We start from the raw sequence: 139,330 nt of genomic DNA on the forward strand, positions 1-139,330 counted from the left end.
AACCAGAGTTTTCACGGAAACGTGTTAGTTTTGGTGAAACTTTCATCACAGAAAGTTTAATGGGAACCAGGACATGATCCACGGAGTGAGCATTTCGGAGCAGTCCCAATCCCCATGGCCAGGGTTTTCCTCTGGGATGTGGCAACACAGCTGTGGTCCTGCTTCTTCTCCCTGTCCCATTGGATGTTAATTACTGGGACACAGTGGAACGGCTCCAGAGAAGGAACCAGAGTGTGAGGACACAAGTGGGAGGGAATATTTCAAGCTCTGGATCTGCATCCCTACGCCCAGCCCCATCTGGGACAGACACCCCAAGTCCATCCCTCCAGCTTAGCCTGTTTTCCAGGCCTTGTCTGGCTTAGGATAAACATCTCCATCAGTGGGACTTCCTCGTGTTTCCCAAGGAGGTTGTTTTACAGCACTTATCTCGCTGCCTACAAGTTTTCCTTCATACTTGACCTACATTTTTCCATCCAAAAGTTCACTCCCTTCAATCATTCCAGACACCATCCCTCTCCCTCCTCTCTGTTTACACATTTCTAATATTTGCAGACGTATCACACTCCCCGTTAGTCATGACTCAGGCGAGCTCGGCTGATTTACTCACGGCATTTCCTGCCCGTCTCCCTCCCAGCTCCAACTCTCTCCCACGCTGCTTCCCAGATCCCAGTCACATCCACAGCTCCCACCTGGGGACACGTGCAGCCTGGTAAGGAGGGATGCTACACTGGATTCTCTAGCAGAGACTGTGGGTGTCACTGGGGCTGTCCCAGCTCCAGATTTGGGCTCAGTGACCCACAGGTGGAAAGGGCAGCTGGAATCAGAGATTCCCAGAGCTTGGCAGGATGGAGCTCAGGCTCATCCCGCTCTCCTGAGGAAACACAGCTTGCACAAGCAGACTCTGCATGGATCTGCACGTTTTCCATACAAAATTTTTGTGTTGATTCCCATCAGGGAAGTCTGGCAGAGGGTTGAGGTCACAGAAAAGGATATTCCCAGGAATTTAATGGAAATGCGGAGTGAGAGGCTGCAAGGAGCTGGTGATACCACCGGAGAGGGCAGAGGAGGTGTGCTCATCCAGAAACTACTTCCCTTTCCCCTTTCCTTTCCAGGGCACCCGCCTCCCCAGAGGGAAGCACCGGAGCCCCGGTCCCAGTCAGCCCTTGCCAGGCTGGGCTGCGGATCCTCTGGATGTTGCAGCAGGATTTCCCACAGCTCTGCAGGATGGAAACTGCTCACAAATAGAGACAGCAAAGACCTGCTGGTCCAGCAGCCTGCCCCACTCCACTGGGATCACGCTGATGTGGGCAGATCTCCAGGAGACCCCGGCCATCCTCCCATCATGCATCCGCAGAGATCCTGTCACCAGTCACAAGCAAATTCCCTGGGATGCTCAAGCTTCTGGTATCTCTGAGCTTACCCCACACATCCTGCTTTACCTTATTATAAATGTGAGAATTTAGGACAGGAGGAAATTTATTTCCTGCTTAGATCAACAAGGAAAGCTCCCTGTTTTCCATCCTTGCCCTCTATGGATTCTTCAGGGTTGGTGTTCCTTCCATTCTTTCTGGTTTTGCTTTTGGCAGATCTCCAGCCTGGCCAAGTAAATGTAAGTAACCTGAACTCCAAATAGCTCCATTTTGGTGCCCTCTTCCTGCATTTTTAGCTCAGAGGACTGGCTGGATGGCTCCGAGAAAGCACACGGAGTTTTGCTGCCCAGGAAAGGAGCCAACTTCAGACACCCAATTTATAAGGGAGGAAGAGGAGGAGGAGGAAGAGGACAGGCTATTTGTCTGCATCAGAATTTTGCAGGTGGGATGAAATACCCCATCATAAAAGACATTAAAAAGATACAACATGAACTGGATTTCCAATAGCTAATTAAGCTACTTGTCTGCTTGCACTTCCAGCAGGATCTGGAAAGCAGCAGTCAGAGGAATGGCCCTTTCACAGGGAATTCCGTGCCAAATGGAGCTCCTTCCTGCCTGCACTCTTCCCCCTGCCTCCTGGATAGCATTCCCCACCAAACAGCTTTTCCAGAGTCTTTCTGTGTCCTTATTATGTCTGCACAAAATAATATACTAATTTTTAAAGTAATTTGGCCACTTCAGGGCCAGTCTAGTTGCTGCCAATATGTTGCAAAAACTGGCATTGTCTGTTGAACCATCCCAGCTAAATTTTGGGACAACAAAGGAGCAGGGATGGAGCAGCATCCTCAGGATGCAACACCTTTGCAGAGGATGCAGTGCTTGGGATAGTTTGGATGCTCCCTGGGAACACCAGCTGTAATTAACACAGCAAACTGTTGTTGTCCCATATGAGCAGGAATCAATGCTTGGGAAGTTTCCCCAAGGAAAATCCTACTGATGGCCCAGTGGTAACAAACTCTTCTCCTTAATTACAGGCAGGGGCTAGGGCAGCATTCCCAGCCCAAATTCCACTTCTCTGGAAGGGTGATTTGCAGACTGGAGTGGGAGGAGGACAGAGAGGGAAGCAGGGAGCTCTCACCTACAAAATAACCCTGGAAGGAGACCTGGGAGAGTGCTTGGGCCAGAGGCTTTGGATCACTCTGGAAGCTGGGCTCTTCCATCATGACTCTCCTTCCTTTTCCTCTTTGAGGACATGCTCAGATCTCGTTCACTCATTCCCAGCTTCCAGGTGGGATGAGAGGAGAAATCCTTGCCTGTCCCCGCCAGACCACCAGCTGGGAGCAGCCCCCTCCCCTCCCAGAGCAGTTCCCGGGACTCACATTTCCATCCTGGCCTGAGATGAGCATCTGGAGTGGCTGTGCCTCATTAATCTTGGACCCAGGGAAATGAGTCCTGCTAATGAGCTGCTCGGGCAGCTCTCCAAGCTCTGGCACATCAGGATGCAGCGCGGGAAGCAGGACAGGCTGGGGGGGGAAAGAAGAGCTCCTTTGGATGGCAGAGGATTAAGGGAATGCTGAGGTTCAGGGCTGGCCAGGAGGAGTCACAAACACAAGCTTCAATGTCCAATTACCACTGTATTCAATTACTGCTGCCTGCAACTTGGGCACGAACAATGTGGAGCTTTAAAACAGCTTTTTTTTCTTCATTTTTTTAAAAATTCTCCTTGCTATGGGCTGTTCCACCATCATCTCTGGAACAGCTGGATTTTTGGTAACTTCTTTGATAGTTCTGGAGCTGTGTTATCCCTGCCTTGTCACAGTCACATGCTCTGGTTTGGGAGAGGGGGGAGAAAAACCTCAACCCCAACCCCAACCCCAAAAGCCAACAACTGTGCGCGATTACGGGGTTTGTATTGTTTGGACTTATTTTTTTTAATATAAAGTTGACTTTGGCCTGGTGCTGACAGCGCTGGAGCCGCAGATCCTCCGTTTCCCACCCAGGGGAGGTGCGGGCCGGGCGCCTCTGCCCATTGTACCCGGCACCGGGGGGCACGGAGGGGTGGTGGTGAGGGCACGGCCACGACACTGCCAGCAGGAATGGCTGGGACAGGGAGGGGGGCTGGCTGGGAATGGCGCTGGATGCACACGGGCCGTGGGGTGCTGGGAACGGCACTGCTGGGAACACCGGTCGCTTGGCAGCATGGGTATTCCTCAAACACTGCTGGAAACTACACATGGAGTTGTTGGACTGGCATCCTGCTTGCCCACCAGAGCCAGCTGGCATGTGCCCATGCTGGGCTCTCCGCTACCCTGCAGCCCACCCCTCTCCAGGGTTGGTTTTCCCCAAAATTCTCTCCCAACCATCCCGTGGCACCAGTGGGTTCCCACCTGTCACGCACCGTGCCGGGGCACAACGGGCACAGGGGGCATGTGCCGGGTCCAGCAGGGAGAGTCCTGGGCAGTGGGATCCCCTCTGAACTCCCAAGCCAGTGCTTCCCACCCACATTCCAGGACCAGACCCATGTCCTGTGACCTCACTGATGAAGTCACTCCCAAATTACCTGGAAGCAACTCGTCAGAGGTACCCACTCACCACCTCAGTGACTTCTCGAAGCACCCGATATTTTTTACCATTTTAGCTTTAAATGCCAGTTCTTGGATTAAGGACACTGTCCAAATGCTCCTTCTTTTAGAGGGAAAAGCCCAAAATTCCTCCCTCCAAGCTGCTCAAATCCAGTTTGAGACACACAACACCCCAAGTGCTCATTGTTCCAAACTAAGAGAGAACAGCTTTAAAGTGTGACACCCCCACACCTGACACACTCAATGCCCAGGTAACCCTTCTATCACACATGTCACAATGTCAGGGAGCTCGACACACACCTTGGGAAGAACTGGAGTGGGAAAGGATGGAAGAACCAGCATCTCAACCTGTCTCTGTGACCAGACGCACACCATCAGCACCCACAGGCGCTGGGCTGGGGCAGCCCCAGGCAGGGGTGGCAGTGCCAGCTCCCAGCCCTGGGAATGCTCCCAGGGGACAGACACCACAGTTACAGCCCCACTGCTTCGCTCATATGCTCACAGCACCGAGGACTGCAGAGGCCAGGGAGAAGCCTGGTCTCATCCCAGCAGATGCCATGCTTCCCTTGGAACAAACCCAGGAGGAATAACCTGTAACTGTGGTTGTACCAGAGCAGGAAGCATTCCCTGGAACAGTGGGATTCACCGGATGGCCCTCTGCAGCCGGGCCTGTGCTGAGGGCACAGGACACGTGGCATCCCAGCATGGCTGTGCCTGTGTCTATTGATTAATCCCACTAATTAATGCCCAGCTGGATGAATGGGAAGGCAGTGACCACTGCCAGACCCTCCTGCTTTCCACAGCCAGTACCTGTCTCCGTGCTGTTCCAGGTCACCCCATTTCCTTGCCCAGCAGTGTCTGCAGTCCCTTCCCTCCCAGCCCAGTGCAGCCTGGCCATGGTGGCTCTGCAGCCAATGGGATGTGGATGCAGATTATCCCTGTGGTGCAGCCCCCAGTCCTGCCTGACTGCTCCCGTAGATCCCAGCCTGCTGCAGGAGGCTTTTGGTACCATATCACTGCTAGAAAACATTACAATTCCCATTACATATTTCTGTTTCATCATTAAACTCCAATTTGGGACAGACACATCCTTTGTCCAAGGAGGAGGAGGACGGGGTGGCAGTGCTGTGCTCACAGCTGCACACAGACCCCAGCTCTCATCCCGGCATTCCTGATGGCAGTTCATTCCCCCCCTTCCCACACTCTAGGTCTGCGTGCCCCCTCTCCTCGCCCTGGGATTTCCCTGGCGGTGTCTGGGACACTGTGGCCCAGCCATGGTGGGCTGCCTCTGGGCACTGCTGGCAGCCCCCAGCAGCAGACAGTCCCTGTCCCGAGATCCACCTAATTCACAGCAGCCTGGGAGCACAGCGAGGCCGGAGGGATCAGCATTCCCACGCCAAGCGAGGGGCAGCAGTAACTCCAGGCTGCTGCTTTGTGCTCCCCTTTCAAGAAGGGTCTTGGCTGGGCTTTAGAGGAGAAGAGCAGCTCGCTGGGAAGGGGAGGCCAGATGGGAGTGTGAAGCTTTGTGTGGGAAGGGGATGGACACCAGGAGACTGGGACAAACAGCCAGTGGCCGGGGAGTGAGCAGTTCTCCTTGGCATCTGGAGAAGGTGTCCTGTCTCCCCTGTGACACTGCATGGCCATGGCCCAAAGGCGGAGGTGTCCCAGAGTTGTCAGGAGGTCAAGCCTCCAGTTCCAGGGCCTCACCACCCTCTTAGTAAAGAATTTCTTCCCAATATCCCATCTAACCCTGCCCTGTGGCAGTGGGAAGATATTCCCCCTTGTCTTGTCCCTCCAGACCCTTGTCCCAGGTCCCTCTCCAGCTCTCCTGGAGCCTCTTTAGGCACTGGAAGGGGCTCTCAGGTCTCTCTGGAGCCTTCCCTTCTCCAGGTGAACACTCCCAGCTCTCCCAGCCTGGTTCCAGAGCAGAGGGGCTCCAGCCCTCAAAGCATCTCTGTGGCCTCCTCTGGACTTGCTCCATCAGCTCCATCTTGTACCCATCCCTCACCTGCCAGGTCCTGGTGAGGCTGCAGGTAACCAGTGGGTTAGTTAGCAGCCCACCCTATCAGCCCAACTAACTAAAAAGTAATTAAAGACCCCTATGAAGTTGAAGAGGACTGAGCTGGGACAGAGGGAAAGTGAGGTCCCTGCAATCCATTAGCCTGGCTTGAGGAATTCACTCCCATTAGATACTGCTGCAGCCAGGAGCTTAGCAGGATTCAAAAGTGGATTAAACATTTATGCAGATAATGAGAACATCCTGTTACATTAGATAGGATATAAAAAAATAAAGGCGAGACACTTCAGTGCCACGAGCCATAAATTACCCACCAGCTGATGGGGGCGAGCAAGAAGTTTCTCTGCTCATCCACCTTCCAAGGAAGTGCTGAGGCTGGAACATCATTTTGAGAAGGGTGAGAGTGCCCAGCCCGGCCAGGGGTCTCATGGCAGGGCTGCCTCACACCCATGCACATGGAAGGGCCCGATCCTGCGCTCTGCCAGGAGCCACTTGTTCTCACTCGAGTGAGGCATCCCACATGGAACCACTTGGCACGAGTGGGAATGGGACAGGCAGCAGGAGGAACGTGGACCCTCATGCCATATTGTGCACCCCATGGAAGGGGTGAGCAGCAGGATCTGGCCCGTCCCAGCTCCCTCATGCAGCCAACAGCAGGGAAACAGAAGCATCCCAGCTCCTGGGCAATTCCCACAGTCAGAGAGCGTCACACAGTTTCTCACATCAGTGCTGGGGCTGCTAAGTCTAACAGGTCCTTGCAGTCACCTAAACTTGTGCCCAGAGGTCCCTTAAATGCAGGAAAAGATGATTTCTAGATGCTTATCACCACTCCTGGCAGCTCCTACTGATGGAGACACAGAACTGGACCTGGTTCCTGTCAGACCTGAGAGCTGAACCTCTGTTTTATATCCCTGGCTGAACATCACTTGCAGGAATCTCCCAGTCCCTTCCAGGGGAGGAAAACCCCAGGATAACCCTCAGTCTCAGTGGTGAGCAACAGGGAGATCCTGCTGGCTGGCATCACTGCTCAGGCAGCAAGCCCCAAGGGATGTGCTCCTGCAGGGAAACCCCATTCCTGCTGCTCTCCCCTAGAGCAAGCCCAGGACAGGCTGGGGCTCTCTGCTCCTCTTCCTCTCCTCTCCAGGCTCGGTCCCCTGTGCCAGCCCTGCCCATTCTGCCTCCCACTCCCAGGCCTGGAGCCAGGATATGGGCAAGCCTTGGGAGCTGACCCTGGGGATCTCCCAGCCACTGCTGCCTGCCAGACCCTTGGAGACAGCTGGCACACAGAGCCTTGGGAATGCCTGCCTGGCACTGTCACCCACATGGCAAACCGGTGCAGGAGAGAAGTAACGAGTCACAGGGCACAGAGGTGAGCAGAGGGGTCAGAATCTTTGGAAGCACTAACACAGAGAGACATGAATTCCAAAGCACAGTGGGAAGCTTCATTATCCTTCGCAGACTGGAAGTGCTTTCCCTGCATTCCCATGAGCAAGGAGTGTCTGGAGAGCTGCCCCATGCTCTGAGCCAGTCCGCCATCCTGGCAGCTGCCGGTGCTCCCTGACGTCTCATTTGAACAGGAGAGCAAGGAATGCTGGCAAACAAGTAACACACCACGGCAGGAAAACCCCCACACGCAGAGACTCCTGCGGATGCTGCCTCGCCAGCCAACGCTGCCCCCCCCCACATCCAGCTCCACGGAAAATGACACTGAACACCAGGAGCAGGTCAGGGAGAGACCCAGTCTGGAGGGGGTTGAACTTGGCACTCCTATTACGTTAAACACAAAACCAGAGCTCTTTCTCTCTCCACACTAGTCAACCTTCTCAAACTGAGTCTGTTCAGAAAATTACGAGACAACCTGCGCTTGTCTCCTCTCCCTCCATGACCACCAGCAGTGGGATCGGTACAACGCAGTGCTTGTGGGCACAGGGTGCACCAGGCTCCCCGTTCTGGGCAACGCAGGCTCTAGCACAGTCCTCACCAGGAGAGCCCCCATCCCAGCCACTTCCAGTCCCCCTTCTCCAGCTCTGCCTTCACCCTCCTGCCCCTCCACAGCCTCCACTCACCAGCAGCGCTGCAGAACTGCTGTGAAGGGATAAGATGTCAAACACGTGTATCTTTTACTCCCGAGGGGATGAGCAGGGCAGGTGGCATTTCCTTCTCCAGCCAGGACCAGAAGCACCAGGATGCTGATACAGGTGGCATTTCCTTCTCCAGCCAGGACCAGAAGCACCAGGATGCTGATACAGGCAAGGCTCTGGAAAGCCAAAACCTTGCCAGGTGAGACCGTTTCATGCTGCTTTTTCAACACAGTGGCCACATCAGCAGCATCTGGGGGAGCCCATGCTGCCAGCATTGCTCCTCCCTGGGACACTTCAGGAGCATGGATGGGAGAGTCCCCGAGGAGATGCCAGGAGCAAAAGCGGAGCGGGGAAGAGGAGTGAGGCCGAACCAGCCAAGCCTTCCCGGGCACAGGCAGCTGCCGGCTCTGCCCGCAGGAGCTGGGGCTGGAGGCAGCGTGGACAGATGGCTACTTCTTGCCCAGGCAGCCTCTGTGCCTCATTCACAGATTTGCTGTCCCTGAGTCATTGCCCTTCAAACGACAGCGGAGCCAAGCTCCTGCGTGAAGCAAGGCATGAGTCGCATCCTAATGGCATCCTGGTGACAGCAGGAATAGCCCCCGGCAGCCAGGTACCTCCTGCCTCTGCTGCCTCCCACCCTGGCAGGCAGCTCTGGAACCAGGCAGCAGAGGAAAAGCCCTGTGGGGCATCTGGGGAGGCTGTGGCATGTTTTGATGAGACTCCTCTGTGTGTGGTCCTTGGGACTGCCCAGCAGTACCAGGGTCAGGCCAGGCCATGTGTGATCAATCCTTGCTGGGCAGGAAAGGCTCCTTTCCCAATGAAAAAGAACCCTGTCCCCAGGGAGGGACCAGGTGAAGCCCTTTGCGAGGGCAGGCCCAGTGATGTCATGGGTTCAGCACATCCTCTTCCCCCTCTCAGTGCCCTCTGTGGGGGGTTTCTGCCTCCTCTCTCCTGGCAGTGCCGGGCTGTGGGGACGGCTGGCAGTCAGCACCAGCACATCCCTCTGTGTGTGGGGACAGCACATATCGTTACCTGGGACGAAAAGCAGTGTGGTAACGGATGTGCACAGCAAGGGGGACCAGGGAGCTGTGTTATTTTCCTGGGTCACACATTTTGTCGATGCCGTCATGGACACTGCTGAGCTCCGACTCCCAGAGCCTGCCCACACCCAGCAGGACCAGCTGGATACTTTCCAAAAGGCATTGCCAGCTGCTGAGCCTCCTCCAAGGAGCTCGTTCCACCTCGCTGGTGAAGCCCCCATGCCCACCGTGCTCCCAGGAGAACACAGGTTTCCATCTGGCACGGGCAGCAGCAGCACAGCCGGGAGCACACGGGAGCAGGAACAGGCACCACCATCACTTGTCGCTACTCAGTGACAGTTTGACGGAGATGGATCTCACCCTCCCTCACGCTCACCCCTGCACCATTTGCCAACCTGCCTGTTGCTGCACAGAGACCTGCTGCTGCCTTGGGAAAATTCTGGGTTTTCCCTGAAGCACCACAAACGTGAAGGAATGAGGACCGACAGACAACATGGACTGACAGACAACAACTGCAAAGCAGGGAGCCAAACACCACCCAAATCAGCAATAAATCTGCCCATTCACACTCTGACCTCCACACCAAACTGGTTCATCCCACAGAACTTGTGTGGGTCCGGTCCTTGAGATGTCTCAACCCCAAACAAAACCCAGAACTGTCCAAGCGCTGGCTCAGCATCTCCTTCCCACCCAGTTGGCAGCACTGCCACACATCCCAGGCACTGCTGGAGCGTTTCTGACACTCCAACACTTTCTTTACTACAGAGCAAACTCCTTCCATCCGTTCAGTTTTTGGTTCTTCTGTTTTCCAAGCTCTGATTTTTGTTTTCCAGCACTGAGGAGACACCTGACACAAGGCACCAGAACCGGGCCGTGCCAGAGGCTGCAGCCACAGCACTTGCACCCTGAACCCCACAGGCCCAAATTCTTTATACAGTTTAATCCCACCTTTGTTCAGCACTGATAACGACTCCCTTTGCTCCCATGGAATGGGTGGGTAATTAGAGCCACACACTCGGCTAAGCCCGTGCCTGTGCTGCACTTGCTCAAGCTGCCAAATGACTGCGCTGATCTGCTGGAATTACTTTGGAATTTACTCGGGAACCTTTTTTCACCTCATGAAATGCCAGTAAAGCTCCACCTCAACGGCCAGGCTTGTTCTGGGGGAGAACCTGCAGGTGCAGCTCTGGAGCTGAGAGGTGTGTGCGAACAGCCTCTCCCCTCCTGGGTGCTGCTGCTCCTGGAGCAGCAAATGCTGCAGAGGGGACCGGGTCCAAGGTGCAGCTTTGCAGTCACCCATCAGTGGATTCTCTGGAAGCCTCAATATAAATGTAACCCCCCAAAAAAGCACAAGATTTTGGTTAAACCACTTTTACTGTGGGTCTCAAGGGACCTTCCCTCCGTGCAAGGAGCCATCCAGGCTCAGAGCCAGAGTGCACCAGGTTGAGCAGCATTTTGGATAAGCCCAGCCCAACCTGAGCTGCTTTTGTGAAGGTAAAATGCTGCTTTGGTTCTCCCAAGAGGCGTTCCTGGCTCTAGGATAACCCCAAGACATGGCGTTCCTGGCTCTGGGATAACCCCAAGACATGGCACTCCCAAAGCTCCCGCCCCAGCAGGCTTGTGTTTCCAGAGGATGCTCCGGAGGGAGGGATGCTCCACAGAGACGCTGATTGCTGATGCTATTCCTGGCTAGACAAGAGCCAGAAAACGGGACCCTGGAGGGTGCTGAACCCGGGTATCGTGGATTTGCTCCTTGCTCGGTGTGGGCTGTGCCAGGCACGATGCCACAGCAGGAACCAGCCCCCATCTCTCACCACACCATCCGCCCGCCCACCACAGGGAAACACCGGCAAATCCTTGGGAGTGAAATCCTGCTCTGCCAGGCTCCCCAGGAGGTGCCAGGGAAACCAGAGGTGCAGAAGCAGGTCTGCCCGGGGCACAGCGGGATCCAACAGCCAGGGGCCCGCGCACGGAGAAACCTGGTAATCTAATAAAATCTGAGATGCTACAGGTCCTGTCCAGCCCGGCCTGCCCAGCTCTGCTGCCAGCCTCGGCCTGCAGCTCCTGCCTGTCAGCCCTTCTCTCTCCACAGCTTTGTTTCTTGCAGCCTAATGAGTCCTTAATTCAGCAGGCTTTGTCCCATAGATCTTGATTTGGCCCCGGACCGGAGGGAGGGGGCACTTTGGGAGCGCTGTCTGTGGCAGCTGCTGGGACAGGAGCCAGAATGCACAGCTCTGCCTCTGCAGGAGCAAAGCTCTCGTGTGGGAGCCGAGCTGGAGCAACGCCGCTCTTTCCCTCCTTGGAAATGTGGAAAAAAGGCATAAACCAGCCTTAACCATCCCACAGGGCATTGCTTTGCAGGGACAGGGATTTCTCCCTGCACGAAGTCCTGCAAAGCCTGAACCAACAGCTCGTGTGCTGCTGCTGCCCCACATTTCCCAAGGCACATCCGTCTCCAACATCCACATCCCCAGGCCATCACCTCCTCAAGCCCTTTTGGGGATGCTCCAACGTGTCCCCACTCAGTGCATGAAGCTCGTCATGTCCTGCAGGGACAAAGGGTACAAGTCAGGCAGGAAGAGGAGATGGAGGTGGCCGGCAGCTTCTCGACTCAGTGACTTATCCCTCTTATAATCAAAAAACACAACTATTTTCCACCTTTTATCCACATCACCCCTAACTAGCACCATGACCCAGCAGCTGGCACTCACATCTTCACTGCAAGAGGTGAAACGTATTTGAGAAGATGGATGGACCTCGGGGACCCGCCTCCCCCTCTCCATCCTGTCCGCAGGGTGCCAGAGCCCTGCCCAAAATGTCCCCAGGAGAGCCAGACCCCCCAAAATCCCACCAAATGGGAAATGCAAACAAACAATAAACCCCAGAAATGTTCCTTCACAGTTCACTGTCTCTCAGCCACTGGGATTTCTAGTGTTAGTTGTAGGAGTAACAAGTAAAACATTTCCAGAGTGTGATTTGGAAGTTGACGGTGCTGCACAGGAATAACAACGTTTGCAGAAAGTGGGATCTGCCCGGGAATGATCTCCAAGCAGAAAATAAAAAGGCCTGGGAGAGCATTACAGCAATGAGTAATCTCAGCAGTTGAATTACACACAGACCCCACCATTTCACAGGATTTCTATTTCCCAGGGAGATTCTGACCCAGCCTTCCCCAAGCTCTGGGCACAGATGGATCCAGGATTCAGATGTTCAGGATGCCGTTTCCCCTCCCAGCAGCACCTGTCTTTCCCACACCAAACCTGGGCACAGCCCTTGGGATGATTTATTAACAGGGAATGATGTATCTCCTGAAACCAACCCGCAAGACTCACCCAATTCCAAGTTTGTAACTTGGGGTCAGACCTGCTGCCACGGGATGGAACTGGCAGCTCCGGTGGGGCTTTTGTGGTTGCTGTTGTTTTAAATGAGATGGAATAAAGAGCCAAAATCCTCGGAATGGTTCGGCTGCCACAGAGCTCCCTGTGTGCTGTTTATTGAGCCACACTTCTTTGGAACAAAATTCCAGAGGGATATGTGGCTCTGCAGAGGGAAGCTGTGTGCAGGTGACCTGGAGCTGCTGTGCTTCCCTACTTTCAATTTTCCAGCTGCTGTTATGGGATGGGAAGGATGCAAATGGGAAGCAGCACTAACTCCCTGTACACAGCCCTGCTCCCACAGTCCTACACCCCAGAAATATCCTTTAAATCCTGTTTCCCCAGCTCCAGGGCTCCTGCAGCCAGAGTCCCGCTGGGAGGGCTCTGCAGGAGCCTCTCCCACTGGCCGAGCTGCCCCTGCCACTCTGTTTTCCTCCACCATCTCCTGTTTTGCTGTCATTTGCTCTCAGATGTCACCATCAAGCTGTACCTCTGCCATCCCTCAGGAGTGGGTATTATCCAGCATCTGGATGGGAATTACAAACTCAGGCTGCTTCAAAAATCCCGCCAGCCACATTTTTTCCAAGGCAACGAGTAACTGCAGCCCCTGCTGAAGTCCAGAGGACTGGAAATCAGGCCAAAACTCGCTCATCAGCATAAGGCTGGATGAGTTTGGCATTAGCCTCGTTTCACAGATGGAGAACAGCCACCGAGAGGGAAAGGTTGAGACTCGTGGGTGTGAAAGGCTGGAGTAAGGCACCTAAATACGCAGTGAACGGCCTTAAATTAAGAAGCCTGATTTGCACAAGAGACTGAAACACACGGGAGCTCCAAGGGCTCCAGTTGGAGCCTGCAAACTCGGGCACCCTCATGGAAATTTCCCCACAGGTGGCTCAGGTGAACATGCACAGGCTGGCCCTGCTGCTCATGCCTCCTGTTGCTTCCCAAGTGCCGCCTGTGGAATGCAAAGCTGGTGCTCTCAGACGCTCTCAGGATGTACCAACGCGACATGGAGCCAGTTTGGAGGTACAAGTCCTGCCACTGCCTCCAGTTCTGTATCTCCCAAGCTCGTTTCCCGCTTTCCCATCAAGGATGTTAAGACCAGGGACACTTAATGAAGACTCATCTGAGCACGGATTTGTTTCTACCTACTTTGGAGTCCATGGGAACATCTCCATGCCCAAGACCCAAAGGTAATGATTATCTTCTGATCTCTGTTCGCCTCTCTCTCTGGGTCTCTCGCAGTACTCAGCAGAGATGGAAGCTAAGCCTGAAGCTGGGGTGTCTCTGCTCTACCAGACACAGCACAGGGAGACACTGCTCCTACTGGGCCCCCGGGAGCAGGAGCAGCACGACGGACAGCGCTGAACTCCCTGTGGAAGCAGAGCAGCGGGACCAAACCACTCGGAGCAGGCTGAGTACTACATCCTTTGGAAACCGCAGGGAGAATTTGGGCAAGCAGATTGCAATTACCTGGCCTGGCACGGGCCCAGAGCGGCAGCTCTCGCTCCTGTCCAAACCCAGCTCCTCGCAAAAGCGACCCTGGAGAGGCGGCCGGGATCTCACCGCCGTGCCCTTGGTGAAAGACACACCTCGGTGTCGCCAGCGCTGTGTCCTGGTGCTGCTCCCACCCTTTCCCAAGGCATGAACGTCACACCAAGCGCTGCCCATGCTGCCACCTCACAACTCCTGTCCCAGAAGAGCAGTGGCCAAGCTCCGTCCAGTCACTGGGGGGAAGCTCTGCCACTGTCCCTGTGGGGACAATGCTCTCACACACCCTAAGACGTGGCTCCGAGAAAGGGAAGCAGGTTTAATTATCGAGACCATTCTGCTTCCCAAAGGGAATGCACACAGGTGAGTCAGGCAACTCAGAGCAGGTGGGGATTGGCGGAATCAGGGCTCCCAGAAAAGGATGGGAGCATCCAGCAGAATCACACTGGGGGCTCCTATGGAGACCCAACCACGACTCTCATTTGGGAGAGGTGGCACCGTGCGGAGCTCGGTCCCACTGGTGCTGGGGGAGGCAACCAACCTATCCACTTTTGGAATATGGAGAGTGCCCCAGGGCTGGGGATGGTCAGTGACACTGGGGGGAATCCCAAAGGGGGAACACCAAGGGGGGGAGGCACATCCCAGCATCCCCAGCCCGGCTCCCTGGGGAGAAGGGGTAGAAAAGCTGGAAAACAATTGCTGTATAAGGGGAAAGGGCCCCAGCACCACAGTTCATCTCAGGTCACCACTTATCTAAAGACAGCCAGGCAGAGCCCTGGGCTGTCCCAGGAGCAGCAGCAGGCCTGAGGCAGCAGTGAGAGGCACCATGCCTGCCTCAGCCCGGGCAATGTGTGCACACCTGTGCACACGTAAAGGGCTGTGGGTGAGGCTGGTAGGGAGCGGGGTGCCAGGATTAGAATGCTGGGAGTGGAGTGTCAGGAGTGCAGTGTCGAGAGTGAGGTGTTGGGAGTGAGGTGCCAGGAGCTGCCTGTGCGTGGACAGGTGTGATGTGTGAGTGCTCATTCAGGCCAAGCCCTGCTTTGCTTTCTTGCTCCCACCACCCCGTCCCAGCCTCCCTGAAGGCTCCAGACTGAGGGCACTGGACCACCGCTGCCGGGAGGGGCTCGGGGGGCAGAGGGAGACCCCAGCCTGCGGGCAGGAGGGCTGTGGTACCCCCACACAACCGAGCCCCCTGTGGCTCAGCTCAGCTCACCCAGGCTGCCCTGGGGACCCCGGGATGCCCCGTCCTACCTTGCAGTCTGTCAGGCAGGATCTGACCGAGTACTCTTCCGATTGCAAGTACTTCTCCAGCAAGAGGTCGAACTCCTCGTATTTTTCCTGAGCGTGTTGGTCCAGCCGCTGGTACGCCTGGACACAGCTGCTACAGGCCTCCCCGCCCAGCGCCCCGGCCGCCGCCACCACCAGGTCCACCATCAGGTTGTCCAGGCTGCAGTCCAGGCCGTCCGGGCCGGCCATCTCCCGCAGCAGGTCCCAGATCGTGTAAGTATCACAAAAGGAGAGGTTGAAGTTCCTGAAGTAAGCCTGCAGGAAGGTCCTCTTGGAGGAGGGCGAGGCGAAGAAGGGCGCGGCGGCGGCGGCGGCGGCGGCGGGGGGCGAGCGCAGGGGCGCGCCGGGGGCCCGCGGGCGCTGCGGGGCGAGCAGCCGGGCGCACGCCGAGTCCAGGTCCCCGCGGGCGGCGGGGCAGGGCCCGCCGGGGCCGCGGCTCAGGTTGCCCAGCAGGGCCTCGCAGCTGCCGCCCGCCGGCTCGGCCGCCAGCAGCGCCCGCGGCCCGCGGCCCCGCGGCCGCTCCCGCGCGCGCAGCTTGGCCCCGGCGCAGAGCCACAGATGGTCGGAGAGGAGCACGGTGAAGAAGAGGAGCGAGGCGAGCGAGAGGCGCCATTTCTGCGCCCGCTCGGGGTCGGCCACCGGCTTGTCGCTGCGGCGCGGCGCGCAGCACACGGCCCCGCCGGCGGCGCCCCCGCGGGGGGACATCCAGGCGCCGCGGATCATGCCCCGGGCGCGCGGGCGGCCGGCGGGCAGCGCCGCGCTGCCGCCGCTGTCACCTGCCCCGCGCCGCCGCCATGCCCGCGCCGCCCCCGCCGCGCCGCGCCGCCCGCCCCGGCCCCGGCCCCGGGCATGCCCCGGCCGCCCTCACTCGGCTTTCCGCTTGCCCCGGCGCGGGGCCGGGGCCGCGCCGCGCCCGCCGCCGCCGCCTCCTCCCGGCCCCATCGCCCTCAGTCTGTCGCCATCTTCGGCCGCGCCGCCAACACCTTGAGGAGCCGCGAGCGCTGCGCCTGCGCGCTGCCCCCGCTCCGCCGGCACCGGCTCGGCCCCGGGCACGGACACGGGCACGGCAATGGGAACGGGAGTGGGAGCGGGAATGGGAACGGGAACGGGAACGGGAATGGGAACGGGAATGGGAACGGGAATGGGAACGGGAACGGGAATGGGAACGGGAGTGGGAATGGGAACGGGAACGGGAATGGGAACGGGAATGGGAACGGGAATGGGAATGGACACGGGAATGGGAACGGACACGGGAATGGGAACGCACACATGGGAATGGAAACGGACACAGGAATGGGAACGGGAATGGGAATGGGAACGGGAATGGGAATGGGAACGAGAATGGGAATGGGAATGGACACGGGAATGGGAACGGACACAGGGAATGGGAACGCACACATGGGAATGGAAACGGACACAAGAATGGGAACGGGAATGGGAATGGGAATGGACACATGGGCACAGCAATGGGAACGGACATGGGAATGGGAACGGACACGGGAATGAGAACGGGAATGGGAATGGGAACAGAGACGGGAATGGGAATGAGCATGGGAATGGGAACGGACACAGACACGGGAATGGGAACGGATATGGGAACAGGAATGGACACGGGATCAGACATGCGAACAAGAATGGACACGGGAATGGGAATGGACGTGGACACGGGAATGGACCCAGGAATGGACACGGGAATGGGAACGGACACAAGAATGGACACAAAAATGGGCACGGACATGGGAATGGGAACGGACATGGAAACTGGCATGGACACGGGAATGGGCATGAGAATGGGAATGGACATGGGAACAGACATGGAAACAGACACAGAAACGGGAATGGACATGGGAACAGACATGGAAACAGACACAGAAACGGGAATGGACGGGGGACTAGACATGGATGCGGGAATGGGAACAGACATGGACACGGGAATGAACGTGGGAATGGACATGGACACGGGAATGGACATGGGCAGGAACACGGGCATGGACATGGATATGGGAACGGACATAGGTACGGCCACGGGAACGGCCATGGGCACAAACTCGGACAGGGGAACGGCCGCGGCCCCGCTCCCCGGGCACGGCCCCGCACGGGCCGGCAGGTGCCGTGGTGCTGAAGGACAGCTCCGCCCGCCGCGCCGCGGGCAGCGCTGCCCGGAGCGGGGAACGGGCAAGGGAGAGCGGGACACCCCGTCACCCTCACCATCATCGCCGTCATCCTCATCCTCACCATCCTCTTCTCACTCATCTGTATCCTCACCCCCATCCTCACCGTCATCCTCTCCCTAACCCTCACCCCCGATCCACCCTCATCCTCACCCCCAACCTCCCCCTCACTCCAACCCCAGAGCCCCGGGCTCCATGCCCAGCTGGGGCCAGTCCCGTCCCCATCCTGGTGTTGATGAGCCCCATATGGGCAGGTCCCGGCAGAGAAGGGCTCTGAGAGCTCCAGCAGCAGCCACGGGGGGGGCTAGGCTCTGTTCCCAGGGAACAAGGGACAGGAGGAGAGGGAACAGCTTCCAGCTGTGCCAGGGGAAGGCCAGGTTGGATATTGGGAAAATTTCTTCACAGAAAGGATTGTCCAGCCCTGGCACAGCTGCCCAAGGCAGGGGTGGAGTCACCACCCCTGGAGGTGTTCAAAACACACATGAATGTGGCACTTGGGGACATGGGTTAATGGTGGCCTTGACAGAGCTGGGGGAACAGTGGGACTCCATGATCCCAGAAGGCTTTTCCAACCTAACCGATTCCGTAATTGAACTCGAAGTCCTGTTGTACACAGAGCTGCAGGCAGAGCCTGCTCAGAATCTGCTTCTCCATCCATGTATCCATCCTCACCCTCAGGCACCAACCTGGCTGTGGCAACCGGTTCGAGTGTTCCTTATTCCTGGAGCTTTCCAGAAGTTCTGTCCCAAAGTGAACCAGCTCCTTCGGGCCACTCAGCTGTGCCGAGGTGCTGGAGCTGGTTGTCCAGGCTCCCTCAGGATGGCCCTGGGTGGGATCCTGCAGGCACAGGGAAAGTCACTGGAAGCTTTATCCTTCTCCTCACTGTCATCCTGACCTGTGAGGTCAGTGAGCCCCCCAGGAAGGGGGAGCCCACATAGGGGCTGTCACCCGACAAAGAGCACATTACTCCTGAAGGCCACTGTGCCTGAGCTCCACACGCTCCAACAGCTCTGCTCCAGCTGAGGCACTGAGGTGGGGAAATACCTGGTGTGGAGCCAGGAGAGGTTTTACAGGCGGAACGAACAAATGTTCAACATCACCAGGAGTGATATAAGAACTGCAGCCCAGGCTGGAGGCTGAGCTCCTCCGAACCATGGCACAGACACCTGTGGCTCCACAGGCCGCAGCTCAGGGGCCACTTCCCTCTGGCTTTTCCGCCCTGGTGTGTCCATGGCCGGGCTGGGAGGAGACACTGGAATAGCTGAGAGTGCTACTCCTGCAGGTCTGAGGTTCCCTAGTGGGTTTCCTTTCCCAGGACTGCCTGTGCCTGCCCTGTGCACACAGGATCAGACCAGGGTTCTTGGAATCACAGGACGGTTTGGATCAGAAGAGTCTCTTAAGCATCATCTGGTCCAACCCCCAGACACCTTCCACTAGACCACATTGCTCCAAGCTCCATCCAACCTGGCCTTGGACAGTTCCAGGGATGGGGCAGCCACAGCTTCTCTGGGCAACCTGCGCCAGGGCCTCACCACCTTCACAGGGAAGAATTTCTTCCCAATATCCAGTGTAAATTTCTACTCTTTTTAGCTTAAAGCTGTTCCCCCCTGTCCTGTCACTTCATGGCTCAGGGAGAGCACTGCAGCCAGGTCAGCGGTGTCCTGTCTTTTCTGGTCTAAAAAGAGCCTGTGCCCAGTTCAGCACCACCTAATGAGATGAGGCTGCACCAGCCCTGCCCTGTTTGCTGAGAGCTCTGTTTCCAGGGCACAGCACTATTTCCACCTGGGAGTTTCCCCTGCCTGGGAAAACATTATCTGCTCCTCCCACTCCCTGCTCCTGCATCACCAGCAGCTCACACATGGCCCTTGAGGAGAGAAAGGGTTTGCTCAGCCTTCCTCTGGCTTCTCTCCTTCTACTACTGCTGCTGGTATTTCAAGGGAAATATGGTTTATGGGTGTTTTCCTGCTGGTATTCCAAGGGCAATGTGGTTTATGGATTTATTTTTTTTTTATTGCAGACATGGATGGGCTGGCACTCAAGTCCTGGGTTCCTCAGGTGGCAGAGACAGCTCCTTCCTGAGGAGGTGGTGCTCAGACTTCCCTGGGGAATTTGGAGAGTTTCCATTATTACCTGTCACTAATCAGCTGGCTGCCTAATGAGGCAGACCCTTGCTGGGGATAACCAGCTACTAAGACACCCCAAATCCACCTCACCCTCCCTCTGGAAGCTGGAGGATGCTTTACCCATTGTGGGAGTGTTACTTGTGCTGAGCTGGAACGAGCAGCATCATGATCACACGCGTTTGTCATGTGAGCCCAGTCCCAGCAAGTCCTGCTGCCTCCCAGCTCCCAGCCAGAATGCAGCTGAGGTTGCTTCATGCAGAGAGAGCAGCCCCAAGAACTCCCCAGACAGAGCAGCCCTTGCTCCGGCAGCGAATAAATCAAGGACAAGCATCTAATAGCCAGAAGGTGGGGAAGGAGCGGATGTACTGGGCCTTCTTGGAATGAGGCTGGGAAAGAAGCCATGTGCTGTGGTGCCACTTCAGTGTCAGACAGCAGCAGTCCCCTGCCCGTGGGACGCCTTTGCTCCCTGCTGGCGCCAGGCTGTGAGGGAACAGCTGCCTCCAAGGGAAGGGCTCAGGGAGCCCCTCTCCAGGGGCACAGTCTCTCCCTCTGGCACTGCCTGTACCACTCTCATTCAGAAATCCCATCCCCGGGCTGGCTCCGTGCCCTCCCGACCTCAGTGACCTCGTGTGGCGCCGCTTGGCTGCGTTTGGAGGCATCTCTGGAATGATGGCAGTGGAGTCCAGCCCTGGTGCTAAATGGCCCTCCCGGGACAGCCCTTGGAGCAGGGCCTGCCAGGCTTCAGCTCCGATTGCTTCAGCTCCCAAACAATGGGTGCTGGTGGGGACTCTGAGCCAGTCCCCAGGGCATGGACTGGATTCCACAGGATCACTGAGGTTGGAAAAGACCTCCAAGGCCATGGAGTCCAACCTTTGACTAAACACCACGTTATCACCCAGCCCAGAGCACTGAGTGCCATGTCCAGTTGTCCCTTGAACACCTCCAGGGATGGGGACTACAAGCCCCTTCCAACATTATACTATCCTTTCCTTGAAGAAATTCCTCCTAATATCCAACCTGACCCTCCCCTGGTGCAGCTTGAGGCCGTTTCCTCTCCTCCTGTCCCTTGTTCCCTGGGAGCAGAGCCTGACCCCTCCTGGCTCCCTCCTCCTGTCAGAGAGATGCAGAGAGTGAGAAGGTCCCCCCTGAGCCTCCTTTTCTCCAGGCTGGGCTCCCCCAACTACTCCTGGTGCTCCAGCCCCTTCCCCAGCTCCACTCCCTTCCCTGGACACACTCCAGACCCTCAGTGTCTTTCTGTCTTGCTGGTCCAAGCCAGATGCCCTTGGCTGTTTTGGTGGCACTTCAGGAAGAGCCTGTGCCAATGGCGAGGGGGACTCAGCAGCCCCTGAGACCTTCCACACTCGTGTCATGCCAGAGCACTGTGGTGCCAGGCTGGAAAGGAGGGTCCAGCTGAGCTCCCCATCCTGCTGTTACTGCTGCATTCCCTACCCTCTCCCCGGGTCCTTTTCTTGCATTGCTGATGAGGGAGGATTTAATTTTTGGTTCCGTCCTATATTTGCAGGAAAAAGGCCATTCTGACCCTCCCTGGTGGGAGTCCAAACACTTGTTCTCCAGCCCAGGAATCATGGGGTGACACAGCCAGCCTGATCCCAGCCTGGCATCTCCAGGGGGAAGGAGCAGGGATGGACAGAGAGCATGGAACTCATTGCCCTCCTGGTGCTACTGCTCTTGGAGCACAGGGCTCCTGTGGGTCTTCTCTGTGTGAACCCCAGCCTGTGTCCATCCCACACCAGGTCCTGCTGCCCTGCACCCCCGTGTGGGCTGGAGATCCCCCCAGCTCAGAGGGGAGCAGGGCTGGGATGGGCTGCAGCACCCTCTGCTCTCCCTGCAGACCCCCACCCCAGGCCTTTCCTGTTCCTTCCCTGATATTCTTTACCATCTCCTGGAAGAGACCTGGATGCACATGCTTCACCACTGTTAAAATCATAGAATCTCCTGAGTTGGAAGGACTCACAAGGATCATCCAGTCCAACTCCTGACCCTCCACAGACACCCCAACAATCTCTCACCCTGTGCCTGAGAGTGTTGTCCAAACCCTCCTGGAGCTCTGGCAGCCTTGGGGCCGTGACCTCTGCCCTGGGGAGCCTGATCAGTGCCAACCACCCTCTGGGGGAAGAACCTTTCCCTGAGATCCAACCTGACCCTGTCCTCACACAGCTCCAGCCCTTCCCTGGGGTCTTGTCACTGGGCACCGGAGAGGAGAGCACACCCCTTGTCCTGCACCCTCAGCTGCCATCAGGCCCTGGAGCCAAGGGATTGGGAGAGCAGTGGTGGAGGTGGCACAGTTGTGGAGGTGGCACACTGGCGGAGGTGTCAGGGCACTCTGTGCCAGCTGTGAGCCAGGGGCAGGCTCTGTGGCTGCCCAGCAGAGCTCCCTGCCCGGGCTGGCTGCAGCCTCATGCTGCTCCCAGCTGTGAGCGCTCGGAGCGAGGGAGGGGAGCAGGGAGAGGGTTTTACAGCCCGCAAGAGCAGATGTTGCTAATTGAGCCTTTGAGCTCCATGCCAAGCCGTGGCATGGAAGCTCTGCCCGGGTTTCAGAACCACTGCCAGGTCTCTGGCTTTGAAGACAGTGGGGGTGGGAGAGGGGGAGGCCGTGCGTGAATATCAGATTGGGCGCAGAGCCTGAAGCCAGGCTGATAGACCCACGTCTGCACCAGCAGCTGCTGGGAAGCTCATCCCACTGGAGCAAAGGAGCCCTGGAGTGAGGGTCCCCAGATCTGCTCCTCAGCCAGGGCTGAGCCAGGACAGATTAATGTCTCAGTATAACGAGGAAGGGGGCACCTACAGACGCAGGTGGTTCCTCATTTCTCTGTTATTTCCTTTGGCGGTTAAAGATGAAGCTCTTGTGAGCAACGGCAGGTCCTGGACCTGCCTAGGAAGGAGAGAGGACCTGACGCCTGGCTCGATCAGAGCATCCTATGAGGGCGGTGGGGCACTGGAACAGCCTTCCCAGAGAAGCCGTGGCTGCCCCATCCCTGAAGTGCCCAAGGCCAGGTTGGAGCCACCTGGTCTAGTGAAAGGTCTCCCTGCCCATGGCAGCGGGTGTATTAGATGGTCTCTCCTGTCCCTTCCCACCCAAGCCGTCCCCTGACCCCTGTCCCGGGGGTCCCGGGGGGTCCCGGTGTCCCCGCGCGGGGGTCGCGCCCGGCGCTGGTCCCGCGGCCCGTCCCTGGCGCTCTGCTGCCCTCGCGCGGCCACCGGGGGGACTGCGGGGACCGCGCCGGGACAGCGCGACCGGGGGTCCCCAAGGAACTCCAGGGGTCCCCAAGGAACCCCATAGCGAGCTCCCACCCCATCTCCCCCCCGTGGCTCAGGGATGGGTGTTACTCTGTTCAGCGGCGGTGGAGCCTCCCCCGTGTCCACAGCCCCTGCGGGGACAGGGGTGGTGTTACCTTGGTGAGGAGGTGATGGAGACACCCTTGTGCCCACAGCCCCCGCAGGGACAAGGCAGGTGTCACCCGGACGGGCTGTGGGAGCCGAGACCACTGCCACAAAGTCCAGTCGGGAAGCACCAGTGTGGCTGCTCCCCAGGGACAGGCAAGCTGAGAGCAGGGTGACCCCAGCACTGGCAGTGCCCTCACCCAGCAGGTGCCACCCCCAGGGCTGGGAAAACAGCTCAGCCAGCCAAGGAAAGCACCAAGCCTGGCCAGGGCTCTGCAGGGATGGGGGCATGGCCGTACCACAGCTCTGAAGACCCCCAGGAGCCAGGGCTGGAGGCAAAGCATTATGGGCATCTGCTGCCACCCCAGAGACATCACCTGCAGACAGGTCTGTGCTGGGGACAGGACCCACAGAGCTGGAAATGCCCACACTGAGGTGAAGAAGGAGCTGAGGGCTCCAGGCTGAGCTTAAATGGAATCACAAACAGGTGTGTGGGGAGGCCCAGGTGAGGCTGCTCAGGCTGTGACGGCCCCACAGTGCCCCAGGACCTGCACTTCGTCTCTCTTCCCTCAACCTGCCCGCTCTCCCCTCGCTCTTTTCCTCCTTTCTCCATCCCACGTGCCTGTGCTGGCTCCTCTGTGCTGAAATGGGGTGGGAGGCTGAAGGGGGGTGGAAGGATGGGGGGCAAGTAGAGGCCAGAAAAAAGTGGGGACTGAAAAAGGTGGGGAGGCTAAAGAGGGTGGGAGGCTGATAAAATTGTAGTGGGAAATGGAGTCTGAGAGTCTGACAAAGAATGTAGACCACTGAAGAATGGGAGGCTGAAAAGGAGCAGGAGTCTAAGGAATAACTGGAGAGCAGTAAATTAAGTGGAGGCTTAATATAAAGCTGAGGCCAAAAGGAATAGGAAGACAAGGGGGAGTGGGATGTGGGAAAGAAGTGAGGGGCAAAGGGATGCTGAATAAACAGTAGAGCCTCCCAAAATGCGGAGGTTTAGAGGGAGTGGGAGGTGGGTCTTGGTGTAGTTCCCTCCCCGCCCTTCCCGGCCCCACGGCTCCGTGTCATGGAGCCGGGCGTGCGCTAGAGGACAGCCGAGCTCCACGAGAGCGGCCCGGGCAGGAGCCCCTGCAGCCCCTGCGCTGCCCGCCGGCACCCGCAGCCTCCGGCACCCTGTCCACGGACACCCCCCCGCCCCGAGCATCCCACATTTTTGAACACCCCACAGCCCGGAGCATCCCCACAGCCTGAAGCATCTCACCCCTCAGAGCATCCTCACAGCCCGGAGCATCCCCACAGCTCAGAGCAACCCCACAGCCTGAAGCATCTCACCCCTCAGAGCATCCTCACAGCCCGGAGCATCCTCACAGCCCAGAGCATCCCTGCCAGCCCCGAGGATCCCTGCCAGCCTCGAGCATTCTTCCAGCCCCGAGCAGACCTGCAGTCCAGAGAACCTCTGGCAGCTCTGGGCATCCTTGGCACCATTCCTGCAATCTCAAACACCCCTGGCAGCATCCCCCAGCCCTGAGAACCCCTGGAAGCATCCCTATGGCATTCCTGTAGCCTTGAGCATCACTGGAAACATCCCTGCAGCCCCGAGTGCTCCTGGCAGCATCCCTGGAAACATCCCTGCTGGCCCAGGCATTCCCCAGCCCTGAACCCTGCCCAGCACTCTCCAGGCTCTCAGGCCTCCTGAACATGGGACTGACAGGCTTGGGGCTGGCAAAGGTGAAACGGGGGGATTTGGCACTTCTTGTGTGTGGAGTTTAGAGATCCTTGTGCTTTATTTAAATCCCAAACCAGGAGTGTCACTTCTCAGGAGCAGTTCTGGAGGGTCCCAGAGCTGCTGTAGTTGCACAGTAAACATGGGAAATGTTCCCCTTCTCCCCAGTTTAGGGTCAGACTGGGTGGGGGCTCTGGGTGCTGCAGCAGGCCCTGCTGCCAGGAGCCGCTACTTGTGTTAAAATTAAGGAAGGATGAAAGGATGTGGGACATCCCAGCCATGGTGGTGTGGTGGGCACACAGCCCATGCTGGGGGTCCCCAGCCAGCCCCCTGCCAGGCCACAGCCTGTTCCCACAGAGGGGGCTCCCAGCTGGGAGCCAGCTCTGCCTCCCGGATCCCATCCAGAGCCAGAAAGTGTTTCCTGATGTTTAACCTCCACTTCACCCCGTCCTCCACGTGCACACAGGCAGCCGTGGCCTCAACACCAGCCTGTCCTGTCCCTGCACCCCCGCTGTGTCCCCCCTCCTCTGCTGCTCCCTGGGGGCAGGGATGGTCCCTCAGCCCTGTCACAAACCCTCCCGGGGGTCTCCTTCCAGGGGATCAGCTTATCCACCCCATCCCGCAAGGGCAGAGCAGAGCTGGGACCTGCTGGACTGGCACCACCTTTGGAGGGCTCCTTGAGGGGGGGGATACCTTCCCTCTCAGGGGGCCTCCAGCCATCCCACGGCGTGGGAAGGTGGGTGTCCCCAGCCGTGCTGCCACCCCCCCGGGTGTTCAGGACCCCCGTGGGCCCCTCCCGTGGGCAGCGTGTCCTGGGTGTGGGACCCGGGGGGGCCGGGGTGTGCTCGGGGGAGCAGAGCAGCTGTGTTTACTTTCCAGCTGCTGGAGGGAACAACAGGGGAATTTTTTTTTCTTTATTCATTTTATTTTTTCGAGGCTTTGTGTGTCCTTCACCAACCAGAAACCGTCGTGTAAACATCCTGCTGCTTTGCCAGGAGGGGAGAGTGAGGGGTGGAGGACGTGTCCGGCCTCCCACCCTGCAGGGCTGCCCCTCTTGTGCACCCCCCACTCCTCATAGGACCAGGGAGCACAGGAGGGTGCTGGTATCCCCCCAGCTTAGCATGGTGCCTGTGACCTGCTCAGTGACCCCAGGGGTCCCAGGAAAGCAGGAGACACCCTGGCTGCAGCCTGCTGTAGGTGCCAGCCCCAAGCACAGCATCCAGCAGCTGAATATCCTGCCAAAAATGGTCAGTGCTGTCCCTTCAGAGGGAGAGGAGTTGGTGCCAGAGTGGCTTTGGGCAGTACCTCCTGGAGGGAAGAGATAGGGGGATGTCCTGGGGGTGCAGGTTGGGATACGTCAGGAAAATCCCCCAACCTGCACCCCGCGGGCAACGGAGACTTGGCTGGAGAGTGTGTGGGAAGCAGATTGGAATCCCAGTGAGGGACTCCCTGACCCCCCATCATCCTCCCCCCCACGGCAGCGGCCCCACATCCCCCCTGCCCAGTCCCTGTGGCTGCCGGGGTGGGGGGTGGAAAGATGAGGGGGCACAGAGCCGGTGGCACAGCGCTGGTGGCAGAGGGCTCTGCAAGAATGCAGCCAATCACTCCACAAAGATTCCTGATCCCTCGTGCTGTGTGGGAGCAGGAGGCAGAGGCACAGCCTGGCACACGCTGCTGCCTCTGCCAGGGCTTCATCAGCGGGTTTGTTCCGAGTCATGGCCACTGATTAATCCAGGCTGCCTCTCTGGGATGCTGATTTCTGAGCCTGCCAGAGAGCACATTTCTGGTTATTATGCACAGAAAATTGTTCAGGTTCTGGCTGAATTATCGGTGTCCAGGGAAACGAAGCGAGGCCTCCGTGGGACCGATGCTAATGGCTCTGCAGCGGTGCCAGTGATGCTCTGGGGGCATCAGGCGGCCTCAGGGAGCCTGGGACACACCCCAAGGCTCAGAGGGATATTTGTCCTGCACTGGATGGGAGAGAGGAGACCCACCACTGGCCCAGTGCAGCATCATCTCCAGTGGGGAGGAGAGGGAGCATCTGACTTTGAAGGAAACCCTCCCGACCGCAGTGCTCAGACCAAGTGTTGACTCATGTAACATCATTCCCTTGGCCAGGGAAACTTGGAAGAGCACAGGCAAGCCATGCTGGAGCCCATCTGCTCCCACTCCTCACAGCCCAGAGAAGGGCACTGTGTACTGTCCCAGGACTGGGTGAGGACAGGGATTTGCTGGATGCTGTTCCTGCTGGGACCGGAGCGCTCCAGCAATGGCATTGCAGAGGAGCATCCTCCGGGAGGAGGCAAGTGGGGGCATCCTGGGTGAGAACTGGGGGGCAGCTCTGTGGCTGAGGGCTGGGATGAGGGCTGTGGGGACACCCAGCCTCGGTGGGGACATCCAACCCCCAGCAGGACCAGGTCCAGCGCCCAGGAGAGGCTCAGTGACAGCGGCTCAGCGTTGTTTGCCCTGTGGCTGGGGTTTGTGACGGGGTCAGGCAGATTGGGTTGTTTTCCTGCACTTTACAATTTCCTATGTGGTACTTTAATAGACGTGAGGGCGCCTGCAGCCTCCGAGGCACTTCGGTTTGGTTTAGAAATGGAAGTGAGTAAAGAAATAAATGCACCCAGGCCTCGCCTCCCCCTCCCTGCCCCCCCTCCCTCTCTCGCTATCTCTCCACAGTCCCTCACCGGCTTCCTCTGGCTTGGGGGAACCTTGTTTAATGCAAACACAATATATTTTTAACGAGGACTGTTAATTAGCCCCGGCCCCAGCCCGCTGTGCATGGCTTCCTCACAGATGGGCCAGGGCTCTTTCAGAGAATCATGGAATCATTAAGGTTGGAAAAGCTCTCTGGGATCATCGAGTCCAACCATTCCTCCAGCACTGCCAAGGTCACTACTGCCCCATGTCCCCAAGGGCCATATCCACGTGGCTTTTAAACCCCTCCAGGGGTGGAGACTCCACTGGACAACCCTTTCCATGAAGGAATTTTCCCTAATATCCAACTTAACCTCCCCCGGTGCATTTGGAGGCCATTTCCTCTTGTCCTGTCTCTTGTTCCTTGGGAGAAAAGACAGACACACTTCCTCTCCCCTTTGTGCAGCTGGAGGGCAGGTGCCCACTGGCACCCTGCTCCTGGCATCCTGCTCCTGGCACCCTGCTCCCAGAATGGGCAGCCGCTGCCCCAGGGACCTGCCACTGGCACTTGTTCTGTGTTGATAAGGTGCCAGCTGAGCCTTTCTCTGGGCCTTTCCCTGCTCTCCCAGGCCCTGAGGGCAAACATTCCTGGCATATTTGTCATGGTCGGCTCAATACAGCATCCTTCAGAAAAGAAAAAAAATCAAATAAAAGAAAATCCGGTTCTTCCACTGCTCCCTTGAACGTTCTTTTACACTTCAGCTTTTTAATTCCAGCCCTGAATAACCCTCTTGGTGGGGAGGCCTGAAGAGCTGCAGCTCTCACCCAGCTGGGGCAGGGCTGGAGGGTGGGCTCAGCTGGTGGGGAGGGGCACAGAGGGAGCCCTCACCCTGTCCCCTACTCCTGGTACCCACAGGGACCCTGCTGTCACCCACCCTGGGCGTGGGGAGAAAGGAGCTGGAGGTGCAAAGGGTGCCTGTGGGGCCTATGTGTGGCAGGGACATGGGAAGGGTGGCACTGAGTGGCCATAAAAGAGAGCTGGAGAGCAGGGAGTGATAAATGAAAGGGGTTATACTGTTTGTTTTTATTGAGGTAAGACAAAAGGATCCCAGGGATGCCCCTGGCACCCTGCTGTCAGGTGCTGAGCCCACAGTGGTGGCACTGGACCTGCCACTCTGTGGCTGAGCAGGTGGGTCCAGCACTGCCACCTCATCCCCTTTCCATCCCATTGCTCTCTCTCCTCACCTCCCACGCTCCTTTTGTGCCCGTTCTTCCACCAAAACCACCACCCTGCACGTTTATAAGTGCTTGTTTTTGAGGTGAGCAGCTGAGCCTCCATCCCAAAGCTCCCTGAGGAATCGCCCTGCCCTGCCACGGGCACTCCCCGGTGCCGCCCGTGCTGCGGCTTGCCGGGAGCCCTCCCTTTCAAAGGACACCTGGCTCCGGGGGCGAGGGCTTCAGAGAGCATTCCCAGCTTGGGAAAAAGCCTCCCAGGCTCTTCCCCAGCTGTTTGCCTCCCCGAGCCCCGTGGATGAGGACGCGCCGCTGGCACGTTGCCTCCCCGCCACACTCGGTGCCACGTCCGAGGTACCACCTCGGCACAGCCAGGGTGGGATGGGCTGCACACCACGGCTGCCCCCCAGGATTTGGGGTCTGGGACAGGACAAAGGGCTGGAGGAGTGAGGGGGCAGTAGGAAGGGGTGCAGCAAAGCCCCTCTCCCCGTGGGCAGCTGCCCTGCACTGCCGGGGCCCAGCGATGCTCACGGCTTTCCCACTCCCACCCCCTCATCAACCCTGAGGAAAGTGATGTTTTTGGAGATGAATGAAAGGAAAGCCCAGGAACGCTGGCTGTGCTAATTCTGTCAGGGAGCCAAGAAATATGAAGCACTCCTTTGTTTTTTGGAGCAATTATCCTCTGTGATTTGGCTTTTTGTGTCTCCGTGTGTGCAAAACGAGTCATTATATCCCCCCTTATCTGTGGGGGGATCTGCCCTGTGCTCCCACCCCTCTTCTCTCACCCACTCCCGGGCAGCACTGGCTGTGCCACACTGAGGCACCCAGCCCAGCTCCCCCTTGAGCAGCGAGTCAGAAAGATGCAGAACATCCCTAAAAACACAGAACCACGGAATCATTGAGGTGCTCTGGGAACTCTGGGATCCTCCAGAGCCAGAGTCCCACCTGCAAGCTGCATGATAGGGCAGTGGGAGCATGGCTTCATGCTCCATGTGCTGCCCTGATCCCACCACTCAGATTTCCAAGCTTCAGGGCCGGGGTTGGGGCTGGCAAAGGTTCTGCAGTGGCCCCAAAGCCTCCCCCTCCTCTGACCACCCCTGCACTTGGCTCTCCATCACAGCAGCTCCTTCTGCAGCCCCTTCCCGAGCCAAGGGCTCCCTGAGACCCCCCTTATCTCTCCACAGGGCTGGCAGGTTTTACGAGGGGCTTTTCTTTTAAGGCACAGAGCAAATCTGTTGTGTGTAAAAGCAGGACCAGGAATGCTGCAGGGCTGGCCCTACAGTTGCTGTAGGGCCAGCCCTGCCTGGTGACACGGGTCTGGGGTCCCATCCACAATGCTGCCACTGTCAAATGGGACATTGGAAACAGCTGCCAGATAAAACATTCCTGGGTTTGCTGGCTGAAGGATTTGAGCAGGGTTCCTGCCTTTCCTCTCATTGCCTAAAGGGAGCGTATAAAAAAGATGGAGAGTGACATTTTACATGGACAGAGAGTGACAGGACAAGGGGAAACTTTTAAATTAAAAGAGAAGACATTCAGGTTGGACGTTAGGAGGAAATCCTTCCCTGTGAGGGTGGGGAGGCCCTGGAACTGGTTGCCCAGAGAAGCTGTGGCTGCCCCATCCCTGGAAGTGTCCAAGGCCAGGTTGGACGGGGCTTGGAGCAACCTGGGCTAGTGGAAGGTGTCCCTGCCCATGGCAGGGAGTGGAATGAGATGGGCTTTAATGTCCCTTCCAACACAAACTGTTCCATGATTTAACAGCCCTCACATCTGTTCTTTTCCCCCGGAAGGGACTCCACGTGCACAGCAGTGGTGGCAGGAGAAAGCTGGAGTGCTTCGTGTGTCCCTGTGCAGAGCAGGACCAGGGAAGCCACAGCAGGATAAACAAGGCTGAGCTCCTTGGGCTGCACCACATCCAGCTCTGGGGAACATCCCAGAGTCCCCCTCCTGTGTCCCTGCTCCAGCTGCAGCTGCCTCTGGATTGCAGAGGGCCCGGGCTGGCCGGTAAACACGGCTGGGGGCTGTAAACAGCCTGGGCTAAACAGGATGTGAGCGAGCACATCCCTCCCGCCTGTGCCAGGGCCGGCGCACGGACACGGAGCTCCTGCAGGGCCACGGGAACGGGCCAGGAGCCAGCGGAGCCGGGAGTGCTGGGGGGTTGCAGCACAGAACATCCAGCCATGACATCCTGCTCCTGCAATCCCACACCCTCCAAGTGCCCCCTGCACAGCCGGATGGCGGGATGGGCTGGGAGAACTAGGGAGTCCCAGTCTGGAGAAGGGAAAGCTCCAGGGAGACCTCAGAGCCCCTTCCAGTGCCTAAAGGGGCTCCAGGAGAGCTGGAGAGGGACTTGGGACAAGAGATGGAGGGATAGGACACAGGGAATGGCTTCCCACTGCCAGAGAGCAGGGATAGATGGGATATTGGGAAGGAATCCTTCCCTGTGAGGGTGGGCAGGCCCTGGCACAGGTTGTCCAGAGAAGCTGTGGCTGCCCCATCCCTGGAAGTGTTCCAGGCCAGGTTGGACAGGGCTTGGAGCAACCTGGGCTAGTGGGAGGTGTCCCTGCCCATGGCAGAGGGTTGGAATGGGACGATCTGTACAGTTGCTTCCAACCCAAACCATTCTGGGATTCCCTAGTTCCTTATGCAGATGCTCCATGTTCAGTCCACATGCAGCTGGGATGCTTTGCCTCCATTTCCTCACAATTGCAAAGGAAGGCTGGGAAGCAGCAGCTGCAAAAGTGCTGGTGAAAAACAAGAAACTGTGACTTAAATTTGATTTTCATATCTGTGTGAAGGTTCTTTGTGCAGTCTTGGAGCTGGAGACCCTGTGGGAGCACTGATGGGAGCTGCTGCAATTCTGGGAGGATTCAGTGGCAGTTGTGCATCAGGTTTTGTCCCAAAAAGGGGGAGGAAGAAAAAAACTCCCACCTGGAGGAAGCAGTGGAACCCATTTCATGTCGTAATGGCTGGGAAGAGCAAGAGTCCTTGTGCAAAGCAATGCTGGGCTCATGCAATGTCTGGCCAAAAATTAGCCTGCTTGTTTAATGAGCTTCCCACAGAATGAGCACATGAGCAGAGGATTTCCAGTCCGTGGAAGGTGACACAGCAGCACCAGTGGGTGCAGGGGCTCTGGGTGCTCCTCAACATGCCCACATGCCCAAGGCAACTGGGTTTCTTATCAGAAAGGACCTGGCAAAGCCCCAGCTGCTCCAACTCCAATAAAGGAGCTGTCAGCTCCATGGGATGGGGGTCTCCTGGCAGAGGACAGTGGGGGACAAGCCAACTGCTCCCTCTTGGCCCTTCCTTGGGAACATCCTTGCCTGGAGGCTTTAATGGCAAACCCAAATGTGTGTGAGTAGGTGTAAGCCAAGGAGCCTGTGCCAGGTCCTGCTACCTACTTAATACCTGGGGCCTGTGCAGTTGTGAGGATTCCCTGCTGGATAATGAATATTTTTAGCACTCTGCTATAGTGCTCTCAGTGCCCGGAGAGGCCGGTTCCTGGCCGGCCTCCGAAGGCGGTGCTGAGGCTGCTGATGTTATTCCAAGGATGTCTTCCCCTATACAGATCCCAAGGGACTTACAGAATATCCTGATCTCTTTCTCTTTTATTATTTTTTTCCAGCTTTCTCTGATGTAAGCGGAAATAAATCCGCTGCTTTGGAAACAGGGAAAACTGCCGGTCCCGACGCTGCTCCGGCACCGGGCAGGAGCTCGGACAAAGGGCAGATCTGTCCCTCCTCGCCCCCTCCAGAGCCTGGGGCCGAAGGAAAGGTCTGTGCTGAGAGCAGAAGGGGGGGTTGGCCCCTACCCTTTGGTCTGTGTGAGGGGCTCCATCTGGAAGCACTAAGGATGGGGGGAAAGCTGAGTTTCCAGTATTGTGTTTGGCCAGGATCTTGTTGTAGCGACTGCTGTTAATGCAAATCCCGTGTTGATTTTCTCCAGCTCGCTTAGCATGGTCACAAGGCAAAAAAGCAGGATTTCTCTCCAGCTGGAGCCAGCAGCCAGGGCGGAGGAGGAGGAGGAGGAGGAGAAAGAGGAGAAGGAGGAGGAAAAGGAGGAGGAGGACAAGGGGGCCACGAGGGCATTGGGGTGTCAAAGTCCTCCCCAGCTTGAGGCACGACACTGGGCACTGCAGGGAGGAACCCACTGGGATCTCCTCATGGCCCGTGGACATCCCTCTGGGCTTTTGGGATTATATTCCCAAAATTGCTGGCAGTTGCTGTGACACCCTCCCCGTGCCCTGAGAAAGAGTCAGCACTGCCTGAGCTCAGGCTGTGCCCAAGGGAGGATCTGTGAGGTGTGTCCCCCCAGGGCACCCACTCCCTTCACAGGGCCCTGCTCTATTTACTGTTCTTAGAAGAGCTCTTTCCTTGCAGTTTTAAGTAGGAATATGGGACAGTCAATGATTCCTGAAGGGAAGCCTCAAGCATTGGCGTGGGCAGCTCATCACAAGCACCCTCAGCCACTCGAGGCAGGATCCGCTTTTCCAAACAAACAGATTAATCCCATGGCCCTGTGAGCGTCCCGGGTGATATCCCCTGAGTTACTCTCCCCTAATCCCAGCGGGATGTTTCCTGCTGGCCAGGCTCAGGGGGGAGGCATTGCTGATAACTGGGAGATGCTTTGGGTTGGAGGTGACGGGATCATCCATCCCACACTGCAGAGGGCACACGTGGCAGCCCCGGGGTCACTTCTCACCTTGGGCTGAGCTCTGGAGAACTTCAACCAGGAATGAGAAAAATCCATGCGACGTGGGGAGTGAGTCCCAACACCTCCTCAGCCGGGGGCTGGAGCTGAGGATTCCTGCCCTCCCAGGGACCTGTGTCCGTGCCCCTCCCCACACCAAGGGTAGGGACAGGGTCAGCAGGTGACAATTTGAGCAAAAACTGATCCCATTCCAGGTTCTTGAAGTCACTGTGCCTTTGTAATGTGCTAATTCCTGGGCCCGGAGAATAAGTGATTCCAGATCCCAGAGCGGTTGTGCAGGAGGGTGATGGATCTTGGCAGCCCTCCCCACATCCAGCACAGGGAACCTGCAGCTGCAGTAGGAGCACGGCACGGCTCCTGCTGTGGGAGGGAGGGTGCTGGGAAGGGCATCAGCTCCCCAGGGTGCTACAGGGCTCGGATTTGCCAAGCTGGAATGGCCATGGGCGGCCGTCACATTCCACCTCCTGATCCACCCGTGGTGCCACTGGGTGCCCCCCCAGCTCATCTCACCCTCCTCCCTGGCTGCTGCACGTGTTCCCCACCACAGACATCTGCTCCTGCTCTTCCCTCCCCCCGGCTCTCCGGGCCGGAGGTGCCGCTTCAGCCTCTCCAAGAGTTCAGGGAGGTCAAAGGCTTTTTCCAATGGTTCTCACTGGGCTGTCTTCCCCACAGTCGCATCAAGGCAAGAAGCTCCGTGTTATCCACTGCATCTGACCCCGTGCTGAGCTCATTCCTTGGCCAGGATGTTCCCATCCCAGTTGGATTTATTCACCCATCTGCTGGTCCCACAGCACACAGATCCTGGGCGATTTGCCTTTGCATCTACCCTCCAGGACACCTCTGGCCTGAGCACCCACGGGGTGTGGGTGAGTGGTGGAGCTCCCCCCACCCCCTACCCACACACCAGTGCCGGGGGGTCCCAACAGCCCCTAAATCTGGGCTCTGCCAGGGCACTCAGGGCAGGGCTCGGAGCCCGAGTGGGGCCTCTGTGCAGGCAGGAGCTTGGCTGGTAGAGGTTGTGCTGGGGCAGAGTCAGACCACGTTTATTTTTTCCTCTAATAAAAAGCTAATAAAGGAGAAAATGAAAAAATAATTTTCTGGAATTTGGCTGTGTCTGCCTGGTTTCCTCTGTCCGATCCGCAGGGACACGGATGTGCCGGCACGTGAGACGAGGGTCACTGCAGCGTGGATGCTGCAGGGTATTGCAACCCCTTCTCCTTTTCCCTTCCCCTTCTGCTTCCTCTTCCCCTTTTCCCTTTTTTTTTTTGCTTTCCCTTCCCCCTTTCCTTCACCTTTTCTTTTCCTTTTTCCTTTCCCCTTGTTTTTCCCTTTCCCCTTGTCTTTTCCGTTTCCCCTTGCCTTTCCCCTTTTCCCTTCCCTTCTGCTTCCTATTCTCCTTTTCCTTTCCCCTTTTCTCTTTTCCACTTCCCCTCCCTTTCCTCTTTTTATTTCCTCTTTTCTTTTTCTCTTTCCCTTCCCCTTTCCCTCCCCATTCCTCTCCTCATTCCCCTTTCCATTCCCCTTTCCATTTTCCTTTCCCTTCTCCCTTCCTCTTCTCCTTCCCCTTTTCCCCTCCCTCCTTGCACAGGACAGGATCTGCACGTGGTGCTGCTCCAGCGCCGCAGGGTCCCATCCCACCATCATCCCACCTCTTCCCCGCTGCCCACCCGGTGCCTGCTGCCCTCTCTGCCCTCTCCACAGCCACGTTCACCCAAACCCCCCTGGTGCCCCCCTCGCTGTTGTTCTGGGCTCCGAGCGCTCCCGGGTGTAAATCCCTGCGCAGGGCCCGTCCCGCGTTATTTATGCTCCCGGAGGGACCCCGCGCGCTCTTTTATCCTCCCCTTTAATCCGAACCAGAGAGGGGCTTGGCTTAAACCAGTCTGCAGCCTTCCCGCTCCGTCCCCCACCCAGCCTCGCTCCTTGGAAGTTCAGATAAGGGGAAGATTTATACTGGCGGGGGGGGGGGGGGGGCAAGCGAGAGCCACTTTTGGGGGTTCTTTGAAGATAAATTTAACTTGTTCTTATCTGGGCTCCGTGCACTCGACCAAATGTGAATGCTGTGGGTTGGGGGGGGGCTGGTTTTAATCTCTGACCCCTTCCATTTTGGGTTCATTACAGGGACATCCATCACTCGGGCCAGGTGAATAATTCAGGTCCCTGCTGTCACCCAGTGTGGCACTGGGAGCACTGGGGATGCTGGTGGGTAACACTGGGCTCCTGCCTCCCTGGAGGGGCCCAAAGCACTGGCTCATCATCTCTTTGGGGTGGTGGGTGGAAATGGGGGTTCCAGCCCAGTGGGGCACTAATCACACACCCCCCATCCGCTGACAGCCCCGACCCCGTGACTGGACTAATGAGCAGGGGCTAATTAGTGACCCACGTGCTCAGGGCCAGGCTCTTGGCGCCAGGGGTTATTAAAGCACTGTCAGCCAGGGGTGTGGGGGGGTCCTGTTGGTGGGAGGGGGGTTCACAGACCAGCTGTCCAGGAGCTTTGCACTTGCCTTGTCCCAGGCCATGAGGCTGCCTTTGCCTGTGGGGTCTCTGCCTGAATCTCGGTGCAGAAGTGCCCCAAAACCTTCAGGGAAGCAGGACTTGTGGGTGGCCCCAGGTGACATCCCTGGGGCACCTGTGCTCCCCACAGCTGGGCTGAGCATGTAAATGCTTTTTTAGTGGTTTTGGGGGTTTCTTTTTCACACAGTTTCTTGTGGTATGGAATTTTGGGGCGGAAGGTTGAGGGGTTTTGCAAGTGAAGGACATGTGTGAGCAAGGAAAGGATGAAGAAAAGAAAGTGTACAGGAAATCTTTCCCTCCTGCCTGTCATCTACGAAAAGGCAGCCACAGGTTTGCAGTTCCCTGTTCCCATGGGTCCCATCCCTTCTCTGGAGCCTGCCTGGCACCCAGGGGCTCCTCAGTCGCAGTGCCATGGGGAGCTGGGGCCTCATCCCGGGAATGGTGGCAGTGCCTGGAGCAGCCATGTGTCACTGCAGAGGCCACTTCCCTCGGCTCCATGGGATGGTTGTGCCTGACCCGTGTCCTCGGGGTCAGCAGGTATTAACAACCCACTCCATTCCTGGGGGGAAAACAAGCCCCCAGCCCAGCCAGGAATGCGCTGCCTTCAGGGAGGCAAAGAGCATCCCGGGATGGGCACTGCAGCTCCAGGGCCCCTCTGAGCCAGGGGCTGGCTCCTATCGCTGATCCCATCACTAATTTATGTCCGAGGCTTGGGCTGCCAGTGCTGCCTTAATTCACTGGGGGAGGGAGGGCAGGGCCTGGCAGCAGCTGTATATCTGCCGGGGGTTATCTGGGAACCCGTTATCCTGACCCTGGGAAGGGCCAAGCATTGTGGCAGTTGTGCCCTCCCCTGCCAGGATCCCTCTCATCACCCCACTGCACTCCAGGCTCATCGCCTCCCTCCCTGGGAACACCGAGGGGTGGGACAGCTTTGAGACAGGAGCACGTGGGGAAATGGGGAGGGCAATGGCCCTGGATGAGCGTCCTGGAGGATTTGCTTCCCAACAGGCTTTTCCTGCAGTGTCTTCACTGCCTCTTTGGCACAAGGGCTGTTGAACGATGCTCCAACCAGCAAGAAATGGCTAAAGCCAGCCACGAGTGTTCAAAGTTTGAACAGAAAGGACAAACGGTGAACAGGGGAGCTGAGGTGGGAAGGGATGAGATGAATGACTTTCCTAAGGCTGTTCCAGCAGGTCTAGAAGGTGAATTGGTGTCTCATCCACAGAGCAGCGATGTTTTCCGTGTGCTTTGTGCTCTCTCCGTGCAGTGGGCTGGAGGAAAGCTCACAGGAGCCATTTCCTCTCCTTCCCACTCCCCCTGGAAGGCGAAGGCTGTGAGCAGCAGCGATCCATCAGGCTGAGGACATGTATTTGGGTTTCAATGGACTGGAAAGGAGGGAGTACCTGCGGAACAGGAGAGGGTGTTTTGCATCTGGCTGTTGAAAGGTCGGGGGCCCTGGGGATCTCATGGCTTCTGCTGATAAATTGAGGCTCTGTGCTCAGATGCTGTTTAGTGGCAGCCCCTCTCCATCTGGGAATGGGATGGGGACACCTTCCTGGAGCTCAGCAGGGCATCGCAGGAGCAGGCAGGGAGCAGGCAGAGATGACAAGAGCCACAAGGCTTTGGGAAAGGCAGAGTCCTTCCTTTGGAAAGGACATGGGAAGCCCGAGCCCTGCTGGAGAGCAGCAGGCACAGCCCTGGAGCTCTTCCAGGAGAGAAGGGATGTGAGTGGGAATGGGAAAGGCGAGGCTGAGGGCAGGAGCCTGTGGAATGGGAGCTCAAAAGGCTTTTTTTCAGCCTGGAGGAGCTGAGTTTGCCTGGAGGCAAGAGAAAAGAGCAGAAAATAGGGTAGGTCAGGTGTAAGATGTGGCTTAGGGGGGTGAGACTGAGGCAAAGGTAGGGAACAAAGTCCTTCAGCACTTCAGAGGCAGAAACTGTGCCAGGGAATTTGTGCCTCCACGAGAAACCCACAGGCAATAACAGGGAAGTGAAGGTGGGAAGGACACTGTGGAGGAGGGGGAGGGTTCTCTGCCCCAGACTCCTTCAGAGCCAACGTCCCTGTGATGGCAATGCCAGGGGCAAGGGGCTGGCACTGCTGAGGAGGGCCCCGAAATCAGCAGCACACAGTGATTCCCGAGGACCACCAGCCTCCTCCAGGACTGCTGCAGGGGGAAGCAGCTCAGCTGCCAGACTAAAGATCGGGCTGGGAACTGGCCAAGGAAAAAAATTACTATTAAAAGTGCCGATTCATCAACTTTGTCAGGAGCAGATCAGCACTTTTTGCCTTTTCACTGCAAAAAAAAGAGAAAAACTCCCCAAATTACTGAATGTTTAATTCTCTTCTGTTTCGAAAATCCTGAAATTACAGTTAATGATAGGAAAACATATTAAAAATAAATGATAGTCATGACCAAAACAAAAGCTTGTGAAAATCTGGGGAGAGCACGTTGGGGTTGTCCTGAGCTCCACTGTGCAGATATTTTCCCTTCCCCCGTGTCTTTTTTTGGTTGTTATTTAAGATGTGACCTCCTCAACAGCCATTGCTGCTGCTGGGGATGGATTCGGATGGAGAGGGGTGAGAAGAACCCATCCAAGAGGATGATGAAGATGGGGCTGGAGTGGCAGACACCCACAAAGGACCCTGGCATGCTGGGGTGGATGGAGCTGTGAGCTGGGAATTTTTACCTGCACCTCCTGCTAACTGCACTGCAACGTTGAAGCCGTTTGTTATTCTGCTCCCATGACTTTCCAGAGAGGGATTACAAAGTCCTTGAGGCGTAACTGGGTGCTAAAGTTATAATGAATAACTTTTTAATTAAGCTTGTGGTCCCCAAAAAATACCTCGGTGAAAGATGGGAGAAAATCCCGCAGAGGGAATCTCTGCCCTACAAAGAGCAAGGCTGTGTGAGACCTGTAATGGCTCTAACAGAAGGGCTCTCCCTTGGATAGAAAGTGAGAAAAGATGTCTTAATTGCTAATCCAGAGGAATTTGGAGCAATAGGCACAATGTCCCCTCCCCAGTGTGAAGAGGATCCGCAGGGGATTCTCAGAGTGATTAATCTTGGGACAAATTCATTATAAACAAAGAGGGGTGAACCCAAAGACTGGAGGTTCCTCTGGAAAAGGGATTTTAGTGGAGGAGAGGAAGCTGAGTGAGGGGTTTGAGCAGCTCCCAGCAGTGACTGCTCTGGGTGACCACGCTGGCCCCAAGGAAGGGCGGTGGTGGCATTTCCTGGCTGCTGTGGCACCAGGGATGTGCTGCTCCAAAGGGAAGAGCCCTGATGCAACTCGTCATCCAGGGGGCTGGAGCAGTGGAGGCAGGATTCAGGGAGCTGGTGAATGCACCACTGGCTGTGCAGCATGACTGTGGGGCTGTGGGACATCCCTGACAGTGGGACAGAAGTCCCTCATCCCTGCTGTCCCTTACGAGGGAGGGCACGTGGCTGCAGGACCTCAGCTGGGTGCAACACCAGGATCCACCAAGGGTGCTGGGAAGAATGTGCTGGGGGGATGAGGGCAGCAGGGAGGTGGGCAGGGGAACTCTGGTGGGAACCTGCTGGGAAATCAGAGTCATTTAGTTTGGAAAGGACCTCTAAGACCACTGAGTCCAACCTTTAACCTGGCACTGCCAAATCAGCCTCTCCTGGGAGCTGTGGGTGCAGCTGTGGGTGCCTGGAGACCTGGGGTGCAGAATGGGCACCCCCAGGCACTGTGAGCCTGTGGTTGGACAACAGGAATGTGTTGGAAGGGCTGGCAGGAATGGCAGGACAGGCTGGAATGGCAGGGTTGGCAGGCCTGGAAGGACTGGCAGGGCTGGAAGGGCTGGAAGGACTGGTAGGGCTGGAAGGGCAGGCAGGAGTGGCAGGACAGGCAGGAATGGCAAGACAGGCAGGGCTGGCAGGGCTGTGGGCATTGTCCTTCCTCCCCAGCCCATTCCCTTGGCAGTGCTGACCGGACACCGGAGCAGACCTGGCTGGGGTCTTGTTTTCCCATCTCCGCGTCCAGCGGGGCCCAGGGAAGCCCCCCGTGCTCTGACCCGTGTCTGGAAGCACTTGCTCAGCCGGGGCTGGAGGATGGGGGCTGGGGAGGGCCGGGGTGAGAGCAGAGCAGGTTGTGTGGTGGGGACGCGCGATTTAGCACAGCCACCCTTCCTGTGCTGACACGGGGAGAGCCTGCAGTCCGGGACATTCCTGCGGCTGCAAAGCCCATCAAAGATCCCTCACCACTGCAGGCACTCGGTGACTGGGGTGGCCATGCCCTGGCCCCAGGAACCCGTGCAGGGCTCGTGTGGCACCGGGTTTATTTTGGTGCAGAGCTGTGGGATGTTTACATGGCCACACTTTGCTCCTGAGCTGCTGGATGCTGCTGGGCAGGATGTGACCACTCCGTCCAGTGGCTTCTGGGACTCCGGTGCCTTGGAAAAATCCCGTGGGATGTCCCAGGAGAGGATCTGAGTTAAGGACCGTGTGGGATGCCCTGAATTTATGGAGGGGTGAGATGTCCCTACACTGAGGTGGCTCTGGGATATGGGATGTCCCTGCATGGAGGTGTCTTTAGGGGGTTGGATGGTCCCACACTGAGGTGGCTCTGGGGGTGTGGGATGTCCCCACATACCTCTGGGTTTGGACAGTTGTGCTGGGCACTGCCCTCGTGCACTGACCCGGGGAGGCTGCGAGTGGGGCTGGGAGGAGCAGAGGTCTTGATCAAAGACGGGTCACTCTGCAAACACATCCGAGCCCCCCCCCCGCACTCCCCGTCCCACCCCGCGGCTGCCCAGTAATGGCTTTCAGGTGTCCCAGAAGGGGGTCGGGGGGAGGTTCAAAGGGAGAGGTTCAAAGGGAGAGCGGGGGCTCCCCGAGCCAGGGTGACACTCCCGGGGGTGCGGCAGGGCCGGGGGGCTGTGGGGAGATGGGGTGGGGGGCTCCGGTGGCTGGACGGGGAAAGGGCGATGTGAGAGGAGTCCATGCCCTGCGGGGCTGCCACACGCAGCCCCCCCTCCTTGTGCCAGCCAAAGGCTGATGTTGAAACGTCCTATTTGTCAGTTCTGGCATGGAAAAGTTTGGGTGGAGAAAAATTCAAATATGGATATTTTTGAGGCGTTTTTACTTTCCCCTATTTCACTCCAACAACAATGTCCTGTTCCCTGCCCTCCCAATTTTGATGGAATACTCTCAAAACACGAGGTTTTCCACATTTTTTTACATGTGGGGGAGGTGTTGGCCGTTTTCTGACCCGTGCCACCGCCCGTTTTACCTCACCCTGGTTATTTGCCTGAGTCACAGTGCCCGTGGAGCTTTGCCAGCACCGGGGTGGATGTGGTGCCACGGCATTATCGTGGCTGAGAGTGTTCCCCGTGTCCCAGGGTGGTGGCACCGGCATGAGGTGGCAGAACCCACACCAAATGTGAGAAAAAGGAGGAGATGAAACTCATTTTATCTTCCCCCAGGGAAAAGAGCCCCCGACCCCGGAAAAAAGGGTCCAGAACTGCCAGGGGGATAATGTGGATAACCAGAGTGGATTTGGGGTGCGGCTGGATGGTGCTGGTCTCACTTGCCTGGTGGAGATTCCGGCATCCTGGGGCGATGGGGCTGCTCTGAGAGCAAACACCTGCGGGGCCAGGCACAGGGAACACAAAGGTGAGGGGTGGGATGGAGGGCGAGGGGCTCGGAGGGTCACCCGGCTCCTTATCTCCCGCACTGTTTGCTCCAAGATTAACCAGAGCCTGCAAGATGCGAAAGTCCAAGGAAAACCAGGGCTGGGTCGGGATGATCGGGGGCCTCTCCCCCTTCCCACGGCGGGATGGTCGGGCACTCCAGGAGGGCTGGCGTTTAAAGTCCAGGCAATGGCTGGGTGATTTACGACTCATTATTCTCTAGTGCAAGAGCTGGTTAATGAGCAATGAGGGCTTGGGCAGGCGGGGGGGGCTTGGGGGGAGGCAGGCGGGGTGCGCCCATGGGGAAGGGGATTCTCCCCCAACTCAGCCTGGCAACTGCCCGGGACAGGAGCGGGCAGGCAGCGCTGGGAAGGCCTGGAAAGGCCATTCCCAGCCCCCTCAACACAGAGACAGGGGAAATAACTCCTGGACCTTTTCCATCCTTGATACAGCCTCTGCCACCTCTAGCTGTTCTTCCACCACTTTCCAGTCACACTAGTCATCACGAGCCCGTTTATCTGACAATGTGGGACCTGGATTTATCTCATGCTTTTGTTGTAAGTGATAACACTTCCCATTCTGCTGACTCCACCAATTTATTTGGAATGGGGTGGACATGGGGAAAGAGACACTCCCCTCCCCAAAGCTGGCCTAAACCAGCTGCACTATGGTAGAACCTGGGTGAGAGGGGAGCAGTTCTGCTTAGCTCCATGTTCCCAAACAGCCGGTTACTTCTGCCTGGGGAGGGGTCTCCCTCCAAATCTGGGTGCTGGAGCAGTTAGGGTGGAAGAAGAGGACTCTCTGCACCCTGTGGCCTGAGGGCTTTGCCAGCTGGGAGCTGCCTCTGACCTGCCCTTCCCAAATCGGGCACAGTGCAGCGTAAACATTAACAGATTAAACCCCCCACAACTAAACCCCAGGGGAAGGAGGGGGGGGAGTGGAAAGGTGAACCAGGCTGGCAGTGCCTCTTGGCAGCGCCCTGGGAAGGTGCCACAGGGAATGGCTGTGCCTGCACCCTCGCCCTGGGGATACGCACCCATGCTGATCCTTGCTTGGTGCCTGGAGCATCCCAAATCCCTGCCAAACCCAGAGCAGGAGCGGGGCCAAGCAGCCCCTGCCTGACCCCAGCCCTTCTGCAGGCTCGTGGATCTGCCTGCTTATCTGGGGTCTCCTGGGGCTCCCCCCATTCCACGGCTGTTCCCAAAGCTTTGATTCCTGCCTGGAGCAGCCCCTCAGCCCAGCCCGGCCCAGAAGGTGACCAGCAGGGTCTGGGCTCCTCGGGCAGGGGGGCGGATGGTCTGTACCCCCGGGGTCAGGGACCACCATCAATCAGTACCCAAGGGGGGCTCTGCAGCTCGGCAGAGCCTGGGCCATGTGCTGCCCACAGGTCACCGGCTGCGGGCAAAGGGCACTGCCCGGGGGCTCTGTGTTTGCTCTGGGAAGTGGCTCTGGAATAACAGTCCCTGCCCGGCTCACCCTCTCAGCCCACCTGTGGGGTGTCCGTGTGGGGGATGCAGAGGTGATGACAGCCCTGCACCTCCCATCCCTGCAGTTGGATCAGCTGGGTGCCACTTGTGCTGTGAGCCTTTCCAGCCCCCTGGGTGCAGGTGCTGCCCTTCCCATCACAGGAGCCATGGACCAGCCGGGGAGGGCTTCCCTACCCGGGGGCTGCCAGCATGGGATGCTCTGCTGAAGGTGTGGGATGCTGTCCTGGCAGGAACGTTCTCCTGCCCACGTGAGATGCTCCCTGCCTGCATGAGATGCTCCCTGCCTGCATGAGATGCTCCCTGCCTGCGTGGGATGCTCCCTGCCTGCAAGGGATACTCCCTGCCTACCCGGCAGGGCTCGTGGGACACGAGCTGTTTGTGTAGAGGCCGATCACAGGCTCCTGTTTTTCCCGTGAATCTGTGATTTCATTACAGCAGTTTTCAGCTCAAAGGTCAGCACAAAACCCCAGCTTAACTCCGGGTCTCAGCTGCTGCATCCCCAGCCCTGCAGCAAGGACCAAAGAGTCTGTGTGAGCCACCACGGTGACAGCGGTGACACCAGAGCTGCATCCACCATGCTCTTCTGCAGCCAAAAAGTGGCTGGTCCTGGGAGAGGGAGCCTGGGTAAATCCCAAATCCCGTGGTCCAAGTGGGCTGGAGGAGGCAGCCAACTCCTCCCTCCAAATCCCTCCTGTTTTGTCTGTGCTTCAGCTGTAGGGAATGAGCAGATAGTGGTGGAGAAGGGACGGAGGGTCCAAATCTAATTTAAGTCAGCACATTAGGCCAGGGGATTATTTGGCTCAGGGAGTGTTGGCTGCAAACAGGATCCCAGGGAAGCACTCGGCATGAGATCTTGGGAAGAGCTACTGTTCCCCAGGCCAGGGTGTGATATGCTGTAATTAATATCAGTGAGGAATTAGGACGGATTTGGAGACAAAAATGGCCTGAGATTAAGTTAAACAGCAACGTGATCTCAGCTTTGTTAGAAATCCACTCCATAAAGGGCCAGTGATCTCTCACAGCAGCGGGGCTGGGTGACTATCAGGAACTGTCCCCCTGTCCCTGCTCTCCCAGGCAGCATTGGGACCATGCTCAGCCCTGGGACCCCCCTTCATCCTGCACCCACTGCCCGAGGCATCACCCGCAGTGTGGGGCTCTGGGCAGGGCTCAGAGCTCCTCACACAGATGTTTCAGCTTTTCTTAGTGGCCCATCTTAAGTCCCCTCTGACAGGGGCAGAGGAATCCTCTTCCTCCCCAGGGATCGGATGTCAGGGGAATTAAACAAGAAACAGGATCCAAATCCTCCAGTTCCTCTCTAAGCCGCCTCTTATACCATCGGGTGCCTCCAGGTCGGTCCCTGTGCCTGACCTGGCCTGTCCCCAGCCAGGGGGGTCACACCCCACCCCTGTCCCTGTGTCAGATGACAGCTCAGATCAGCAGGGTGGCTCTTTTCTGGGATCAGAGAGACGATGCTGTTTTGGGGTCCTTCGGGCTTTTTTATAGTCCAAGTGGTTATTGGCTGCAGAAAGCCCAGACTGCAGGTCCAGCAACAGAAGAGGAGGAGAAGGAGGGGGAGCAGGATAGGGAGGAGGAAGGTGGGAACTGGGGCTGCTTTGCCCAGAGAAATCACCATGTTTGACCCATCCAGCCTTTGGGATTGCTGTGACCCTCTTGGCTGCAGAATTAGCCCGGGACAGGAGGAGAAGCACTTTCTACTGCTGCAGCCCTTGGTTCTGCTCGTGCTCCTGGGGCATCACAACCAAAATTCCTGCAAGATGGAGCTGCAGGACCAGTTTCCACATCTTGCCCAGGACCAGTTTCCACATCATGCCCCTTGCTTGTGCCCATGTGCTCTCCCCACTACCAGCAGCCCCAGCCCCAGCATTCCCTGCCCTGGATTCCCTGGCTTCTCCCTCGGCACACGCCACTGCCCAGCTTGGCCAGGGCTCTCCTTCCCTGTGCCAAAGTCAACAGGGCCCCTGCCCAGCCGGTCCTGGTGCTGACATTCCCCCCAGCCCATCGACAGGTAGGAAATAAATAATGTTGGAGAGATAAAGTGAGCAAACACGGCCTCGCTGCTGCACTTCAGCCGGTGTTTGCTGAGCAGGTGGGTCCCTCCTGCCTGGGCTGAGGCAGTGCCCGGGCAGGGTGGGGCTGGGCCAAGGGGGATGGTGCCCAGGGCAGCTCCCCAGAGCTGGCACTGGGGCTGTAGTGCCTGCTTGTCACCAACTCTGCTCCTCTGTGCCTGTAAAGGGGCACCTGGTCCCTTCTGCCCCATGGTGGGCACCCGTGGATCCATTCAGAGGGAGAATTGCCCCCTCAGCAGACCCTGCTCCTCTTTTCTGTGGGTCATCCCGGGGCCAGGGTGGGTGTCATGAGCCTTGGGTGGCCCCCCAGCACCCTGAGAATTCCCTGGGAGATCACAGAACTGTGGAATGGTTTGGGTTGGAAAGGACCTTAAAGATGACTCAGTTCCAACCCCCTTCCATGAGCAGGGACACCTTTCACTAGACCAGGTTGCTCCAACCTGGCCTTGAACACTTCCAGATGCTCCCCCAGTGCGAGGTGATGCTTGGTTTGATGGTGCTGAGTTCTTTGAACCAGGAACTCAGTTTTCAGGGCATCCAAGGGGTTTGTGAGGAGCCCAGAGCAGCTCCAGGGACCTCAATGGGGCTGTCCATGGTGGTCCCACAGCACCAGGAGCAGCGGGAGCAGCCGGTGTGGCTGGGAGGTGTCCCACACCTCTGCTCTCCATCCAGACATTGGGATGGCTCAGAGGGGTGGGATGGCAAAGGAAGAGCATCCTGACTCCCATGCTGACCTTCCTTCATCCTGACTTGGGCTGTCCAGAGAGGTTGGTATCCCACAGGCACACTGCAGAACCCAAAGCGCTCGGGAAAACTCCCACCGAGCAGGGCTGAGTTCCTACAAAAGCATTTGGGAAATCCCTTGAAACATCATGCAGTGCAAATGGAAAAGTCCTGGAAAGCACAAAGAAAATTTTTAGGAAACACCAGAAAAATTCCTAGAAAGACCCTTGTCTGAGGAATTTCTAGAAAATGGTGGAAAAGTCTGAGAAAAGTCCTACACTGAGGATTTCCTGGGTGGGAAAGTTTATTCAAAGTATTTGCAGAATTTCATATCTATTCTACAGAGAGGAATTTCTTGAGAGCCCTTGTGGGAATCTTGGAATTCACTGGGATGCTCCCAGGCAAGTTGTCAATAAGGAAATGCCAGAAAACTCCCAAGAGACAGAAAACTCACTGGAAAAATGGAAAATTCTAGGGAAGTTTCTAGATGGAGGACAGTCAATGAAGCTCTAGGGCATTCCTTGAAAATGTTTCAGATTGGAGAAGTCTTATGAAGCCCTTGAACATTCCTGGAAATGTTCTAGGCACAAGTCATAGGAAGACCTGTGAAAAATGTAGAAAGGCTTTAGACTGGATTTCCCAGGGTATAGAAAATTCCTAGGAAACTTTGGCATTGCAAGAAAGGATCAAGATGAAGGATTTATGATTTATCCCCAAATTCATAGGAAAAAACCTATAGGAACTGTTGTCATGGGGATTCCTAGGAAATTTCCCAGGAGGTTCCAGGTGAAGGACCCAGACTCGGTGCCCATCCTGATCCTCTTTACTCCACTTTTCCTCATGGAAAGCTGCACAGGACTTGTGGGATGTGACTGTGCTGTCTCAGGGACCTCAACGTGTTGTTTGATGGTGATGGGCAAACACGACATGGCACTTCAGAGGGCTCTGCTGGGGCTGCAACATCTGCTGCTCCCAAGAGCTGGGAAAACTGCTGGGCCAGACTCATCCCTGGGCCGGGCTCATCCCTGGGCCGAGCTCATCCCTGGGCCGGGCTCATCCCTGGGCCGAGCTCATCCCTGGGCCGGGCTCATCCCTGGGCCGGGCTCAGCAGCACAGCCTGAGTCCTGGCAGGATTTACCTGGAGCTGATCCTGGTTTTGCTCTTGGGTGCTGAGCTGACCCAGTGAGTTGATATTGGGGTTGGAGAGTCCCAGGAGTCACTGAAACCACTTCCCACTTTGTGGGGAAAGCATCCCAGCTGTTTTACAAGAATTGCATTGTCAATTTTTCCACTCACTCCTTTGTAAACCTCTATAATTTTATCTTGTTTGTCTCTTCATCCCCTTTTCCAGGCTGTGGGGTCCTGGCCTGTTTTAGCTCCCTCTGTACAAGCACTATCCCAAACCTCGGACCAATGTTACCCCCACCATCTCCTCTTTTCATGGTGTCAATCTGTCAGAGCCAAGGGGCAGAGGCTCCACAGCAACAGGTGAAGGAAAAAAAGGACATCTTCTCTTTTGTTCTCTCTTCTGGCTCTAAGAGTTCTTAATATTCCACTTGCCTTCTTTGACTCCCACTAATCGTTGAAAGGATGCCTTCAAAGAGCTCTCGCAGCGGCTCCGGGATCCCTTTAACGAGCAGTAATTGCCGACAGGGAGCCGCCGTGTAGGGACGGGGGAACGCTTTTCATGTTCATTACTGCGCAATTGTGAGCAGGGAAGTTCATCTGCCATTTTATTGCTCTGTTCTGCACCAGCACTTACATTCCCCTGCAGTTCCTCAGTGCCAGGTCGGCTGCTTGAGTCATTTGGAGTCAGGTCGGAGCTCGGTGCTGGGTTGTCTCTTCCCTCTCTGGGATCCTTTTGGGGGCACCAGAGGAGGTCCCTGGCCAGACTGCTGCAGGACCTTGTCGAAAGTCCTCTCTGTTGCGGAAACAGGCTGTTCACCCCAAATCCTGCCATCATTAACCGGTGATGAACATGCAAGACCTTCCCATTTGACCTGGGCAGCTCTCTTGCCTCACCAGACTCACCTGAACAACCTTGTAGAGGACTTTCAGAAACCCCAAATGTTGCAACTTCTGTGCTCAAAGCCTCTTCCAAAAGCTGAGCTCAATTACTCTAATTGAGCTCATGTTCCAGCAGGGCCGGTGTGGGCAGACCAGCCCTGGCCCCAGCCCTGGCCCCGGGACTGCCTGTGCCTGGTGCTCATCCCACTGGATGATCCTCCTGGAACATCCCAACCTGGAGGCTCAGCAGGACTCTGTCCCAGCCAGTGCATGAGCTGAGTGACCTGGAAAATCATGTACAGCTTCAACCCAGCCATGAGGAGTTGGGTTGTCCAGGATGGATGATCCTTAGAATCGTGGAACTGCTGAGGTTGGAAAAGCCCTCCAAGATCATGGAGACCAACCATTCCCCCAGCACTGCTAAGGCCAGCACTAACACATGTCCCCAGGTGCCACATCCACATGGCTTTTAAATCCCTCCAGGGCTGGGGACTTCACCACTGCCTTGGGCATCTGTCCCAGGACCAGACAGCCCTTTCCATGAGATATTTTCCCAATATCCAGCCTAAACCTTCCCTGGCACAACTTGAGGCTGTTTCCTCTCATCTGTCACTTGTTACCTGGGAGAAACCCCCCATCTGGCTCCCCCCTCCTGTCATGGAGTTGCAGATCCAGAAAGTCCCCCCTGAGCCTCCTTTTCTCCAGGCTGAGCCCCCCCAGCTCCCTCAGTTGCTCCTGGTGCTCCAGACCCTTCCCAGCTCCCTTAACTTCTCTGAGCACACTCCAGCCCCTCAATGCAGCAGCACAAGAATAGCAGAAGCTAGAGGAAGGTAAAGGGGGATTTGGGAAAAGCTCCTTGGGCTTGACAAAGGCTCTGAGATGCTGCTGATGCTCCCCACTCCTTCAGCCAACACCCCCCGAGGTCGGACAGCCGGGAGGGAGGGGGCAGCCAAAGGGCTTCTTTTTATCCAATTTTTCTCCCTTCTTGAGTGAGGAGCTCGACAGAAATTGGCTTAAAATAAACAGAGAAGTCCTTAGGATGGACTGGGCAGGGCTGGCAGGAGCTGCTGAGGTTGGCGCTGCCGCAGACAGGGAGGATGAGGCGTGGGATAGTTCCCAGCATCCATAGGATGTTAGTTTTCGGACTTCATCAATAAGACTCTTCTCCTGCGGCTCCCCAAAATGTTTATGGAAGAGATACAGGAAGGGAGGAAGATCAAACCTGCTCTAGCGAGGCCTTTCTGGCTTTATCTGTGCTTTATGAGGTGACCAGACCTTGGCGGCTCCGTTTTAACTTGTTTTGATCTGGCTGTGCTTTATGACTATTATTCTGAAATGTTTTGACAGGCACAGGCCTCACCCCTCTGAGCTCCTCTGCATCCCCCCTCCACGGGGAGTCCGGGACCACGCTCCCCATCCGAGGCTGGGAAAGTGCTCCCACCGCCCGGATTTTCCATAAAAAAGGCACAATGCAGAGGGAGTTGTGGGGGAGATGGTGCCAGCCCTGAGGATGCTGGAACCACATTCACCTGGGAGGACTTGCCTTGCTCAGGACCCTTTGTCTTCTCCAAGTGTTTGTAGCATTTGGCTTCATGGTGCTTGTTGGTTGTGGGGCTTTCCAAACTTTGGGAATGGTTTTTCAGCAGATGTTTGGGTTTTCAAGTTGGGTTTTATTTTTTCCCCTCAAAAGTGTCTTTTGTTTGCACATGTTTCACACTCTTAGTTAAAAAAAACCCCAGCTGCAAACCATATTTCTGGGAGGATAATTCCTTTGTGTTTGCAGTGGAAATGGGAATGTTCCAATAAATCGTTCTCGGTTTTATTTAATTCTTTTGTCGGACAATACTTGGATCTGCTGGCTGGATTTGGAGACAGGTCAGATGTGCCCATTCACAGGGACAAGGGATGAGCTGTGGTGGGCTCTGCCAAGGCCAAGGGAGCTGCTGGGAGATGAGAGTGGTTCCTGGGGATCAGTGGTTGCTGGCCTTGGACACTTCCAGGGATGGGGCAGCCACAGCTTCTCTGGACAACCTGTGCCAGGGCCTGCCCACCCTCACAGGGAAGAATTCCTTCCCAATATCCCATCTAACCCTGCCCTCTGGCAGTGAGAAGCCATTCCGTGTGTCCTGTCCCTCCATCCCTTGTCCCCAGTCCCTCTCCAGCTCTCCTGGAACCCCTTTAGGCCCTGGAAGGTGCTCCAAGGTCTCCCTGGAGCCTTCCTTTCTCCAGGGGAACCCCCCCAGCTCTCCCAGCCTGGCTCCAGAGCAGAGGGGCTCCAGCCCTGGAAGCATCTCTGGGGCCTCCTCTGGACTCTCTCCAGCAGCTCCACATCCTTGGGCTGCTGTTCCCAGGGCTGGAGGCAGCTCTGCAGGGGGGTCTCACCTGAGACAGGGGCAAAATCCCCCCTGCCCTGCTGCCCACGATCCCTGTGGGATCAGCCCAGGGCACGGGGGGTTCTGGGGTACCCGGGGGTCTCTGGGCTGGTCGTGCCAAAGTGTGGGCATCCCTGTTGCTGGAAAACTGGCATTGGCTTATCCGGATCCAGGACCTGCTGCCGGTAATTAGGGCTGTGTTGACACTCAGAGCCCGCTCTCTCTCCTCTGTTCACGCCTGCTGATGGACTAAAACCGCCCCGCTTTGTTGTTCGCCTCGCGGAGCTAGTGCGGGTGATTAGGAGATGAGTGTAAAATTGCCTCCTGCTAATTTATGCAGATTTCCTCCCCTTTTCCCGGGCGCCGCTGCCCGTTTCCCTCCCGGCTGTTCCTGCTGCCGGCCCCCATCCCTCTGCCCACCCTTGGTAGTGCCCTGCCTTGGGGATGCCCATTTCCCTGGCATCGAGAGCCCCGTGCCGTGGAATTTGGGGAGCCCCTTCGGCATCGCCAGCACCGGCCGGCAGGATGCTGGGGCGGAGGCATCCCTGGTTATCCGCATCCCTGCACCGGGCCAGGTGGAAGGAGGATCGGGCCAGGTGGAAGGAGGATGGGCAGGCAGCGGGCTGCGGCTGCGTTTGCATCTCAGTGGGTGTTTTCTTCATTAAAATGCTGTGGGAAGAGGTTACCTCGCCTGCCTCCGTGTTTGTTGCTGCTCAGATGGAAGCAGGAGCCCTTTGTCAGAGGGAATGTGAAGGAGTTTTGGCTGGAAGGGCTTTCCGTGGGCTGGTGAGGACACGTGGGCATCCGGCCGTGGCCGTGCCGGCTGCCCACGGAGGTACCGAGGCTTTGGCGAGGGAAGACGGGGCAGGGCACTTTTGGATGTGTGGGTTCGATCTGGGCTGCCCCGACGGCGAAGCTCGATGTCTCTTTTCATGGCCAAAGCCCTGTCCTTGTCTGTCACCTGCATTTCTGAGCTCATCTCTCCAAGGACCCCTTCGCCCCCCGTATCTCCTGTGGGCGGGTTGTTGCCAGGAATTATCATCTGCCGCAGAATTGCTTTGATCTGTTGCTCGTGGGAAAAGAAAACACGGATTTTCTCTCTCTTTATTTTATTTTAAGCATCGTTTATCAGTGCAGCAGCACCTTTGGGGGAAGGGGCGTGTGGGCAGGGCCCCCCAAACCATCCACCCCCTGAGCCTTGTGGCATCCAGGCATCCAGGAGGGTGGGAGGGCTCGAGGTGGGGGTGGCAGGAACCCTCCGTGCCCACCTTGGCGTGGGGCTTCGCACAGCTGGGCACACACCGGGCTCCAAACGCTCTCCCTTCCCTGCCTCCAGGCAGCGCTTATCGAGGCTGGACATGCCTTGGAGGCAGAGCTGAAATGGATGCTGCTCACTGAGCTCCTTAATTGCTTTTAGTTGTAGACTTATTAAAGAACAAGATTTAAATAACGTCGGGGGAGGGGAAAAAAAAGCTCAATAAAAACGAGCTGAAGAGGGAGCAGAGAAGCTTCCCGTGGTGCTGAGTGGAGTTACGGCGAGGAGTCATCAGCTTCCAGGTTTCCTATTTTGCCTCCAAATCTGCTTTGAGTTTAAGCAAATCCCCGAAGATTGCCCATGAATAGTCATGCGGGAGCTGCCCGTGCCTGTGCTCCAGCCTGCATCCCAAAAAATGAGCTTCCTGGCAGAGGGGAGATGAGAAAAAGCACCCGGTTTTCCTTGAATATTCCTCATTATTCGGCGAAGACTTGCAGGCACTAGTTAGTGCTTGTGCTGAGATCTGATAGGAAAAGCAGCGTTTGCCCAATTATGGAATGGAAACGGTACCGGGGGGTCGCAGCCAAGGGGAGGGAGCGGCTCCGGCGGCCGAGCCCGGGCACAACCCCCTGCCAGGCAGGGAGAGCTGCCCCTGCCCCGCTCCTGGCACAGCCCTCCTGCCTCTGTGCGCGTGGGTGTCTAAATGGGAGCGAGAAAAACCATCATGATTTACCTGGGGGAAATCCAAGAGCGAAAAGAAGCCAAAACCCCTCGGAAAAAACTTCCCTTGATCCCCCTTTGGCGTGTTCAGGGGGTCGGGGAACGGGAGATGAATTCTGGGTGTGTCCTGAGTGATGGAGGCAGATCATGAGGTTCATCCCAAGAAAACATGCTGGAAAGGTCTTTAGGAGAAAGACTCCCGTGCTTCTCCTCGGTGCTGATGGGGGTGAGCTGGGAAGATGGGGCCGCAAAACCCAGAGTGAGCCGGTTGTTCTTGGTGTGTCCAGGTGCTGGGGGCTCTCAGTGGGATGAGGGATTCACCCAGGGACTGGAATTTGCCATCACTTGCCTCTCCTTTTCTTGGTAGAACAGACCTTTCCTCGGTGAGGTTTCTGGAAGCTGCTCTGGAGCTGATGTGGAGATTTCAAATATCAAGTGAACACAAAGCCATGGGTCATGTGTTTCTTCCTACTGTATCTGATAACCCCACCAGCCATCTCCTTTCTCTGGAATGCCTGATGGAAGCAGGAAACTCAGGTTTTTTGGTGGAAATGCAGGGAGCAAATGGCTCAAAGAGGAGGAAAATGGGAAAAAATGGGAGAAGAATGGGATGGTAAATGGGAAAGAAATGGGAGAAGAATGAGATGCTGGCAGGGCAGGAATTCTTGCACCTTTGGAACCAAATGCTCTGGGCTCAGGGTCTCCTTCCCCTTCACTGAACCCAAAACTGTCCAGTCTGACCCCAGAAATGCCGTTGTCCATGTCTGAAGCTGGGCAAAAACAAGGAGAGGAGGGATGTCCCTGGGCTCTCAGGGGTGTCCCTCTGTTCTCAGGGATCTGCCTTTCTCTCAGGGGTGTCCCTGTGGCCTCGCAGGGCTGCTGGAGCTGCTGGAGCTGGGAATTGCTGCTGGAGGCTGGCGGGGAAGGGGCTCGGCCGCACCGGGCCGGTCCGTGCCGTAGCTGCAGCTCGTTAAACTCTGGCTGGAGGCGAGAGAGATCCCTCGATAAAGATGTGAAGCGAAATCGCGGGTAAGTACAGTAATCTCCCAACTTCCCACCGGGGTGTGAGCGCTGAGGTTGTAAATAGGCTGAAATCAAAGACTCATAAACCATGCAAATTGCTCCGTGTGTGTTTGTCTGTCTCCTTCCCATGTCTTTGCCCCTCACCTCCTTCCTCTGAATCTCTATCTTTTCTATCTCTCCGCTTTCCATGAGCTCTGCTCTGCTCCCGACGAGCCTGTTCAGGCGAGGGAGGGAGTCTTTAAAAGGCATTTTTGTGGTTTTGGGCAACAAGTCAAAAAAAAAAAAGCTTTTTTTTTTCCCTGCCACCCTGCCTCCCTCCCATTCCAGACTCAGGGACACGTCACCCCAAACCTACCCAGCCATCAAAATAAACATTAATTAAGATATTTCCAGTGATGTTCACTGTCACAAATTACCAGCCCCACAAAGGATACATTGCAACTGCTCAGGATGTCAGTTTATCCCGATTGCTGAGATAAAGCCGAATTTCTCCGCTTTCCTCTCCTGCCTTTCACCCTGTCCTGCTCCTCACCAGGAGCCAGCAGGGCTGGAAAAGCAACGGCACTGTCTCCAGCTCCCTGGGGTGCATCCCCCAAACCTGCACTGTCCCTGGGCACCATGGCACCTCGATCCACCTGAAGAGTGGATTTTAGGGTGTTGAGCCCTGTGGGAAAATGGGGTCTCCTTCCAAAGCCCAGGGTGGATGGGGATGGGTTGGGAGGTGTGGGGAGTCTGGGGTGTGGGGATGCAGGGATGCAAAGGTATGGGGATGATGGGATCTAGGGATTCAGGGATGCAGGGCTATGGAGATGATGGGATCTAGGGATTCGGGGATCCAAGGCTGTGGGGATGATGGGATGAGGGGTATAGGGGTGCAGCAAGGTAGAGACACAGGCGTGCAGGGCACAGGGGATGCAGAGATGTAGGGATGCAGGAATGTAGAGATGGAGGAATGCAGGATTGTAGGGATGCAGGAATGCAGGGATGCAGAGGAGTAGGGACACAGGGGCACAGGGATGCAGGGCCACACGGATACAGGATTGCAGGGGATGCAGGGTGCAGGGGTAGGAGGGTGTAGGGGTGCAAGGGTGCAGCAGTGTGGGGTACAGGGTGCCGGGTCTCGCTGTCCCAAAGGCAGCGTGGGCTGCCCGGCACAGCCCGGCTGCCAGGAGCCGGAGCTGGCAGGGCAGGGTGGGGAGGCAGGAAAGGGAGCCCCACTCCTCCTCCCCTCAGGGAGAGCTGTGGCTCTCGGCAGGAGGGTTGTGAGTACACACAGACTCTCTGGAGCCTCCCATGTAAATCCTGGCAGGACCCAGCCAGCTCTGAGCTCATTCACGTGAGATCACCGTCTTGGTCGGGGCACCGCGGGTGGGGACGTGCTGGGATCTCTGTGGGACCCTGCCCCGAGGGGCTGCCCGCCAGTTGGGAACTGGGAGAAGGGCTCGGCCCATCCAGCCCCTCTCCCTCCAGGTCCCTCTTACAGTGGCATCCTGACTATGTGACCACATCCAGCATTCCTCAACCTCCTCCAGCCAGCAGGAACCCACCCTGCTGCCCAGACATGGGCTCTGGCCCTGGGGATGGGAGGGGGGTGCTGGGGATCAGGTCTGACCCTGGGGATAGAAGCTGTGATCCTGGGGATAGGAGATTTGACCCTGGAGATGGCAGGTCTGGCACTGGGGATGGAAGGTCTGGCACTGAGGATCAGGTCCTGGGGATGGAAGATGTGACACTGGAGGTGGAAGGTTTCATCCTGGGGATGGCAGTCTGGCACTGGGAATGGAATGTGTGACACTAGGAATGGCAGGTCTGGCACTGGGGTTCAGGCCTGATCCTGGGGATGGAAGGTCTGACGTTGGCAGTGGAAGGCCTGGCACTGGGAATGGCAGATGTGGCCCTGGGGACAGAATATCTGGCCCTGGGGGCAGGAACACATTTGTTTTCCACCGAATCCAAGGAACCAAGGCTGTGGCCAGCAGGGAAGCAGCCCCGGGAGCCACGAGCCTGATCCTGCGAGCACCCCACGGCAGCACGACACCGGCACAGCCTCCGGGCTCCCGGCAGCTTCCCCCGGGCAGGACACAGCCCGAGGTCACCTCCTGTTCCTCTGCCACCCTCCACCACTTCCCCTTCGGTGTTCAAACCTGGCGGGACATTTGCATGCAGCGGTGACTTCCCCTTGCCGCTCCCGCTCCAAAGAAAACAGATCCATGTGTTTGCAGATCTCGGCTTACATACCATTCCTCCGGCTTCTGCTCCTTTTTGGGGCTTTTCCTTCTTTCGCTGGATCGGTGACCTGAAACTGCACTTTGTGTTTTCCCTGGGAGAGGTGGATGAGAGGAGCTCTGGCATAGCTGCATATTAAACCCGGCCTGCCCCGCGGATTTTCCCGAGGTGCCGCTGCCGCTCTCCCCCTCCGACAAGTTTTTAATCGCTCGCCCCAGATAGATCCGATTAGATTTATTTTTTTTCCCCCCACTAACAAAACCATGGAGTTTCCTGTGCTCCTTTCCAGCCGTTTAGGCCCCTTTCATGTCTCCCTGCCTGTGGAAGGGCTCCCGCCACACCAGGATAGTGGTGGGAATTTCAGCGACAAGCTGCTTATCTTCTCTGCCAGGTCATTAATGTGTGGTTGTGCCTTTTGCCGGGTCATTAAAGGAGATGCTAAGGAATGACCTCGGCAGTGTCCCCTTGGATACTCCTGCATGCATCTCCTGCCTCCTCCAACAAGCTCTGCACAAGTGGGGACACTGTATTTATTATTAGTATAAATTATATATTTATATATACAAATACATGTATAGCCATATATAAATATATAAAAATACATTTATACACATATATAAATATATATCTATACATGTATAAATATAGATAAATACAAATCATCCCTATACCCGATGATCTTTGTGGGTCCCTTCCAATTCAGAATATTCTGTGATTCTGTGATAAATACATATAAATCTGTATACATAAATATAAAACCACATATATATCCAACTATTTATATAAATGAGTATATGTAAATATTCCCCCCCATATTTCTGTTGGAATCTACCACTGTGTAGTTCCCACTGCTCCCACTCCAGTCAATTTGAGGCATTTTCATTATATTTTCAACAATATTGTTTGAAGAGTTAAAAGCAGCTCCCCAGTACGTCTCACCCCTCACCATTAGTCTTACAAGAGCAAGGTGATCCACTTCTGGTGGGATTGTAGCGTGAAGAGCTTGGATTTTTGGGTATTTCTGGATGTTCACACCTGTCTCCCCTCGGCTGCCCTCGCTCCATGTTTAGGGAGGCACCAACTGCCTGCCAGGGATCTGCCCTGTGGTTTTCCATGTCCCTTCCCTCTCCCTCTGTCATCCCCCCAGCTGCGCTCTGCCCTTATCCAGGGCACAGCCAAAGACGTGGATTTGCTCAGAGCTGGGCAGGGATGTGTCCTGCCCCGAGCAGGAGCGGGAGGGTCGAGCCCGGCGGGAGTTGAGCCTCTCACCCATTTCTGCAGCCTCATTAATTAAGGCCCATATTCCTTCCTGCCCAGAGCTCCGGATGAAAGGGAGCAGCTCCACTGAAGATGTTTAAGCATTAAACCTCTACTCCAGTTCCATTAAAGCTCCTGATTAAAGTGCTGGACCCCGGACAATGCTAAGTGCTTTCCTGAATCAGGTTCCCCGACTTCCCAGTGCCGGCCGCTGCTCTCCCAGCTCCTGCTTTCTCTCCCCTTCCCCGCAGCCCAACCCCTTTTCAACCACCTTTTAAATTTTCTCTTTCTTGCAGCGTTTTATTATTCTTATTTAATTTTTTTTTTTTTAAAAAAAACCCAAATCCATGAGTGGCCACTTCTGAAAGTGATAAAAATCTTATTCCCTGCCTTTGGATTTTTTTTCCAGGCAATTGTAGCTTGCAACACCTTAATTATCGCGTCTCTGAAAACTGGTTAAAGATTTTAATACTTCCTTCCCTGGCCCATTATACAGCGACTTCTCAGCCCCATAAAATGTGCCTCTGGAGCCCCATGGCCTCGTGCTGCTGCATTTCCCTGCTCTGTCCTTCCCAGATGGATTAAACACCCTCAGCTCCCCCTTTTCCGCTCCCCCGGCCCCCCGGGCAGGTGGGAAGCGCCAGATTTTCAGGTGGAATATGGGCTTTTTAATTTAAATCCTATGACACAGCCAGCAAATATGTTGCATCATTTTAATCAGGCAGCACATCTGCAGAAGGTGCAAGTTTCCCGGAGCCTGAGAGCAGGAATGATGGAATAAATCCCGGGAAAGGCAAATCCTTGACATCACCTTCATTGCTGGATTTGATGCTCTGATTTCGCTGCCTCCCTGGCACCCATCCTGCCCTGCTGGCTGCTATTCCATGGGTACAGGGCTTGTTGGACCTCTCCATGTATCCCATGCCCTTAAAAAAAAAAAAAACCGTGGGTCTTTTTTTTACAAAGATTTGGGTTAATCATGAATTTTGGCCCCATCTGCGCAGGGCTCCTTGGAAAAGCACTTTTCAAGTGCCAAGCCATTTGGGACCCAGCCCGATGGGATCTCATCCCTTTCATCCCAGAAAACATCTCCCTGGCCCCACGGTGCCTTTGGGATGAGAGAAGTTTATTCCCCACCGATGTTTTATTTAGGTGAGTTTTAAATAACTCCAGTGCTTTCCTGGGGGAACCATCCCCCGGATTTCTGCACTAAGCACTTTTTCCTGGTGTTCAGCCTAAATTTTCATTTTTTGCTCTGTTTTATCCCATTTCTCTTTCCACGAGGAAATGTCTCAGGTAGTTTAAATGTGAAGTGGCTGTGGAACACATTCAGGGCTGCAGCTCATTATTTGATGAGGGTGTGACTGGGCGCAGAGAGACGGTGCCAGCTGGGGGGGATGGAGAGCTGAGAATTTTGGGAGCAATGCCAAAGGATTTCCAGTCACTTCTGTCCCACTTTGTCCCTTTAGAATGGAGCAGGTGAGGTGAATTCCCCGGATCATCCCCCACAATGTCATTATTGTTTTAAATGAGGTTTCAAGGCAGGTGAAGAGGGAGGAGAGGGAAGCCAAGAGACCAGAGAATCAGTGCGGGAATGGGACCGTGGGATGTGCGGGAAGGGCACATGGATGTGGCATGAGGCAGCTCCTGGATCCCAAAAAGACGAAGATTTGGGAATTCAGTGATGCCCTTTCTTATCCCTCACCGGTTGTAGGAAAGGACTCCAGGGAGCACCAGGTCTGTGGGTAGCTGGAGAATCCTGGATGCCTCATGGAATGGGAGCCTGGAGAAGTGCCACCCTCTGGGACACTGGGGATGGAGCCTGTGTGGGAGCTGAGTCCCCGAAACTCGTGACACCCACACACAAGGACATCCGGGTCAGCCCTGGGAGTGCTGGGGAAGGAGAAGGGCAGGAAAAGGGAGGGGAGATGGGAATCCCAGTCGCTCCTGGTGAAAGCACAAGGATCACCTGCCACACCTGGGATTTTGGACAAGGATGGGGTGCCATTGTCCCCCGGCTGCTCAGACCCTCTGGGGTATTGATCCCTTCCTGCTGCTGCTGGCTCTGCTCCCGCCGGGAGCTCAGCCCACTTCCCGGTGTCACTGGGGCAGCTGAGCCTGGGAATCCTTTTCCAATTAATTTATTGGGTTTTTTTCCCAGAACCATTGGAAGAGTTGCCCTGGTTTGGCACTGCCGATTCCCTTACCATGGCTGGCTGGGAGAAGCAGGATTTTGTCCTTGAGTGACTTTACCAGGCAGGTGTTTCCCGCTGTGGGACAGGACTGGGAAGGGTTAGGAAAGAGTATCCTGTTCTCCCGGAGCGATGCTCACCTCTCCAAGGTGTCCCACTGCCCCGGATGAGGCCTGGCCCCATTCCACGGGGCCTCTCCCACCTTATGAGTGTTTGGTTTGGTGTTGCTGAGACATTCCAGAGTGGGCAGAGCCCATGATCCGGGTTTTTCCCGGCACGCAGCCATCCCGGAGTGCCAGGTGTGGCTGTGCCGTTGAACCCTCCATAAAGTGGCTCCTGGTGACCTTTGGATCCTCGTCAGGCTCTGCCCCCCCCCTGTGCCTGGATCACCTGCTCCTTCCCCTCATCCCGAGGATCCTCCAGCACCACCAAACTGGTGCCCACTGGTTTGAGGAGACGGGGTCTGATCCCAAACTGTTCCCAAAGTGATCCTGAGGGGATCCTGGCAGCGGGGTGGTTCGGACACAGGGAACCTGTGGGGACAGGATCCTCCTTCTGAAGGATTCCAGGGCTCTGGATCCCACCTGAGCCTGTGCCGGGAGATCGGCATCGCCATGGCAACGGGCCCTGATGTCAGCACAGGGGTGGAGGGGCAGGAGAGGGGGAATGGGCAGGGAGAGGGCAGGGAATGGGCAGGGAGAGAAGGAATGGGCAGGGAGAGGGCAGGGAATGGGCAGGGAGCAGGCAGGAAAAGCAGAATTGGGCAGGGAACAGGCAGGGAACAGGCAGGGAATGGGCAGGGAATAAGCAAGGAGGAGACCCCTGGGACCCACCTGAGCCTGGCTAGGCACCCAAATATATAAAAATAACAGTTTTGAATATTTTTCCTAATTTCTAAATTTTTCCCCTATTTTACTTTGGAATTCTATCATTTGGGTCTCTGGAACAGCCCAAATCCTGCTGCCCACCTGCTCCCAGGGACCCCCCATGCCCCCAGATCAGGATTTTCCTTGAAAAGGCAGAAAAATCACATTTAAATCTTTAGCTATTAAAAATTTTATTAATAAGAAGCAAATTGACTCCGGATTTTTTTTTTGATAATTTCCTTAATAGATACTGAACCAACCGGAAGGTTTTGTAGTTTTTTTGTCATGGAAAGTGAAGGGATTTGAGCTTAAATTTCAATTTTTTAATGGAAACGGAACTGACTGGGGAGGTTTTGGTTTATTTTTGTACTCGAAAGTGACTTTTTGTTTGTTTTTCAATTTTCTCAGTAAAAACGAAAGTGATGCCAAAGTTTGTTGGTTTATTTTTGAAATAGAAAGAAACTGACTTGAGGGGTTTTTTTAATCTCCTTAATAAAAAGTGAACAGACTCGGGAGGGCTTTTTACTTTATTTTTAAACTTTATTAATAGAAATTAAACCAACTCCAAAGGGGTTTATTACTGGTTTTCTAATAGAAAGTGAATTGACTCCAATAATTTTCTTAATAGGAAGAAAATTAATTCTGGGGTTTGGGTTTTCCTTCCCCATGGCCCAACTAAAACAACAACAACAAAAAAATTAAAAAATGGCAAAAAACTCCCAAAGCTACAGAAATATTAAAAAATCCTACACAATTAAAAAAAAATTCCATCAGAAAACTTTTAAATAAAACTTTAAAGAAGGTCAAAAACTCTCAAAAAAATGAAAAATAAAAACCCTTACAAAATAAAATAAAAAAGTCTAAAAAGTCTGAAAACAAAAAAAATAGAATTAAAAAAATCAAAAATCAAAAATCAGAGGACTTAAAAAAATTTAAAAACCTGTGGAAAAAAGACTCGTCAAAAATACTTTAAAAACCGTCCCAAAATTCCAAAAAACTCCAGAATCGCAAAAACCTGAAAAAAAAAAATATATAAAAGAAAGAAAAAAACCCTTCAAAATACTTCAAGTGACTTTAAAAACCCCACAACTAAAAACATGGGGAAAAGTCCAAAAATCTTTTTTAAAATCTTTTTAAAAACCCTGGAAAAGAGTAAGAAAAAAAACAACGAATATTTAAGAAAAGGGGGGGAAAAAACACCCAGATCTTTAAAAAAACTGGACCCCCCCCCCCCCCCCTTTAAACCCTTTAACCCGCTCCGAATCCTGGAATGTTTTTTTGGAATATTTCGGGTCCCGTTCGAGGCGTGGCCGGCGGCGGCCGCTGGGGGGCGCTGTAGGACCGCGGCTGAATGGGCGGGCGAGGCCAAGCGGGGCGCGCAGCGGGGGGGTGGAGGGGCGACGGGATGGGGACGGGCCGGCGGGGCGCCGGTACCGGCGCCCCGCCGGCCCGTCCCCATCCCGTCGCCCCCTCTCACTCCGTTAACTCGACAGTAACCGACACCAACTGGGGGGTGAGGGGGTGTCATAAAAAAACCCCAAAATCTCCGCGCTCCCCTTAAGAACCCATAATGGGCGTGCCCGCCCGCAAGGCCCCCCCCGCTCCGCTCGCCCATTGGCCGCCGCTCTAGGCTGCCCGCGCCGCTGCCTGCGCGGAGGGGTAGAGCGGCTGCCGCGGCGGGCGGCGCCTCAGTCGGTGCGGGGCGGGCGGAGGCGGCGGGTCGGGAGAGGAGCGGCAGGAGGTGGAGGAGGAGGCGGCGGAGCGCGATGGGCGCCTGACGCCCGGCCCGTCCCGCCGCCGAGGGACGATGGCGCGGCCCCGCGGCGGGCGGTGGCTGCTGGGTGTCCTGCTGGCCCTGTGCCGCCTCGCCGCGCCGCTCGCCAAGAGCCTGGAGCCGGTGTCGTGGAGCTCCGCGAACCCCAAGTACGTGCGGCGAGAAGGGGGGCGGGAGCAAGGGGGAGGGGGTGAAAACGCGCCTCGCACCCCCCCCGCGGGCAAAAATGTACCGAAACCGCGGTAGCCGTACGAATTTAACGGAAACGGCGAGGTTTTCAAGGGAAAATCGCACCCGGAGGCTGCGGGCGGCGGACGGAGCGACCCCCGGCTGAGGACGGACCCGCGGCGATGCCGCGCTGCTTTTTGTACCAAAAAAACCCCCAACACCTCCTCTCCTTTTCCCCCCCCCGTTTTTAACGATGCTTTTGCTTCTGGCAGCTTTTCCTCTCTTTGAATCCGTTTTTATTTTTTAAGAACGCCTTTTGTTTTTTTTTTTTTTTATTTTTTTAGAATTTTTCACGCTTAAATTGTGGGTTTTTTTTTTCTCCCTCCGGATCGCCGCTCCCCTCCACCACTTGGATTTATTACCTTTTTCTTTTTATTTTTTTTTTTCCTGGGTTTTCTCATCCGAAATCGGCCGTGGAGGAAGGCGGGGGACCCCCCCCCCCCCAACCGGGCTGGGTCCGAACAAAGCGGGCGGTGGGGCTGCTCCGTCTGTGCAGACACCCAAATCATATATATTTTTATATATTTATTTATGTATCTGTGGATGTGGACGCGGCTGCCGTGCAGGAACAATGCGAAAGGCCGGGATGAAGGGCGAGGACGAGGAGGAGTGTAGGCTGTTTGGTCGCCCCTGCCCCGTGGCTGGTGGTCAGGATGGTTTGGTGGCCCTTGCTGAGCTTTATCTTGTAGATCACGGAATGTTTATTTATCTTACCCCGTTCTCGCTTGAAAAAAAAAAAAAATCCTGCTTTTAGCCTGATTTTTTTTTTTTCTCCCCACCACATTTCTGAAGGCAAAAAAAAAAAAAAAATCCCGTAAAATAATCCAAAGAGTTTCTGAGGGTTGGAAAGAAGCGAAACAATTTGGACAACCTTCCTGCTTGGACACGTATTCCAGCCAAACGTTTATTTCCTTTATTTCGTTGGGAAAAAGGAACTTTGCCGGCACACGCATGTGCCCAGCTCTGGAAGCGCCGGGACGGCGGCTCCGGCGCTCCGTTCTCCTCCTCGATGTGGTTTTCCTCTCCTTCCTTTCGGAGTTGTGTCAGTTGGCTGGGAGCAGAGAGAGCCTTCTCCCTCGGGAATTGTCCTGCTGTGTTCGTGAGCCCGTGGTGTTGGCGAGGGGCAGGCAAATAAGTTCCAGAAAATACAGTTTTATTTGGGAAAAAGAGCTGGAGGAGGTAGAGGTGGCTCTGGCTTGGTGGTGGGGGACGCCATGTCTCCCTGGTCCCCTTCACTATCCTGGGCTTTCCTTAAGCTGCCGAGGCCTGGAAGTTGGAGGAGGTGGTGGCAATCAGCCGGCACAGGGTGGCACACCGGGAGGTTCCCACCGGCACCGACCCCTGGTGCGGAGCGCTCGGAGATGTCCCTCCAAGTGGGGTGTCCGGGGAGAGCTCAAGGGCTTCCTGGGTTTCCTCACTGGGAGCCTGGTGGTTGTCCGCTCCCAGTTCTCCCCCGTTTGGGAACTCGGTGGTTGCCCGCTCCTGGTTTTCCCCAAGTTCAGAGCTCGGAGATCGTCCACCCTCAGTTCTCCTCCCAGTGTGGGAGCTCGGAGATGGTCCACGAATGTTTCTCCCCAGTTTTGGAGCTCGGTGGTCGTCTGCCCTCGGTTCTCCCCCACCTTGGAGCTTTGTGGTTGTCTACCTCTGGTTCTCCCTCAGTTTGGATTCGGTGGTTGCCCACTCTGAGTTCTCCCTGAATTTGGAACTTGGTGGTCATCCACCCTTGGTTCTCCCCCAGTTTAGAGCTCAGAGATTGTCTGCTCCTGGTTCTTTCCCAGTCTAGAGCTCAGTGGTTGACGACTCTCGGTTCTCCTGGAATTTGAGTCTCAGTGTTTGTCTGCCCGTGTTTCTCCCCCAGTTTGGAGTGCAGTGGTTGCCTACTCTTGGTTCTCCCTGAATTCGGGGCTCAGAGGTTGTGTCCCCTCTGTTCTCCCTGGAGCTTGGTGGTTGGCCACTCTCAATTCTCCCTGAATTTGGATCTCAGTCTGCCCTTGGTTCTCCCCGAGTTCGGGGCTCGGAGGTTGTCTGCCCTCGGCACAGTGTTCTGGGCACGTGCCATCGTGGGGCTGCTCCCGTGGGTGCCTGCCGTGGGGCAGCAGCCCCGGTGCTTCCCCATCCCCGTATCCCCACAGGGACGGGAGAGGGTGGGAAGAGCCCGAAACGTCAGCGTTGCCAGCTGGGAACATGCTGGGACATGTGTGGGCAAAGCCCATGTAAGGGTTTTGCCTTGGTGGGGGCTGTCAGGGCCAGGCTGTGATCCCATGATCCCAGTCTGTGCCCCCGTGAAGTGACCCCGGACCCTGATCTCCGGGATCCATCTCTGGGATCCGTCGCTTCCTTTTACCCCTTGGTGCTCCCACCTCCGATTTGTGCCGGTTGTGTGGTGTCGGGCAGAGCCTCTCCACAACTGCTCCCAGCAAACCCAGCTGAGGAAACCAGTCTGAGATCAGTGTGCTGGGCAAAGTCTGGCTCCAGCTTGAGGAAAAGCCGTGCTCTTGGTTTGACTGGGATTACTCTTCCGGATAGATCCACTGAACCCTCTCCCCACTGTACTTTGGGCTTCCAGACCCCTTCCTCGGGTGACGCCGGGGCTGTGCCAGTCCCCCATCCCACTCGGCCGAGCTTTAACTCTTGTTTTTAGAGTAAAGAGAGCTAAAGCCTTTAAAAATAATACGGCTAAGTGGAATTTTCCAACGGATCGGAGGAGCAAGCGTGGCCCGCTGGGCCCGGCCGGCCTTGGAACGATCTCTGTAAATAAGGAAAATATTTTCCTGCCCTTTCTGGGCAGCTGAGGGCTGTGGGCTCCAAGCTCCGGCGGGTCCGGGGCTGCTGGTGTTATCGGAGGGACTCTGATAACACATCCGATAGACGGAACCATTTCCTAATCGAGTTAAGACAGGCTTAAGCTGCAGCGCCGCGTTGGGAAGCATTTCCCTTCGGCTCCTGGGTGTGTGTCCCAAAGCCAGCGGTGAAATCATCACTGTCTTCCCATTGTGAATAATTCTGGGTCTTTAAAGGGGAAAAAATGGGCCTAGGAATGGTTTTGTTGGAAAAAAAGTGGTAATTGTCTCAAACCTGTGACTGGGATGAGCTCACCTCTCTGAGCAAGCTTCCCCTGGGATGCCTGTGGAGCCCCTTGGAAGGGGTCTTGGGGAGCCCATACAGCTTTAATTTTTCCACGGAGTCCAACATGGGCTTTGAGGGGGGCAGAAAGTGCTTTTGGGATTTACTTGGCCCCTTTGCTGCCCAGCTGGGGGGCAGCAGGAGCGTGCTCTCCTTGAACAGCCGGGAATTGCCCGAGAAATTCTGGCTAAATCCTTTCTCAACTCCCTTGGCTGTAATTTTGGAGAAATACTGACCCTGGTGGGCTCCTGTACCGACCGTTAAAAGGAAGCATTCCTAATAAAATATGGTTTGGAAAATTCATTTCAGGCTGGAATTCGCCTCTCCAGAAAGTATTTTAATAAGGAGGTGGGGGAAATGGGACACATCATCCGCGGCTCCGGAGAACGGCTCCTTTTGCCTCTACTTTTCCCTCTTCCTCTTACAGAAAGTTTCACTCGGCTCTGTTCGTTCCACGGAGCAATCCAGCAACTTGCTCAAAACAAAGTGAATTTATTTATTTAAGAAGAAAAAGGTGAAGGGAACAGGGGGAAAAAAAAAAACCCCAGACAAAAGTCTAATCTTTCCTGGTATTTTTATTCTGCCTTTAATGGCATGCTGGTGTCCCGTTGGATTCCATAAGCGCCGGGTTTGAAGCCTGGCGTATCTTTGCCTTTTTTAATGCCATTTTACGAGGGACAAAGTGCTTGCGGGAAGGCTGTTTCCGAGGGGAATGGCTGGCCTGGAGCTCCGGAGCGGGGGGCTCACACTTGTCGGAGCAGATGTAATGGAATTACCGGAGCGGTGGGCACGCTCCGGGGTGTCGGGAGTTGGGAAATAGGGAGAACGCGCTGGTTATTTTTAATTGAGAGTAATTTATGGCTCACGGAGCCTTCGGAGACTCCCCCTTCCCAGGCCCGAGAGGTGGGGGATCCCCAAGGGAATGGCTTTAAACTAAAAACATGGGAAGTTTAGATTGGATATTGGGAAGGAATTCTTCCCTGTGAGGGTGGTGAGGCCCTGGCACAGGCTGCCCAGAGAAGCTGTGGCTGCCCCATCCCTGGAAGTGCCCAAGGCTGGGTTGAATGGGGCTTGGAGCAACCTGGGCTAGTGGAAGGTGTCCCTGCCCATGGCAGGGGGTGGCACTGGATGAGCTTTAAGGACCCTTCCAACCCAAACTATTCCAGGATTTTTGATTCTGTGGTCCCATCAGGAATCCAATGGCCCCTGTACAAAACTAGGCCTCCCCAGGGCTTTGCTTCATCTCTGAAGGCTTGGACAAAGCAAGCCTGGATGGCCTGCATCCTGGTTGAAGTTTCCCTCTGGAATGGTGGAGCCCTTCCCGAGGGGGCTGGGGGGACCCTTTCCTGGGTCCCAGGCTGTTGGGAGCTCTCCCAGCATGGGGAGTTTGTGCTCCCACTCCCCCAAGGCAGAACCCCTGTGCCCAGCCCAGGTTTCACCAGTGAGATTCCCTCTCTCCCAGTGCCCAGGGGAAGGAGCACCCAGGGCTCCTTGTGGGTCGTTTGGGAATGACTTCATTAACTTAAATTAAGAAAAAGGGAAGGCAGGGCTGCGGCTCTTGCAGTAGCCGGGTAAATACCGCTGGATTCCATAAAATGGATTTAACTGCTTCCTTTAAAAGAAAAAAAGAGCCGTGATGGGGTGGCTGATTGATTGTAAAAGGAGCCGGAGCTTTCTCGGAGCAAAACAGCTGCTGCAGCTCCTCGGAGCCGCCTGGCAGCGGGGCCGGACGGGCCTTCCGTGCCACTTCGGACCAGGAAGGGCTGGCAGGGGCTAGTGGGGGTTGCTTCCCTGTGCCACCGCTGCACATGAGCCCCTGCACCACTCTGGGGGTCTGAGGTGCTCCTGGGATCCTTATCCCTAATGGCCTGTGTCTGGCAGGGTGGGATAAGCCTGTGCCCTCACTGGGCTGGGGGTCCCTCTGAGCAGCTTTGCTGGGTGCTATGGGGTCCCCCCCAAACAGCTTTGCTGAGTGCTCAGCGGTCCCTTGTAGACTGGGGTCTCTTGAAGCAGCTTTACTGAGTGCTGGGGGTCCCCCCAAACAGCTTCTCTGGGTGCTTGGGGGTCCCCCTAAACAGCTTGACTGAGTGCTCAGGGTCCCCCCGAGCCCTGCCCATGTTTGTCGGGATCACGGGGTCCCAAGAGTCGGGGTGCTCATGCAACCGCTCGCGTGATGCACGTCAGGAACTGTTTGGGTTACCCCTATAAAGCGGGGCATGATCCCTTTTTCCATGTAGGATTTGTGGGTCCCACCTGCCCCTGGCTTCCCTGTGGCTCCACATCCCTGCCCCTCTGGCAGGGCACCCTATTCCTGGCCCAGCGGTGGCCATGCTGCCAGGAAGCCTCTCTGCCCGAAGAGCGCTGGGCTCCGGTGGGAAAACATCTTGGAGCGATCAGTAGCACATGCTACTTGGAGTCTGGCAGCTGGAACAGGGTGGGGAGAAACAAAGCTGATTCCGTTCTGTCTCTAATTAATGATTGCTGGGATGGGGAGCAGGAGAAGGACTCGCTCGGCGCTATCGCAGCGTCACATCTGGGCAGGAATGCGCGGCCGGGCTTTTGTTGTGCTGGGCTGAGAGAGAGCACAGGTCTTTGCTGCAGCTTCCTGACGCTTTTCTCCTTCCCATCCCTTGTTTTGGGGTGGGTGGTATGACAGAGGATCCTCCTCCGGAGAGCAGGAGGGATGGTGGTTGTAGTGGTGGTGGTTCTCCTGCTCGTGGAGAGGTTTGATGCGCACCCGCCATCCTTTGGGAAGGGTTTTCTTGCTCCTGGTGTGTTGTCTCTTGTTGGAACACCAGCTTGTGACTGTGCAGGAGTCTTGGAATCCTATCTCTGGTTGGAGCACTGATGTTCTGCTCCTGGCTTTGTCATATTCTCAGGATCCCATATCTTGATTGGAGCACTGGTGCTCAACTCATGGCTGTACCGGAGTCTCAGGATCCCATCTTCAGTCAGAGCCCCAGTGCTCTGTTCCTGGCTGTGCCAGAGCCTTGGGATCCTGGCACTCCTGGCTGCCTCGGCCTGTCCAGGCTTGGTCCCAGATGAGTCGGACAAGCCAGGGCTAAATGTCCTGCTCGGTGAGGCTGGATCTGTGCACACGGTGGGATTTTCCTGGCCCCTATGTTTTTGTGGAGCAGGTTCTTCTGGAGCTGGAGCCAAAGCCTGCAGAGGCTGTGGGCGATGCCTGGAGCAGGACTCTGGGGCCTCCAGGCCCCTCCTCCCTGGGGAGGGCTGGAGGATGGTGGGGGACAGGTTTGGGGGGTTACTCCTGGTGTTCCAGTGAGCAGTGGCTTCTCCTGTGTGAGCTCTCCCTGCCGGAGCCCCCGGGCGGGATCCGAGCCGGCTCAGGTGCCGGCGTGGCAGTGCCGCCCCAGCCAGGCTGAGCCGAGCAGCTGCACTTCAAAAATGCCAGCTATTTATAACCCTGGCTCGGCTGCTCGGGAATAACCTTTTCTTCCCCGCAGCCGGCCCTTCCCAGGTGGGCTGCTCGCCCTTTCCAAGGCCGTGGGACCGGGCTTTGCCGGGGGGGCTGTGTGGGGAGCCGGGGCAGGGGGTGTTTGGTGTCCAGCTGTGAGCTCCCCTTGGTGTTTTCCAATGACTCTGTCCCACCGTGGTGCTGTGCCTGCACAGGGATCCACGTGTGCCGTGTCTGCCAGGGCTGGGCTGTGGTGAGAGGCTCAGAGTTACCTGCTTTGGCATGGGTTGGCTCTTGCTTGTGCCAACACGGAGGTGCCAGGAGGGGATGCCGCACCAGCTCTTTGTCCCAGCACCTTCATGCTGGAGTTTGGGACGTGCAAAGGGCCAGCTGGGGTGGGTGCCTTCTCTGGATGGGGTTTCTGGCTGCTTTTGGTGGCACCTGCCTCACCACTGGTAATGGGACAGGAGCATCCAACTTCCTAGCAATCCCTTTCTTTGCCCCTGGCATCCTGGTGTGCAGGATGAGCCCAGCGTTGGGGACTGGCTGCTCTGGCTGGCTTCTGCCATTCAATCTCTTCCGAGTAGGTACTTTAGGAAAAGCAAAGTGCATTTTCATGGCTTAAGAGCTGTAAATGCCCTCACATCATTCCATTGATCCCGGAGCATGCCCACGTTTTCCTTCTCATTAGAGCTGGGAAGTGTCTGCGGTTGCCTGTGCAGGGCTGGGGCTCGGCGCTGTCTCCTCTTTGCCACCGATTTTACCCTTTTCATGGATTCCTGGAACGTGGGAGCACGGGCCTGGTGTGTGGGTTGGCACATGGGGCCGGTAGCCCTAGATCTGGCAGGGATGGTCAGGGATGCAGGGATGGGGAGGGATGCTCGGGGATGTGCTGGTGCTGGGCTCCAGCGTCTTTGTCTGGGCTCGCTGCAGTATCGCAGCCAAACGCGAGAGGGAGGGACACAGCCCCCTGCTCCCACCAGGATTTCGAGGGGCAAATCATCCGTGGGCATTGGGAAGGGGAATGGGCACAGAGGCACTTCCCCGTTAAAGCAGGGTGGCCGGTTTTTCCCGTGCAGGGGGTCGGGCGGCTCCCGGTGCCGGCAGGGATGCCGGCGTGCCCTGCCTGCGGCCGGGCGGGCAGCATATGGAAAGGATCTGGGTGTAATATCCCGGGCTGCTCCGCGGCTTTGCTGAAGAGGCCACTTCAGCAGGGGACGCGGCGTGGTTAGTCCTCCCGGCTGACACATCCCAGGCCTTCCTCCGACTTGAAAGAGCTCGAGTTCGCCTTTGAATCTGAGGATTTATAGCCCTTTTAGGCCTCTCCAATAAAAGCACGGCTCCCTCCTCAGACAGAGCCCACCGTCTCCCTCCTCCGGGCTCATTATCCCGGGGATTTGTGTTGCTTGCTCTCGCTCTGTTGTTCGCTACCGCCGCTTTCTTCAGATGTGTGGCCGAGAACTTCAGAGCAGAAAAGCTGAGCTGGAGCCGCCGCGGGGCCCGGCCGTGCTGCCAGGCCGTGGATCCTGGGGCGAGCATGGATCCAGAGCCAGCGGTGCACAGGGAGAGGACCCTCGGCTGGTGATGCTCCCCTGTGGCTGGGGAGTGTTGGGGAGCAGCAGTTCCCCTTCCCGGTGTGTTCCCGGTGATCCCTCAAGGACCGTGACCAAACTGGGATGAGCTCCCGTTGCACTGGAGAGCTCCAGATGTGCATCCACCCTGTGTGTCCGTCCCATCTGCCTCGTCCTGGCACACGTGGACACTGAAGCACCCTCAGCCCCACAGATCCCATCTGCTTTCTAGAGGCCTCTCAAGCCTCAAACTGTTTAAAGAGTGGCTTAGGAAAGAGGCCAGAGGAACGACATAATAATTATTGTATTACAAATTGTTTCCTTTAATGGGCCCTGTCGGATTGCTCAGTCTGCTAAACACATTGTGCCCTCCCCCAGTCCCTTCCCACTGCAACCCCAGCCCTGCTGGAAAATTCCACCTGGTGAGGAGCTGGGGTGGTGGGATGAGGGATGAGGGCTGCATGGGCACTCACTTGTTGTCCTGGGTCTCTGTGTGGTGAGGGGAGATGGGGTGGCCCTGCTTACAAGTGGGAGTGTTCTCACTGTAGGCGGGTGGTGATTCCCGCCCATTCCCATGCTCTGGAGCTTTGCATTGCTCTGGACATTGCATATTCCAGGGGCTTTCGGCCGATGGCACCCCAGGCTGAGGCTCTGGGCTTGTCTGTCAAAAACCTCTTGCCCTGGTGCTGCAGGACAGGCAGAGCTCCCTCCCTCCTGTTCCTTCCCAGCGTTCCGGTGCGTGCCGGTGGACGGCTCCCAGGCAGCTTTTTGGCAGCTCCCAGCCCGAGGGCTGCGGGGTGTAAGGAGAGGAGCCACCAGCGGCTGTGCGAATTTTTTCGTTGCCCCCCGAAGAATAAACGTGTCGGAATTAGGCAGCAGGTTACGTTTCTTCAAGGCCAAGCAGCAAATATGTTTTAAATTTGGCAGCCGACAGTGGAGAGCGGGTGGGAGAAATTTTCCAGGTATTGCGTTACACTTTCCCCTAAAAGGGCTCTGCTTTGGGGCTGGGGATTAAAGGGAGGAGAGGAGGGGGACCCCCTCTCTTGCATGTGCTCACAGCCCCGCTCCTGCACTGAGGGTGCTGGGGCCCGGATGCCATCCTGGGTGATGCCACCCTGGGTGATGCCGCCCTGGGTGACTCAGGCCCTGCTCGGGGCAGAGCTGAGCTGCGGGGGATGGCCGGGATTAATTTTTGGGCTTCCTCCCTCTGGGTGCGATGGGAAATTTCCAGCGTGCTGTGGGCACCGCCCCGGCTCTGCCTGCCCCCCTCCTGTCCTGTCATCCTCTGATGTCTTTAATAAACCCTTCATGCAAGAGCAGACCTGGGATCCACTCCCAGCACGGACCTGGGACTCGGCCAATTAGTCAATTATTTTAAGAGAAGAAATTAAAAAAAAAAAAAAGATGAAATGTTATTTTTGTAAGGGAAGGTCTGGCTGGTGGATCAGCTGGCATCCCCTCTGCTGTGGGAAGAGCTGGGGTGGGGGTGAGCTGGGGGGGCTCTGCACAGCCCTGTCACTGTGACCACTGCCTGCAGTCACCGAACCCCCGCGTCCCCCCATATCCCTCCCATACCCCCCCTCCCTGTGTTGGCAGGACAGGGAGCTGCCCCTCGCCCCAAGGAAGGGAGGGAGTCTTGGCAGCTGCCTGTGCCCTCTGCCCTCGACTGCTCCCCCCAGCCTGCTCCTCATCCCTGGGCAGTCCAGATGGGTGGTCCATGAGCGTCCATCCCAGCTGGAGCTGGCACTAGTGCATCCCATTGTTCCTGGCTTCCTTTGCAGCGGGAGGAGGAGGAGGAGATGCTTCCCCAGGAGGTGGGAAGGGCTGTCCTGGTGCTACTGGGGGGATGCACAACCCCTTCCCTCTCACTGGGCCAAGGGGAGTGGGGGGCTTGGCCGGATTGGGATTTCAGGAAGGCGCTTGGAGGTGTGAAGGGCTGGAGGCAGCTGGAATTTCCCCGTCAGCTGTGTTTGGGTTTAAGATTTGTATTCTTCTTCTTTCATGGAAATTTTGTGAGGCTGTGGGCTTGTTTTGCATCTCTGCTGGTGTGCTCCCCCCTTTCCCTGTCCTTCCCTTTCCCTGTGTCCCCCTTCCCCTGCCCCCCATTAGCAGCACCTCAGCTCTCCTAATTGCTGAAATAATTAGGGCAGCAACAACCCAGCAAAGCAGTGGAGGGAGGGAAGAGGAGAGGAGGGTCCCTTGTGCAGCTGTGTCTCCTGGACCCCCCAGCCGTCCATCCTTGCAGCTTTGTGTCTCTTGCTGGTTTTATGGCAGTAGGAGAAGTTTTTCCTGTCTTCCTTCTTTTTTTTGAACCTGAGCTACAGGAAGACTTGATGGGAATAGGGGATGGAGGAAAGCGTGCGTGTGGGGTGTTGGGGATGACGGCACTGGCTTGGCTTGTCCTGGTGTTCCCTCCCTGCAGTGAGGGGTGCCAGGGTGTGGGGGAGGAGAGTGGTGAGGAGGGGTCCCACACGAGTCCCTTCCCAGGAGCAGTTCCCAATCCCGGGGAGGTTTAATGCCTGATGCTGCTTTTGATCTCTGCCCTGACTTGGTGAGTGCTGGGTGCTGTTCCCTAATTACCCCCTTCATGTGGGGCTGTGCTGGGTGTTTGTGCTCACCCGGTCTCTCCAGAAGAAAAACCCACCCTGCGAGGGCGTGTGCGGGGCGGGGGAGCCCGCGTGCTTTCCCAGACCACGGAGGAATCCTACGGCTCTCTTCACATAGCCCTGGGTGCTCCCACCCACAGCAGGCAGTTTCATACTCCCTGCCTGGTTTCATAACATCCAGGAGAGGCACGAAAGTCTTCCTGAGCCACCTCCCTCCACTACGTGTGGAGCCCGTGGGCTTGGGGAGGTGGGTGGGAGTGCCACCCTTTTAGAGTTCTGGGGGTTTGCTGGACGTGCCAGCCAGCTGGAAAAGCCCTGGGGCCCATCAGCTGTTCCTTCTTGGCTGGGTTTTCCTTTTGGGATGCAGGCTACATGTTGTGCCTGGGAACATTGTGGGATGTGGACAATGCCAGGGAGAGTAGAGGGACTCCTGCTGCTGTCCTCAGCCTGGGGAAAGGCTGTGGGATCCTCCTGGCTCCTGCTCTCCTAGACAAGGCCCTTTCCTCCTTGTTTTTCCTCTTTGAGGATGGAGGCACGTGGGTTGAGGATGGAAACACATGGTTTGAGGTTGGAGACGTGTGGGTTGAGGACTGAGGCACATGGTTTGAGGATGGAGATGCATGACTTGTGTTGGAGGCATGTGGACCATCCCGCAGAACTCCCAGGAGTTCACCTATGCCTGTAAAGCAGTTGGAGGTTTGTGGGATACAGATGGAGCAGAGAAATTGTTGTATTCCTTATCTGGGAGCTCTTCCTCCTTCAGTTACCTACAGGGGCCTGCTCCTGGCGTGCCCAGTTCACCTGTGTGACCTGGCAGGAGGGACCTTGCCCACCCTATGCCCTCTGTTGGGAAAGTTTCTGCTGCCTTGTCCGGGAGAGGGGGAAGAATCCCTTTCCTGGTTTCTGAGAGAGAGATTGCTGATGGTGCGAGTGGTTCCTTGCAGAAGGCCGGGGAGCGGGTGACAGATACAAGAGTGTTGGGATAATTGCTTCCAGATGCTGCCTCCCCTTGTCTCCGGGGCTGTATGTACTCCAGCATCCCGCCAGCTCCAGCGAGCAAAAGTCATCCCAGAAGAGACAGGGCTGGCCGGAGCGGTGTCCGACAGCTCAGAGCGAGACAGCTCTCCATGTCACCGCAGCTTCTGTTGACCAGCACGGTCCTATGTGGCCATGGGAGCAGTTCGGCTCGTGGGAGCTCTCCGAACCAGCCCCTGAGCTGGGGCTTCATGAGGAATGCTGAGTGCTGGGGACTGGGATGCGATCCGGAATTGGCAGCGCCGGCTGCATTGTGCGCGGTAGGCGGCTGTCCCGGATCCGCACCGGAGGAACCCGGCTCCCCTGGTGCCGTAAACACCGTGTTTTGGCACCAGGGCTTTCTCACAGAGCACCGCATTCCTGGAGCAGCATTAATGGTTATTTATTGGTTCTTAATGCCCACTAATGCCAGCATCTGGCTCACGCAGCGCACGCCTTCCTGCACCACGAGGCACCTCTGAGCGCTCGGCGTTGGGTCGGCGTTGGGTTGGCGTTGGGTTTGCGCGCTTTAGGAATTAGAAGGCGGCAAATGGTGGGTTGTTTGGATACTCCCCTAAAGGGACAGATTTTTGAAGGGCTTCACTGCTGACCTTCTCCTTAATTACTGCTCGGCGGCGCCGGGAGGACCAGCTCAAAGGGAGTAATGAAGCGTCGGCACCGGCGCTCAGCCCAGGGCCCCGCGAGGGGAACGCTGCGAGGGGAACGCTGCTCCCTCCCTTCCGCCGGGATGGGCCTCTCACAAGCTTCCCCGTGCCTGGCAGGTTGGAGCATCCACTCATAACACCCATTTGAAGGTTGTGGTTCTGACCTTCATTTACACTGGCAGTGGGTGTTGATGCAGGATTTTTCCCAAGGTAACTGCCACAGAGGTAAATCCAGCTGATGATAAAGGTGCCAGGGAAGGAACAGGAGGGAAATGGCTTTGCTGTGTGTTCTTGCTGATGGACATGGGCTTTACCTCCCTGCAGTTTTCCCTGCTTTTAGAGCTTGGTGGGCAGGAGAAAGGAAAATGTGAATGGAGGAAAATTTACTCCTTCTGTGATTCCTGTGTGGCTTGTGAAGGTGAGAGTTGAGTCACTTTGCCTGGAACCAGCTCAGCAATTCCACCTCGTCCCCGGAGAATGTCTGAAGTCACGCAGGGAGAAATAATGCTGGGGGTTAAAAATAGATGCTGACAATAGGAAGGGAGGACTGGACAAGCTCAGTGTCAGAGGAGGTGGACAGAGCCTGGTGAATGGCATCGGGGTTGTGAGCTGCTAGAGCTGGGCTTTACTGAGTTAGACTGGAATTAAACAGCATTTGCACATGGAACCTGGAGTGGATTTCAGTTGGGGCTTGGGTGTCCATCTGGCACCCTGGGGAAAGCACCTTTGCATAAGGGTCTTGGAAGAGTTTGTTAGGGAGGATGTGGTGCTGCCGAGGCCAAGGCTGGTGGAGAAAACAACCCCATAAATCCGAATTGCTGGAGAAGGACAGGTGGGACAGGGCTGGGGCAGAGCAGAGCCTGGCACTGGCACCGGTGGAAGTGTTCCAGCTCCCCTGGCGTATTTTAGGATTCATCTGCAGAGTGAAGGACACAAACTTGAGCCACTTCATTTCCAGCTTGTTGGTACCTAAAGTGCTTTGTCAGGCTCTCCCAGTGCCACCAGTAGCCACCTTGCTGGGAGCGGGCGTGCAGGGTGCTGCCCGTGCAGGAACAGTGGAGCTGAGCCGTGCAGGATCATGGATCCTGCAGCCCGTGCCCGAGGCTTTTGTTAAAGCTCATTGAGCCATCTGTGGCCACCGGCGCCTGACCCAAGCCCCGGGTGGCAGGAGGCTGGGGCAGCCCGAGTCCCTGTCCCCGCGTGGGGACACGGCCAGCGCTGGCCCCCGGGGCGGCCGCCAAGCAGCAGGCGGGAGGAGATGGGGTCACAGCTCCCGCTGGAGCGGGACCAGGAGCGATTCCGGCTTCTCTCTTAGTTTAAAGCTCTTTTCTTTCTCTCCCGTTCCTTCCCCGCTGGCAGCGCGCTCGGCCCTCTCCCCCGCGCGCGGTGCTGCGAGGACAATGGGGCTGCGAGGTGGGGCGGGAGGGGGGCGAGATGAAAGGGGAAAAGTAAAATCGAAGCATGTCTGGAAGGGCATTTTGATGTAAATGGGACTTTTTGATAGACTTTGAGAGGCACCGGCAGAAAGGGCACGACCCCCTTTGGCGTGCTGAGCTCCGGGCTCGGCTCTTTCATTTCCTCGGGAAAAGGGCATTTTTTCACCTCCTGTTGGGTGCAGCCACGGTTCCTCCTGGTCCTCCCCGTCCCCATCCCTGCCTGTGTCCTGGTGTGGAGCACTGTGTGCGTGTCTCAATGAACTCAAACGAGCAGAGATCCTGTTCAGAATGTGAAAGCAGCGACTGAACCTCAGGAAAGGGAGATGGGCCCGGCTCCATCCCACCTTCCTCCCCTGGCAGCTCCTGCAAACCTTCCCCCTCCCCGGGGAGGGCGTACGTTTGATCCGCTCTTATGCTTTTGATCCCAGCCCTTGTCCTTGGCACTGTCTCGCAGCTCTCGCGTGTCGGTGGAGATGTGGCCTCGCCGTGAGTCATCCCCCTTTCTTTCTGCTGCTGTTTTATTTTTCCCTTTCCCTTCTCCTAGGAGAGCATTTAGTAAAAGGAAGCGGCGCATTCATCCAGGAAACACGAACACAACAAACGCTCGGCGTTTATCCTTCCAAAGGCGTCTCCACTGAGTTGTCACTGCTGCTGTGACAGGCTGGGGGACAGAGGCAGCTGCTGATGGGGGGCCGGGGTTGCTCCCCCAGAGCATCGTTTGGGGGTCCCTGGTCCTGTCTGGCCACAGGGAGCCCGTGGGTGGGGGGGGGGGTCACCACTCCGCTGTCACCTTCCCATGTCCTGGCGTGCTTGGCAGCTCCTGACCCTGCCAAAACGAAAGGAGGAGAAACGAGGACAGAGCTGCTCCCTGGAGAGCAGTCTGACAGGTTGGGGGGCTGGGAGGGGGGGCTGGGAAGGTCGGTCGGAGCTGGCATCCACGTCCCTGTGCCGTCGCAGGCGCTGGGGAGCCCAGGAGGAGACCTGTCACTTCTGATCGCGGAGCTGTCGCTGAGCCCGGGGCTGCGCTCGCGTCCTCCCCGCACCTCCCCGCTGCCTCAGCCTCTCCACACCGAGCTGTCAGCAACCAGGATTTACTGCTGGCATAAAACCATCCAAAAGCCAAACTGTTGGTCGGTAAAAATGGCAAAGCAATTGCAGGGAAACTTGTTTCTTCCTCTGACAACTTCTGAGTCAGTCCTTTAATCTCTAATCTAGGTTTATGGTCATTTTATTGAAATGCTAGGCTCTGCGGAGAGCTGACATGTATGACCATCATAAAGCAGGAGTTATGGGAACCCAGAATTGCCTTGATGGTCCAAGTGTCTGCAGGAAGCATTTTTAAAATCCGTAATTGGGATTTATTGGCCATTGTGGCTCAAACTGTCAAGAGAAAATAAAATAATCAACCTGGGACTTTTTTTTCCTCATTGGCTTTTGACTCCTTCCACGTATCCTTAAATCATTTGGTGCTTTGCTTCCCTTGCTTCCCTTCCCTTTGGTGCTTAATTCCCTTCGAATGGGGGGATGTGGGTGAGAGGAGAGGGCCAAGCCCTGGTGAGTGCCTGGCTCCCATCCTGGGGGTGCAGGCTCCATGTGCCCTCCTGCCTTCCCATCTTCCCACCCTGGGATGGCTGAACATCTCCTTGGTATCCCATGGTGTATGGTGGTCAGGGACATGTCCATGGCAGCCCCGCTGCCGTGGGGGATTTGAATGTGGGGACATGGAGCAACATGGACAGTGGCATGACTGGAGGAGGCATCTCGGCTGGTTCCTTTCCTGGGGTGGCTGGGTTTGATGAGTGATGTGATTTGGGGTTATTTAGTTGTTAGAGGTGTCCGTAGCAGGAAGCGTGTGCTGGGGAAAGGCGTCCTCCGTGGTGGGTCGGGACAGGGAGAAGAGATGCTCCTGTACCTGCTTCTGCCAGAACCTGTGCCATTTAAACAATCCACTTCCGTGGGGTTACAGTGTATGGAGACCAGAGCAATGGGCCAAGGGCACGTGTTTGTACCAGGTAACCAACCTGTGGCGGTGCCACAGAGGGTGGGCAGTGCGGAGCTGTGCCCGGCCCCGCTCAGTGTTCTGGCAAACCTCGGCACCCCGAGGCTGCTCCTTGCGAAGGACCTCGGTGTAAAATCTCAGGTTTTGGGTAAGTTAAACTAACTCAACCTTTGGAGTTTCTTTTCCCAGTCTGTGAGTGACTCCCGTGCTTTGCCTTGCCCCCGTCCCTGCCTCATGGGACTGTCCAGGCTACACTGGGCAGCGTTGCTCATCCGGGCTATAGAAGCACCATATGGCTCTCACTGATGCCTGCCATTCCCTGCTCATGGGTGCAGGATGCTATCCCGTGCTCCTGACATCCCAGCAAAACTCCGACCCAGCCCTGAGCATCGTCCTGCCCCTTCCCCGTTATCCACTGTTCCCAATTTTCTCTCCATTAACCTGCAACCACAAGCAACACCCGGCAGCACCAGGTCCGGAGTTACCCTGGAACAGTCTGCTGGGGTTGATAAATATCTCTGCTTCTGTTTTGTTTAACAAATATCTTCTTTAATGGCACAGCTTTTTGCTAAGCTTCCTCACATTATCATCCCGCTTAATCATGCAGGGTGACTTTTAAAAGTACTTTCTTAAAAAATGCCAGTTTTTATCCAGGTTTTAAAATTGAAACTCATTTTTTATCCAGAGGCAGGATATAAATGAGTCTACTAAAATTAGATTAATCCTAATAAGAATGTCAGTTATCATTTTTGAATACATTAAATTTTTTTTTTTAAATTTTACATGCCTCTTTAGCTATAATTGCTGGTGTAATTTCTTACACAGACATGGTGTGTCCTCACGGTTGACAGAAATACTTAATGCAATGTCGACTCCACACTAAGTTCCAAATTAGTGCGTCTCAGTCGCTGCCAGTGGTTTGAACTTTCTCCTTAATAAGTTTAAAAAAGAGAAAGGAAAGGAAAAAAGCACCTTGAGTGCAAAGAAAGACTGAAGTGGATTTAGGGAGTTGGACGGTCAGAGACTGGAGCCTCGTGAATGGCTTTTCTGGGATAGGGAGGCAGGAAGGGATGGGGGAGCTGAGGGTCCTGGGGGTCGGAGAGAAGATTTGGGGTCCAGTAAGGGGTTTGTGGGGGTGAGTCCTGCCAGGGACCAGGAGCCAAAGGGCAGGATGGGGTGTTCCTGCAGCAGCACTGGTGCTCACTTGGGGTTTTCCTAAGCCTTGGTAAATCATCCCCTTTCCTGGGGGGCACCCTGAAACCGTCGCTGCTAGGTGGGGGTTGGTCCTTGTTTGCTCTCCCAGCTCTGGTGAGTTTGATGCTTGTGCTCCATGTTGGGAACTGGTTCTGCCTGTGGAACACGGGGAAGGGGGATCAGCGGGGCAGACAAGTCACCAGCCTGGGAATAAACTCCCCGTTAGGCTGGTGGCATCAGCCTTGTCAGGCTCCTGGTGTGATGGCGTCGCTGGAATGTGTCCCCAGCGTGGTGGCACACAGACGGTGGGACGAGGACTGCCACCAGGAATGCCTGAGCTGGCGGGATTTTGGGACAAGGCTCTGGGGAATCGCATCTGGCAGCAAAGGGGGGGGCAGGATGTGGTTGGGGGAGACTTTGGTCTCTCCTGTGGCTCTTGCCAGCTTTATTCCATGAGTGTGGGTGGCAAGGCGGAGGTTTTTGTCTCGGGGGGAGAACTGGGAACGCTCCCTGTCCGCAGGCAATTGGAAACTGCTGGTGCTGGAGCGGGATGGCAGGCTGGGTGCTCTGCTCCCTCCCCCTCAGGCCCAAGGGCTGAGTTATTTTTAGGTTTAAACTCAAGCTTTCCTTACTGCTTTGTGAAAGGTCCCGCTGGGAGTGGGAGCTGTGTGTCCCAACAATGTCTAGTGACATCCTTGGGGACAGAGAGGAGCACGAGTCCTGAGATCTCCGGCTCTGGCAGCTCCCGTGACACCCGAGCCAGTGCTGGGTTCTGGTTCCTCTCCCTCGCCCCTTCCCAGCTGGATGTTGTACACTGTATTAAAGTTCAGCTGTACGTGTATCTGGCCTAAAAATAAAAGCAAGTCTGAACCAGATCTCTTTGGGCAGGAGCAGAGGTTTAAACCTGACACTCCTGTGCTGTGCTGGCCTCTCTCCTGCCCCCCCCCCCCCTTTCAGCTGCTGCTGTTCCAATCAGCTCTGAACTGGGTAAACTGGGAGCAGAGAAGAGGGAGAGCAGAGGGTGTCCCAGCCCCTCCCAGTGCTGAAACCTTTAGGAAGGTCTGTCTTTTTGCTGTAGATACAGAGAAAATTGGGGCTTTTGCACCTGAATGGGGCCTCACAGTAAAGAGCACAGTGGGCAGCACTGGGAAGAGGTTTTGGGGAGAAAGGGGCAGTTTCTTCCCTGCTGAGTGACATCCAGGGCTGAAGGTGGAGACTGGATTCAGGCTTTCCTGCGGAGCTGGCTCTCCAGGCTTTGGTGATGGCTCAGTTTGTGTGTGCAGGAGAACAAGAGGGGAGAAAACAAATAATCTTTTGAGGTCTTGTGACTCATCTTTAGTTTTTTCTCCCAGACCTAACCCAGCCCCATCCACCCCCATGGAGTGGGGCCGAAGGTCCTGGCTGGCCGAGCACGATGTGCCGGTGGTGGGGCTGACGTGGGAGTGAGGAACTCTGTGACCTGGTTCCTGCTTCAGCCTGGAGAAGAAAAGGCTCTGGGGAGACCTTAGAGTTCCTTCCAGGGCCTAAAGGGGCTCCAGGAGAGCTGGAGAGGGACTTGGGACAAGGGATGGAGGGACAGAACAAGGGGGAATGGCTTCCCACTGCCAGAGGGCAGGGATAGATGGGATATTGGGAAGGAATTGTTGGCTGTGAGGGTGGGGAGGCCCTGGCACAGGTTGCCCAGAGAAGCTGTGGCTGCCCCTGGATCCCTGAAAGTGTCCAAGGCCAGGTTGGACGAGGCTTGGAGCAACCTGGGCTAGTGGAAGGGGGTGGAATGAGATGGGCTTTAAGGTCCCTTCCAACCACAGCTGGGGTGGACAGCTGTGGGCAGATGTGGACGTGCCCTGCATTAGGACAGGAGTTGAGAAGCTCTCAGTAAGTTCCAAGGCCGGTGGCAGCCGAGCGAGTTCCCAGTAATGACACGAGGGCTGAGGGCTGGTGATTTGCAGCTGCCTGGGAAGATGGCGCTTCCAGACAGAGCTGGAATGACAGAACTCGTTTGGCCACCTCTGGGAGCCGAGGGATCAAAGGGCCTGGCGGTGAGTCAGGGGGGTGACGCTGCTCCTGGGCCAGGGGCTGGCAGGGCTGGCGAAACCCGGGAGACCTGTCGGGGCAGGGCAGGCCATCCCGCAGCCGGGCTGTGGGGAACCCTCTGCAGGGATTGCTCCTCCCTGCCCGGTTCCTGATGTTGGGATTAATCCTTCAAACCGCAGCATTGCATCCTTGGGGTGAGCCAGAGCCCCAGCCCTCCCAGGGACCTGGGTGGGTGCTCTGGGGCTGTCACCCAGCCCTCAGTGGGATCTCTGGGGGTGGAGACACAAGCCCTGGGACACCATTGGAGCCAGGGGAAGTCCAGGAGGACCCCACAGCTGCTGGTGCATGCCCCAGGGCATGTGTGGGCTTTATTTTTGTGGTAGTCCTCAGAAAACTGGAGGAGGCTGGTGGCTCCTCTCCCTTGCTTTGGAGGTGGCCAGTAGAGTGTGAAGGGGGGTGCTGAGGGATTTGGGGACCCGTTCTGTACCCCTGGGAATGCAGCAGCAGTGACTTGCAGCACTCAGTGTTGTCTGGTTCAGGGTAGAGGGTCTCCACTGTCCTGTTGGGAGGTTTGGGCTGGTTTGAGGCTCCTGGCTGCAGCCTGGGATTTTGGGGTGCAGGGTCAGTGAGGTGTCGGATTCTGGGGTGCCGGGTTCTGGAGTGCAGGGAGGAAGGGAGGGAGGGGCTCTCTCTCTCCCAGGACCCAACCACTGGCTGTAACTTCAGCTCTTGGCTTTCAGCCCTTCATTTTTCCAACTGAGCCGGAAAAGTGAGAGGTGGGAAGAGGGGGGATCTTGGAAAACAGTGGGGTTCGTGTCAGGTCTGGTGGGCTGAGCCCCTTGCCTGCCTTCCCCTGCTCTGGGGAGGGCGGGCTGCAATTTGCCTCCGATCTGTCCTGACTGGGGATGGATCTGCATGAGAATGAGCAGGCCCTGGCGGGGAGGGCCTACTCTTGGGTTCCTTGGGCATATTCCTGCCGCTTTCCCTTCCAAGTGGGCGCCCGGCCGCCGCCGCGGGCCCTGCCAAAGTAATTCTTTGCTTTGGAACCGGGAGGCGAAATCTCCTCCGTTTTATTTCGGAGGGGTCAGGGAAGGAGTGGGAACCCTGCTGATCCAACCGTGTTCCCTTTTAACCTGCCTCTCCCTCTCTCCCCCTCCCGGCCCCCCGTCCTCCGGATGAGCGGGGCTGCAGCCAGGGCACGGGCGGCCAAACCGAGGCCGGAAAACACACGGAGCCGAGCGGGAACCTGAGCTGCTTCCGATGGATCATTTAATATCTGCAGCGTCCCAGGGCTGGGACTGTGCTGCTTCTGGTGCTGTCAGGGTTTTGCAATGCCTGATGGGTGCTGGGCTCTGTCGTTCCGGCTTCCATGTTTTCCCCTGGGGTTTTTGGGTACTATTTTTCAGGATGGAGGCCATCCAGCTGCCAACCTCTGTCGGGATGGGGTTGGCAGTGTGGGCAGGAGAAGGTGAGTGCCCGCTGCCCACACCTCGGCCCCACTGCCACTGCCCAGCCTCATTGTCTCACTTCTCTCTCCATTCCTACGCCAATTAAAGCGCCGTGTTGCCATTCATGGCCCTTATGGTTTTGTTCAGTTGTCTGTCAGCTCTTGTCAAGCCCTGTCCCGTTCCCCTCCCCCGTTTTCAAAAACAAAACCCCTGACAAACCCCCCTTTGAATCCCCTCTTACCTCACTCCCAGCGAGGGGCCCCTTTGCCGGGGGATGCCGGCGGCGGGGAGACCGCTCCCCACGCCGGCTTTGTGGGCCCCGCCGCCCCCCGGCCCTCGGCCTCCCGCTTCTGCCAGCATTAATTAGATAACTCGGCTCCTCCAGATTCCTCCGCGGGGAGATCGGGACGATACAACTCAAGGGAGAAAATATGGCTTTTTTTTCTCTGCATTTCTTGGCCAAGCCCGTGGTTCCGTCGCTGCTGGAGCTGCTTATTGTGCTGAAAATAAGGAGTTTGCAGGGGGGTGTGTGGGGTGGGGACAAGCCCAGGGGACCCCTGGCGCTCCTCATTCTGCGTCTGCACCCCAGGCCGGCGCGAGTGGGAGCCTGGGGTCCCCCGAGCCCACGCCACCGGCTGCAGGTGGCAGCAGCAGCCTGCGCCACTGCTCTGGCCCCAATTAAATCTCCTCCAAACTCCCTCAATTACCAGCACTTTTTGTTTCCCGCCCTCACAGGGTTTGGATTCGGATCATTTGGGAGCAGTGTCTGAGTGCACGGGGTGGGAAGATGGAGCAGCACGTGGCGGCTCATGTCAGGCCTGGCTCCTGCGAGGGCTGTGAGCCTTCTCCTCCTGCCCCTTCTCTTCTTCCTCCTCAGAGCGTTGGGGTGAGCAGCAGCCATCCCTGTAGATGATGGACTGGCATTGGGAACCATCTTGGCCGAGCACACGATGGGACAAAGGAGAACATTCCTCTTTTGTGGGCGCTGCCTTTCGCTGTGCTCAGTGTGGCGATGGAATGGGGGCCACCATTATCCTCCTTGGAGCTGATGGAGAATCTGGGACTCAGATGCTTTCCTTGGGCATGCCATGGTGCAGGAGGGCTCTGAGTCACCGAGGCCAGCCCTGGCTGCCAGCGGCCGTGGGGCCAGGGGCATCACTGGCCACTGTGGCCCCTGCTGGCCGTGGGTGCTGAGGTGTGGCCAGCATCTGTGCTGGCTTTCCTGAGCCTGGTGACCTGTTCTCCACAGCATTCTGATGGCTGGAGACCTGCTCTGCTCTTGGTTGGTGATAACCTTGGTGTGAGCTCTGCTGAGCCACCTGTTCCAAAAGCCCTTGGACTCCTGAGCCCAGCGGCAGGAAAACTGGCACAGGGACAGAGAGGATCTGTGGGGATCATCCCTTGTCCCTGGTGACCTCTGCTAGCTGTCCCTCCTCTAGACTTCCTCTACCTTGGCATCTGGCACAGGGACAGGAAAAGCCAAACCCATGCAGAAGGGTGGCAGTGCTGCTCTGAGGTGGCTCTTTTGGCTGGAGAGCATCTCCACGAGTGGGAACGTGCTGGGCCCTGTGACAAGTGATGTCTTCAGTCACCTTGCTGGCTGTTGCTCTGGATCTCTCTCCCTTAGGAGAAGGAGTCTGGACTGGAGGAGGGGAGACCCATCTGTAAGCTGCAGGTTTGCAGCTGTAACCAGGGTCCTACTTCCTTTCCCCTTGCAGAAACCCCGGAGGTGTTTTCATGGAAAATGGATTCTTTCTGGTCTTTCTCTGTTGTCTAATCAGGTACAGCTGGGCTGTCCCCTTGATGTTGGGTGAGGGCTTGGTCTTCAGAGATATGGCAGCGACTGTGCAACATCTGAAAAAAGCTTGAGGAGCTGTGGTGGGATGTCCCTGCTTCCCACATTCCCTGTGTCCCGTCTTCCCTGCATGGAGCAAGCAAGGTGCTCTCTTTAGCTTCAATGAGAGGCTGGCTGGGGAGGGTTATGGTACAAACATGAGGCTCATGGTTGCCAAACCTCCACATGAAGCATTGGAGTGACCTCTTGATCATTGCCAAAGCTATGGGAATCCCCAAAGCCACCGGCTTCCCTGTGGAAAGGTGCTGGGAGCAGGGTTGTGGCTGGGGCTGGTGTTTGAGCGTGGACAGACTGTGCTGCCGTGGGCATCACCCCCATTTCTGGGCAGAGGGGGCAGCTTGGTTTCATTTCCCCCTGCAACTGGTGTTTCTGTCCCTTCCGCTCAATCCAGACCCTGGCTTGGCCATGACCCAGAGTCGGTCATGGCGCGGAGCTCTCTGGGGTGTCTGCACTGGGGACATCTTTTAACTTCACCTCAAAAATGTCATCCTTGGCCCCGGGGGTCACTTTGGGGTGGGTGGGGGATTTTCCCAGCCGGTGAGGAGCCTCCTAGCTGCATTAAAGCAACAAAGGGGTTTTGGGGAGCAGTGGAGTTGGAAAATGGCATCCCGGTGCTGGGGGGGCCGGTGTGCGTTGCCATGGTGACTCGTTTATGCCTCACTGATGCGTCGTGTAAATCCGTTTGGAAACGAGAAGGGCCTTTTGTCTTTGGGAGGGTTGAATGGGCCTCATTAAACCCGAGATGTGGAAAAAAAAAGGGCCTTAAAGTGTGTCTGGGAGGGGGACGGGACAGGACAGCCTGTGGGGGCTCAGCAGAGGCTGTTCCCCCTCCCGGGGACAACGAGGAGCTGGGGGGGGCTGGAAGGTAGAAAATTTCTCTCTGAGCATCAGAGACCAAGAGAGTGGGGGAGATATGATGCTGCTTTTAGAATTACCTGGAACTGTTGGGTCTGTGTGGCCACCTCGGCTCCGAAGGACAGAGCAGAAATAGCAGAGGTCTGCCGAGGGCAAGGAAAATAATTATACATAGATTAGCAGGGGGAAAAAAGATGGAAGGCTCTTCTAAAGGAGACTAATAATAGAGGAGCACATGAAAGAAGTGGGATCTGAGAGCGTGGGGGTTCGCGTGCTCCGATTTACCCTCTTACGGCGACGGGGAGCGCGATGGACGAGCGAGAAGGCGACAGATACAGAGGGAGGCAGAGGAGAGTGTGGAACCTTTTCATTCCACTTGTAATTAACTTCCTTCCACGGGGTTTCTTTGTTCCCAAGAGTTGAATGGGAGTCAAAAAGGAGAATGGGTCCTGTGCCTCCAGCTGCTGGCACCGCTCCGGGAAAGGGCTGTAGATGCTGTTGGTGTACTGGAATAAGGTGGGCCATTGGGATTAGTGTATAATTCCTCTGGTTTGGTTGTCCTCAGCTCTTGAGAGGTGAAGTGAGTTGGGTGGGGGGCTGTCCCTGTGACATGGGGTGTCCGATGCTCTTGGCTCAAGCTGGGACTGTGTACTCGTCCCTGTCTAGTGATGCTGTTTGACTCCAGCTGTGATGGTACCACCCAAGAGACATCCCAGTGTTTGCTACCAACCCCTCGATGTCTCTTTCTTGGTGAAAACACAGACCTTGACAAGGGCAGCGGTGCCTGGGTGTCAGCAGGGGAGCTTTGGAGCGATGGTGGGAGCGCGAGCTGTGCAGTGCCCCTCCAGTGGCTGGAACTCTGTGATATTGGGGTCTGGAGGACTCCTCTGGGGACAGCATTGATTTCTCTGGCTGGTAGCCAAGGGTCCCGGGAGAGAGTACCCAGTGCCTGGACATGGCTACCATGTCCCAGGGAAGTGAGGGAGAGCGAGGCAGAGGGGTGGGGCTGAACCTGGTGTGACTGGGCACCAGCAAAGCTCTCGCAGGGTTCAGGAGTGCTTTTCAGGAGCACACACCCAGTTCATACAGGGAGTTTTGGCTTTTTTACTGGATCTGGCCCTTTCCCATCCCTTTGTGAGGTGGTTCCCAGTGGGTGTGAGCCGCGGTGGCTCGTGGGAGCTGTGATCTGGCTGGAAGGACCTGTTGGTGTGGAGAGCTGGGCCCATGGGGTCTTCAGCTGCCCAGACACCAGGAAAACCACAGAGCTCCTGCAGGCCTCGCTCTGCCGGGCACTGTCAGCCTTCCCTGCCAGATGTACATGTCCTGCATGTAAGATACAGTTATTTTTGGATTTCTTTGAAGCAAACAGCATTTAGCATATGTCATCTTGTATGTATGTCAGCATCGGCTTTAGAGCGTCTTCTGCGAGGAGCAGGTTCTTGGTAAATGTTGTTCTGTTGCTGCAAAGCCTGATGTCAGGTGAGGGGCATCGTGTGTTGTGGATGTGGGGAAAGGTGATGCTGCCCTGGAGATTTGGTAGTTGACATGGTGCAAGGAATGCCTGGATCAGAGAGGAGAGATTGGAAAGTGTGTCAACACATTTTTTTAAAAAATATGGTTTTAAGCAATTCACTGGTCTCCCCTAAGGAAGATCTGAAGGACTGCTGGATTTTAAGGTTCCAGATGACTTGTTTGCAGGACACTTGTGTCTGCAGCTGTTGCTGTGAATGTGTTGGCTTATCCATATCTATCCATGTGTTCCCACATGGAGGAGAGGAGCCTGCATGGGGTGGATGTGTGGAGGAGGGAGGTTTCATGCCCAACACGAATTCAGAGCTTGTCCCACCAAAGGTTTTCCTCCTCACCCTGTGTTCCTGGGCTTGCAGAGCCTCTGACAGTGGTGGGAAGGAGCAGGTCATCCCTGTGGTGTGGCAGTTCCAGGAACCCTGGTGCTACTGGAGCTGCTCGGTGTGGCTGGTATCCCACTAGCCATCCCGGGAAGCCATGGGATTTTGATCCATCAGGTGGTTTACTGGGAGCCCCACCACCTCACGGGGCTACTCCTCCTGGAAGACAAGGTGTGAGCTTCCAGCCGCTGCTGGAAGATGGTATTGCCCTGCCTGTGGTTGCATGGGGTCTGCTCATCCCTGTGTGTGAATCCGTGCCCGGCTGCATTGGGATCAAACGGAAGGAGCAGCGGGCACGGCGGGGCTGGTCTGTGCCTGCCTGGGCAGCACTGCTGCCGTGGTGTGTGGAAGCTCCTGCCGAGGCACAGCCAGGGGCACAGGGGCTGCATTCCCTCCTGGGCCCACGCTGTGTTCCAAGGGATTCTCATCTCTTACTGCCCCATTCCTCCTCTCCCAGGAACCCCCCTCTGTGATGTCAGGGTGCTGCCTCCACAGGCACTGAGTCCACGGCTCTTCCAGCAGGTCCCACCTATAGACCCCGCTCAGTCCATCGGGTCCCACGGTTTGGAGCCCTGAAGGGAGCATAGCCCTCCGTGCTGCTGAGGGGGGAGCTCTGCAAGGGCTGGGGGTCCCCAGCAGCGGCCCCCCAACTCAGGGCAGGGGAGAGGCTGCCCTTTAATCCCGTCTCTCTGCTCCAGCATCCCGACATCCCGCTGCCAACAGAGCTCCCGTTGTTTACCCAACTCGGAGGAATCGGTTTACAAGGCTCACAAATACCCTTTTCACCTTTCCCATCAGAAAACACCTCCCGAAACAATGAGGAAATTGGATGCCGCCACCTGATCGGTCCCAGGGAACCTGCAGGGCCGGGAGCTGGGGGCCGGGGGGCTGTGGGGGGATGCCTGGCTGGGATGGCCGGGATGGTCCCAGCACAGCTCTGCGGGTGGGCAGCCGTGGGTGCCACCCAAAAACCACCTCCAGGGGCTTTAATGGATGGAGCTGCCGATAAGTGGAGCGATGGCCAGTGCTCTCCACCTGCTCAGCTGGCAAAAAGTACTTGTTTTAAACTGTAATGGCTGTAGTTAATCATTCCCACGCCCTTGGACTCCAGGAGGAGGGATGTGACCTGTGAGCTGGTGACGGTGCCACTCACAGACTCCCAGAGTGGTTTGGGTTGGAAGGGACCTTAAAGATCATTCTGTTCCACCCCCTGCCATGGGCAGGGACACCTCCCAGGCTGCTCCAAGCCCCATCCAACCTGGCCTTGAACACTTCCAGAGGTGGGGTAGGAATAAAGCTGGACCATTCTTGTGAGTGATGGGCGAGGTAAAGGAGAGTCATACAAGGTGGAAGCTGTTTTTCAGCATTAAGTTTCAGTTAAATTTTAGTTTTCCTTGTATTTTTTTCCTCCTCACCTTAAAACAGGGAAATCAAACTGTATTTTATGGAGGAACAGCAGATTTCCCCCTCCCTCCCTCCCTGACATTACAGCGGGTGCTCTGAGGGCACGATGAATTTCCCTATTAATTTAGAAGTTGCTCTGTTCATTCCTCCCGGTTAAGATAAATCTGAAGACGTGTCCTTGTGAAGACAAGTCAAGAGTGTAATTCCTTTTTGTCTTCAGCCATCCCTCTGAACTGAATTTCCTTGTCCCCGGAACTGGCTGCAATCCTGCGTTCAGGCAACACGCGACAATTTTTGGACTCTCCTTTTTTCCTCTCTTTTTCTTGTGATAAATGTAGCTTTTTACTGAGTATTTTAAAGGAGAATTTCCTGTAGAACTGGCCTCTTGCATGGCAGGAGCTCTTGGTCTTCTCTAGGATGGTCATTACAAGCTGTTCTTGTGACAAAGCAAAATTTTTTGGGAGCAGCCCTGCTTTTGGAGAAGAGAGAGGACACTAAGGGGGAAATGGAGGAGAAAAAAACAGGGAAACTGGAGGACAAAGGGAAACATGTTGGGGGGGAATGTGGCTGGCAGAGAGAAGCAGTCAGAGGGAACACCTCAAAAGCCCCGTGCATGGTGAGGTGGCTCTGTCTTGCTTGATGTAGGAGATCTGGAAGATGTTCCTGGGCTAATTTCCAGGCCAAAGCCCTGTGCTTCTGGAGCTGGGACTGAGCGGTCGTGGCAGGGACTCGCCTTGTTGTTTTATCCTTTAAACAAATAAACCAAACATAGGCCCTGGTCCTGGAGTTCCTCAGATGAGGAGGTGCCAGCAGGATGTGGTGCTGGGATGTTCTCAGCTGCCCCAGCTGCTTCATGGCCCCTCCCCTGTTTAAAAATCTGCTTGGCCCCATCCCAATAGGCTGGTGTCGTGGGGACCGGTTGGTTTGCAGGTGTTGGCCAAGGTTTTGGCCATGGAGGTTTAATAGGTCCTCCTGGTATGGAGATGAGGGTGGATAGCAGCTTTCTCCTCCTGCTCCGGCGGTGCAAGACATCTGCTTGACTTGTTTGTGGCTTCCTGTTTGGCATCTTCTGGGCAGGAGGGAGCTGGCAGGGGCTGGAGGAGGGAGCTTGAGTCACTCCAGAATCCTGTGCCAGGAAGCCTCTGACTCAGCCCAGCCGTGGAGTGTGGGATCCAGCTGCCTCTCGGGGTGGGAACCCGGGGCGAGCGTGCAAGTGTTCACTTGCACTGCGTGTCTGCGGCCGGGAGGGAGGGGCAGGGGCTGCTCCCCTACTCCTGCCCCGCTCCGGCCTTGCGTCAGGGCTCCGGCCGTGGGTGGGGAAGCCTTTATCGCTCCCGAGGCTTTGGAAGCCCGTGCTGGCCACCGGCCAGGTGACCTACTTGGTAGTGTGAAGCGAAGCCTGGCTTACCTGCCGGTAGTGCCGCGGATGGAGCCGGACTGTGCCGTGCTGGCAGCACGGTCAGCATCCCACCTGCATCCCTGAAAGCCCTTCAGGGGTCGACTTCCCAACTCTCTCATGGTCACCTTCTGCCAGAATCATGACTTGTGTAAAACTTAATCACTTCCCAAACCTACTGTGGCCAAAGCCATGCTGTACTGCCGGTGCCAGGGTTGGGATGATCCCGACCATCTCCCTGCGCCTGATGCCCCATTGGGCATTGCAGCTGCTTTGGATACTGCTGGAGCTGATATGGTGGAGGCAGAGCTGCAGCCGCGCAGGGAGGATGGGCGGATAACCTGCCTGAATCCAGCTCCATGGGACCGTACCCACCATCCCTGTGCCAACTCTCCTGGGCTGGGAAAGGGCGGGCACCCCGGCTACCCGTCTGATCTGGCAGCAAGGTGCACATGATGTCTGTGTGTCTGTCCCACTGCTACCGAGCTGGCACCGAGCTCCGGAGCCCATGCCAAGGGCATCGGGGGGTGCGTGGGCTCTGGCTCCGCCTGCCAGCTCCCAGCCTGGCATGTGGATCTGTGGGGCTCCTGCAGCCAGAGGCCTGCTGCTGGTTCCAGCTCCGTGGCTTCTTGCTAAGACTTGTACTGGAGCCACGGAGCAGGTTGGTTTTGTGTGTTTGATCTTCTTTCCATGGAGCCTGCAGCTCCAACTGGAGCAGCTGGCTGGGGGCAGAAGGTGTCCCGGACCCCATCCAACCGCCAGGATGGACCGGGACAAGGATGGGCCGTGTCCGAGAGCGGAAGGGGAAGCGTGACCGTGCAGCCAAAACACTTGCTTTGGTTTTTGCCATGCCCAGATTACATGAGGGAGTTGCAGCAGAGATAACTCTGCAGGAACATCCATTCCCACCTTATCTCCCATCAGGAACGCTTGTTGCCTACATCAAAGTAGATGATCTGCTGCTTCCCTCCTTGCTACCCTAATCCTCTCCTTCATGCTGGAAAAACCTAATCAGAGCCTTGCCCCACCATAACGAGATCCGAATGCTAATTATCAGCATCTTGCCTTCCTTCCCTTCCCAATGCCCTGCCTTCCAGCCCCGAATAGCTTTCCTCCCTCCTTGCTCCTCTCCATCCGGTCCTCCCACGCTCCTGGGCACGCCGTTGAGCCTGGTGAGGCAGAAGTTGTCCTGCAGGATGCTTCCCTCCCTTCCATTTAAGGACAGGAATTCCTTGGGGAGCCGGGGCGTGGAAGGGATCCCTCCCTGCACCCCATTGTCAGGACTTCTCCCTGTGCCTAATTATTGCCTGTCCCTGCAGGAAACTCCTTGCCTGGCCGTCGGGCAGAGCCACGGCGTCTCCAGCCCGCTTGCTCCTCAGCCCTTTGTGGGAAGACTCCATTCCCTGTTGGATGCCAGGCTTGGGGCTGGGAAGGGTGCCCGCCCTTTCATGGCTGGAGAGCAGGACTGACCCAAGCCAGCCCTGGTTTTGTTGGAGGGAGCCCACACTGGCTCTGTTATATGCTGGGATGGGGAGGGAAGAGGAGAACTTAATTCTGGTGTCAACTATCTTGTAGAGGGGAAGCAGCAGAGTTGAAGCACAAAATAAATGTTGTGAGTGGGGTGGGATGGGCTGGTGTGGCTCCTGCTCCAGCATGTGGTAACCTCTCACCCTCCTCTCTTTCAGATTCATGACTGGGAAGGGGCTGGTCATCTACCCGGAGATTGGGGATAAACTGGACATTATCTGCCCCAAGGCGGAGCCGTCCAAGCCTTACGAGTACTACAAGCTGTACCTGGTGAGGAAGGAGCAGGCAGATGCCTGCAGCACCGTCATGGACCCCAACGTGCTGGTGACGTGCAACCGGCCTGAGCAGGAGATCCGCTTCACCATCAAGTTCCAGGAGTTCAGCCCCAACTACATGGGCCTGGAGTTCAAGCGGCAGCAGGATTACTTCATCACATGTGAGTCGCCCTCCTCCTCCTCGCCGCCGGCCCTGGCTCGGGAGGGCTGCGGGCTCCTGGACAGTGTCGCCAGGCACTTGTGTGTGACTTGGCCGGTGCAAAGAGCTGACACGTACGGAAAATATGTCCCGCTGGATGGGAGCAGGGGGAGGAATGTGTCACTGGCTGAGTGGGGTCACCGGTCTGTGTCTGGCTGCTCTGCTGTCCCTGCCCCGCTTGTGACCAGGAGCAGGAACATGTCCCCAGGCGGGGTTGGCTCTGTGTGTCTGGAGCACTGTCATGCCTGGAGCTTATATTTTACTGCCATCTTTGCTGGAGGCATTACAGGTCATTTGCAGGACTTTGCTTGGGAGAAAGAGGAATGGTGTCCAAGGAGATGCTTGTCCTTGTCCGTGGGTGCTGCCTCCAAGAGCAGCTCCGGCAGCGGGAAGTGCCAGTGGTGCGCAGTGTGTGCTGTGATCCAGATGGCTGCAGAATTCTGCACGTTGGCCTGTCCCTTTTGTGTCTTAGTGCTTTTTATGGAGGGGAGAGGGAAGGACATTGGAATTTTCTTGGGGCCTGTTGTTTGTGCATGCAGGGGACCATTGCACAGGGGTGTATCCGCCTGTGCTGGCTCTGGTGTGGATGGAGGAGGACGCTGGGGAGCTCGGCCATGTCCAGGCAGTGCTGCCAGCTCGCTCTTCCTCCCCTCCTGTCCTGCTCAGCCTGGCTGTTCCCGCCTGGCTCCGTGCATGCAAAGGGCACGGTGGCCGTGGCTCGGCTCCCTCGCCGTCACGTGCCATGGGCTCACCTGCCATGGGCTCACCGGCGAGCAGCCGGCGCAGGGGTCAGCCGCCCGCGTGGGAGGCGAGCGCCGGCCGGGGGAGCCGCCACTTTCCCCTCCGTAAACAGGGTATTTTTAGCCTGGAATCTGCGGGAGGGGGCGGCGAGGCCGTGGCAGAGCTGGGGGCAGGAGGGGCTCTGCCGTAGCGCGGTGTCGTGGTGAGGCTGCCGGTGTGGACATCCCCCGCCAGCCCGGCCGGGGCTGGAGTTGTGCTGCAGAATAGTTGGGAATAAACCTGATGCAGAGGAAGCAGCCGAGCCCAGCTCTGGCAGGACAGCCCTGAACCCCCCTCAGTTCTGTCATGGGAAATGGTTCTTAGTGCTTCCTGACGTGTGACTGAGTGGGTCGGGAGTGGTGGTTCTGCTCCCTGCATGGCCATGGAGATGCCAGAGTGGCTCCTGGATGGTCAGACAGGAAGGTGTTGCTAACAGGAGAGGTGACAGGACCTGGCACAACAACCCGCTGAGCCGGCTTGGCACAACGCGGTGCTGGCAGCGACCATGGGCTGAGTCACTGCCGGGCCGGACTCTCCCGGAGTGATGGTCACCGTCCCTGTGCCAGCCTGGGGACATCTATCACCTGTCACTCAGGGAACACCAGCTCTGCAGCCATCAGGGATGCAGGAAGCCCTGATTCCAGCCCGGGCACCGCAGAGATGGGTTTGGGATGCCAAAAGCCCTGGCACAACTCCCATGCAGACTCCCATCTCCTCCCCATATTTGGCACCAGCCTGATGGCCCTGGGATGCCAAAGTTCAGCCCTCTGTGGTCCCTCAGCTGATGAAAAGCTTGATTCAACACCAGCTTTGCTCGCAGTGGGCAAAGAGGGCAAAGAGGGGCCAAAATCACAGCCTTGGTTCAGGCAAACATCTTGAAGCACTTGGTCAGTGGCTTCTCTGTGTTTGGAGGTCAAGTTCAAGCATTGATAGGGTCATCAAACTAACGAGGGCTGAAAGAAGGGGTCCTCTGAGCTACATCCCATGGGACCTTCAGGCTGTAAAGAGCCCTCAAAGACAAATATGTTCCCCAAAACAAACTCAGAAGTGGAGCAAAGCACTGGGAAGAAGAAACGTGAGATCCCTCATATGTCATCCAAGTCCAGGAAAGTGGGGGCAGAGGGATTTACCAGCCTCTGAATTAGCCAAATTTTAAGGAGCTATTTTTCATTTCACACAAAAACTCAAGTGAAAATCAACCTCCTGGAGCTTTCGGAGGCGTTTTCACAAGCAGCTGACAGTGTGTTGCCGACTCCAAACGTGGCTCCCCAAGGGCCCCCGTGGCTTTGGGTCGGTGCCAGCTCCCCTCCAACGCTGCCGGCACACCTGGGGCACTGCAGGTGACCGGCTCCGGCTCTGGCTCGCTGTGGATCCGACGGGATGCACAGCCTGGATTTTGTAAAGCCGGCATAGCACAGTTTACAAAATCCTGGCTGTGCGTCCTGTCGGATGTTTGGCTGAGCCTTTTAAGCTCATTTTTTTAACATAAAGTCCTATTTATCCTCTATTTCCCAGTTTCGTGCTGTCTAGGGAAGCAGCGAGCGGGGTGCTCGGAGCATCCCTGTGGGGTGTCCCCCCTCCCCTCGGGGGGCCGGCACTGCCCTCTGCCCCTTCCTTGGACCGTTTCTGACTTTAATTTCTCTTGACTCCTCCGTGCTTTGATGCGAAACCCCTCAGAGCCGGGAGCTGCCAACTGAACTTTGGCCCCTGGGTGGGCTGAGGATGCTCCTGTGATCTGGCCATACCCTCTGCCGAGCAGCCCCAGGAGTTCTTTCTGCCAAGAAATAAAATAGCCAAAAAAACAAAGTCAAAAGTCTCCCGAGCAGACCACCCACGTGTTGTCTTTTTTTTGTCCCCCCATTTTTTCCCCCCTCCCTCTCCCCAAGCTTTGCCTGGACACACAAAGGGGTTTTTTCCTTCCTTTTCATTTCTAAGCCGGGGAAGCGCCACTGAAGCCGAGGGGAGCAGGACGTGTGCCGCTGGAAAACCTGCCCACGGGAGCCGGGGGCTTCCCGGGGTCCCTCCCATTCAGGGCTGCTCCTCGCCCTCGCTTTGGATATGCCAAGCCTTGTTTAGGGACACTTTTATCACGGAGGGACACAGCCCCAGCCCTGGGCTTAGCAATGAAAAGGCTTTTGAAAGCCGACATTCCCTGTCCCTGTCCTCTCCGGAGCCTCACACCGGCCCCCTCCACGCCAGCTCCAGGCTTTCCTTGAAAGCATCTTTACTCCAGAGGCTGGGCAGGGGAAGGTGATGCTTCTTCCTAAGCCTTTCCATAAAGAACAAGATGTGGCATCTCCTGCCTGCAGGTCCATGGTGAATGCAGAGGCTCGGGGGGACCATGAGGCTCCAGCAGGATCTAGGCACCATCCCCAGGATGGGGTGCTGAGAGGGCAGAGGAGCTGGGAATTTGGGAATTGGGTGTTCTTTTCCATGACAGGCTGTGATTTCTTCCATCCCTGGTCTCCCAGGTGCTTCCCTGCCTGCTTTTGGTGCCTGGATGGGATTCCCTGTCCCTGGCATCCCATCCCTTCCCTACAAAACCATCCTGCACCATGGGCAGACAGAGGGAAGTGTGTGCTGGTGACTCTCCAGGCGGTTGCTCCTGCTGTGCTGTATGGGAGGTAGGAAGGCAAGGTCCAACAGGAAGGAAGTTTTGCTTTTTTCCCCAAAGGGAAGTCTTTTCCCTGGTTCCTGGGCCAAACACAAACCATGGGCAGGCTGCTGGGAGCATCCATGGGGACTCCGGGGTGGTTTGTACTTGCAGACTGGTGTGTAGATGCAGGTTCTCCTGCCATTCCCTGGCCAGCAGTGAGGTTTGGATCATTCACAGCATCCTGATCAAGGCAGGCACGTGATTCCTCCGCCTTCTGTCCCTGCAGAGCTGGTGGAGAGGCTGGTGGCTTGTGAATGGCTGAAATGGGAGGGAGGAATGTATCCCAGTGCTTCAAAATTATCTGTTCAATTGCATTTTGGGCTGGCAGGAGCAAAAGGACACAGGAAGGGGGAAACTGAGGACTCCTCTGGGAAGATATTGTCCAGAGGCGGGGTGGGGGTCCTGCTTTGGGCCTGCAGGTCCCCTGCCACATGTGTGAGAGTGTGGCCATGCCAACCTTTCTCCTCAACCTTGGTTTTGTGGATTTCTGGTGATTTTCCTTGTTTCCAGGGCAGTCTGTGTCCCACTGGAGTGGCCCTCCCTCTCCCTGGTGCCTGTGCTCCCGGGATGCTCGTGGGCAGCTCCGGCCCCACCAGGGCTCAGCCAGCCCTGCAGGTTCAGCTCCCTGCACCTCCCCTCCTAATTCACTCCGGCTCCTAATTGCGTTTGCTGCTCCTCTTTGAACTTGCTCCAGTTTCACTATCTCTGGTAATGAGGTGCCTGGATAGAGATCCATTAATCCCCATGTCCTGGCAGCAGGGCGGTGTGAGAAGGAGCTCCCGGTGTGGCTCCCTGCCATGTCAGAGCTCTGGATCAGAGAATCAAAGAATAGTTTGGATTGGAAGGAACTTTTAAAGGTCACTAAGCCCATCTCTGGAATGCCCCATCCTGGAAGTGTCCAAGGCCAGATTGGACGGGGCTTGAAGCAACCTGGTCTAGTGGGAGGTGTCCTTGCCCATGGCAGGGGGATGGAACAGAATGATCTTTAAGGTCCCTTCCAATGCAAACCATTTCATGATTCCATGATCTTCAGCTCAGTCAGGTCTGTGAGGGGTGTTGGTGGTGCCCAGCTGTGCTGGTGCCTCTGTGCTCTGGCAGGGACATGCCTGGTGGCGTGTTCTTCAGCCTTGCACTTGCTCCATCCTCGGACACGGTTCCCCAGTTCATTCTCTGTTTGGTTTTGGGGTTGTTGGTGGTCCTGGAAGCCCCTTCTGTGTTCAGTGGGGTGTGGGATGATGGAGACCGCCAGACAAACCTTGATCAGCCTTTCGGTGCTCTCCAGGCAGCTGTTTGCAGATGTGGTGAGCAGTGCCAAGGTGTTCTTCCAGGTTGGATCTCTCACTTGTCCCTCTGGCAAGCCCCTGGCACGGCTGCAGTGTCTCACCTCTCCCCTGAGCCTCTTTAAAGCACAAAGGCCTTGTTTGATGACAATGCTGAAGTAAAAGCGAGGCCCTGGTAGATGTTTCCCCATAAATCCAATGCGTTTGCTGTTTATTGGGAGTCTTTAAGCCCTTCAATCCATTTTTGATGTAATAACATCCGTAATCCAATCTAACGCTTTTTGGCAGCGGGATCCGGCGGGAGCGGATGTATTACCGAGGGTTGCGTTAAACCCCTTGTCTTGCATTTCTGTTTTTAGATGCAATTAGTCTTAACCTGGCAAGAGTTATTTGTTGTAAACCAGCGCTGCCGCTGCAACGCGGCTTCGTCCCTGGGCCGCGCTACGTCAGCGTTTTCAGTGTGGAGAGAGGGGTCACCTATGGACTCCAGCTGCCAGGATCATCCTTCCTCCCTTGGAATCTTTTGGGACACGTTGCCATACTTGCCTATCTGGCTGTGCTCCTCCAGTTTCCGTTGGTTTGGGAAGCCTTTAGCTGGTGCCAGCGTGTGTCTGCGGGGCCACTGGAGCTCCTTCCTTGGGATTTGATAATTTCCTCCCTGGTTCCTTGGGATGGGGGCTGTGCCTGGGGGGGTTGTCAGCCCTCCAGCTCTTTGCTGATTGCATTTGAATGTGGCCACTTTCATGTGCTCCTCATCTTCCATCCCACAACTTGTTTGGTGGAGATGAGTTGAAAGCCCAAGTGCCGTTTGATGCCGTGATGGGAGCTGTGAACTTCTGCTGATAAAAACCCAATTAACCGGTTTCCTCATTCTTCCCCCAAATGCATGCCAAGTCCTTGGCCATACCTGTCACATACCTGGGCCAAGCAAAGGCTGGTGGCATCCATCTGATTTTGGGGCTTTGCTCTCTGTCCCTGTCCTGCTGAGAGCTGATGACAAAGGGTGGGTGGGACCCTCTCCTGCAGGAGATGCCGCGTGGGAGCCGGTGGATCTCTAACGTGTCCCACTCCCGACTTCAAAGCCGGGCTCTGGACATGTCAAACCCAAATAATGGCCCTTAGACAACACGCGGTTCCTTGTCTTGGAGCCTTGTCTGAAGACCGTGACCACAGTAAATGCGATTTTGTTGAGCCCTGTCCCTTAAGCCTCTGCCTCTTTTCTCTTCTCCTCCTCCCTCCTGACCTTTTCGGCTCAGCGCTGTCCCCGGACAGCCCCTGGCAGCTGATCTCATGGCTCAGCCTTTCATGGCCCTAATAGGGATGAAAAGCCCCCTCCAAAAGGGCCGGTGTCCTGCACCCGGCCGGGAGGTAAATTCCCTGTGCTTTGATCTGCTCTGGGGCCGGGGGGCCCTGCCTGCCACAAACACCCGGCCGGGGTCCCGGTGCCCGCTTAACTCCCTGGCTACTGGGCAGCCTGGCCCTGCCCGCAGCCCTGGCACAGCCAAGGGTTTTGGAGATGGCCACTGGGTTGTGTCTGCCCGGGAAATTGGGCTCCCTGCATCCCAGGATGCTGTTCCCCACCAGAAACGATTTTCAAGAGTGTCTCTTTGGCACTGTCACGACCCATTAGTAGAAAATAAAACGTGTTTAACTCCTCAGTGCTCCTGAAAACAGAGTGACAAGCAGTAGTGAAGTGCAGGGGTGATGGCAGTGAAGAAGTGACATCTCCCCCTGCATCACCTGCCTGATCCTGCTCTGCCCCCACTCCTGGGACATTGGGAATCTGCCTGTCCCCCCAGAAGTGCTCCCTCAGCAGCTGTGGTGGTGGGCCCACAGCAAAGCAGCCCTGTAGTTTTTGTGGTGCATCCTCTCTTCCCCTTCCTCATCCTCCCCTTGCAGCCCCTGCTCCCCCAGCACATCTGCAGCAGGAGGACATGGAGATCCCAGGGCTTCTCCTGGAGCTACAGCTGCACAGGCGTTGGCGGATCTGGCTCTTCATCAGTGGTCACTTCTGAGGGCTTCCTCCATGACACAAAAGAGAGATAACGTGGCTCCTTTTGGATTAAACTTTAATTAAGAGACTCTCAAGGCAGAAGCAGCCATCAGCTCGACAAGGAATTGAAACAAATCCTGGCATACTGGTGCGTCCAGGAGATTTGTGCATGGATAAGTGCAGGCAGCTACTTCCTTGGCATGTTTTTTAAAATAACCACTTCTTCATCCAGACCCTCTCCCCGGGCTTTTCCCCTGGGATCCCCATTGCACTCTACTGCTCCCGTAGCTGCCAAAGTGCAGGGAAGAGGCTTGTAGGGACCACTACAGCTCTGACCTGGTGTGGAAGGGTCCATGACAGTGTGTGCTGGGTCCTTTTCCGTGCCTAATTTCTAAAGATCTGTGTTTGTCCACCTCTGGACCAGACCAGCCATGCAGGCAGGGCTGCCCAGCGGTGTGAGGCACCTCTGGCATCTCACCTTTCCAGAGTGGATTGGTGTCACTCTCCATTCCAAACCTCTTTGCCCTGAGACTTGCTGCTGTGTAATGGCTGTGCTCTTTGATCCCCCCTGGCAGAGCAGGGGTTACACAGCTCAGGGAGAGGCGGCTGTGGGAGCAGCAGGATCGGGGCACAGCTGCTCCCCCCTCTGCAGTGGGATCTTCCCTAAGTTTGGGGCCAGAGAGGCCCCTTCCTCCACCATTACTCAGCAAGAGGGCAAGTCCTTGTCTGGATAATCAGGGGCTTATTTGGCATGTACTGGAAATGTCTAAATCCTGCAGCTCAGGGTGTTGCTGGAGACCGTTTGGTGCCGTGCTGGTGTCCTGGAGCAGAGGGCTGAGACCAGCCTGGGGTCCTGCCATGTGTGCTCCCTGGGAGCAGTGGATCAGTGAGCTCCTGCTCCAGCTGTTGTGGGGTGAAGCACTGGGAGCCAAGGGTGATCCTGATCCAAGCTGGGCTCCTGTGGGTGCACGACCACAGCAGAAACAGTGCCTGGGCTGGCTCCTCTCCCAGCCATGGGATTATTTGCATCTCTGGGCCAGGAGTTGCACCCATGTCACCTCCCCACTTCCAGCAGGTTCCTGATGCTTATGCAAAGTTTGCCTTTAATTGCAGTGGGGTTTCCTCCCAGAGCTCCTGTCCCTGCCTGCTGCAGGGCACCTCCTCCAGGCAGCTGGAGCTTCCAGAACATTTGCACATGAATCAGCCTCTCCATCCCTGATAACCTGGAGTTTTCTCTGAGCCACTGGAGCGAGGATGGAGCCCACTAGAGGATGGAGCCCTTAGTGGGCAGCGTTGGCTCCATGTGGGGAGGAACTGGCGTTGAGGATGGCACTGTCCATCCCCATCCCCTTCCCAAGGGATTTCTGAGTCATCTTGCAGATGTTTTCCTACCTAACAGGAGAGATTTACACCCTGTTAAAAGGCAATAAGTGCTTTCCTCCCCTCCTGCTCCCAGCGGGGCCCACAAATGACTCTGGCAGAGCATCAGGTGGGGAATTACGTGGCACTTTCTTCCTGACCTGTAACCAGTTGCTTGGGGCGACCACAGAGTCTGCACAAATCATCTTCCTCTTCCAGCAACACGTAGTTTTTGTGGAAGGGGTGGATAGACCTGGAGACAAAGGGTTTATTTAGTGCCGTGTTCCCCCTGTGCTGGGCAGGGAGCAGGGCAGAAATGGATGATGCTTCCACGGCTCATCCACATGGACAGCTTGCAGTGCTGCTGCTAAAGGGCCTGTGAGAGAGTCAGCAAGCTGTGGTCTTGCAGCCAAGATGTGCTTTTCGGCCTGGATGAGGTTCCCTGCAATATAACAGTGACTCTTAATTATGATACTAATTAGGGTTGGTTATAATTTTCCACCAGAAAGCTGATTTAATGGGAAATTAGGTTTTCACTTAAGTGAAAGTGTTTGCTGTTGTTCTCCCTTTGCCCCAGGAAAGCATGTTGAGAGAGTGAAGCTGTAACAGGTGAGGATGAGTGTGGTGCGTGTTCTCCTCCCTTCTTCTTTCCCCTGTCACTGGCTGACACTGCCAGCTCTGCACTGTGCATGTCCCTCCACTCCCTGTAAAGACTGGGGCTAATTTAACCTTTTAATTTGATTTTGGGGATGCTGGCCTTGGCCAGGGGGAGGTGAACCCCATCCCTGCCAGACCCTCTGCGACGATTTTCATTCCCATTTCCAGCAGTGCATTTGAACTGGGGATTTTCCCACTGTGTTTACTGGAGCAGGAGCGTGGGCTGGGATGTCCAGATTCCCAGGGCTCCACTGGCTGTCTGCAGAGTGACTGCAGGGATGGGCTCCCTCACCTTCCCAGTACAGATGGGGAGGGACAGAACGATCCCAGTTGGCTCCATGGCACTGGTGCTGGCTGCATGGGCCGGCAGTGCCCCTGATGCCAGGTCAGCGAGCAATGGGTCAGCGGTGCTCGAGGAGCAGCCTCCTCTTTCCATGCTGGACCGGGCGGCTGGAGCAACTCTGGAGCAGCTCTGGAGCTGGCAGGAGGGTGTGTGAAACCCAAGCCTTGCACCTTCTGTGCCGAGCGGGGACAGGACAGGGCCGGGCTGGCTCAAACACACGTTTCGGGGGCCGGAGGGCCCCTTCCCGGCGCAGCTGCCTCGGGAAGGCTGGAAGGCTGGAAAGCTGCTGCCGGCCCCGCTGGCAGCTTGACAGCGTGGGGTGGGCTCCCCCCACACAGCCCCTGCCCCAGGCCTGGCAAACACCCCAGCCAATGTGCTGGAGCTCATGGAAAGGGCTGGGGAGATGTGTGCAGGGTGGGGGGAGGTGTGTGAGGTGGGGGGATGTGCATGAAATGGGGGGCTCATCTCCCCACAGCAGGGCAGTGAGGAAGTAGCAGTGCTAGTGATATTAATACAAATAATAACGGGATGCCGTGAGTGGGGGCTGCGTGTCCCTGCTGCCAGGGAGGAGGAGGAGGAGGAAGAGGAGAAGGGGCTGTAACCAAGCTGTGCTCTCTGGAGGCCCCGAGCAGTTTGTGTGCAGCGGAGCAGGCGGGTGCCTCTGCTCGGTGACCTGGAAGTGGCTCCGTGTCCCCTGGGGTGCCAGCCCTGGCTGGGATGGGGGAGGAGGGAGCTCGGTGCCCGTGATGGATTGGGCGCCAGTGCAGCACCTCTGTGTCAGCACCAAGGGACATAAAACAACTTGAAGGACCTGGAGGAGAGGGGAGGTGGCAGGAGATGGATTTTTATTTTAAGTAGAGTGTTTGTGGATTCCTGCAAGGATCTGTGGCGGTGTTGGAGCACACTGGAGATGTGTGAGACACATCTCCAGGGTGACCCATAAGGTCTTCACCTGTGCCAGGAGGGTCTTTCAGCCTGGCACGAGTGTCTTGGCTGAGTCAAGGCTGCTCTGCACCAGCTGCCCCTTGCCAGGATTGGTCCCTCAGCTCTGTTGGGATTGGGGTCAGGCTGCGGGGCACCGGTGGGTGCCGGTGGGATGCAGTCACCTCACCTAAAGTGATGGAAACACGAACCTTATGCAGGTCTGGGGGTAAGGGGGGCTTGGGGGAGGCGTCCGGGCTGCGGCCACACCGTGCCTGGCTGGGTCTGGAGCAGGGCTGTGGTGCACAGATGGAAGAGTGATTAAGAGCAATAAAAGGAAAGAGACTTGGATTCGCTACAGTCTCAGCACATTAATTGTGCTTTGGGGCCCAAATCATAACGCAGCCCTGCTAGAGGGAATCCAGGAGAGAAACCAAACATCTCGCTCTGTCCAAGGCTGACCATTTAAGAGACCCTTGCCTTCATCTCCTGCCAGGTATTACTTCCAGCGTCTCCCATCTGCCAAAACCCGAGTTCTCCTCTGAAATATTTTGAGGGGAAGAAGAAAAGCTTTGGTAACACTGAGTGCTGGTGTGGGGAAGCAGTGAGATGCGAGAGCACATGCCATCGCCTGCTTGGAGATGGGACTAAGAGGTTGTGGGGGCTCTCAGTCATCTATCCTGGCTCCTGGTGTGTGTCATGAGGCTGGACTTGGTGTGAGGAATGCCAGGAGTGGAGGTCCTGTCTGTGCTTCCATGGTGGCTGAGCATCTCTAAATTGACAAGCAATTACATGGTTAATGGTATCACTGGTAAATCCTCATCACTCACCAGAGGGGCTTAATGCTCCATTAGGGAAAGGCATCTGATGGCTCTGGGGGCTGGGAGAGGCCTTGCTCTCAGTGGAAGTCACCTGGCCAGAGGTTGTTTTTGCTCTCCCAGCCCTACAGCCAACCCGTGAATCCCTCCAGAGTGGAACAGGGCTGGAAAATGCTCCTGTACACTTGTTGTCGCTGGAGCTGGATCGAGCCTCGCTCCTGTGGTGAGTGGAGGTGACAGTGTTGTTTGAGACCTGCCATTTCCTATTGCCTGAGTATTCCCAACTCCCTGCCTGGTCCCTCCATGGTGTCACAGCTCTGCCTCCTGCTGCCTCCCTGCAGCTCCTCTCTCCAGCTCAGGGCTCTCCCACCTCTCCTGCAGCTGCTGCTGTGCCTGTGGATTTAACCTTTTCCTCCAGTGTTCCTGTGGGTTTGCTGACGCTGGATTCCATCGGCAGCTGAGGACTGGGGGTGTCACCTGCGCTCACCCTGAACGAGTGGCACAGGCGCTACGGGAATCCATCGAGTGCCTCCTGGATCCCATGTCTTCACTGGACCTGGGCTGACCTGATCCTGGAGCCTTCTGCTCGGGCTCCTTCCACTGGGAGAGCAGGAAACAGAGTGGGAGGACCAGCTCTTCATGGCTGAACTTCACAGGGAACCACACTGGAGGAGCCTTCACCTCTGGGTCCTTGGGGACCCCCAGCCACAGCCCCTGCCCTGCTGGACCTGCTGCTCAGCACATCCCTCTGTCCTACATGTTCATATCAAACCTACCAGCCATTGGACTCTTCACCATTGGGATGGATTTTAGAATTTTGACTTTTGGAAGCCCAGCCAGCCGTGTGGAGCATCCAGCTTTGCTCTGCCCCATTGTGGATTTATAAGGAGCGTGGCAGCATGTCCTTGTTTCCAGAGGCCATTCCAAGACCATCACTGTGGGTTTTACAAGTGTTTTGCCCTTCTAGCTGCTCCTTTTTACATTACCTCAAGCAACTGCTTAGTTTTTCCAGGTGATTCCCTCTCAAAGCTACTTTCTCCCTCATCATTAACACGAGCAGAACAAGAAGAACCTTCGTGCCCAAGTCCTGTGTGTGGGGCGGGAAGGAAGATGCTCAGCTGTGTCCCTTTGTCCATCCCTGTGGCTCCAGCTGCCATCCCTGTGGCTTCAGCTTCCGTCCCTGTGACTCCAGCTGCTCCCTCTGTCCTCTTTGGACCTTTAATGTTTTTGTTGTATCCAGACACAGCGTCTCTGTAGTTATTTGGAGGAACTGCTGTCTCCTGTCACTGCTGCCTTTGTGGGATCTCCTGGCTTCCACACTTGAGCCACGATTTGTCTGTACCTCGTTTTGATATAATTAGGTAATTATTTATAAACAAGACTCACGAGGCCTCGCAGAGCCTGGTTTTTACAGACTACCCTGTTCTTCCTGAATGGATGAACCTTTTTGACATGGAGCTGGGAAGGTGGGAAGCTGTTCATGGAGCAGCTTCAGTGCCATGAGCTGGGATGTATCCACTTATTTCACCCCCAAACCAGTGCCTCTGGCCTGGGACAACTGAGCTGCTGTACTCTCTGCTGGAGTTCTCTCCCCGAGATGTTTTTATGGGGAGTCTGAGCTCAGACTCCTGGCTGGATTCTGAAGAGCCTGAGCGGGCTGTTGGGGGCCTTCCTCCACATTCCCAGGCGTTTGTGTGGGGATTTGTGCTGACAGTGCTCCCGTCGGATCACCCGCCAGCGGATCCCAGCTGCCTGGATGCACAGCTCCATCCCAGGGGCCGTGGGAGAGGAGAGAACTCGGCCCAAGGACTTTGTGATCAGTAAAACATTTGCTGGTGCTTCAGACGAGAGCCTGGATTGCACAGAGGTGTTTGGAAAGAGCTGATGGACTTGGAACTGCTTCCCAGCGGGATCTGGATGTGCTTTCTGGAGTAACCCAGCGTGGAGGCTCATGGAGGCACCCGAGGGTCCTGTTGTGGGAAGGGGAGTGCGGAAGGACGACCTTGCTCTGTACTCCAGCCTCTTCCTATCCCCTCACTGACACCCAGCAGCGTCCAGTGGATTCATCCCAAATTTCCACTGGACACTTGCCCTCCCACACCCCCATTTTTGGAGGATGGAGGCAGGAATTGGGCTGTGCAGGGAACCTGAAACCCCGAGGCTGAGCTTTGGTGTTGAGGCTTGGGTAGGTGTTGGCTGCGCCGTGCCGGCCAAGTCTGGAAAACTATCCCCGTAGCTCCGTGATTCTCCGTCGCATCACATTCCCGACGCCGTTGCTGAGCTCTGCCTGGGTTTTGTTGCTTCCCTGGGTGAATAAATCCCTGTGCTTGGATTTGGTGGAGCACTGGGATGCCACGATGGATGGGGGTGCCAGTTTGGGAACCATTGTGATCCCTGGGCAGGGCTGACTGTGTGCCAGCGCTGCTCCACACCTGGCACAGCGTCCATGTCCAGGGCCCTTTTGGGGTCAAAAACCAGATTTTTGAGTGTGGTCAGCAGAATCTGCCCTTTAGGTGCTTAATTCTGCAGTCTCCTGGTTTGGGTTTTTGATCTCTCCTGTCCCCCCTGCCCTGAGCTTTCCCCACTGTGGGGAGAGGGCTGGAGGGTGGGGCTGTTCCCTGCGGGACGGCAGCAGGAGCTGTGCGGTTCCCTGCACTCCCGCAGGATCCAAAGGCTTCAAAATCTGTGCCGGCTACAGCAAAAAGTTAATGTGAATTTAAGTGACTTCTGCCCTGCAATTAGAGCCCCTGGAGCCCACTGGGGCTCTGAGTTTACATTCTTCACCGAGGCACAGGGTGTAATTAGAGATGTATAATTTAAACTGTGCATATGCAAGTGTTCCCATTCTGCACCAGGAGCAAAGGAAATTATCCAGGAATTAAAGGAGGAGGAGGGTGCAGGCAGGGAGAATGGCTCACTTGTGTGGATGTGGCAGTGAGGGGAAGCTGGAGGGATCACGTCCTCACTGCTGCAGGCAGCTTTGAAGGGGCAGGAGCTGGGAATTCAGTGGGCTCCGGACGGGGGTGTGAAAATGTGGCTGTAATGTGGGCTCAGGTGGGAGGTGCTGGGGGGGAACTGGGACCTGGCAGTACCAGGGGACAGCAGGGACCTGACTGGGGACAGCAGGGACCTGCCTGGCAGTGCCAGGGGACAGTGGGGGCCTGCCTGGTGGTGCCCATGGAGAATCGGACCTGCACAGTGGTGCCAGGGGGCAGTGGGTGCCTGCCTGCCTGTTCTCCCAGGAACCTCGTATAACATTCCCTCTCTTTTCTTGCAGCCACTTCCAACGGGACGCTGGATGGCCTGGAGAACCGGGAAGGAGGGGTCTGCCAGACGCGCTCCATGAAGATTGTCATGAAAGTGGGGCAGGGTGAGTTCTGCCGCGCCCTGGGGTCTCCTGCTGCCCCTCAACTGGGGTCCCTGTGCTGCTCTTGGGGTGGTTCAGGATTCCAGGGAAGCTGAGGCCACACCAGCTGCTCCCGGGAGCCCGGGTTAGTTGAGCAGAATTCCATTTTTAGGATCTTTTCTCCTCCCTTTTTTCTCTTGCCAATATCACACATGTGCAGAGCACTGGGATTCAAAGGGAGTGATTGTTCCCGGTCACCTCGTGGTCCGTGTCCCAGTGGGAAGCGAACTTGGCATGGAACCCATGAGCTGTGCGAGTGCCTTGGGGAGGGGCTGGCACAGGCAGTGCCCTCGTGACTTCCCGGGTATCCGAGGAGGGGTTGGAGCTGGGCAGGGGTCAGGGATTGGGCTTGGCAGCTCTCAGCTGTCACTGGTGGCAGTGGGACACCAGGGGTATCACCATGGCTCTTCTCCTGGAGCTCCTGCTCCCCATGCTGAGCTGCCTCCCAGCCCCAGCCATGCCCTGGGCTCGTTTCGGCCCCGACTCAGATGCGCAGCTCCCGATTCTGCTTCTCATTATTGTGTTTGCACGTTGGGGCCAATATTTATAATAAACAGGCAAAGCTGTGCTGCAGCCTTGGCCTCCTGCCTGCCCTTCCCTTCCTCCCCCTGCCCGAGCAAGAAACCTGCCCCAGCCCACGCACAGGAGCTCCGAAAAGAGAAAACCAGGGAATTAGGGTGGGGACCTGCTTCCCACAAGCCCTGGAGCAGCTCAGCCTTGCTCAATTGCTCTCAGCATCTCCCATCACTCCTGTGCCCCGTGGGAGCAGCTGGGATTTAGGGGCAGTTGTTCTTTAGGGGCAGAACAAGCTGCTGCCATTCAGGTGGAATTGAGGTTTCTCACCCATCCCTCCCCTCCCCTTTCCCAGATCCGAACGCGGTGATCCCAGAGCAGCTGACGACGAGTCGGCCGAGCAAGGAGTCGGATGACACGGTGAAGATGGTCACGCAGAGCCCACGCAGCAAGATCCCGGCGGTGGAGGAGCCCGGCAAGCCGGGTGGGTTTCCCAGGGACCCCTGCAGAGGGATGGGGCTCTGTCTTACAGCTGGAGGATGCTGGCCTTGTTGCATGGATCCCAGGGATACCAGACTCTCTGGATCAAGGATCTGGATGGGTTTCCCATGAGCATTGTGCCCATCTCTGCCATCTCTGCTGCTCACAGCAGCTCCTGCCCTGGCCCAGGGACCCTCAGGCCTGGCACAGCCTGACTGTGGCGTGGAGCAGCTTGGGTTTGTTTTCCCAACTCCTGGCAGGAGCTTTGCAGGGAAGTGCTGTTTCAGCACTCTTCTTCCTCCTCCTCCTCCTTCTCGCTGCCCATCTGTTCCTCACTGTACACCTGAGAGTGCTTGGAGGAGGCGAGGTCCTTGGGTTTGTGAGCCGAGCCCATGTGAGAGCCCTTTGAAGATGGTTTCCTGAGTTCCTGACCCTGCTGAGAGCAAAATGAAATCAAACAGAGCAGGAAAGAGTTGTTTGTTTCTTCCCACCTGGATCAGCTGCTGAGCACTCCCCCCTTGGGAGCTGTGGCTGCCCTGGCCCCAGGGTCAGTAATTGGATATTGGAGGGCTCCGGGTGTCAGGGCCCACTTTCACCAGGACATCCAGGTTGGTTTTGGAGAGCAAGGGCTCCCAGGGTGCAGGTTGGTGGTCACCTGGACACGAACAATGCTCTACTCCATAGGCTGGCAGATGGAAAGGGGGAGCAGTGATGTGGAGTGAGGGAGAGGACACATGATTCCCCTCCCTGCGGATACTCAGGGTCCTGCCCAGTCCTTCCCAGGGATGTGTTGGTCTGACTGGGGTGGGAAGGTGGTGAGGGGTCTGCTGCCCTCCCTGGAGGCACGGATGTTGTGCTAAGTTTGGAGGGCAGAGAGGGGTCCAATGGACGACTCGTCCACCTGCTCCACATATGTGACCCACACACGGACAGAGCACAGAATTGGCTGCCTGGCAGGGTCTGAATCCCCTCTCCCTTTGCCTTGCAGGCTCTGTCAACCAGGATGGCCAGGAGACCCAAGGTCCCAGCGATGGCTTCCTGAGCTCCAAGGTGGCCGTGTTTGCAGCCATCGGTGCCGGCTGCGTCATCTTCATCCTCATCATCATCTTCCTCGTCGTGCTCCTGATCAAGATCCGCAAGCGGCACCGGAAGCACACGCAGCAGCGAGCCGCAGCCTTGTCCCTCAGCACCTTGGCCAGCCCGAAATGCAGTGGGAACGCGGGCTCGGAGCCCAGCGACATCATCATCCCCTTACGGACTACAGAGAACAACTACTGCCCGCACTACGAGAAGGTGAGCGGGGACTACGGGCACCCCGTCTACATCGTGCAGGAGATGCCCCCGCAGAGCCCAGCCAACATTTACTACAAGGTGTGAGGAGCAGCCTGGGAACGGCCGATGCAGGAGCGCGGGAGCGCCGGGCGCGGGGGCCGCCCGCCCCGGGCTGGCGCCGGAGGGAGGAAGCGAAACGACCCCCCCGGCACGGCGGGGCAGCGCCGGGGCTGCGCCGGGGAGCGGATGGCTCACGCTCACGTGCTGATTCTCCCCTTTGTATTTAGTTTTGTAGTTCTCAGCTTTTGTAATCCCGAGACTCGAGGGTGAGCCTTCAGCCTCCTCCTCTTCTTCTCCAGACTGTGGCCGGCCGTGGGGGCGGGCGCCGTGCCTTTCCGTGCTCGGGACACCGCTGGCAAACCCGGAGACTCCACCTCCCCTTTTCGTTCTGGGATTTTCCCTCCGTCCTTGCTGAAGTGCCCGTGTGCCGACGCCGCGGGGGTCCGGGAGCCTGGAGCGACGCCGGGGCCGTGTCCGAGGAGCAGCAATCGGCCGCGGGGGGATGAAGAGGAGGAGGAGGAGGAAGCTTTGCCACGGTGCCAAGATGCAGACAACTGTGCAGGGAGGAAGCTGGCAAACCCGATTTACTACTACTACTATTATTATTATTATAATTATTTTAATTTTTTTGTAACATTTTTATTTTTGTGAATTCCGGGCGGGACTCCGGCCCGCCGCCTTCGGGCACACGCCATCGCCTCCTTCCAGCACGCCGTCCCCCCGGCCCTGGGGCACGTCCCGCTCCCGCCGCTGCCCCTGGAAACATTTGTGTTCGTAGCTGTTGACTCTTGTTTTAGTCTCTTTATAAAAAGAAAGAAAGAAAAAAAAATATTCTATCTACACCCTGTCTCAAGCATTCAGTGCGTGAGGGGCCGGGGCTCCTCCTGCCCCGTGCGGAGCAGCTGTGGCCCGGCAGCCCTTCCCGACCCCTCCGGAGCATCCCACTGTGGAGAAAAGCCTTTGGGTTTCCATTGGGCTGGAGCTGAGCCTGCTGGAAGCAAAGTAGGGGGTGGCAGGGGTAGCTGCAGAACCCCCAAGCTGGGCATGCTGTGGGAGGTTGTCCTTGGAAGGGAAAACTGGAAAACAAATGTTCCCGACCCACAGCTCATGCCGGAGGTATCAGGAGGAGGCCGGCGCTTGGGGCTGGAAGCCCCCCAGGAGGCTGGAGTACCAGGCTTGGCTTGGTTGGGAGCTGAGCCAAAGGCTTTTCCATGCCCCTTGGTGAGACCTGCTTTGGGGACCAGCCTTTGCCATGCCTGTCCCCCCACCCTGCTCCTGGCACAGGAGTGTCCTTGTCCTGCCACCTCCTCGGGGTCCCACAGCCCGGGCTCCCCCACCCTTGCCTTGCCCATCTCCTGCCTAACACTGGACAGGGTTGAGCTTTTCTGGTGGGATCATTCCCTGCTTCCTCTTCCTGGGAGGACCTGCTGGCGCTGTGGCCAATGCCAGTGGGCATGGTGGAGCTGGCTGTGCCCTGTCACCCACCTGTCCTCTGGCTGTCCCCCCTTCCTCACTTCCTTTTCCTTCCAGCAGTAGCTGCTTTTGCTCAGGGAGCAGGAGTGGGGCCAGCAGGGCTGCTCCGCCTGGGCTGTTCCCGCCTGTCCCCAGGGCCCCGAATCCCGTGTTAGGAAGTGCCCAAAGAGCGAGGGAGCTGCTCTGCTAAAGTGCCTTGACGAGGAGTGGGCAGGGGTGGGGGGGCAGAGCAGGGACGGGGGTCCCGATGGCTCGGGGTGTCCGGTGACTCGGGGGTTCTGGTGGCTCGGGTGCTGCGCTGGGGTTTGGGCCCCAGCGGGATGGGAGCATCCTGGGGTGTCACATTGTTGGGTTTGTGGTGTTCTAAGGCAGGAATTCGGGCCAGAGTGGAGCAGGGTGTCCCAGCTCTCCTCCTGCCCTCAGCATCCCGAGGTGATTTGGTTTCCCGGGCCCCGAACCAGCTGCTTCCCTAGGGAGGGATGAGCTGCAGTGGGTGCTCCTCCCTGCCCTGCCCCTCTCCCTGTTCCCCCCGTCCCTCCACTGCTTTTCCCCACGTAGCACCTTCCGTCCCTCTCTTTTCCATGGCATCCGTGCCAGTGCTGCCCACCCTGGCCTGGGAACCATCCCCACCAGGACACTCCATTCATTCCCTGCTGGGGAATGGGATCTGCTCTTGGAAATCCCAGAAAATTGTGTCTTAAAAAAATCCCCCTTTCCTTCTCCCGTTTGCCAAACCTCGGCTTGTGGTTCCCAAAGTGTCAGAGCCCTGGCTGGGCGGTGGTGGCAGTGGTGACAGTGACAGTGGAATCCCTTGGGAGCAGCGGCTGGAGTGGAGGGGCAGGAGAGGGACAATGTAGTTTTGGTTTGGTTTTGCAGACGATGGGACGGAATCTGGCCACGGGTTGTACCAAAAGTGATCTGACAGTGCTGGTGGCTTCCCACAGTGGCCATCCCCAGCTGACGTCCCCATCAGTCCGGCTCCTGCTGGGAACAGCTGGAAAACCTTGTAAATATGTGAAGAAAGGGTGAAATCAGAACTCTTGGTTTTTGTCGAGCACCTCAGGCTGCTGGGTCCTGGATCGGAGTGTGTCCCTCGGGTTCTTTTCATGGAAAGTATTGAAGTTTGGTTGATTTTTTCTTTTTTCTTTTTTTTTCTTTTTTTTTTTTTTTTTTTTTTTTTTTTTTTTTTTTTTTTTTTAAATTTTTTTTTGTTTCCTCCCCGTTTTGTTTGTGTAAATACTAGTCTTTTTTGGAAGAAATAATGTAAAGATGTTTTGTATAAACTCCGAATTATTTTCTGGTTGCTTTTTCTTAGAAAAACAAAATGAGAACTTAAAAAAAAAAAAAAAAAAGAAAAAAAAAGAAATTTTAACCACGAGAACGGGTGTAAAACATTGTCATAGTGCTCAGCGCTGGAGCCCACGGGCTGTGCTGGTGTGGGGGCTGCTGGGGGGCAGCACTGGGGGGCTGTGCCCTCAATATAATGCAGGAACAGATGGGCTCCAAGCAGAGAGGGAAACTGGGAGTCTGGGATTCTATTCCATTGATTCCAGGTCAGACCTGGCTCATTCCCAGTGAGTTTCTGGCTGCCCTGGTTCTGGGCAGAGCTTTGAGCCCCAACCTGGGCACGGGCAGAGACTCGATGACACACGGTGACCTAAAGGAGCATCAAATTTATCTCCTTATTTATCTTTAACCAAAAAAAACCCAACCTGGGGATGCAGAACTCAGTGCAACATCCTGAAATCCTGCTCTGCTTTTCCAGGCCTGTGGAGTTGCTCCTGGTGCAGATTCCTTTCCCAGCTATCCCTGTTTTCCATCTGCCAACTGCCAGCACACCGTAGCCTCGTCTCTGCTTGGTGCCCGGGCCAGGTTGTTCCTCCTCAGCCCTGCCCACCTTGGGTCCCTGCCCACAGGGAGGTGGCCGTGCCCACCAAAGCCACCTCTGGTGTCACCGGCATGCCTGGCACTTCCCTGTGGGCAGCCAGAAGGCAGCTGAGAGCTCCCAGTCCTCCCAGTGGCTCACAGGAGCTGGACTGGGATCTGCATTATATTGACAGAGGGGTCCTTGGAGGATCCAGAGGCACTGGAGCAGGGATGGACGTCCTTCCCTGCATCCCAGCAGTGCCTCACACCAGCACATCCACACCACGCTCCCACATTTCAGAGCTGTGACCACGTCCACATCCCACAGCGTCACATCCGTCCCGTGTCCCGAGGGGGGACTGTCCCCACGATCAACCAGCTGCGGGGCTGCTGCCCAGCCCTGTGCCACGGCCTCACCGGAGCATCCGGGCTGCCAGTTCCCTTGTCCATCCTCCGCTGCCGTTAGCCGAGAGGTGGATGTGGGCTTGGAGCCCGGATGCGGCCGGTGCCTGTGTGGGGCACACGGGATGGGGCTTTGGTCATGCGGGAATGGTTTGGGATGCCGGGCACGGAGGGAACGAGGCCCCTCTGTGCCAGCACCTCCTCAGGGAGCGGCTGCTCCCGGGCAGGGGCACATCCCAGATCAGGCCTCGGCATCCCCACGCTGGTTGATCCTCCTGGGCTCCCGGTGGGGCTCCGGTGGTGCCGGGATCCCCTCGGCCGCGCTCCCTGGCACCGCAGATTTTCTTTCTTCGTGTCATGTTCCTCGGTTTGATTCCTTTCACCTTCTCCCAGCTCTCCCTCCCGGTAGCATATCATCGGCATCGGTAACCAGCTCTGTGGCAGCTGAACTCCATGGAGCCGTGATGGAACCTGATATATTGTTAAATAAAAGGGTTTTTTTCCTATGGAATCTCGGCTGTCTCCTGTGTGCTTTTTTCCTGCCCCAGGTTGTGTTTTGAACAGCCACAGCCTGGGCTGAAGAGAACTGGGAAGAGTTGGCTGGTGCAGATCCTCACTGGCATGTCCTGGAGGGATCTGTTGGGTTTGGTTTGGTCAGCAGCAAAGCTTGGAGTTTTTTGTCTAATATTTGCAGTGTGGACTCAGGGTTGGATGGACTCAATGGTTTTAGGATTGGATGTGGATGGATATGGTTGGGTACTCAATGGATATGGTTGGACTCAGTGATCTTAAAGGTCTTTTCTAGCCCAAATGACTCTGATTCCATGTCTCTGTCCCTGAGGAGACAGAGGCTCCTCTGAGGCCACCAGGTCCCCTTGGACACAAACCCTGGGCTCAAGGGGCTGGTTCTTGGGCACAACCAGAGCCACTGGGACCATGCCAAGAGTCTGCTGGAGCGAGCAGGGACTGCCGGGATGGGGGTCGGGCTGGGGGGGCCCTGGGTGCACCAGCGGTGCTCAAATGTGGTTTGCTGGTTTGAAAATCCTCCCTCTCTTCGTGCTTTGATCCCAGTGGGAATGAAATAACACTTTTAATTTTAAACAGCTTCACTGGTCCCTGATGCCCGAAGGGAGAACTGTAAGTGCCAAGCGTGCCGGGACCTGCCAGAGGAGGGAGAAGTGCTTTAACAGGTTCCCGGAGCCCACACCCGGCTGAGGAGCAGGAACGCAGCAGGTCCCCCCTGCTCTGGGGCTACTCCGGGTGGGATCAACATGGACTCAGGGGTGTGGACCCTGCCAGACCCACAGGATTGCTCCTGGTGCTCCACGTGTGTCCTGAGGCTGCTGCAGGGGGGGTTCCATAGGGCAGGGGTGCAACGGAGCTGCATCATCCCAAAACACGGAGTTTGGGAGCCTCCGCACTCCCCGTGATCCCACCCTGGTGCAAGGTCCTGTGGAAGCCCCTGGACTGGGAAGGGTTTGCTTGGGAGCACCCTCACCTGTGGCTGTGGTGGGAGGGGATGTCAGGCCGCAGTGCCTGTGCCCATGGGGACACGGGAGCCGAGGACATGCGGTGGCTCCGCTCCTGAGGGCCGGCTGGCAGGGAGGGATCGGCAGGATCTTACCCCGGAGCCTCCAGATCTGGAAAGTTCATTAAAGCTGCAGAGCTGCTGATGGTTTTGGATGTCCATCAGGAATGGAGGAGTTATTTTAATTATTTCACATAAAGGAGCTTTCTGTCGAGTTTATTAACTCACCCTTGGCCGGATCCCACTCGGGAGTGGGGCAGCTGCCAGGTCAGCAGAGCTGGAGCGTTTTGAGGGAGTGGGATACTGGGAGTGGTGCTACTGCCACATGCCATGGCCAGGGTGGCACCCACATGGAAGGGGAGCTCATATGGGAAGCACCTTTATGACCTGGTTAAGTGATGGGAAACTCAAAGCACCTTGGAGGTGGCAGGGAATGACAGATCCACAGCACTCCCAGCTCTGCTTTGAGACCAGGCTCAACTGGAGCTGGGACATCGGGCCACCCAGGGCCGCTGTGGGGCTCAGGATGAGCCCTAGTGTGGGGAGCACAGGGCAGGGGCACCCCCAGGGTTCCCGGATCATTGTCTCCATGTGCCGGGGCCGTGCTGGGGGCACTGGTGCTGGCAGGGTGCTCTGGAGTTCCACCTGCCCTTGCCCTCCTATTCCCAGCACTGCCGAGGTATTGCCATCCCTGGAGCTTCCCTCCCCGCCCTGAGCAGTGGTTGCTGCTGCCCATTCATGGGATAAACCAGCCCTGGGAGGCAGCAGGGATAGAGCTGGAGCACCAGTGCCTCCAGCCCCTGTTCCTCCCTGCCTTGACTGTGATTCCCTGGATCTTGGCTGGGCTGAGGGTGAGCAGGGCAACGTACCCCAAGTTCCCCTTCCAATATCACACCCCATTCCCCCATCACTGCAGCTCATTCCCAGCCCCAACCACCCTTCCCAGCCCACTCAGCCTCCTCCTCCGGCATTTCTGCTCCGAGGGGAGCATCTGAACCCCCCCAGCCTGTAAGGGGCTGAATAACAGCAATTCCTTCAAATCACCTTGGCTGGGCCAGCTGCAGCAGCCAGGATTGGGAAGTTTATCCTTGTTTTCCCCACAGTATATCCAAAATAACTAACAGGTTCCCCTGGTCGAGGCGCTGGGCTTTTCCCACAGCCAGGCTTTCTGCCGCATCCACCCGCCCGCCTGCACCTGGTTTCCACGGAGAGGAGCCTGGAAGATCCATTAGGCTGTCGTGGAATGCAACGAGTCCCGCGGGCTCCGTAATGAGAGCAATAACGGGAATGCACTGGGGGGCTGTTTGTCACGGGGATGGGGATGGGATGGGGATGGGATGGGGATGGGGATGGGAATGCGGATGGTGGTCTCTCTCGGCGCTGGGGGCTGGAAGGGATGGAAGGAGGAGGAGGAGGAAGAGGAGGAAGAGAGCATGGCTGATGCTGTCACGGCAGCAGGTCGGGCTCCAGCGCTCTCCCTGTGTTCCTGTGCCGCTGCCAGCCCCGTCCCTGTGCCAGGGCAGCCATCTGTGCCCGAGGCGGAGCAGAGCCGGGCTGAGCCCCGCTCGCACAAAGGCCCCGCAGTTCCCTGGAGCTCGACCCGGCGGAGCTCAAGTGCTCGCAGAAAGGACTCACGTGCTGCCAAGGTTTTTCCCCAGGCAGGCCCAGAGCCAGGGGGATGGATGCAGCCTTGTTCCCCTGGCAGGGCTTCCAGCATCCTGAAAAGGCTCTTCCCTGGTCAGCCAGCTGGGACACACACAGCCTGTGAACAACCTCCTTGGGTATCCTGGTGGGATAACCATGAGGAAAGGGCTGGGCTGGAGAGGTTGCAGGGCTGGGAAAGTCAAGGGATCCTTGGGAGCGTGCTGGGAAGCCATGGAGGGATGAGGAGGAAGCTTTCTCCCAGCAAAACAGGGACCTTCAGGATAAATCCAGTAGTTTTTTTGTTCGTTAAGAAGGAATGAACACAAGTACAGCTCTACAGCAAACATCAGTTAATTATGTGCAAGGTTTTAATGTTCCTGAAACACAACCCTTGGAGAGGGTCCCCTGGCTGCTGGAATGGGGTCTGAAGGAAAAACAGAGATTTTCCTTCTCGGTGAGAGGAAAATGGGAAATATTGGTGCAGGGGCCACCCCAGGAGCCGAGCTGGGGGGGTTCTGCCTCTGAGCCAGCCTGTGACCCCACTGGGATTGGGGTGTCCTGGCTCTCAGCAATCCTGGGACACCGACAGGGGTTTCTCCTGCCTCTGAGCCAGCTCAATCCCACTGGGGGGTTACCCCATTTCTTTGGTTGCTCTGTGCCTCTCCCCTGGGAGAGGGGAGCACAGGGTAATGAGGACACTGTGACTGCAGGGTGGACATGTCCTGGGGATGGTGTGATCTGGGCACCCATCACTTCATCCTATCCCATGGAGGGATGTGCTTGAGCCTTCCTGCCCATTCCGTGTCCTCAGGGCCATGGATGGGAGTGCAGGGATGGGATTTGGGCACAGCTGGGACAAAGCTGTGCACTGGGGTGATCCTGCTGGTCTCCTGCAGCTCCTGTCCCCATCCCAGGGATCACCTCCAGCCTTGGAGCTGCCCCAGCTGGGAAGGGCCAAGCGAGGCTTCGGTTTCAGCCGAGCTCCCCCCCCTAATTCCTGCAGCCTGGTGTAATCCTCCCGAGTGAGCCCAGAGCCAGGTTCCTGCTGGAAATTGGCTCTTGCTGTGGCTCTGAGCTCTTTGTAAGGAAGCTGAGCCAGGAGGAAAAGCGAGCCTGTGACTCCAAAGGGCAGGGGCTGGGGGGGCTTTGCTCTCCTCCACCCGGGGCAGGGGGAGCTCAGGTGGGTCGTGGCCGGGAAAAAGCCCTGAATCCTGCTGGGAGTTGTGTGGGATCCTTCCTGAGGCCTGGGCCAGGGAAGAGGGTGCCATGGGGTGCCAGACCTGGCCGGCAGCAGGAGGCCAAGGGCTTCTCCAGGTGCCCAAGAGGTGTCCCAGCTGGAGTGGGCTTCTCCCGGGGCAGATGGAGGTGGGGGGGTACAGGGAACATCTGGGGAGATGAACGGGTGGGTGAAACGACAGCTGGGATCACAGAGGCAGCTGCCTGTGAGGTTATTTCCCTTTGCATCAATGAGAGGAAAGCTCCAGGAGCTTTCCTGCCACCCCAGCCCCAGCCGTTGGAAAAATGGCCCTTGGAGCTGAAGGAGTGTTGGGCTCCCACGGCCGCTGTCCCCTGTGGGAACCCCTGGTGTTCCAGCAGCTGCAGATGTGCCAATGCCCAGTCCCCCCCAGTGCTTGGGGCTGCAGGAACTTGGAAGGATGGCAGCATCCATCCCAGCATCCATGACTTTGGACTGGCTGTAAATGAGAGGGCAGCTCGTGAGGAGAATGCAGGATGAACTGTGGCTTCCCACTGTTTAATGTAAATCAGGATCGGCCATTAATTATGGGTTTAACAGGCCAGGCTGGGGAGGGGGGGGGGGGGGGCACGTCGAGGGGAAGAGGTTTCCCAGGGGATGGATGGGAAGGGCCGAGCTTCCTCCTGGCGGGAGAAGTCAGCTCTGGGCAGGCAGAGGCACATTGCTGGGTCTCCACGGGGGTGGCCCTCCCACCTCCGCCCGGCGAGGTCCCCCCCATGAACCTCTGACCACAGCCCTGCCAGAGCCTGACACCTCTCCTCGCCCTCCCTGGACTTCCAACAATAATCCCGGTGCCTGCTGGGCTTTGCTGCTCTTGGACGCTGGAGAGGGGCCGGAGCGTGGCGCGTAAGGCGATATCCCGGCGATATCCCGGCGATATCCCGGCAGCCGCGCAGCCGAACAAAGCCCCAGTGTCTGCGGCCCCGCGGGTCACCCGGAAATTGTCCCGGCCCGGGGGAAAAGGGTTAATGAAGGCTGAGCCTCCAGAAATCCCGCTATCCTTCCCCAAACCAACAGAGGGGTAATTAGCTCCTAATAAACGGCGAAGATAAGCCTGGGCTGGGCCGGGGGGCTCGGCGGGAGCCGAAAAGGCTCATCAGGAGCCCAAAAGGCTCCCGAGCACCGGCGACGGGTCTCAGCCCTGCGCTGCCCCGAGATGCTCTCCGCGCCCCCTGCGCTCATCCCGGGGCACGCCCGGCTGCGGAAGGGACGGCCGGGAGAATCCTGCCCTGAATGGGAGAGAAAGGCCCTTTCAGGGAGTGCAGCCATGCGCGGAGGCGGCCGGAGCCGGGGGAGGCCCCCTGCCCCCGGCGGGACGGGCGGGAGGTGGCACTGGCCGTATCCTCGCCATCCTGCTGGGGCGTGGAGGGGTCCTGCGAGCCCAGGGAGAGCGAAACCTGTGGAACAAGGGAAGCTGGAGACCCACGGCTTGCAGCTGGATGCTTTGGACCATCCTGACTGCACCGGGGCCGTTCCCGCTGGGGATGGGGTGGTCCCAGCCAGGGTGGGCACCTCGGCTGTGGAGCCCCGCTCCCTCCGGTCTCCAGCATCGTGTGCTGCAGGTGGGATTCCGGCGGGAGCAAGAGGCTCTTCAGCCATGTGGGATTCATCCTGCCACTCTCCCCAGCAGGACCAGGCAGCTGGGAATGCTCCAGCATCACTCCAGAGCTGGGAGGTGCTGGGGCAGCCCTAGTGGGGGATCTGGGGATGTTTGGCTCTCACCCTCCATCTGCGAAAGGATCCCTTCCCCACCGGGGAAGGTTTTAAAGGAATGTTTTTGCCCTATAAGTCACGTATATTAACATTTCCCTCTTCACCGTGTCCCCACCCACCTCCCTGCCGAGGGACGTGGCCGGTGTCCTGCCCCGTGTCCTGTGTCTGGCTCCCTTTTCCAGCGCCAAAGTTGGAAGCAGCTCCAACGCGACCCCTTTGTTTCTACCAGAGTGGGGTGAAACGTGTCCGATTAATGCTGTGCTCGACAAAAATATGCAGTTTTGGACCAGCCTGAACTATTCATTCATTCTGGGTTCGAGGCCAAAAGAATGGATTTTTAAAAATATAAAAATGTCTCACTTTGACATTTTTTAAATCAAATATTTTGACTTTGCCTTTGGAGTCAGAGCTGTGAGATCAGGTGAAACTATAGGGAACAATTTTAAAAACATTTTTTCCAACCTAATTCTCCATTCCCAAACAAACTTGGCCTTTCCTCTGGCTCTGTTTAACATGGGATTGTTTGTTTACCCTCATACAGACCACGGCGTTTGCTTTTGTGGTGTTTCTTGTTTGCTCCGGGATCCTTGAAATGACTTGATTTTGTTATTATTTGCTGTCTGAAGGAAACCCCAAATCCATTATTTTCACAGGTTTTGTTGTGGTGGGTTTTCTCCAGCACTGTCCCATTACGCACCAGCAGAAAAAGGGTTTTGGGGTCTCACTTCCCATGGATGGATCCTTGGGAGGGGGTCGGTTGGTTTTTTTTGGATGTGTGTTTTAGGCTTTTTAGTGTGGGTGTGTCCTGTCTGGGAGTATTTTGTAGCAGTGAAGCTGGGGGCAGGCAGTGGGGTCATGGGGATGGGGATCCCTAGGGATGCATCCCACTCCACCCCCAACCCACCCTCTCCTCAGGGGGCTGCTCAGATCTTGATGATCTTACAGGTCTTTTCCAATCTAAATGATTCCAGGATTCCATGCTGATTCTGGGCTGGATGCGGGTGATGCTCCATGGGGAGCAAACAGGGGGTTCCGTGTGAGCTGAGCCCTTCCCCCTGCCCTCTTCCCCCCCCCCGCTCTGTCTCTGCCCACCCCGAGCCCGGCTCGGCGGGGCGGGCAGAGCTGCCTAATGTGTCCTGGCAGCTGGAGCCGGCGGCTCCCGCGGGAAAGCGGCCGTGTGGATGATGAGATGTGTCCTGACGGCCCGGCCATGTTATACAATGGGCTGTGCCGCTGCAGGGACTGAACCCCCCCCGTGGACACCCCCCGCGTGTGCGGCCCGGCAGGACAGGGGTGTGCATCGCCCTGCCCGGCTGCTCCGCGTCCCGCTCCGCTCCACGGGGGTTTCCAGGGGGACGCTGTGACAGTCACCGCGGATGCTCTGCCGGTCACTGGCCTGATGTGCTGGGAGCACCGAGCCGTGGCTGAGGGAGAGGATGGTGGGAGAGAAAGCTCTGCCTGTCCAAGGCCTCCTTTTCCCTGCTCCTGACTGCTTCCCAGGCCCGGGCCCTGCCGGACCAGCACCTCCCCAGCATCCCTGTGCCGGCTGCATCCCCGGGACCGGCTGAGCTGGTGTGACAGGCGTGAACACGCAGTGGTGACACGGCTGCGTGCCCTCATTCTTCACTGTGGCCTCTGTGTGCAACTTTTAATTGCTTTTGTGCCGTGGGTGACAAGTCCGGCTGCCCAGGATCCGCGGCGCCAGCGGAGCCGGCTCTGCCTCGCTCTTGTTGGCACTGCCAGAGCGTTGGGGCCTAGAGAGCCTGGTATGGCTCTGGGCCAGAGAGACCCCAGAGCAAGGCGGAGATCAGCCCCCCAGATTGGGGTAGGGACACCTCCAAACTGTTTGAGGTGCAGGAGAGCGTTTGTAGCCATTTCCATCCTCCCTGTCCCCACATCCTCCAACCCCAAGCGGGTGGCAGGAGCTGGAGCAGTGCAGGGGATGCCCGTGGCCAGCTGAAGATCTCCAGTGCCAGGCTAGACTTGACCACAGTGCTGGCATAAAACATGCATTGGAGGCAGCTCCGTCCCGCTGGCCACAGGACAAGCCATCAGCTGGCAGGGGACGGGAAAGGCAGTGGGAAGGAGCTGCGTCCCCCACGGCGGGGACAGGGGGATGGCAGCGGGTGCTGTGGGCATGGAGAGCCCCCACAGCTCTCCTCCTCCTCGGCCTCCAAATGCTCGTGCCTGGTGGGAGGCTGCGGGTTCCTTCCGGGAAGAGCAGAAGGGTCCTGCAGCTCTCAGCATCCTCCTTGGCTGGCAGCTCGGCCACCTGGAAGCCGACAGGATTCAGCCTGGTTTGGAGTGGGTGGGACCCCATCTCCCCACCTGGAATGTCTTGCACGTGCACCAGGATAGAGTGGGGGGCTGGGTCCTCTTGCCATTGCTGGGGAGGAATTCGGGGGTGATTGTGCCCCAGGACAGTGTGACCCCAGCTTTGCTGGGCACTCTCCTCCCTGCTCAGGCCCCTCTTCAAGGGGGAGAGAGAAGGCAGAGCAGTGTGGGAAGGACACAGTCCTGCTGCAGCCTGGCTGAGTCTCCCCTTGGCAGAGGATTCTGGAGGCTGGTGAGGCGACGTTGCCCCCACTGTGTCCCCCATTGTCCCATGTCCCAGGAGCTCAGGACCTCAATGAACCAGTGCACATAGTGGCAGCCCCCTCACATCCCTGTTTAGGTGATGAGCAGGATGTTCCTGCGTGGACACCCCATTCCATGGTCCCCATCCGTGCTGTGGAACCTCAGTCCTTCTACTGGTGGGTCTGATCCTGAGGCTGAGCCTTGAAGATGTGCCACCGCCACAGGTCCCCAAGTCCCTGCTGAGATCCAGCAACCCCAAAAATCTTGGAGCTCACCGGGAGTTTGAGGCCAGAGTGTGCGGTGACGAGGCTGAGAGACCTGGAGCAGCCCTGGAGGATGTGACACCTCCTGCACCTCACCCAGCTTTGTGCTCACTGGAATTAGTGTTACGGGGAATCTCAGCCTCTCCCGCACTCCCCACGGCTCCACAGAGCAAGGCTGGGCTCTGGGAGCTGCAGCCAGCAACATCCAACAGGCACTTCCTTTGGTGGCTGAGGCAAACAGGTTTTTTATTATTATTATTATTATTATTATTATTATTATTACTATTATTTCTAGCAGGGAGCTGGGGCTGAGCTCCCCCCGCTCTCCTCTCCCTTCAGGGCTTTCTGGGATGCTGCTCATCATGGGAGAAGCAGAGCTGTGACTTGCTCTGTGTGTGGCCACTGAACCCCTGCCGCTGCTCTCTGCTCCTGGACAGCCACCTGCAGGGAAGGTGCCATTCCCCATCACAGGGACCACGGGGAATATATTCCTTCTTGGCTTTTTCAAGCTGCAGAGGTGTCACAATCCTTCCCAGAGCACAAGAATTCTGGTGGCAATAATGAACAAGGTACAGCCACGTGCTGCTCTATTGTCACCCTTGGTCCCTCTCTCCTGCTGGCAGCGGGGTCCTGCTCCCAGGATGGATGGCAGCAGAGCAGGATGCTGGCATGGGTCTCTCCTGGTACCCTCTGGGCAGGATGGACATAGGCAAAACTCAGGAGAGGCTGCACACAGCTGGGAGAGAGGGACTGGAGGCTGCAAGGAGAGAAGCCCTGGTGCCCCAGCACTTTTGGGGGCAGGAGAGAGGGTCCCATCCAGATGCTCCGAGATTTGGGTCCTGCTGGTCCTGGATGATGTTCCACCTGCCTGGCAGCTCTGAAGCTGAACAGCAGGAGTTAATTTGAGCTGGAAATCATTAAGAGGCATCCTTGTCCTGCTTCTCTAGCTCAATTCCAGCTGATCCCTCTGTCTCCCCATCCTCCTCTTGATCCTCTGCAGTGGGTGCTGGGGGTTGGGTTTGCTGTGCCTACTCTGTCCCTTCTCCCAGGGCTCAGGGCTGCTTTGGTGCCCCTGAGATCCGGCTGGGAATTGGGCTCCTCTCCAGGCAGCAGGAGCCTTGGTGGGGCCAGGGCTGTGATTTACCACCCTCTCAGTGCCACGGGCAGGGCTGCCCTCACCCCTTCCCGCAGCCGCTTTAATGACCTACTTTTAATCCAGGGACTGGGATAAATTAGAGGCAGAAAAGGCCTGGGAGAGGTTTTGTTTGGCCTTTCTGTGGTGGTTTCTTTTTCCCCCAGCTTGGGCAGTGCAACTGGGAGCCCCTTCACTCTCGGGGACTCTTTCAACCCGGCTTCTTGAAAGACTCCCCCAGAACAGCTTCTCTCTTTATTGCTGTGATTAAGCTCCTCTCCCCACCCCTGTATCAAATCCAGCTGCAGAGCTGAAGAGATTCTTGGCAGGAGACTGAAGACAGAAACAATGCTTCAAGTGGAGAAGGGGGGCCGGGGGCCAGAGCTCTTCCCAAAGCCCTGGAGAGCTCTGGGGCTTCATTAAGGGGATTTTTGCTGCCTGTGGTCAGAAAATCCTTCAACTTCATAGCTATAAAAAGTAAATTTCCATAATCTGTTTTGCCCAAGCAAATGAAGGTGAGTGTCCCGGGGCTGGCGCCTTGGCTGCATCCAAACGTGGGTCACCTGAGGGAAAAGCCCTCTGAGGTCATTGAGTCCAACTATTCCCCAGCACTGCCCAGGCCACCCCTCACCCATGTCCCCAAGTGCCACATCCACAGGGCTTTTAGACCCCTCCAGGGGTGGGGGCTCCACCTCTGCCCTGGGCAGCTGCGCTAGGGCTGGACAACCCTTTCTAGGAAGAAAGTTTCCCAAAATCCAATTTAACCTCCCCTGGTGCAACTTGAGGCTGTTTCCTCTTGTCCTGTCACTTGTTACCTGGGAGAAGAGACCGATCCCTACCTGGCTCCAAACTCCTGCCAGTTTGTCCCCTGGTTCAGGGAAGCAGGATTCTTCTGGATGCTGAGGTGAGGTCCTTACCCACATGCTGGGGTCTGCCAAGGGCTCTCCACAGGAGCGGTGGCTCAGGAGGCTGCCGAGTGCCCAGGGATGGGTGACACTCCCTGCACATCCCGGTACAGGGAATGTTGGATTTCTTGGGGAGATGGTGCCCACAGGAGCCTTTCAGGCCTTGGGAAGTCAATAATAATTGGGTGGGGGAAAGGAAAGGATAATTAAAAGTCATCAGTAGGCTTGGCAAGGAGGGAATGGGTCTGATTCCTGTCACAGGTTGCCCATCATAGAGTCCCAGAATGATTTGGGTTGGAAGGGACCTTAAAGTCCAAGCTGGTCCTGACCCAACTGGAGATGGGAGAAGCAAGGGCACCATGATGCTCTGTTGGATGTGCAACTCCAAAGAGCCCAGGATCAAAAGAAACTGGACATCATCGTGCAGGATAAAAGCCAGGAAGGTTTAAGGACTGGTGACAGGAATGTTGCCTGGCCCAGGAGGGTGGCATGTCTCCCTCCAGGGGTTCAGGCCCTCATGCCAAGCCCCTCTCCACCTATGGAAAAGCATCCCAAGGCACTGGAGGGAAGGGGAGCTGGGGAGAGAACATCCAGGGCATCGGCAGCCGGTTTGGGAGGTGAGGCTGCCTTGGGCAAGAGGCAAGAGTAGACCCAGAGCAGGAATGAATGTGAGAAAAGCAGACTTTGCTCTGGGTGGGGAATCACCGAGGGATTAAAGGTTTAATAAGATCAGAGGGACAAAGCAATAATTAGCCTAAATTACGCTGTAATTTAGGAAATTAAAAACAAAGCCTCTAATGTCAGAGGAATAACTCTGCCAGCAAACAGGGGGAAGAGATGAAGAGCAAAGGGGGACGTGACAACTTGGGGTGAGGAAATCAGAGGAGCGGCCGAGCTCAGGCCGGGGGGGACGAGGGAGGGAGGGAGGGAGGGAGGGGGCCGGCGGGCAGGGGGCTCAGCCCGGCCCCCCCGGGGTGTGTGGGGTGTGCAGGCTGGGACAGGCACCTGGGTGCAGCTCTGCCTTCCCTCCCTGTCTGTGAGGAGCGGGAGGGGGCAGGAGCTCAACCCCGGGCACTGGGGGGGGCTGCAGGGGTGGGAGGGGGCAGTGCCGGGGGGTCCCTACTTCCAACAGCTTGGCACGGTGTGGACCCAGTGTGGACCCGGTGTGGTCCCACTGGACCCTTGTGCTTGGGGGCCGCTGCCCACTCAAACCCCTCCCTGCCCAGGAAACCCAGCTCAGGGTCTCAGCAGTGCTCAGCACCACTGTTTGCCAAGGTCTTGTGCCAAGGGGGCACTGTGGGACCCCCACTGCCCCCATCGCGGGGACGGGAGCTGGGGATGTCGCTCCAGGCTGGGAGCAGCGTTTTCACTGGTGCTCAAGAATTTGCCTGGAGAGACAATCAGCTCAGCCCCCAAGCCTTAGCACATTACAATAACATCAAGATTAAATGGGATATAGGAACAGCTGTCCTAAAGCTCCTTAAAGGATCTGAACAGATGTAACAAAAATAGATTTACATTTAATTTATTAAGTTTTTCCTCCCTTAACATTTAGATAATTTGGTTTTTTTAATAGTGTTTTATCTCTGCCTGGGCCTCCCCCTCCCCCCTGTTAACCCCAGTTGCTCATTCTGCAGCACAGTCACGAGGAACAGCCCCGTTTCAGGGACTGGGAATGCTGAACTGGCCGTTTTGGGCACATTCACATTTGGATCAGCTGCCCGGTTGCAAATGAGATAAATGTGCAGAGCAGAACTAGGGCAGCTTGACGCTCAGAGCAATGTCGGACCCGACCTTGCTCAGCCTGGGCGGCTGCAGGCGCCTGCCTGTGGCTGAGGGAGCTGATTCCAGGCTCTGTATCCCCGGATCTGCTGCATGACGGGAGACGGAGGGAGAGAGGTTTGCTCAGCTCCACCGAACTGAGGTTGGGAGAGGATGTAATGACTCCCTGTAAACATGTTTGAGGGAGAAGGAGCCAAGGAGGGAGGGAGAGTGTTTAACTCCAGAGATTGTATCAGTGTAAGATCAAATGATTGTCAATTAGTGAAGGATTAATTTAAGGTGGAAAGCAGGGAAAGGTTCTGACCAGCTGAGTGAAAGTCTGGAGCAGCCCCTGGGGAAAGGGATGTGCCAGCTGGGGACCAGGAACCTGGCTGGGTCCAGTGGGGAGCTCAGATGGTTTCAAAGAATGGAATCATAGACTGTTTTGGGCTGGAATGGACCTTTAAAGGTCATCTGGTCCACTCTCCTGCCTTGGACAGGGACACCTTCCACTAGCCCAGGTTTCTCCAAGCCCCGTCCAACCTGGCCTTGGACACTTCCAGGGATGGAGCAGCCACAGCTTCTCTGGGCAACCTGTGCCAGGGCCTCACCACTCATCATAAAAAATCATTCCTTATATCTAATCTAAATCTTCCCTTCTTTGTTTAAAACCGTCACTCCTTGTCCTATTGCAACAGTTCATGCCAAAATCCCTGTCCCCATCTTTCTCATAGGCCCCCCTTATTTAAGGGTTGTCATTTTACAGAGGGGTTTGTGATGCTGGGCATTAAACCCACAAACGTGGAGAAGTTTAACAGGAATTTGAGCCAGACTGAAGGATCTGGAGGGAGGTGATTCACTGTTTGTGTGAATTATGGTGGGTTTTTTATTGCTCCACCAGTGCTATCTGTGCACTGAGCATCCAGGCTGGGAGCTGGGATGTACTGTCTCTGTGGGGTAGCAGGGAATGTCACCTGCAGGGAATGTCATCTACAGGGAATGTCACCCACAGGAATGTCACCCACAGGAATGTCATCGCATCCCTCAGTCAAAGCATGTGGAGCATCAGCGCCCCAGCTGCAGGTGCTGGTTCTCCTTTTCCTCTCTCAGAGCCCCCAGTTATGGTCCCTGACACTCACTACTCCTTCACTACTCTCTGTCCCCTTCACTACCCTTCTTTCCTTTGTCTCTTCCTTCCCCTCACTCCCCACCCTTTTCCTTCCCCTCTGTTTCCCTCCCTGCTCAAGGAGGTAATTTTGCTGCCGTGTCCTGCGCATCCATCACAGGCCCAGCCGCGCTCTGGGCCCTTCGCTGGGACTCGGCTCCTGCTGCAGGATCTGCTGAGTAAATTGCTTGGATGCAAAGTGAGCACCTGGGCTCATTACAACGAGGAGATGGTAATTACCTGGCTGTGAGGGAACAGGGGCAGGACCTGCCGGGAGAGCAGCACTGGCTGATGGGCTCCGGGTTCCAGGGATTCACCAGTACCAGGGATGGTTGCTGGGATGGATACAGGCTCAGGGGCAAGCCAGTGCAGAGACAGACCTCAGGGTCTGGGAAAGGGGAGAACTGACCCCCTGAGAAGGAGCCTGAGCTGCACCCAGCACCCAGAACCCCTGCAGCTCATGCTGGGGGGACTTTTCGGATCTTTGACAGCCCCAGTGCAGGGAGGGGCAGCCTTGGGGTGGGTTGTCAGCTCTGGCTCTCCCCTGGTTCTTCCCTTGTGCCTCCCGAGCAGCTTTTCTCAGCCCCTGGAGAGGAGGTTGGTCAGGACACGCTGCCTGTCCAAGGGCATTGCCCGGACACAGGATTTGTCCTTCCCGGTCCTGCAGCCGCGGGGGAACAGGAGAAGGTTATCATCTCATTCTCAAATGACAGGCTTTTCTGCTGAGCGTTTTGTTCTCTCCTCGATGACGGCTGCTAAAGGGCTGCCAGGCTGGGTGGTGGCCACTCTCCCTCTCCCGCTCCTCTCTGACGGATCTCAGGAGCATCCTGTGTGCTGGAGCCAAACTCCTCCGGCTGCGGAAAGCAGCAGCCCCACGCTCCGCCGGGCCGGCTCGGGGCCAGCTCCCCCCAGGACAGGTTTTAGCCCAATTTCCAGCCCCTCTGCCACAGACACCATCTGCCAAGCCCGGCCCGGCGCGTCTCACGGTCCCGCTCAGCCTCCGCTCCCGCGTCCCCTTCCAGCCCAGGCTCTCCGCGGTGGCTGGGGCTCGGTTTTCCAGCGCTGCTGGGAACACGCCGCACCCCCAGAGTGTCCATCTGTCCTCCAGTAATAACTTGGAGTCTGCTGCCTAATTTTAACCGAATCTGACAGCTCTCTCGAGCACGTCATTCCAGCAAGTCTCCAGCGAGGCAGACGCCTGGTAGCGAAGCAGCTTCCGATGGGAAGCTCCAGTGCTCAGGGAAACGTCGGGAGGGATTTGAGGCTAAAACTGCTTTTTCAATGCAAGGGAAGGAGCTGTGCGGGCATGGACCCCCTGTGCCCCACGGCCGGGCTGTGTCAGAGCCCCCCCGCAGGGCAGGAACTAAAACGTGGTCTTTTGATAAGGACAAAGGGTCTCAGCTTTCCCGCAGCCCCCGCAGCCCCCCCTCCCCGCTGTCCCGGCCCCCGCCCGTCTGTCAGCTCCTCTCCCCGGCCCAGGCGTTCTTCAGCACCAGCCTATTCCTCGGTGATGAAACGGCCACTCAGCCGGTGCCGGGCGAGAGACAGTGACCTTGTGTGTCCCCTCTCGGTCTCCTGAAACAGCAGCTGAAAGATGGGGACAAGGTCAGTGACTCCTGCCGGCAGGTTTATTGCTGAGGAGGGGAGGGAGCTCGGCCCCAGGTTCAGCTGCCAGCGCTGCCGGGGACACTCACCGAGGTTCCAACAGCACACACAGAAACACCCCTGCACCTCCCCAGCCTGTGGGGAGCTCTAGGATGAGGGGGAGCAGTGTTTCACTGCAGAGGGATGGGGCTGGTTTGGGATGGAGGGCTGGATATGTCTTTATTCCCTCCATCCCTCCATATTGCTGGGCTTTCCTCCACACTGGGACCCGCGAGAGAGGTGGGACCCCGTGGTGGTGAGAGGGAGCACCATCGCCTGCCTCCAGCCCAGCGAGGGGTGACACGATGGGTACGGCGGGGTCAGTGACCCCCCGTGGGTCCTTCCCCTTCCGTCTCCCTCATCCTTCTCTTCCCATTACTTCGGGATGATCTCAGCCTTTCCTCGCCCGCGGGTGCGTGGTGTCGGCAGCGATGGCAACGGTGGATCATCTCCCCAGCTCCTCCGTGTGGGTGGGAACTGGGTCAGCTGGAGCGGTGGGAGCGCTGGGAGCGCTGGGAGCGGTGGGAGCGCTGGGAGCCGGGTGCCGGCACTCACAGCACCGGCCGGTGATTCAGAGGGTGACGGCTGCTCCCGCCGAGCCACGGCTGATTCAGCAGGGCCGGGGTGCTCTGCTGCTGCAGGCCCAGCCCTTGGGCCATCCCCTTCTCCTTGGATAAATAAAGGATGGGGTATCTTTTGCAATTTAAAGGATTGCTTTTATGTGAGAGAGGGAGTGAGAATCCCAAAGTGGCAGCCAGACCTTCAGCACATCCCTGTGAGTGCTGGGCAGAAGCCTGTGCCGGTGCTGAGCCCAAAGCATCACCCATCTCCTTGGAAAACTGGCATTTCCCGAGGCCTCAGGCAGAGCAAAGGTCTGGGCCTGGCAGCAATGCTCTCTGAAGTGCACCCAGAGGTGCCACTGTGCATCCCGAGGTGCCACCATGCACCCTGAGGTGACATCTTGTGACCTCCATATGCCACAGCACAGGAATGTCCCCTGTGGGACCTCCCCTCCCTGGCCACTGTGTCACCCTCAGATCTGCCCGTCGCAGTGACGAGGCCTCGAGGACAAATACCCTGCTTGCAACAAAATCCTGCTTCAAAGAGCTACCACCACTCCCGAGATATAAAAAGAACCCGACTGTCTGTAACAGTATTAAATCCATCACCGGGAGATTAAATTCTAAAGGGATTTTGGCTTTCAATATAAACAGCAGATTCTTAAGTGCCTCTTCATTTTCTGCGTTTAGGAAAGACACAGAAAGGCCTAAAATCCTCCCAAATCCCCTGGCATTGCTGCATCCCGTAGCGGGGCCGGGCCGGGCGCTGGTGCTCCCGGGAGCTGGTTCATGACTGCGGCGCGATGACGGGGCTGCGATTCCTGACTAACCACATCGGGAGCAGCAGAGCTGGAAGGTCCCCAGCTCCCTCGGGGCAAGGACGCATCAGAAATACCAGGAGAATTACGGCTGCACCGGGGAGCTGCCTGTCTGGAGCTGGGGAGAGGGGAAAGGTGCGGGGAAAGCTGCCAAGGAGGGGTAACAGAGGATGCAGAGCCAGCACGGAGCATCCTGGAGCGTGAGGGAGGTGTAGGGCAGCTGCCCCCCGGGTGGGAACATGTGAAGTGCCACGTGCTTCTGGTGATCCAGGTGGAGATTTCCCATGAGCTGTGCACATCCCAGACAAGGCCGGCATGACGATGCCCTGAGAGACACCAGCCCACAGTCAAATTCCTGCTCAGGCTCTTTGTGCTCACCTGGGTGGGGACGGGATTGGACAGGAAGCCATGGGGTGTGTCCGGATCCCGCTGTCTGTGGGTGCCTCCTGTCATCCCACTTTCATCTCCCCCGCCCCAGCTCCGCTCTCAGGGCCTCTGGCTGGGGGTTGATGGGCTCAGCACCGCCCGTAGGAGGTGAGGTGCCAGACATTCCCCCTGGCCAAGGGGGTCCCGGCTGTCTCCCATCCCCTGAGTCACCCCAGGACTGGCAGCAGTGAGGGCAGTGCTGGCACTGCCACCACATCCAACATCGCCGCTGGCACCGGCCCGTCCTGCCACCAGGGAAGCATCCAGCACCTGGAACGTGGCAATGGCAAAGCTTTCTTCCCTGGCCACTGGTTTGTTCCTCTTCTGCCTTCTCAGAAGTGTCTGTTGATTGGTTTAATATTTTATTTTCTTTTGCTAAATGTTATATACAATGTTTTATTGTGAGACTAAAATTGACGCTAAAACTGCAGCAGCTCCCCATGGCCCCATCTTGCCTTGTGTGGCCAGGACCCTCCTTGTCCCTGTCTTGGTCCCCCAGCAGCAGAAGCCAGTGTAGGGGCTGGGGGGTTCCCTTGAATTTTGGGGGTCAGGAGAATTCTTGAGGGGATTTTCCCTTATCTTTTCCTGCACAAGCCACCCCTGCTGCCCCACTGCCTTGTTCCTGGCTGGAATTACCAGCAGCTCTGGGCTCACAGACAGCGAGGGGTTAACGGAAACGCTGCTTTGAAGGTGATTTCTCCTTTATTAAAAAATCCCCCACCAAAGCAAAGCAATTCTGTAGGAAAATAACCCATCCCAGGAACAAGGAACCACCTGAAGGCTCAGGCTTGCTCTGAACTCCTTTTTTCCCCACCTGAGTAGCTTTTTCTGCATATTTGCCATGGATGCAGCCACAAAGAGTTGTTGGCTCATGTAAAATCCTGCACCAGTGGCCAGAGCTGTGTTATCCCAGACGTGCTTCCCGGGACATGTCACAGGCTGGACCTTCCTCAGAGCCCAGAGCTGCCTGGAGGGGTGGGGAGTGGGCTGGGAGAGCTGAACCCCTGGCTCCTGGGTGGTGGACAAGGGGCACCCATCCTTTGAGGCCGGTGAAAACACTTCTTCTCATGTAAAGGCTGAGCTTGGTGCAGATGGAACAGGGATTTCCACTGAGGTTGGGTCCTTGGCCATCCTGCTGGTGGGAATGGGGACCCCCATCCATCCCCCCAGCAGCAAATGTGGACAAATATAACCTGTAAGATACAGGTCATACACTCTGGAAGTGTTCAAGGTCAGGTTGGACAGGGCTTGGAGTAACCTGGGATGGTGGAAGGTGTCCCTGCCCGTGGCAGGGGGAGGGATTGGATGGTCTTTAAGGTCCTTTCCAACCCAAACCACTCTGTGATTCACTCTGTGATTCATTTTATGATTCCATGGTTCTATATAAGCAAGCCCTTCTGAAATCTTCCTCCCAAAGTCTAAAATATCAACAGACTTATTTACCCTCCAACTCCTCCTCCGTAAAAACCACAAAAATATGAATTACGTTTCTCCCGAGTCCTCCTCTCATACCTCCCTGTTATAAAACACCACACAAAGTGGGAATTAGTCCTCCCAATCCTCACAACTATTAAAAAATAAATACATGAATTTACATCTCTCTTCCCTCACACACCTATGATATAAACCACGATACCTCTTAATATCATCTCTCACTTATGTGAGTCCACTCCTTCCCATCTATAAAATCTGTGGGGTCATTAGGGTCAGGTATGAAAATGGAAAGCCTCTATAAGGCTAAACAGTTCAATTCCCCCCAGCACACTCCAATTTTCCAGGTAAACCCTGGCTCTGGTCCCTGCCTGTGGCATCGGGGGCTGAAAGAGCAATTCCAAGGCTGGAAGCAGCAAAGCCAGCACTGGGATGAGCTGGGAGCTGTTTGCAATCAGCCCAAGCGCTGGAGCCGATGCACATGAAACGTATTTTGAGCAATTATGGAGAGCGAAGAAATTAGTAAAGAATCAGAGTCTGTTCCTGAACAATTCCCAGGCAGGAAGAAAGAAAAAAAGGGCAAAATGCTTTGAATAAGTTGTTTGCTATAAATAGTTTGCCCGGTTCGAGGAGCTGGTGACAAACAGCGGCGGGGGAAGGCGAGGATAATGCAGCACAAACTGTACTTTGTTCATTTATTTGACAAGTGTAGCTAAGTTTTAATTATTTATGATTATACTTCATAATGTGCTCGCACATGTTCTGAGGAATATTTTAGTCTTGGTAATCTGAAACCTCGCTCCAGCACTGTCCGGGCTCTGAAATCCCCGTGGCTCCACGGGGAGCAGAGGAGGCTCCACACACAGGGAGCGTGGGAATCCGTGAGGATCAGCCACATCCCGCTGGGTTTGTAACCCAGGTAAGGCCCGTGGTGTTTGAAAACACCGAATTGTGAACCTGACAATACGCCTTTAATCTTTGTCACTTCACATGCCAAATCCCAGAAGTGCTGAATTATTAAGTCTAAAGTTCCAAAATAAACTCTCACTCAGAAGATTATTTCCATATAATTTGAAATTTCCTGCTCTAATAACTCCTGCGCTGGGTCTGTCTCTTGCCCTAATCCTGTTTGGAGAGGCTAGCCCAGCCCTGGGCCCGAGCAGAGCCCCTGGGGTGGGCTCACCTTCCCCTTCCCTCCCCAGATAAACCTCCAGCCCCCAAACTGCTGACGGCTTAATTATTGCCTGGGATAATTAGCACGAGGAACCAGCCCGAGCCCTCTCCAAACTCATTTCACTGAGGAAATCAACCTGATCCCTCCCAAAGGGCTCTGCTGCCAAACTTCATTCCAAATAATTGAACAGGAAAGTCCTTTAATGTTTCAGAGGGGTAAATGTGAGGAGCTGGTGACGGCCCCTGGCACCCCGTGGGTGCCCACTGGGGTCGGGCAGCCCCTCACAGGGACCCCGATGCCCCAGGATGAGCACTTGAATCACCCTCTCTCCCTGCTCCAGTAATCCAAGTCCCACCTGGGGACGGTGCAAAGGCTGTGGAATGTCCATGGGACGGGGGTTCCCCGGGCAGGGAACAGGCAGGAGGTGGCTTTGTGGGATGTGGGTGGGCGCAGGGAAGGCTTGGACCCAGCCAAAGCTATTTTTTGCCATGAAAAGGAAAACTGCGCCTTTGCTCCCTGGATTATATATATGTGTGTTTTTCCCCCTGCAGTAACTGGAGAATAGAAATAAAATACTGAATTATTAACTCTAATTACCCCCAGAATTACTTCAATAACAGTGCAATTTCACAGACGGCTGCTGCGAGGACAATGTACAGGGATAAAAGGAGAAGAGAATCCACTTCCACCACAGGAATGTTTGCAATTTATTATTTTCACATTAACCCTCCTTCTTTTTTTCAGTTTCCTCATCTTTTCCTTAGCGGTGGTCAAATTTCAAACGCTCCGAAGCATCATCCTGATGTGTGGCTTCATCCCAGGAGTATCCCGACCCCTCTGAGCTGCAGAGCTGGGCTGGAGATTGTGCAGGGATGAAGCCACAGGGGTGGAGAGGCAGGGATGGAGCTGCAGGGATGGGAGCATCATGGAATGGAATGGAATGGAGCATCAAGGATGGAGGCCCAGGGATGGAGCTGCAGGAATGGAGAGACAGGGATGGAGCCCAGGAATGAAGCAACAGGGATGGAGCAGCAGGAGTGCTCCTGCACTACATCCTTCCCTGCTCTGCTGCCTGTCCATCCCGACAGCACTGTGGGATCTGGGAGCTCCTGACTTTTTGCAGCCCCAGTGAGGTGGGGGACACATTCAGAGCACTGTTACCACCAGCTTTCCTGAGTTCGATTCCAAATCCAGACCCGATCCCGTTCAATTCCACTTGCTGTAGGGGAGGCTGTGTAAGGCCAGGCGGTCCATCCCCTCCTCCCTTGGTGCAGGTGTAGCTGATTTTATTTTATTGCATTTCTTCCTGTGCATGAGCTCTGTGAAGGTTTTTAACAAAGAGAAAACTTTGGGAACTTGGAAAAATTAGGTCTGAACCTGGGGGAAATGTTCCCTGGTGCTCGTGGTCCAACTCCAACAGAGGCACTGGGACAGCCTCTCTCCTCACTGGGATTTGGGGTCCCTGGCACAGGCTTTGCTGGTGACTTTTCCCACACCACTCTCAGCACATCCCCGCTGGAATTTGGGGTGTCCAACCCTTTTGCATAGGATCTGAAGCAGGTGTTCTTGCTCCCAGCCTGGCTGTCGGGCCCCATTCCCAGGCAGGTTAATCCCGAGCAATTTGTGCTCCACTCCACTGCTCTGTACCTGAACCGCAGCTCGGGGCCGTGTCCTGCAGCTTTTCACAAGTACTAAATCAAAGGGGGCTCCTGGAAGGGGGAAGAGGGAGAGAGGCAAAAAATGCACTTTCCACTGGAATGTGCCCAGCCGGGTAACTGGAACCAGAAGGCAGCCGGTGGCACACAGGCAGCTGGCAGGCGGCTGGCACGGCTGGCACGGCCCAGGCCTGACCTGCCAACAGCCTCCCAGGGCTGCACTGAGGGGAGAAAACCCAGACCAAAAACGTGCTGGCTTGGAGAGCACTGGGCGCCCTCTCCGTGCCTGCCCTCTCTCCCCTCCTGCTTTACCTCTCCAGTTCCCATCCTGGCTCCCGGCAGGTCCAAGGGCCTCTGGGGGCTGAACGAGCCACCAGGACTGGGACAGAGGCCACACACAGGCCGGTGCCAGCAGCTCTGATCCCTGCTCCATCCTCTTTGTGCTGCTGGTCCCGGTAAGGAGCGGGAAGGGCACTGGCAGGTTCCCTTCATGTGCTCTGCCCTTCCCCTGCTGCACATCCCTCTTGCCAACAAGCACTCAAGTGGAGAACATCCAGCTTTCCCTCAGGAGCAGCTGCTTGAGCCGGGATCAGCTCTTTGAGGAGCTGGCTCGGAGCTGGGAAGGGAAATCCCCGGACTCTGGCAGGCTGTGTGGATGCTGCCGGAACACTGTGAGCTCTGCACTCCAGGGCTTTCGCGGAGTTTTCTCTTCTTTCCATGTTTTTGCCTTCATCTGCTGGCGAGCAGCCGCTGCTCCAGAGGACACAGCTGGCTCTGGGAACCTTCTGTGTGGAGAGGAAGGCTGTTTTTCCTTTCATGGAGGAGTAGGTCTCCCTCTCTGCCTGTGTTCCCAAATGGAAGAGAAAATTCACTTTACTGCCTCTCCTGGTGTTTCCTTCCCAAAAACTGGTTCAGTCCCTCCTGCAGCACACTGCCCAGAGTTCTTCCCAAGGTAGTTCCCATTTCCATGGGTCTTCCTAAAGCTGCTCTGGCCCTGCTGTTGCCTCTTGGAGTGCTGTGTGCTGCCTTCCCACAGGCCCCGACGGCTTCACTCCATCATCCTTTTGCCACCAGGAAATCATTCTGCCTGATAATGCATTAAAGCGATTGTTATTTTAGCGATCGTGCTCATGTTTCCCTCTTTGTTTTCCTGCCAGGCTTTAGGGGAAACCTCAGCAGATAAATCAGGGCTGCGAGCAGGTGTGGGAGCAGCTTTTCCCGTGCTGCTGGGATCAGATGGATGCTTTGAAGCACAGACCACTGGATCCAGCAACACCTGCATGGATCCCCAGAGGGATGGGCATTCCCTCTGTCATCCCTAGAGCTGCTCTCCTGCTGCTCTATCCCACCACCACAACCAGCCTGTGTGGGGCAGGGACTGGGGCTGAGCTCCCACTGTGGGGCAGGGCTGCCTCTCCCTCCCCGGGGTCCACAGCAGGAGCGTGGTGGTCCTGGGGTGGGTGGGAGCAGTGGGATCTCCCCAAGGGCTGCTGTGGGACGTTACATTGTCTGCATGCTGCTCTCCTGGGAAAATGCAGCTGGTGGGGGGGGGCAGGCAGCCCTCCGGCCTGGGAAGCAGGGGGCAGGGGCGGGCACAGAGAGCCCAGCCGTGCACCCGGAGTGTCCCCACAGCCGAGCCACGTCCCGGGGCCAGAGCTCTCAATGGGAGCTTTCAGTCCCTCCCGCCCCGGCCCTCCTCGCCGTGCCCCGCAGCCAAGTCAGAACCCCCCCTTTGTTCCCTTCTTTAAAATAAATCATTTTTGGGGTGAATTCCATGCCAGTGAACAATGCCAGCCCGACCATGACTGGGATATAAGGGCTCTGTTATTCCATGGGGATGAGGGGCAGCCACAGGCAAAGCAGCTCCCGGGATGCTGAGCACCCTGTCCTACCCCGAAAGGATGTCCCCTCCTTGGGGGCTGCTGTCACCTCCCCTCCACTGCTGGGGGGACCCCAGACAGCACCCCCGGGGCTGGGACCCCCCCAGCTCCTTCCAGCCAGAGCCTGGCATTGCTGGTGATTACTGGGAAGAACTGGGATACAGTGGAGGAAGGACTGGGGCTGCAAGGCAGGGTGGAGGGGGAAAGGGGCCCATTCTCGAACACAGATAGCTTTGATAATTAGCCAGGGCTGGGAAGGGGAATGATGAAAGGTCGGAAGGATTTGTTTAAGCACGGTGTGTTTTATTACTTTCCTCACTCAAAGTCGCTCTTTAAAGTGGTTGGAAGGTTTTTGCTCTTGTTTTGCCTCAGATGTTGAACTTTAATTACAGCCAACGCACCAAAATACCTGGAATATGAATAAATCATGTAAAATCTTCTCCCAGGGATTCTCGGTGCCCCGAGCTCTCCCCATCTCGATACCACATATGGGGGTCCCTGTGGGGACCCAGCTCAGCCCCGAGGGTGCCGGCACAGCTCGGACATACCACTGAGCCATGAGCTGGACAGGTCCTGGAGATGTTGGGCTGTTTGTTAGGGAGGACCCGGGGGGGAACTTGCCAACCCTTACCAGCCCAGAGTTGCTGTGGTGTGATGCTTCACTGTGATGCTTCACTGTCCTCTGCCCCTCGGTTGTGCCCGGAGGCAGTGGCAAGACTGAACACAATCCGTGTTTTCTGGAAGCCAGTGCTCCTCTTCCCAGCCCCTCCATCCCCTCCGGCTGCTGGCACCCAGGGCTGGGGGACAAACCCCTCTGGCACAGGACACCCCCCAGCCTGGATCGCTCAGCACCTGCCTTCACACGCCTCCTTCCCACCCACAATTATTGCAAGGGATCATTACAGCCCGTGTGTGCTAACTGTGCAGGAGCTCCTTTCCCAGGAGGAAATCCCAGCAGTGCTCCATGATTTGTGTCTCTTCCCCTCACAATCCATGCGGATGTGGTTGAACTTTCCAAGTCAGGGATCCGGGGCAGTGATGCTGCTTCCCCTGGGGAAGGCCAGGGCTGACAGGAGAGCAGCAGGTCCAGGGGGACAGTCACCATATGCCAGGCTGGCAAGGACTGCTTGGACCAGCCTGTGCCAGCTGGGATCTCAGGGAATGGGGGCCTGTGGATCTGGGGGAGTCTGGGGTCCGGTAAGAGGGAGGTTGGGGGGGTGTAGTGGTGTCAGCTCCACTGGGGATGGCAAGGTAATGTCCTGTCTTGGCTTGGATAGGAAAGGCATGGATAGGAAAGGTAGGATGTCACTGCACACCCCTGGCAGCCCTGACCCAGCTTTTCTCCTGCTATTGATTATTTTAATGTATTTATTATTCATACTCCACCATAAGTGCTCTGGGTTTTATAGGCAAACAAAGCCTGTGGTGATGCCCCGAGGTGCAGCATTCCCATCAACAGCTCTGAAAGCTCCCAGGGCTTCCCAGGGCTATCCCACTCACCCCCTTCCCACACTGGGAAGGGAATGGGGACATTCCCTTCATTCCCAGTCAGGGAATGGGGACTCCAGCGGCCAGGGGGCCACAGCCCAGCACTGCTCACTCCAAACCAGGGAAATGCTGTAGAAGGCTGGATAGCAAAGAGCCCAATTAAGATAAAATCACAGGGAACTGATTATTAATTAGCAAGTAATTAGTTATCTCTGTGCCATCTGGAGTGCTGAATCTGCCTGTGTGGCACACGACTGTCTGCTGGGTGTCCCCCACCAGCCAGCTGCCCTGTGCTGCTGGTAGAGGCCCTCACTGGAGCCCAGAACTCCTCTGGCATCTCGCCCCGGGCACCTCTCACTCTCTGGGCTGCAGAAGGAGGCATGGAAGCATCTACTTGCTGCTTCATCCCTTTTTCCAGGCTGTGGAGGGAAAGCTCTTCCTTGGACCCATCCTTGGTGCAAAGCAACCTGAGGTATCACAGAGCACAAAGAGTCAGAGTATCCAGAAGGGTTTGGTTTGGGAGGTACCTTCAAACTCACCTTGTTCCACGCTCCAGAAATACCATCAGGCACGTGACTGCCAACCCCATCCTCTCTGTCCCCCTCCCTGGGCTGGGGAACCACCTCACCTCCCCTCAGCCCCCTGTGAGTGCCCGGGGAGGGTGGGCTCCCTGCTCAGCAGGCTGGGATGTTTCCACACACACGAGGAATTGGTGACACACCTGAGAGCACCCAGGGAGTGGGAGGGGAGCCACAACCAGAGTCTTGTTTCCCTCAGAGGACTTCTCTGGAGGGGTTTTGTCTGACAAACATCACCAGTACAAAGTCTGAAAGTTTTCCTTTCAAGAGGGGCAATAAAAGGGCTTGGAAGACACAGTGAAGACAAACAGCACCCAGAGGGTCTGTGCATTATGTGGTGGGTGCAGCCCACACCCCACCCTCAGCCTGGGGCTGAAGCTGTGGCCCAAGAGCACTGGTGGGGCACTGGTGGGTTCCCCTGGCCAGGGAAAGCTGTGCTCTGGCTGTCTGACTCTATCACTCAGAGCCTGGATACTGAGAGCATCATTCCACACCTTCCTGCCCCTGGGAGATGTCCATGGCTCATCCCATGGGTGTCTCACCGTGGGGCAGGACGGGATGGAGACAGAGCTGTGCATTTGGGCAGCACCCAGAGCTCTGCTCCTCCCTGCCCTGTTCCAAGGCCTCCTGTGATAAAGACAGCCCTGAACTGGAGCCAGGAAGCTTTCTTTGGCTCTCCCTGTGGTAACATGCTGGAGAACTTGAGGGCTTTGCAAGACCTTCCCGAGGCTTTGCTAATGAACCCCTCCCCGTGCCACACATTTCATCACAAACCCGGAGTGGAACCACAGAAGTCCACGGAGAGGCAATTCTGCTGCTCCAGAGACGGCAAAAATGCTCACATGCAAATGTGTCTGGGTTTTGCTTCCATTTGGGATCCCAAAGTCACTCTGTGCCTCCCATTTTCTGTTTGACAGAGCCGCCCTGGGCAGAGCTGGAAAGCTGAAGACATGTATTGTCTTTCTTCTGGGAAGAAAACAGGAGGGAGCAGCTGACTTGTGATTTGGAGGAAATCAAAGCCCTGCCCAAAGGGAAGGGGGGAGCTGTGCTGTCTTTTTGTCAGTCTCTGCATTATCTCTGGGTCTCTTATCCCCCGAGGACATCCCCAAAAAGGACATGGGATTTTTCCACTGCCATGGGATTTTTCCTGTCTCCCCACAGTGACCAGCTGATGATCTACTCTGTGTTCTTGGAGAGCTGGTGCCCCAGTGGTGTAAAGCACATTTTCCTGGGCAGGCAGAGCTCCCCATGACCTCCTGCTTCTTCCCCACCACTGGAGAGGGGACAGCCTTAGAATCATGGAATCACACCAAGGTTCGATTTGGAAGGGACCATAAATCCCATCCCATTTCATCCCCTGCCATGGGCAGGGACACTTTCCACTAGGTCAGGTCGCTCTGAGCCCTGTCTAACCTGGCCTCGATGGAGGCTGGTCTGTGAGATGAGTTCAGGGACTATGAACACACACACATAGACACCTCCTGGGTTCCAGAGGGAGCATAAGGCAGTTGTTTCCCATCATTTTCTGGCTCCTGGGCTCAGGAAGGCCCTTGCTGCCCATCTGTGAGAATCCAGAGAGGGGCAGAGGCCGAAGGAGGTGGCAGAAGAGAGGAGGCAAAGACTGGTTTGCAGCTCCAGGCACTGGCTTTGGGAGGTGCTGGTACCAACCTCCCCCTCCTTCAGCCCTGCCTTCATCAGCAACCAATCAGCCATTCTCTGCTCTGCCTTTAATTTCTGCCATTTGTAGAATCTGAGTCGTGCCAAAGTGGTTGGGAGACTTAATTCATATTTATTACTCCTTTTGAAAGAGAGAAACGGCTCCATGAATACTCCATGAATACTGAACACTCACAGCTCAGAGAGATGGACTGATGCCACCAGAAATCCCTCAGCCTGTCAGGGTGGGGTTTGTGAA

The 139,330-nt window shown here is 56.6% G+C and overlaps 2 protein-coding genes and 1 long non-coding RNA gene across 5 annotated transcripts in view; 1 reads left to right on the forward strand and 2 right to left on the reverse strand.

Moving 5' to 3' along the window:
* Positions 1 to 15,981, reverse strand: part of FAM155B (family with sequence similarity 155 member B) — a 21,092-nt gene extending 5,111 nt beyond the window's left edge. The window contains exon 1 of the mRNA XM_027724940.2: positions 15,207 to 15,981. Within this exon, the coding sequence (XP_027580741.2) occupies positions 15,207 to 15,965 (759 nt within the window). The 5' untranslated portion in view covers positions 15,966 to 15,981. The remainder of the gene's footprint in view (positions 1 to 15,206) is intronic.
* Positions 15,982 to 57,255: 41,274 nt separating this feature from the next.
* Positions 57,256 to 59,280, reverse strand: LOC120322547. 3 transcript variants are annotated; one of them, XR_005562315.1, is made up of 3 exons: positions 58,889 to 59,280; positions 58,262 to 58,449; positions 57,256 to 57,482 (listed from the first exon to the last, which is right to left on the reverse strand). It is a non-coding gene; the product is annotated as an uncharacterized LOC120322547 (long non-coding RNA). The 3 variants fall into 3 exon arrangements; XR_005562316.1 differs by lacking the exon at positions 58,262 to 58,449; XR_005562314.1 differs by lacking the exon at positions 58,262 to 58,449 and having other exon boundaries at positions 58,764 to 59,280.
* A 2,069-nt stretch (positions 59,281 to 61,349) lies between these two features.
* EFNB1 (ephrin B1) lies at positions 61,350 to 110,678 on the forward strand. Its single transcript, XM_027724916.2, has 5 exons — positions 61,350 to 61,537; positions 91,224 to 91,501; positions 105,624 to 105,716; positions 106,621 to 106,749; positions 107,734 to 110,678. The coding sequence occupies exons 1-5, from the start codon at positions 61,422 to 61,424 to the stop codon at positions 108,120 to 108,122; spliced, it is 1,005 nt and encodes a 334-aa protein (XP_027580717.1). The 5' UTR covers positions 61,350 to 61,421; the 3' UTR covers positions 108,123 to 110,678.
* Positions 110,679 to 139,330: the final 28,652 nt, after the last annotated feature.

Source organism: Pipra filicauda, unplaced genomic scaffold, assembly GCF_003945595.2.
Source record: "Pipra filicauda isolate LSUMZ 115617 unplaced genomic scaffold, ASM394559v2 scaffold9_size5747161_pilon, whole genome shotgun sequence".
Classification (NCBI taxonomy): domain Eukaryota; kingdom Metazoa; phylum Chordata; class Aves; order Passeriformes; family Pipridae; genus Pipra; species Pipra filicauda.

Bases quoted from the DNA above. Each gene is read 5' to 3' on its own strand.
- EFNB1 (XM_027724916.2), top strand. From the start codon at position 61,422: ATGGCGCGGCCCCGCGGCGGGCGGTGGCTGCTGGGTGTCCTGCTGGCC. The intron at 61,538-91,223 runs GTACGTGCGGCG...CCTCTCTTTCAG, and splicing joins TGGAGCTCCGCGAACCCCAA to ATTCATGACTGGGAAGGGGC. The intron at 91,502-105,623 runs GTGAGTCGCCCT...CTTTTCTTGCAG, and splicing joins GCAGGATTACTTCATCACAT to CCACTTCCAACGGGACGCTG.